Source organism: Esox lucius, chromosome 13 (assembly GCF_011004845.1).
Source record: "Esox lucius isolate fEsoLuc1 chromosome 13, fEsoLuc1.pri, whole genome shotgun sequence".
NCBI classification, from domain to species: domain Eukaryota; kingdom Metazoa; phylum Chordata; class Actinopteri; order Esociformes; family Esocidae; genus Esox; species Esox lucius.
In genome coordinates, this window is record NC_047581.1 from 36920866 (window position 1) to 37061060 (window position 140195).

Genomic DNA, 140195 nt, shown 5'->3' on the forward strand with positions numbered 1-140195 from the left:
TACAATATTAACTAAGCCTACAGACCACATGTGATCAGTAAATCTCAGTAAAATCTGTAAACTCAAGTTATGTTAATATAATAAACACTGTCGATGTTCATTTGATGATATGAAGACACCTTCAGTCTTTAGATGGATGTGGAAACAGTCTCAAGCCTCTGAGTCAGTGGAACTGAGGTCTCGTTTTCACTTTTCTTGTCATGTTCGCCTTTTTCTCGACTTAAAACAACATACCAATACTTCACGGTTGCTAGGTAACGAGGGCATATGGGCCACAAAAAGCTAGGTGAGTTTGGCTGTGACGTTTGGCATCGCTGAACTGAGCCTCAATAACAAGGCCCTGCACTAAACCATGACGTTTAGATTCAGTTACATACCAAACAGTGGTTGGTAGACAGTATCCTCATTAATAAATACAAAAGACTGCATTGACAATGTTACTTGTTCATTAAATCGGTCAATATCATTCAGATTTACGTACTTGTCCTGTCCATGTTAAGCTTTTATCGATTACTGGTCATAGTCGGGATCATGGCAAAAACCAAATCCAATCTAAACTCAAACCTTCAAAGATTCCACCTCAAAATACAGAAATCTCTCTGAGGTGTCTGCAGTTGGACAGTCAAGAATGTGGTTTGTCCTCCTCCCTTGTCTTTGTATGTATCCCTGGTCATAGCACATCTGTGAGCTTAGGGAAGACCCCCCACTGGGCTTTGGGCTGGTGAAGCTCAGCCTATAGCGACTGAGGAAGGGAAACCATTCCTGAATTAATTAGCCCAGTGGCCAACCATTTACGTGACCTGTGACCCTTCAGAGAAAGGTTATTGAGGCCACCAGCGTACCCTACCAGGTTGACCACTCAGAGGGGCTGGGAAAATGCCCTGGTTTGGGGGGAGACTGCTGGCTCAAGGGGGTCACACAAGAGAAAGGGAAAGGGGCAAGGGGGGGGGGGGTTTGTCATGAGTGGAGAGATTCCTTTTGAGACCCATTCCCCACATCCACAAGTGTGTCCCTGATGCTTTGTTGTGACTCTGAGCTACAGCCAAACAGAAGGCTTCAAACAGCCCTATCATACAATGTTTGGCCCCCATTGTTTCCCCCCCCTCCCTTTCCTTTGCCCTGCATCGCAATTTATTCTGCCCATTGTATCGGTTTTCTTTTCCGTCACCCCACCGCTCTCCGTGATTTTTATATGCTCTTTTCTCAGTTGAAGGCTCTGATTTTCACTGTAGTGTGAGTGCTACACTTCTTGACAGTTTTAAACGACGCACTGGGAACTCCTGTGGATTACAAAGTGAGGTTACAGGCTGAGAACAACATATTGAACCAGAAACTAGACAAATTATCTTTTAAAGACACAAGGATGTGGAAAGACTTCAGTGTGACTGCAAAATGAGTGTTATCAGGAGACCCACCATTTATCCCTCAGTTAATTCATTACTACTAGTCAATGGCATTTGTATGACAGTATTTTAATCGGATCTTCGTAACATCAAGAATTCGTCTCTCACTGGACGTCGCACATGAGACCACCATCGGCAATGCACACCGGCCAGCTTTTATTTTTTACGCCACCATTATAATTAACACATCTGAATTTGTTGTCCTGAAACTGAGTGCTTACTTTCAAGCAGAGTGTAAATCATATCCCAGTAATATGCACATTTCTTCAATAGGCAGCTTTGTTTCCACACCAACTATCCCAGAATACAGCCATGGTTCCAGTTTCACGTCTGGCCGGTGGAGTCCGTTGGTGGAGAACGTGAGCGCTCCCTCTGTTCTCCAGCTCGTGACGCTGGTCTGCCTCCTGGTGGGGACTCGACATGCTCCGTGTCGGTGAGCTGAGACAGGACGGTGTCTACGCACTGTTCCAGGACCCCGCCCAGAACCTTCTGCTCCTCCTTGGAGAAGCGGCCCAAAACGTGGCGCTCAACTGACATTTTACTTGTTGGTCTGCCGATGCCAACACGCAGCCTAGGCATCACCTAGAGGACACAAGCGTAAAATGGACTAGTACACTGTAATCCCGCAAAGGGAATGTGTCTGTACACTCAGCTTCCAATGCCTCCCAGACACACCAGTTCCCTTTGGCAGATAGTTCTGAGGATTTCCACCCTAAAAGTTTCATCTTGAGTATCTTCTCAAAGCCATAAGGAAAGGTGTAGTATAATAGCATATCCATCAGGAACACAACTTACATCTGTCTGCAAACACTCAACACAGGACCGCACGCCATTATGACCCCTGTCAATCAACAACAGAGAGAGGATGAGCATGTTGGAAAGGTGGTGTCCTGTCATCAGTCAAGCAGACAACGGGCTGCAAATGAACTCACCTGGCACTTCCTCCTTGTTTCATACCGAGCTTCCCAAGGGGCTTGTCCAGTTCGTCATGAACCAGGAGGATGTCCTCAGGCTTGATGCCGTATTTACCCGCTTGATTCAAGGTCATTAAAACAATATCATTTAATAATGTATGCACTGCAGGCCCAGCGCATACATGTCAAAACACAGAAAATATTAAAATAAGAATCCACACCTGCTTTGGCCACTGATACACCGTTTATGTTCATCAGTAGTCGTGGCCGTAGAAGCACGATTTGGGTGTCTTGGATGTCTGACACAATGACTTCACCAGACACCTGCCTATCACCACGCCAGCGGTCAGCGACCCCGAGCCGGGCAGAAAGTGCTTCGAGTACCGCCATACCCACACTGTGACGAGAACCGTTCATTCCTGGGTTGCCCAATCCTACAATCTACACAGGTAGAAGAAAAGAAATACTTACTTTTTAATATTTGCATATTACATTGCTCTATCTGATAAGTCACACATTTGACCTGAGAGGGTACTAAAAATAATCAATATGTGTTGGTCTCATAACTGTGCCTGGGAGCGATCACTTAGGAACACTTTTTGTCTCATTCATAATCATGAAGTAGAAAATACAGGTAGTCCATTCTTAGTTAAGGACATTGAGTACACAATATACAGGAGTAATATTTTTTATGTTAACCAGTACTTATGATGAGTTCAGCCCCAAAGAAATGGTTAACGGACTACAAAAATAAACATTTTGCAATAGCGATCCCAGTCTCTGGATTTGATGTTGTGAAAACAAAAATTGAAATTATGGTATTTTTAGATCTTTTAGGGATTATTTAATTATACTATTTGTTTAAAACGTTTTAAAACAATTTAGTTTAAAGACAATATTTTCGATTACATGGGTGAAATAATCCACGTGTTCACTGTTTGAAAAGCTACCTCAATCATGGAAAAGTTCCTGTTTCATTCTTAAGTTCGCGTGACTCCTTATTAGGCTAGTAAACGAATCGTGCCACCCACTAACAAGGAAAGGCTGCATGATACAGTTGGTTAGAAGATTACAGTTATTAAACTGCAATTATGTGTGTTATTTTTGACACAGGAAGTTCAATTGTACTGCAAAATGTCTGCTGTAAAAAAGTATTTTGGACGCAGCATACTGGAATCTCACCGCAATATTTTGTGGATGGGTGGGGTTTGTTGAATGCAAAACACTTAGAAAAGCATTGTCCAACTTCTTGAGCATAGTGATCCGCATGAAGTGTCAAGTGTTGCATTATTTGGACAGCTTTAGTTTTTCTTACCAGTCTTCGACGGGAATTTGTGTGGACACCTGCTTCACCACCCATTATTGTTCCAAATGGTTCAGTTAGCAGCGCGCGGTTGATTAGTTTTGATAAAAGTCGTTTCATTGCAACAACTTTAAACGTCTTGACAAATTCAAAAACACAATTCCAAAGTTTACTAAAAAAAGAGACTTTTGCCATCAATGCAGAGAAGCCACTTGGACAAACACTGTCATATTCATGTTCTCGGACAGTGACATTGGGGAGTCAATTGCCTGCTTTCTGAGACTATGAATAGCCCAGATCCAGCCTACATCGAACAAATATTTGAAATATGTATCGCTTATAAAATGTCTGATGTATCTATACAATAGCGAACACAAACGCAGATATAACAATAAAAAGTTAGCTCTGTTTGTAAAATAACCCTGCCATTTGATGTAAACATTAACCAAAGAAACTAGTTGCTAGAAAACTGAGCGCCCTTGTTACCCTGTCTTTTCAACGTTACCGCCATCTAGCGTGGAGATTTTTTAATGCACTCATAGCAAACGTGCCCTGTAATATACACAGCCCAGGCCTAGGTTATTACACGTTTGGAAAATAGATGTTGTACTGAACTGAAATACATTTTGTGTTGAAATAATTATTTGCTTACAGGTCATTTTAACAAATGATTAATGATGATGAAAATTCTCAGGTCCATGTAGCCTAAAATGACTATAACTGAATAAATAGGACAAACTTTTTGTCTCCTAAGCTGCCGACCAAGCCTACTTCACATACATGCATGTTGACTTTTAATTTGTGTGTTCTGTATCCACTAACAGCACATTTACAATTACAATTACAATTCTGGGTATGAGTAAATATAGTTATCAAATAAATGCAATTCTGATTACCAGTGGAGTAAGTTGGGTAAATAAAGAGCCACACAAAAGTTTGCATGAAGATCATATTTATTGTCCAAACATGCATGGAAAAATACATTTTCTTCAAAATGTCAACTGACTTGCTGTTTGATCTGAATGTTGAGTTATGTCAGTTTATTACAGTCTGAAGTCATTGTGAACGTGGATTCTAATTGTTCTGCCTTGTGACTGAAAAGACACTACGGGCGCATTTGAGTTCATAGTTAATACATCTGCATTTCTGTCTCTTTAGTCTGACTCACTGGTATTACAGGGAATGGCATCCGGGACGGGCTGGCATCTCTCGACCACAGCGTTCACCTCTCCAACCTTCACGCCGTCATATGTCCCTGTGATGGTGGTCCAGTGAGTGTCTCCGTTGTGGTATGTCCGGCTCAGCCGACCCGTGAAGGGGATGTCTGCTGTCATCTTCCTGCCGTCCATCCTCACGCCACAGTAGTGGTTGGGAGGGACCAGCAGCTCCACAGAGATGGAGTGGCTGATGGACTCCACCAGGGTGGTTCCCTCTGAGAAACTCACCGTCTGCTCCTTGGTGAAGTCCACCGAGTCCGGGTTGAGAATGGGCACCTTGGCCGTCATAGTGGTGGAGCTGTTGCGACTCTCCCTGCCGATGTTCCAGGTCTTCTCCACAGTGCTGGTCTTCTCCAGCAAGACTGTCTTCTTCACACTGTTGCACTCCAAGTTGGTGACCCTAGCGAGCTGCAAGGCCTCAGGAGGGTGGTTGAACAGTTCAATCCGGTCAATGGCATACTCTACATGGGAGATGTGCTGGGTGTAGGAGTCCCTGTTGATGGCCAGGACCTGGTACTGCTTGTACCAGTACTCATCGCCCTCCCACGGCAGGAAAAAGGCTTCGTGCTGGGTCACAACTTTTCCCAGACCGTATTTGTTTTTGCCAACATATATCTCAGTGCCCGGGCAGGTTTCGACAGAATGTTGGGGAACAGCACCGTATTTCCCGTCGATCCACTCCAAAAACTCAAAGTCGTCCACGTTGACCAGGACTTCAAACTCGGAGGAGGAATACTCCTTGTCGGCATAGGGGTACTGGCAAAAACTGCCTTTGGTTGTGGTGTAAAAGCCAGCTTGGCAGTTCACTTTGCAGATGTAATCATGTCGTTCAGTGTAGCCATTGTAAATGCCCACAGCACCATTAGGGAGGGACCCTTCCCATTTTACCCATTTGAGGTTAGCGTTTTCTCCATACATTAACAAGGAGTCAGGAACCTGGAGCTCTAGATCTGAAATCTCTGTCAGCCTGGGTGGGCTGTGAATGTCCAGATCAGGGACAACATCTTCAAGCTGAGGATTAAGCCTAGGATCTGTGACAAGGAAAAGAAAGCAAAGATGGTAGGTTAGGTTAGTATTTTTATTTTTGTGGTGTCAAAATATAATGGTTTTGAATGAAATTGTCTAGGAGTGAATGTTGGGACAACATTTGTAGACCGTGAGACCCAGGGGAAGGTGTTTGATAAAGGTGTTTGTGTAATATGGTGTAAAATAATCAGACTAACTGCTGGATGCATCCTGTCCCTCTTCCACCTGAGAGATTTGCTGCAGCTGCAGGTCTGAGAGGAAGACTGGGCTGCAGAGCTGCAACACTGCTAGGACAACCAGGACAGTCAGCCTCATCTAAACACACACGCATGCACACACACACATGCACACACACACACAGTCACGCACGCACACACCCACCCACATACATACAAAGAGACACAAAGACACACACACACGCACATGCATGTACACACACACATGCACACACACACGCACGCACACACCCACCCACATACATACAAACAGACACACACACACGCACATGCATGCACGCACGCACACACACAGACACAAACACAATGTTAGCAGTACTACATTGTGCATATATTTGTTCACCATCCACAATCAGGAAAATTATTTGTGTGTCTTTTTGCTGGCATTTCCATTTGAATATACACTCTCAATTAAATGATTACATATGAAAGTATGAGAAAAGTGGACCATGATTTTGAGGATTCCCACAAAATGTAATTCCCAGAAAGATCCTTTGGAGGAAAGAGAAGTGTAACTGTGAAATTTGAATTTGACATGTTTATGAAATCATCTTTCATTTGGAGGTGCAAAAATAGGTGTTCACCGCCAGAATCTTTATAGTACTACAAAAAATGTGTCTATTTGTCTAGCTACATTGAATAGCTTAGCTGGTCTATACTCAATTTAATTCTCATCATGTCCTCTCATAGTCCCTATTGGCTAGACAAAACATAACATACCCAAATGTATGTCTATCATATTGGTCTGGTCTATAAGCCTGGGCTGAAACTTAGCGAACTTCAACCACTGGAAACTAAACATAAAGTGGAGCATGTAATAGGGAGCATGTATTGTATAACTATTTATGTCCAAATTACCTTTAGGAAAAATAAACCCAATATGGTGCTGATTTTAGGTGGTTTGGAGATTTGTTTTGAATATATGCTTACTCTTCCGCATAGCATATGAAGTGTGTAACGGCTGTGTGAAGAAATCTGAACCATGGATTACAGTTTCTCTAGGCCAGGGGTGTCCAAACAATTCCAAGGAGGGCCGAGTGTCTGCAGGTTTTCGCTCTCACCTAGTACTAGAAATACTTATTGGTTAGTTTCTACCCTCACCTGGTTGTTTAGGTGAACTGGGAACCAATTTATAGGAAAAACCAAAAACCCACAGACACTCAGCCCTCCGTGGAACTGTTTGGACACCCCTGGTCTAGGCCCACAGATTACATTCAGGATGAGGGACCATCTGACATCAAGCTGTAACGTATGAGTACAGAATGATGTAAATACACCCATCATAACATTATGACCACCTGCCTAATATTGTGTAGATCCCACTTTTCCTGCCAAAACAGCCCTGACCCGTTGAGGCATGGACTCCACAAGACCTCTGAAGGTGTGCTGTGGTATCTGGCACCAAGATGTTAGCAGCAGATCCTATAAGTCCTGTAAGTTGCAAGGTGGGGCCTCCATGGATCGGACCTGTTTGTCCAGCACATCCCACAGATGCTCGATTGGATTGACATCTGGGGAATTTGGAGGCCAAGTCAATACCTTGAACTGGTTGTTGTGTTCCTCAAACCATTCCTGCACCATTTTTGCTCTGTGGGCACCCTGACAGGTCTGGGGTTACACAGCCCCATATACAACAAATTGCAATGCACAATGCAATCCTTCAGTACCAGCATTAACTTTTTCAGCAATTTGAGCTTCAGCAGCTCGTCTATTGGCTTTTGACCACACGAGCCAGCCTTTGCTCCCCACGTGCTGTAATGAGACTTGGCCGCCAATGACCCTGTCGCCAGTTCACTGCTTTTCCTTCCTTGGACCACTTTTGATAGGTACTGACCACTGCAGACTGGGAACACCCCACAAGGGCTGCAGTTTTGGAGATGCTCTGACCCAGATGTTTAGCCATCGTAGTTCAGCTTTTGTCAAAGTCGCTCAGATCCTTATGCATGCCCATTTTTCCTGCTTCTAACTCATCAACTTTGAGGACAGAATATATTCTACCCATTCACAGGTGCCATGATAATGAGATTATCAGTGTTATTCAGTTCACTTGTCAGTGGTCATAATGTTATGGCTGATCGGTGTATATCGTAAAAAATAAAAATGTAAATGTTTTATATGTTTAAGGACATATGAAGACCTTTTATAGATGCTTTAATATTCATTCACAAATGTAACGATAAGGTTATTGCAAATTGTAGTCACATTATAGAGCAACCTTCAGAAGTCATACATTTTTTGCTTTATAGCCCCCTCAGATTAAACATGGAGTTTTAATGGAGGCATGCATGGCTATAATGTTTGTATTATGCTGACTGATAAATTATTACTATTATGGCAATTCATTAACATTATGTTTGTTAATACAAATGTATAATATATTTTAACAATCCTTGCTCCAACAGACCAACTCCAAGTTGTTTCTGAAGTTTGTGAACATGTGCAAAATCATAATATGTTTCTGTCCTGGTTTCACCGGCTATTGAATACTTCAGTAGATTCCCGATGGGCAGAATACATTATTAAGATGAGGATTGTTAGCGTTTGTTAATCATGTACAGAACTAAAGAGAATTTTTCACAAAAACTGTTTGAATAAAACCAATATCAATCATTCGATGTTGCATTGATGTTATGTGAAGCAGATTACAATACACTGACTCATGATAATGGTATTTAGCCAAGAGTTACCAGTAACATTACATTTCATACCCCAGGTAGATGTGAAGAAGCTGTTTTACCTTGACAGGTTCCTCCTTCAGTGTCATGATCTGCAGCCCCTGCAGAGTTTTATAGCTCCGTGTAGAATAATTGCCCCCAATAAAGGACATGATACTGTTGCTATTTGTCCCCTGCAGGGCCATCACATATTCATAATTTTATCCATTCTCACATTGTCCGCTTTGTCCTGGAACCAACAATGATATTCAACCTTGTTTGATCTGCCACTGACCACACGGGGGAAATGACCACAAGCATTTCCCCCTGTTTGATAGGAGCACACATCAACAGACAATAATATATATGATTGCAAAATCAAGCACTTGTAATGGAAAGAGTAACTTTGATATGATGATGAAAACAAAAATCTGTATTGCCATTTAGAGGGTTCTTCAATAATTATGCATACATGTTTGATACAGCATTTAATGTCTAGCTGTTTAGTTAAACGTTGACATTATTGCTCGTTGTTGGTCAGTGGCATTAAAGCAGCGGGCTTACATGCAGTATCCAATGTGTTTAAACCTGTTTATGTGCAACACATGAAGGATGTCTCACACAATCAGACACATCATCATGAACAACAATCTTTACCTTTACTATTGTCAGAAGCCTGAAATCTTTTTCCTAAGCCTAAACTGACAAAACCAAACACTGGCAAAATTGCAACAAGCAAATCAGAGAGTTTTTTCTGTTTTTAACTCTCTCCCTCAATGTCTGTTTCGCCCAAAAAAAATACTGCTTGAAGAGTATACTGATTATTAATTTCATTATTGATATATAAAATATAAAACCCCTAAAATACAAAACCCCTTGTTTTGTCATAGTAAACATTATATAGACTATGAAAAGATGTTCAACTGCTTGTTTGGACATTTTAATTGTTTAGAAATATTAAGACTATAAATGAAGCAGCACAAACAGACCTGGCAGTGTTTTGTTGTTGCTAGGTGGAGTTAGGTGGAGTTGAACTGTGCTTATCTCGACCATTATCGTTGTAACAACACCTGTGAAGCTCCCAGAAAATCCTATTTAATTGTACATCAAAATAATTCAGAATTTCTGACTGATGGCACTCATTTGTTCATTTGTTTGTAGACAGCCCAAAGCACTTATCTAGTGAGTTAACTGATGTATTTAGCATTAGCTAGCTGTAGCATGAGTGACTATTTTGCCCGACATGGCCAGGATCTTTCTGCTAGGCATGCCATGCTCCGTGCTCCCTCTCACGAGCCTCGTAACTTATCGAGTTAACATCCATGGAAGACCAACATCACTAGAGGCATGTTTCACATGCCCATGGACTCAAAGGAAGCTGGACGCCCAAATGAGTTGAGGCTACAACCACCAAGCAATGTAACGCCAGGCGACCAGGTTCAGCCAACACATCCACGAGCCATAGAAGGACCAGGTGCACTTTCTCAGACAGTCGGTGAGCAGTTCAGTGTTAACTGATTGCCATGTTCACTTGTTAAACCCCTAATCACACAATTGGCCTGTGTTCCTCATTGGTAAATGTCATTCAGAGCGGGCATTGATCCAAGTGGTGGCGTGAGTAAGGCTTTGTGCTTGCAATAAGTAACTTGGTGTGATTCTGTGGTGCTATTCTGATTACTAAGAAATGAGATTGCGCATGGAGATATAACAAACTTGACTTTGATGAACAAAGACAAAGGGCATCAACTATATTAGACACAATCAGTATTATCATTGACTCTATAGGGGTGAAGGCCAAATGTGGAAATGTTCTCCCTGGAAAAACCTACGGATGATCTGTCTGAAGGCCAGACATGTGGAAGTGTTCTTACTGGGAAAATATACAGTTGACACCAAGCGAGAAGACCACCTCAGGTCCTTGAGACAGATATTATCAATGACTTATTATCAATGACTTTATCATGGCAGTCAGAAAAGACTCTGTGTTCCTCTGCAGATAAAGTATAAAGGTCTTTACATAGATTGCATAGTCAGGTTAATAAGACGTTATCTTATCTTGAATGTATCCGTCCTATCATACTGGGTAGATGGTTTGATTAAAGGGAGGACAGGGCAATATTTCCTCCAAAGAAATCTTCACAAAAACAAGAATCTATAAGAGATGGTAGAGTGTCTGAACTAAATGCGATGTACGTTATTTTGTCAAACCCTTAATACATTGACATAATGTGGTACTGACTGTCACGAGTGAAAAACAAATAAATATGTTTTATGGTTCTTATGGTTTCTTATGCTAACCAAATAATAACACACATTAAAAGAAGAAAAAGTGACATCCACTTTCTTCCTCTTTCTACGGCAGGTCAAGTATCTGACTAGCGCAAATCACAGGGTCAGGAAGGAGTGGGACCTGTGGATGTGCATGACTAAACTAATGTTGTCCTCTCATGCCAGTTAACGGCCTAAGAGGGTTAGCATGGTACTTTATGGGTGTCATAAACGAGCTATATAAGACTGGAGAGCCAGCAGGTGCACTGATCACTAGGAGAAGATTGTGAACGTGAGTGCATTGTCTCTTCTGTTTGTGCATTTCAGGCACTATTCTAGAATCTTAAATGATGCCTTGCTGTTCAGTGGAGTCTGCATCATAGCGGGCAGCATTAACAAGCACCTTGGGGGTTTATAAAAGATTCATCGAAAACACAGCGTCATGTTGATTTTTTGGTATAGCCTTGAACGTAACCGTATTCAGTTGTAACTCCTTGGGTTGTCCCTAATCTTCCTCCTGTCTCCTGGTCTTCCTCAGATGAAGCTGTCAGTCTTGGTGGTCATCTCCCTGCTGCTCCTGGGATTGTCCTTGGCCCAGATGTCAGCCTCTCCTCCAGGCAGCCTCCGGGACTTAGTAAGGAAGAGCTCCCTGGGACAGAAGGGTAAATGAGAATGCACTTTTAAAACTCTACAAATACTCCTAATTTTCAGTCAATCCCTGCTTTCGGCCTCAAAGAATATAAAACAATTCAATGACAGTTGTTCCAAAACAAAATAAACGGGTCCCGCTCTATTCTCCTGTTTTAGCGTCACTCTTAAACCCACTGCTGGAAGGTAGGGTCCCTCCACTGGCCAGTAAGGGTCCTGTCCAGGGGCCCCTGACCCCGTCTGAGTTTGAGGACCAACAGGAGCCGTCCCCATTCATGTTTGGGGACAATGTCAACCTCCAGTGGCAGAACTGGACCGGATCCCTCCCCACTGCGGCTGTGGGCATCTACAACGGCTACACCGAGCGCACTGACTACATCTGTAAATACAAGTGTGAAGCAGGCTTCTACACCCCTAGCAAGGGCCCCTACTGCCAATACCCGTACGGCGCCAGAGAGTACTACGCCCCGGAGTTCCAGGTCCTGACCAACATTGACAACTTTGAGTTTGTGGAGTGGAAGGACGACTCGTATGGCTCTGTGCCCAAACATTCAGTCAGAACGTGCTCTGGACGGTCCACCTATGTGGGAAAGAACAAGTACGGTTTGGGGAAAGTGGTATCTGAGTTCGAGGCCTTTTTCCTGCCCTGGGAGGGGGATGAGTACTGGTACAAGAACTACCAGGTCCTGACCATCAACCGGGACGCCTACAGCCAGCACATCTCCCATGTCAAGTATGGCATCGATGAGGTGGAGATCTTCCAGTACCCCCCGGAGACCATGCGCCTCTCCAGCGTCACCAACAACGAGTGTCAAGAGGTGGTGAAGACTGTGACCATATCCAAGACGTCCGAGGTGGAGAGCACCTGGAACATTGGGCGCACCACCATGCTGGGGGTGACTGCCGGCATCACGGCCAAGATCCCCCTGATTGGCTCCGGCGGGGTGGAGTTCAGCGCCGAGAAGACCCTGCAGTTCAACCGGGGCACCACCATGGTGGAGGCCCTCAGCCACTCCGTGTCGGTGGAGCTCAGGGTGCCGCCCAACCACTCCTGTACCGTTCGAATGGAGGGGCGCAAGATCACGGCGGACATCCCGTTCACAGCCCGGCTGAGTCGCACGTACCGCAACGGCGAGACCCAGTGGACCACCATCACCGGAGTTTATGACGGGGTCCAGATTGGCGAGATCAGAGCCGTGGTGGACCGCTGTGAACCTGTGGTGGATGCTAAGCCCTGTCCTTAAGAACGACATCTTCCAGAACTATTGCATCTCAACAGATCTACATTCTTCTACCATATAGAGTGTATTGTATATGTGATTCAGTATTAATGCGACTCCAATAATGATTGTGAGGCACGAGTATTGCACAATTTGTGGTTCCCGGCCAGGTGTGAAGTGAAAAGCAATGGCAAAGTGACTCCTGATATTGTTCTGTTCTGAATGTTTTTACCAATGCAAATTTTATGGAGTGACTTTGGGCAAAAACACAAAAATTATTGCATTAAACTATATAATTACAGATGAGCAATTTTGAGATGAATGCACCAACTGTAAGTTATTCTTGACAAGAGTGTCTGCTGAATAAATTAGAAATTCACCTGGCAGCAGGTGGGAGTAACTCATTGACATCATTAATTACCCACTAAAGGCACACCCACGGAGACAGGCAGAGTTTGCCTGTTTATCAAGCCCTTTGTTGGCCTTTAAGAATTGAAATACAAACCATGAAATACAGAATGTCTGTTTTGAAATGATTGATCACAGAAAAATACATGCACACATACTCTTAATCTCTCTTTATCATTGAATTATTTTGTATTATCTTCTTATCGTCTACCTAATGCCATAAAAAAGAAAACCTCAGTCTTTATGGAACAAAGTTGTTGTTTTTTGAGACTCAAACTCTGTTTCTTTCTGATCTGTGTAACATACTTTCAGTGAATATACAACCTTAAACAACAAAGAAGGATAATTATTTACCCTGCATTAATTCATTTTTCAAACTTTGTCAACAAATATTTACATTAATTGAACAAATGGCAATTTTTTTACCCTCATTGCATGAATACATTAAGAAAAAATACTTTACATCATAATAGTTATGAATGTATGGGCCTCTACCCACATTGAAGCAAAGCTATGTAATGAATGGTCACAATGTTGAAGAGGACTTTCTGTATTGTACCAAAAAATTTCTCTTCTGATGAACACTGGACAGTAAATGTTGAATTCATTAATGACAATAATATTTGAAGTTCTGCAGATATGTGTCTATCAAGGTTCATGAAAGAATCAATCGGAAAATGTATTTACAACAGGAATTTGGTGTTGCTACATACATTTGTGTTTACTTTGAAATGTTTGACATTCATCCATTCATTCTTGAACTTACAGATAACTAATAAAGGCCTCAGGGATGAAGTTGTACCCAAGCAGAACCCAAAACAAAGAGAAATAGACAAACTATACAAATGTAAAAATGTATATAGTATGAAGCAGTAAGACATGGTTATAACTATTATTGGGATGTCATCCATGGTCAATCATTGCATCCATAGCTCTGGCTATAACAATGTTATTTCCAGCCCCGTCCCTCAGCTTTTTAGAGGAACAGGTTTAGGAAAATGTTTGGTTAAATGTGTGGTGGCGTTAACCACAGTTCCCAAAAAACGTTGTATCCTATAGAGCAAAACTGTACTTGAAAATCTTCTCACAAAAAGTTATATTTTTAACTTAAGTGCCATTGCAGTAGTAGTGCAGAAGGGGGCAGCAACACCTAAAAGATTTTGGAGAGCTGTGACACAAGATGGTGTTAGATTTTGGAGAGCTGTCATACAAGATGGTGTTAGATTTTGGAGAGCTGTGACACAAGATGGTGTTAGATTTTGGAGAGCTGTGACACAAGATGGTGTTAGATTTTGGAGAGCTGTGACACAAGATGGTGTTAGATTTTGGAGAGCTGTGACCCAAGATGGTATTAGATGATCCTGTGTGAATGTCCACGTGTGTTTGTCTTCTCATAATGTACCTTAATTCTATTACAGTATCAGTTAGCACGTTGTTATTGCTCACTGCTACAGTGTGTTAGTGTCTGAGAAGAGAAATGAATGAGGACTCTTTAAATAATTTAAAAACAATTAAATCCCCCCGCTCTTCCCCAATGTGGTCGTATGTGTGGCCCTGTCTCATGAAAGGGTTCCTGCTTTGCCTTCTGGGAGGCCGGGACAGAGTTCCACCAGAGGGCTGTGCATTCCGCTGCCCCCGTCCCCATGTTGCTACTGACAGTTATTGACTGCAAGAGGCTAAGTCATGGTTTCAATACCGTCGTTGCAATGTTTGTGCAGTGTCTAGGGCTACAACCTTGCCACACACTTCACATTATGAAAAGACAAAGCATACCGGTTAGGAACGTAGTTGTGAGTTTTCAAACAGTGACCAGGTGAGATAGTCTGGCCAGGGGGAAAAAAGTGCTACTTCTTGTGATGGTCTGTGGTCTGGCTCTCTGGGAGACTGTCTCAAGGCTCACATTTGAGGACCAGAATACAGACGATGTGACCAACCTAGAGAAGTGGACCTGCTGCCTCCTCCCTCCACTGTAACTGCACTTACCAGTGGAATGAATAAAAGATGCTCCATGCCCTCTGTTCTCCCTCTCTCATGGCTGAGATGCGATGCTCCAGTAATTCTCCCTCATGTGGAATAATGGCCAAGGTGTGCTCTGTATCACTCTACATCCTCTCCCCCCGACGCCTGCGTCAGGGCCCGGGTCTGGTCTCGCCAGCCGTTGGTTTGGGAATGGTGCTTGGGATGGGACGTGAGGTGCTGGTATGATGTCATGTCTATGGATTTTACATTATTCCAGAAAACAGGGAACTCATTTTGAAATGGATATGTTTATTAACCTTCAGGAATAAAATGCAAATTCCAGAATAACTCAGAATGGAACTGGCTCCAGGTGTTGTCTATGTGAATCTGCCCATTAGCTTGTAGTCTGATAGGATTAACCCTACAAGGCTCCAGTATGGGGGAACGATCCCTCCCACTCCAAAGACCAGAGAGTTGTGTATGGCATTATGACCTCAGACTTATTCATTACTGTATAATGTATAAAGCCATGCAAGTTTAAGCGAGACCCGAACCGTAGGTCTGAATTTGCCTGTGGCATTCCATTACTTACTGAATAGAAAAACGAACACACACATATACACACACTGTCTTTTGCAGGGACCCAAACATACACTCAGTGGCCACTTTATTAGGTACACCTACCTAGTGTCAGTCAGACCCTGTTTTTTTTTCATCCATTTCGAGGTTTGACCCGTTGTGCTGTCAGAGATGTCCTTCTGCATGCCACTGTTGTAAAATGTGCTTATTTGAGTGTTTGTGAATCTTCTGTCAGAAAACAAGTCTCGCCATTCTCCTCTGACCTCTCTCATTAACAAGGTGTTTTTGATGCTCTCCATCCCATAACCCTAACTTTAAGTCTAACCCTAACCCTAATTGAAAAATTGCCATCATGGGGACCAGCAAATAATTGTTAACAGGATTTTTAAGTTAATTTTAGGGACTTTTGTCCTCACACACTGACCCAACAGATTGTGCAGCTGAATATCTTTAGGAGAGCTGGCATCTGTGCTCACTGTGGCTATAGCACTCCCAATGAGAATGCACTGAAGATGAGTGTTCATTGTCACACAACAGAAACTAATGTTCTCTATGAAAGATGCATGGGCTTTGTTTTTCATCCAACTGCATTTCAAGACCTGTATGTTTGTGTGTGTTTGTGTGTGTGTATGGTTGTGTGTGTGTGTGTGCGTGTGTGTGTGTGCATGCTTGCTACTATACATGCTCTAGATTAATGCGTTCATGATGCATGAGTGTTCATTGTCACACAACAGAAACTAATGTTCTCTATGAAAGATGCAATGGCTTTGTTTTTCATCCAACTGCATTTCAAGACCTGTATGTGTGTGTGTGTGTGTTTGTGTGTGTGTGTGTGTGTGTGTGTGTGTGTTTGTGTGTGTGAATGTGTATGTGTGTGTGGGCATGCTTGCTACTATACATGCTGTAAATTAATGGGTTCATGATGCATGAGTGTGTGTGTCTATGTAAATTGTGTCTATATACGCCCAAGAGTGTATGGTGTATGTTTGCACACCTTAACCATTAGATTCATCATCTCAGATAATATATAGCTAACTCTATTTAACTTTAAACTGCCTTCTCTCTTTTAATACCCCTTTTATATTATAAAAAGGTAAATTAAACCGTAAACCCAATGAGAAAGAACAGGATGAATGAGTAATTAATTTTATAAATTGAGGGGATATTTTTTTCCTTATTTTTCTTTATCTTTAATTAAAGCCATTTGAAACGCTACAGCATTCCCCAGCCAACAATATTCTTCATCAGTGCACCATAATGCAATGTGCTTTCCCATTGTTCGTATTACCTAAAATGAAAATTTCAATTTATTTTCCATTACATTTAGCCAATGTACTCTATATAGCGAAATTATACAACAGTTCATAATGCATTAATGTGTGTCTACGTAAAACCAAATGTGTGCGATGGCTGCAGCTGTAGTTAACTCTAATTCACTGCCCCCTCTCTTTCAAAGCCCCCCCCCCCCCCAAAGCCAGCCCTCCTATCTTAGGCACATAATAAATGCCTTGCTTTGAGCAAGTTCAACCCACACGCGCCATCCCATCTGATTAATCTGCTCCCTCTCTCTGAGGGATTTGTTTGTGTCGTAGAAAATGTTAATCTACTGGAGGAAAATGCTAATGTCAAGATTACATATGAATGAGTTCATCATTGGTGGAAATATTAAGGAAAGCGGCGCCAGGGCTTGATGATGTCACAGAGACACAATAAAGGGGTTGCCAGGGGGACTTGGCTGATTACAGCCAAACAACTTCGGTTCCAGAACTTTCACGGTCATTTTCTTACTGTAAATTGACAGTTCTTTCAAAGTAGCTCATTGGCAAGTATTTACAATAGTGTACATATGGCAACCTAGATGCACTGTCAAAGCAAGTATTGTCATGTCACACGACCGTGGAATTGACTATATACTGTTAAAAAAGGAAAATATATCATAATCCTCATGAATGAAAGGATGCATAAATTCACTAATTTAACTCATTGAGGGATTTTCTTTATACCATTTGAAATGGTACAATATTCGCCAGCCAACCTCATTTCCTTTCAACGCAGCATAATGAGTAATGCTCCTGCGGTTTTACTGTTTATAGCACCCAAAATGAACATGTCAATTAGTTTTCCACTAACGTGCACTATAACATCAGCATTATACAACTGCTAACATGTCAGCAATACTTAGATATTTGGTTAAAAAGGTATGGAAATTTAAAAGTATACGTTGAACCTGTCCACGACCAAGCTGAAAAAGTATGAGTACTCAGGGAGCATGGAACGGCTTCTGTAAGTCAGAGAAGGCATGTTATTGGTGCTGAGACGTAAGCCGGCGAAGCGTTGACTGAGGCCGGGCACTGTAAGTCAGGTGCTTTTAAGCCCTGTATCCTTTAATAGCCTTGCAGTTCCCCCTCTCCATAGAGATGTTCCTCCTGGGATGTTTTCCCATGCGCTTCAATGGATACCGGCCTCAGTTCTTTGAAAAAGTCTCTTCTGAAAGTGGGGTCGCAGAACAAATTGGAGGAGTACACCATCTAGCAGAAACATTTGGATTCATTATTTATTTCCTGTCAGTTCCAAGTTATGCAGTCTTAGTGGATTTAGGGTATTGGTGATCAGTTGGGACATGGACGCTCGGGCGGATGACTAAAATCATGTAAAGTCACGTAGCTTGGCATGTTCTGTACACGTAATTCACAGAATCACATGCTGTGTGGGCTGTTATAGTACGTGTTTGGCATAATGTCTGAAAAGCATGCATTTGGTCAATCTCTGAGTAGCTGCCGGAGCTAGTTAACAGTATGTCATTGGTTTTTACTGTTTACATGCAGTGAATAACTAGAAAACATCAATATAGTTCAGCTTTGTAAGTATGCATGCTTTAAAGAAGCAGCAAGGCACTTTGGTGCAGATGGGTAGCTTAGAGGTTAAAGCAGCTGACCGGGAGCTGAAAGCCCGTAAGGTGAAAATCTCCCAAACTGTCGCTGAGGAAGGCAATTAACTCTAATTGTTCCCAGGCTGTTGCTAAAAAATGGTAGTTCTATCATACTTATCTGGTAAAAGAATATAGAAAGTCAAATGTCAACATCGTGTTTGAGTGAAGTCCCCCATGGGCATTCGATTTGAAGGTGGAGACAGCAAACGTGCAAGTGTTTTATTTTCTCCAGCCAGTGCACTGAAGCTACTGACCCAAAACAGAAACCATTTCAAGTGGCCCTAAAGATGTAGACATAACAAATGACTGGAAGCAAACAAAAGAAGGATAAGAAGCCGTCCCGGGATGGTCACACCATAACCTGACCCCAGAGACAGGCGGAAGTGGTTCTAACTCTGTTTTGTCTGAAGGTCCAGGCACTGAACAGTGTTTGAATGAATCCAGACTCTGAACCCTCACACGGAGCCTTGATGGTGACGCATGCAGGGGCCCTAAGTGGCCGCCTCCCGTGCATTCTGACATCAGAGGCAGTAACTCGAGGCTAACTCTATATATTTTATAAACATTGGGGTTTGGGGTTTAGGGGGCAGCTATGAGGTCTGGTACAGAGCCGCGACGAAGGCTTTGTGCTGGATCCATCTAACATCACATTTCCTCAGCCACAGCACTTTTGGCCAATTCACCTAAAGCCTTTTGCACCCACAATACAGAGACCTTCACACTAAAGTTACTGTCTAGCCAGCAGCCTACCCTTTATGGACTACCATCTACCCCCCACAAAATTATAACAACGACATCCAAGAGCATTTAACAGGTCATGTAACTTCACATATAATTTTTACACATTTACATAAAATAACCTTTTTCTACTGCTCTGGATGACATTATAATGGATTTAAACCATCAAGAAAATTGACATGGCAAACAAAATGCAACAAGATGCATACTTCCCAATTATCTACATCAGTGTGACAGTCAAACATACCCAGCCAGATTTCAGATAGGAATACATGACTATGGCCAATTGGCATGGTTTCCCATGCAATGTGATCTCTCTCACACTCTCTCTAAAAAGACCTTACGTTCTTTGTAGGTTGGGCAACTGGCAAACAAACAAGTCAACCACAGTAACCCTTATTCTGAGTAGCTCTTTGGCTGATGTCTCTCCAGTCTCAACACTGGGAGGAACTCTGTCAAACTTGTCTCCTGACCTGTGGGCTACCTGGAAAATAATCGGTTACCAAGCGGCAGTTTTTATGTAAACATCTGATTGGACAAAGATGTACAGTAGCTAGACAAGTAAGTTAACTTATCTTGGCACTGACAGCCTGTAATGAGTGCTAAAAAAAAGATTGCTGTAAAATGCAGTTCTGTCCAAATGACAACGGTGATATCAACAAGGGACAGTGTCAATCCCAATATTAATCAAAAGTCACAGTAGACCAACTCAATACTTAAAATGATCATCATAAAATGAGCTAATCTGACTGGTTGGGGTTTGAGACCCCTCAGCACCTGCATCTATCAGCCGGTCCCAGGAACTCCTTTCATTCACTCATTCAGTGAGTGATCAGCTGGGATGGGCAGTACCCAGAGGAAAGGTTTATGGGCCCACAGTGTCCATAGAGTCAGCACTGCAGCACCGCAAATCAACCTCCGCCACAGCAGGGAGACTGTGTAGGGTTCTGTCAAGCCCTTATCGAGCTCCTGTTTTTCTCATCCATTTCTCATGATGGATTACAAATTAATGGTTATCGCTGTAATTATGGCAAGTAATCACCAAGAGCAGCAGCAGAGATGTGCAGGGAGGCGATGGAGGGAAGCCTCCTGCCCACAGCTCTGCTTCACCGCCACGGCCTGACGCTGCTTTGGTGGGCACCGGCACGGCAAGACAGAGACATTGTGGGTTTAACGTCGTGCTCTGCTTGTCAGCGCGAATGAGCATGTTCTTGTAGAAAGAGTGCGGCGCGTTCGAACGGGGGCGTGTCATAGCGACACAGTGTGCACAAGAGCAGTTGTTGGGTGTCATTATACCAAGCCACATTAAACATTCAGAATCTGGTTTACGCCTTTGTGTCAACCTTCTCTATTTCAGTCAGTTAGGTCGGTCATGCAGAAATCTCAGCTTTAGAACTACACCAACATACGGAACGAGCTCTTTGGATCCTCACATTTTGGTGGAGGGGAAAGACCGCCATTAGGAAATATTGCAGTTAGAGAAAGAGTAACGGAGAAACATTATTTGGGTTTTACCATCCCACCAAAAAGCTTAAGATCTGTATCAAATTTGCATTCCATTTTAGCAATCCTCAAGTAATTTCATGGAATAATTTTCCACATGAGTGAAATACAATTAAAATCTAATCCGTGACTCAGTTTAATCCAGAGGAAGTGGGTCGGTTAGTTAAGGCATGAAACAGGGCTGGTATCGGTCGGCTGGACTTGTCAGGTCAACGTGTCCTCGTATATGGCATTAATGACTGAATCGATGCTAAACAGATGACTCGACATGGGAACCATGTTTGTGCTATTGAATTGTAAACAGCAGCACCAGTGATATTGGACATGCAATCAAATAAACCTGGGGGGGGAAACTGGGCTGTGGCAGAGAGGGGGGGGACACGCAGCCCAGAGACGCCCGGGTTATTGACAGGTGCAGACAGATGAAATGGAGAGAAAAAGGGAAAGGAAATCAAGAGGGCAGAAGAAGACTGTTATCTATTTCTTTGCAGTTGGGTTTGACCTGGTCAAGAAAGAAGCAGATTATTTTTTTCCCTTGGCTGAGAACTTCTGTACACACGATCCCTCTGAGCTGTCTATCTGCCCTGACCCCTGCTTCAAAACAATGCTTTTTTTTTTATTTGACATGTATTGTGTTCAACCGGATGTCCTACACTGTTCCATCGTGTTGAATTATAACCCTGGAACTAAGCGTCTCACACTTGACGGTGCTATTCAACAAGGTGGAGGGTTTGTATGTTGTGACAGGACGATGCAGGATCTATGAGAGTGTTGCAGACATTTTACACAGCCGCTAGTCGATACAGATATGGCCCACATTGCCTCATGGGGTTCTGGGGAGTGGGCTGTTAATGTGAAACTGAATGGAAGACAAACCAGAACAGGAAAAGGGGGAAAATGGCCCAACCATCATCGAATTCGCACCACATACATATCCCACTCATAAATCTTACATGGCCTTGTCTGTAAAATACAGTGGAATCTCAGCCTCCTTCAACATCTGAATAATGAATGCGATAAAATGCTGTTTTTTGCTTTGCTCAAACTGTCTTCTTTTCTTGGGCATACTCAAAGTTGGAATAGTTAGATACAAGGCTTCAGAAGCAGGCAAGTTGCTGGAAGATAGTGGAAGTGGGGACTGAAGGATTTGTGTGTGTGTATGTGTGTGCGTGTGTGTGTGTGCGTGTGTGTGTCTGTGTGTGTGCATGTGTGTGTGTGTGCGTGTGTGTATGTGAGTGGGTGTGTGTTCCTGTCCTCACTAAAATAGTAAAACAGGGAAAATCAGGAAGCTTTAACAGGAAGCTATGTTGTTAAAGTGAAGGAAAAGAAAGAATAGGTGTTGCCTGGTGGGGTTAAGTTTAATGTTAAATTTAGAATAAGTCTTAGAATTCATGTTAGTGTTAAGTTTATACATTAGGGTTAGGTTAATGTTAGGTTAAGGTAAGGGTTAGAATTAGGGTTAAAGTTAGAGTTAGGTTAATGTTAGGTTAAGGTAAGGGTTAGAAATAGGGTTAAAGTTAGAGTTAGGTTAATGTTCGGTTAAGGTTAGGGTTAAAGTTAGAGTTAGGGGTTAGATAAAATAGTTACTTTTAAAGATACACAACTGCCTGATCTAACCTTGACACTAAAACGTACATGTGTGTGTGAGAAAAAGAGAGTTAAAATAATGATAAAACTTGAAGATAGACAGCATAAGATTCTGTCCCGGTGCTTATTCAGGCTGTCAAAAAGCACTTAATTCTTAGTCAGTATCAGCCTAGGTGATGGCAGGCTGTGTATGCTGATTCTTTTGCTACTGACATTATTATGAAGTTCAAATCCTTGCAGCTATTCAATGGTTTCTATGAAGATTGTATGTGCCAAATTAATAGGGATAATACCATTATCTTTGACCTTTTTGTAAATGTAGTTTATTCTGAAGTTAAAGCCTACCATCAAATAGTATCTGTAGACTAGGCCCACTGTGTGTTAGCTATCCAGTGGCCCTAATAATATCAATTTATTACATTTCTTCAGGGAAGTTAACCAAGAATGCTTAAATAATCAATTACATCCTATCCCACATTGCTGTTTCTCAACAGCGACAACACAGTAGATGCACAGTTATTCTATCATGGAAGTAAACTGTCTGTATGCCCTTCGTGAAAGTACGTCAAGGATAAACAACTCACCGCTGCATTGCCGCATGGCCACATTTCGTCAGATCAGCAGAAGAAATTAATGCGCGCTTGGAGGTCCGCTGTCCTATCAATACAGAGGAGAGTGGACGGGACAACACATGCGGAAAAGATGACAAATTAGTCTACGTGTTATCTACACGGTATTTTTTCTCATTTTGGGGAGTCATTTTCCTTCTTTTTTTGCTGGGGAAAGGAAACATTGCATTAGGAGTGTAACGAGATGCTTTTTCTTTCCACAAGGATAATTGGATTCTGCACCGACACAGTAGAAGGGCTTGCATTCACCGTTATACCAGTATCAAATGTATACTATCTAATCTAATTGCGCGGGAAAGCGTAATTAACTTTTTTAATTTAGCCTACATTTAATTTGACCATACATTTTATTGCATTAATCATGCAAGGTTTGGCCTAAAGCATTTTAAGTCCGATGAACAGGTGAAGAAGAACGTCGGAAATTGTGATGGGAATATTTACTTGAAGTGTTTGTTTTAAACTTGCCCGATTTTTTCCCTAAGGAAATACGTGTTTTAAACTCCTACAGAAGATCAACAGGCATTGGCAATTTTCTGGTTTTCTGTGATAAAGGTACGAGACAAATGTGTACACTGAAGGGAAGCCTACCTGATGAGAGTTCAAATCATCTCGGTTGAAACTCTGTCGATTACCTTCAGGCGCGGTTGCCTTTGAGCGTCACGTGTCCGCCATACGGATGCCCAGAACCTGGGCTGCGCGAGCTGGAGGCGCGGGGAAAGCGTCATGGGACGTTTCAAATACTTCTAAAGGTAAGATTACAGCCATTGTTAGGGTAGTTTATTCATCAAGAAATTTCCTGTCGGTTTTTACACATTTTCTCACAGATGTATTTGATTGCGGGCTTGCTTGTGTTCATGGAGTAGTCTGGCCATTGCTAGATTAGGCCTATTACAAATTAATTTAGTTTTCTTCATGTAGGCCTACAGAAAAAGTTTGATCCCTCAAGACGTGAGCAGCATATATTAAAAACAAAATTTTGGATAATGAAACGGGTTAGATGAAAGATCCTTTAAAACAAAGATAATGAAGTGTGTCATAAAAGACTCAAAGAGAAAATCTAGGCTTTCAGGGTAGTTTAATACGAAGCGTTTTTTATCATTTCAGTTCCATGTTAGAGTGCTGGGCACGGTGCGGCTGTCCATGGTACTGATTTTCTCTGCTGCCGTGCGGTTAAAACCTGGCAATTGTAGCATGTGCCATGTGTGATTTGTGCAGACATCAAGATTGGTTCAAATGTATTGGCTATGTTTTTTTCATGTTTTTCTCTAGTTCTTAGGTAGCCCATTCTGTCTGGGATCCAGACTGTTCTTTACTGTTGAGGTTTCGCATTTGTGTAATCTGCTGTTATTCATTGTGGTTAGATGCCTCGTGCAAATGTGTTAACTACATATTTGAACTCCCTTTAAAGAAATTCCCCTTTGTTGATGATATTATAATAAGTAATATCCATAATAAGGCTTGTCCATTGTCTTGAGAATTGGTCCAATGCATTGAAACAGAGCCTATAATGTTATTTCTAATCACAATGTGAACAGAAAATATTTAGCACGCATTGTTTAGGATGGGGCCATGGACTGTGTGGGTAGGTTTGCGTGTTTATGTGTGTGTGTGTGTGTGTGTGTGTGGCAAGCCGGGGTCTATACCCTATAATGTTACCTAAGACTCTCAACACAAAATATGTGTGAGATGTATCATTATGTAGAGCTAGAGGACACAGAGAGTGTCTCACAGAGAGTATAATTCTCAACTCTAGCTAAGTAGTTTTGTGTACTACAATATTGACCTTTTGAAGTCTGGCTGCATGTGGTTGGCTAGTGATTTGTGTTTGATAGTGAATCACAGCAGTCAGCCACTCAGCAAAAGGCTTGTTGAGTGTGTGGGTGTAAATGACTCTCTAACCTCAGGGGCACAGATGTTCTGCCCAGGTCGCCATGGGAACAGAAGGCAATAAGTTCTGTTGATTCTAGACCCTGGGGATTTGGATCTGAAAGACTGGAGCGATGTCACACTCAGGGAGGACAGGAGAGGTAATGGTCTGTCTTTGTGCCACAACACAGCCCAGTGATACTAAGGCTGTGTATTCCGCTATATCTCTGTGTAGGAGCTTCTCTGTGTTTTTGTCAACCTGTCCCTATGTTTGTTTGCTAAAACTTTTACCACATCCAAGCGTTTATCAGAAACTGGTTGTAGATTATATGTATTCCTAAGCAGTAATAAAAATCCTGTGTCCATGTTTGATTGTTTACACATTTGTCCGTGTTTCAAGAGCCCCCAAAAAGGGTTCAAACAGGGGTTCAAACACATTTTTCGTTTATTTCACCACTTTTAGAAAAAGCTTGAGGCCTGTACATTCTGCAGGATTTGGTTCCAATTTCCAGGTTGGGTACTCAAGGACCAGGGTGGTCTACTACGGGTATAGAATGACTTGGGCGACAGCTGATCCACCACAGGCATCAGTATCAGAACCAAACACGTACATTCTGCTGCTGGGACCTTCATGATTGGTTGAGTGTAGACCCACAAATGTTCTAGACGGAAAGAAACATCCATCTTCTCCCGCTTTATCCGGGGCCGGGTCGCGGGGGCAGCAGTCTAAGCAGGGATGCCCAGACTTCCCTCTCCCCAGACACTTCCTCTAGCTCTTCCGGGGGGACACCGAGGCGTTCCCAGGCCAGCCGGGAGACATAGTCCCTCCAGCGTGTCCTAGGTCTTCCCCGGGGTCTCTTCCCGGTGGGACGGGACCGGAACACCTTCCCAGGAAGGCGTTCCGGAGGCATCCGAAAAAGATGCCCAAGCCACCTCAGCTGACCCCTCTCGATGTGGAGGAGCAGCGGCTCTACTCTGAGCTCCTCCCGGGTGACCGAGCTTCTCACCCTATCTCTAAGGGATCGCCCGGCCACCCTGCGGAGAAAGCTCATTTCGGCCGCCTGTATCCGGGATCTTGTCCTTTCGGTCATGACCCAAAGCTCATGACCATAGGTGAGAGTAGGAACGTAGATTGACTGGTAAATCGAGAGCTTCGCCTTGCGGCTCAGCTCTTTCTTCACCACGACAGACCGATACATCGACTGCATTACTGCAGAAGCTGCACCGATCCGTCTGTCAATCTCCCGTTCCATCCTTCCCTCACTCGTGAACAAGACCCCTAGATACTTAAACTCCTCCACTTGAGGCAGGCACTCTCCACCAACCTGAAGTGGGCAAGCCACCCTTTTCCGACTGAGGACCATGGCCTCAGATTTGGAGGTACTGATTTTCATCCCCACCGCTTCACACTCGGCTGCAAACCGTCCCAGTGCATGCTGAAGGTCCTGGTTAGAAGGGGCCAACACGACAACATCATCTGCAAAGAGCAGAGACGAAATTGTGTGGTCCCCAAACCTGACACCCTCCGGCCCCTGGCTGCGCCTAGAAATTCTGTCCATAAAAATTACGAACAGAACCGGTGACAAAGGGCAGCCCTGCCGGAGTCCAACATGCACTGGGAACAAGTCTGACTTACTGCCGGCAATGCGGACCAAGCTCCTGCTTCGGTTGTACAGGGACCTGACAGCCCTTAGCAAAGGACCCAGGACCCCATATTCCCCAAGCACCCTCCACAAGATGCCGCGAGGGACACAGTCGAATGCTTTCTCCAAATCCACAAAACACATGTGGATTGGTTGGGCAAACTCCCATGAACCCTCCAACACCCCGTAGAGGGTATAGAGCTGGTCCAGTGTTCCACGGCCCGGACGAAAACCACACTGTTCCTCCTGAATCCGAGGTTCTACTATCGGCCGTATTCTCCTCTCCAGAACCCTGGCATAGACTTTCCCGGGGAGGCTGAGAAGTGTGATCCCCCTATAGTTGGAACACACCCTCCGGTCCCCCTTCTTATAAAGAGGGACCACCACCCCGGTCTGCCATCCCAGAGGCACTGTCCCCGACCGCCACGCGATGTTGCACAGGCGTGTCAACCAAGACAGCCCCACAACATCCAGAGACTTGAGGTACTCAGGGCGGATCTCATCCACCCCCGGTGCCTTGCCACCGAGGAGTTTCTTGACCACCTCAGTGACTTCAGCCCGGGTGATGGACGAGTCCACCTCTGAGCCCTCATCCTCTGCTTCCTCAATGGAAGACGTGTCAGCGGGATTGAGGAGATCCTCGAAGTACTCCTTCCACCGCCCGACGACATCCTCAGTTGAGGTCAACAGCTGCCCACCTCTACTGTAAACAGCGTTGGTAGGGCACTGTTTCCCTCTCCTGAGGCGCCGGATGGTTTGCCAGAATCTCTTCGAGGCCAGCCGATAGTCCTTCTCCATGGCCTCACCGAACTCCTCCCAGGCCCGAGTTTTTGCCTCCACAACCACCCGGGCTGCAGCCCGCTTGGCCTGTCGGTACCCGTCAGCTGCCTCAGGAGTCCCACAAGCCAACCAGGCCTGATAGGACTCCTTCTTCAGCTTGACGGCATCCCTTACTTCCGGTGTCCACCACCGGGTTCGGGGATTGCCGCCTCGACAGGCACCGGAGACCTTACGGCCACAGCTCCGAGCGGCCGCTTCGACAATGGCGGTGGAGAACATGGTCCACTCGGACTCAATATCTCCAACCTCCCTCGGGATCCAGTCGAAACTCTGCCGGAGGTGGGAGTTAAAGATCTCTCTGACAGGAGACTCGGCCAGACGTTCCCAGCAGACCCTTACAGTACGCTTGGGCCTGCCGAGTCTGTCCAGCTTCCTCCCCCGCCATCGGATCCAACTCACCACCAGGTGGTGATCAGTTGACAGCTCCGCCCCTCTCTTCACCCGAGTGTCCAAGACATACGGCCGCAGGTCAGATGAGACGACAACAAAGTCGATCATCGACCTGCGGCCTAGGGTGTCCTGGTGCCACGTGCACTGATGGACACCCTTATGCTTGAACATGGTGTTCGTTATGGACAAACTGTGACTAGCACAGAAGTCCAATAATTGAACACCACTCGGGTTCAGATCCGGGGGGCCGTTCCTCCCAATCACGCCCCTCCAGGTGTCACTGTCGTTGCCCACGTGGGCGTTGAAGTCCCCCAGTAGAACAATAGAGTCCCCAGTCGGAGCACTTTCCAGCACCCCTCCCAGAGACTCCAAGAAGGTCGGGTACTCTGCACTGCCGTTCGGCCCGTAGGCACAAACAACAGTGAGAGACCTATCCCCGACCCGTAGGCGCAGGGAAACGACCCTCTCGTTCACCGGGGTAAACTCCAACACATGGCGGCAGAGCTGGGGAGCTATGAGCAAACCCACACCAGCCCGCCGCCTCTCACCATGGGCAACTCCAGAGTGGTGAAGAGTCCATCCTCTCTCAAGGAGTGTGGTTCCAGAAAGAAACAATCAAATAAAAATTACTTTTTTTGGCAATATTCAAATGATGTTACACTGCAGATTACCCATGCAGTAGTAGAGTTGTACTCAATTGTACTTATCTGGAAACCCTTATTATTGATTGTGGTGTTGTAAGGTAGCCTGGGTTGCTCTATTATATATTAAATATAGGACTAACTTAACGGACAACTGGGTCACATTTGTAGCAACCTGTAGCATCTGAATGAAACAAAACATCAGAATGCATAATCACTAATTATACATGGACATGTGAACAAAAATGTCATTTCTATTAGTAAATGTTCGCTTATGATTTAGTTTGTAGGTTTAAGACTGTAAATAGATCAAGTTGTCCCCAAATGTCAAATGTAGGGATAAGACTGACAAGAGAACATCACCAGTCTGCAGTGATCCAGTTAACAAGGTCACATCCACAAATATAGATCTAATCAAATGTAATGCATGTCTAGCTAGCAAAACATAAGAAAACATACATTCAGTACTAAACATGTAAATATAAACAAAAACATGTTGGTATTGTTGTTTGTTGGCAACTGTGTTAAAAGCAGGATAAATGCCTCCGTAAATGTGTCTGTTTATTGCTTTCTAGATGTAGTGGTTTTGATTAGTTGTGCCTTTTATCTGTCCCGAAGACATGATTGTCCCATATATCAGGAATTAATATGCATTCTAGAACTAATTTCTAGCGAATTAGAAAGAAGTAATCAACAATACTGTTGTATAGGATCACAGTGTTCTATTTATGAAGCACTGCATATAATAGTGTAGTAGATTGCGACCGCACAATAGAAACACCACCACATTCAGTCACAGCAAGAATGATAATTCTTCAAGTTTCACTGGTGAAACATCCCAGTGAGGGCAATCTGTATAGCATTATGACTTAAGTCTTACTGTAGCTGTTCCTCATTCACCCTGATTAGGAGAGATGCACACTTTGACCTGTGCAACAATAGGTTAGGGGCTTTATGAACTTTAATACATTTTCTTAACATTGACAGTATTCCTCTTTAATGGATGTATGATATAAATCCTCTCCTACTTCGGTCCATATCTACTTCAGTCTGACTAAATATTCTGTAATGTTCTTTGAAATGTTATTTCTATTTCTTATTATTATTTTTATTATGTGTGACCAATTGCCTTGGGATTTGATTGCTTTTATTTGGTTTTATGTGAGAATCTGAGAAAACAAAAGTTTAATTGAAATGCATTGCCTTTAAGCCTTTCCCTTTCCATGCTTTAGTGCTGGGGCTATTTTGGGGTTTGATGTCATTTCTGCTGTGTAACACACATGCATTCCACAATGTTCCCACACTGAATGATACGTTCTGAGATCCTTTTCCACAGTAAAACTTTAACCAGGAAGTAAAGCCAATTTGGCTTGAACATTTTATGTATGCACCAATAGTGTCCTGCATCATCAAAACCACTCGCTTTCAAACTTGAAATTTCATTTGTATATACAGCTCCAGAAAAAATTAAGAGACCATTGCACCTTTTTCTTTCCTTTCCAAAAAGTTCGAAAAGGATGGTTTTGAGTGAGGAACAGAAGCATGCATTTTTGCAGTGGTCTCTTAATTTTAACCCTTTTTGTTCCTTTTCCCGGAGCTGTATCAGTGACACATTACACATGGATGCTATAATGGGTGGTTACATTCGTTTATATTATTTTGTTGAAGTCCCAGAATGCATCTTTAACAAAAGCCACATCTCAATATGTGGCCTAGCGAACTTGTGACATAACTTAAGTGGAGATTGAGCCCTTCCATTTTTTTCTGAATTGCTCCTCTTTTGTTCCACAAGCAACGGCGGCTGACAACATCACACTACTGCTTAAAACATTTTCATAACGGAACAAAGATGACCTACACGTTTTTTTCCTGTTGGGAGGCTAATGAATTGGAGTAGACAGAACCTCAGAAAGGATGTGGGCAAAGCCAAGCAAGCGCCACAAAGATCCCGTTGGGCAGTTTCCACCTGTCGTAGCATGTTTCGGTTTGGGAAACCTATTCAGTGAAGTGCTCGTGTGCAATCATTTCACCCTCCAATTCTAAATAAAAATGGACATTGGTGTTTGTGTCAGGCCAGTTTCATCTCGCTTAAATAATACAGGCTTGTTAATGGTTAATGACACTTGATACAAACCATGGAACTGTATGAGGGAAAGATTGGGAATCTTCTTGCTCCCTGGCGAAATCTGCCTACATTGGATTATTATTTTTATGTGTATTGGACACCATGTTGTAGTTAAATGGATGTATGATAGTTGAATGGATACTTGAGCAACTAAAGATTTGTAAGGTGACCTGATGATCTGAAGGATCATTTCTAATTACCTTACTATGCCCAGTCAATTTCTTCAAAGAGTGGAAGTGATCACTTCACTTGAAGGAGTAACATCAAATTCAAAATGTGGGCGGTGGAGGGCTCTATATCTAAGAGCTAGATTATGTAAATGTAATCACCTCTCTTCTTCTAGCCTCTTGACCTGATGTCAAGATGTCACCTTGACCCTGCACAGTGTCTAGTCAATTTATTCAAAGTATGGAGGAGATCACTTAAAGTATGGACGAGATCACTTAAAGCAGTAACATCAGATTCGGCAGTGAGGGCCGTTGAGGACTCTAAGAGCTAGACTGTGTAAATGTCAGAACCCCCTCCCTCTCTTCGATTCTCTTTGCAGAGTGTTGATGGAGAGGATTTCGAATGTCAGCCGGGACAGTGGTTATCTGTGGTGGAATTCTAGCTACAGTCATCTTACTGACCATTGTTGCAGTACTGTGCTACTGCAGGTTGCAGGTAAGCTATAGTCTTGGCACGACGACTTCCAAATCTTTCGAAAAAGATTGTCTCTACCCTAGCCGTGATGATTGCATGAATGTTAAAGCCGTACGTCCACTGGCGTGTTCACTCTTGTCACATTTCTCTGTGATCCCTGGGCAGTATTATTGCTGTAAGAGGGAAGAGCCAGAGAGGGAGGAGGAGGAACAGCCGGAGCTCACCACCATGTCCTCCCTGCCCACGCCAGTGCACGCGGCCGACGCCCCCGGCGACACGACCACGCCTCCCTCCGAGGCCAACGGGCCCACGTTCGTCTACACGCCGCCGCTGGTGGGAAAACCGGTCACGCGCTCCCACACCTTCTGCCCCTCCTGCTCACGCTACTCCCTGCCCTTCCACCCACAGCACCCGTGCGACAGACTGCGGAACGGCGGCGCACGAATAAGCTACCGGACTGTGGAGCAGCAGGAGCTGGACCTGCCTGTGGAACTGGCTAGCTTCAACCGGAAGCTTAACCTCATCCGCTCGGTCACCATGAGAGAGGTGGTCACCCACAGTGTCAGCACCGATGTGTAGCCCCCACCCCACCCACCCCCCCTCCCCCCAACCCCACCCCCCCCCCATGGGAACCGGGAGGGGAACCCTGTTAGCTGCCTGGTCCGGCTGGATGTCATTTTAGCGCACTGTTAGATAATTATTGTAGATGTTTTCCACCTCACCCGACCAATGGATACGTTCTGTCGCTAACACGATGTAGGGAGGGTTGTTTGTGTGTGATGTGCAGACATGGACACCTACTGCTGAATTCACTTGTTTTCTCTCACTTCATTGTTTTCACTATGCACGTTACTCTGTCAGTGTGATGACGGCAACAGTTGGCGTGAAAATGTGTCTAAATATGTGAAAATAGCAAGAACATCGCAAGTACATGACGTGCATGTGTAAATGTGTGTGTCAATGTGTGTGTGTGTGTTTGGGGAAGCACATGAACAGTATCTTATAAGGGCTTGTTATCATAGGCACATAGGATCTGTGATGGTGAGGGAGACCTCTTCTCTCCAGAGAAGCAGGCAGATTAAAGCATTGGTACTGGATATGTTGTGTGATATCTGTCCTGTGCATTATCTAGGGCTTTATGCAGCTGGCAAAACATTATGTACTTTAAGCTATTAAAATCAGTGAAGGCCCCTTAGTAATGTATTTGTCCCCTTCAACAAAAAGTACTTCTGGTTCCCTAATCTTCTGAAGTGTTTTTGTTTCAGTTTTGAGTGTCCTCTCAATACATAATAGTGTGGAAGCAGAACTATTTTAGGAGCTTATTTGGTAACAACCTAAAATGAATACATTTTTAAATATATATTAAAGTGAATTTGATGTAGCTTATTGTCAAGTTATATTCTTCAAGTCCCACAATAAATGTAACATACTTTAATTGAGTTGATTGCTCTAGTCATGTCTGTCCTCTTCACTCGGTCAGTATGGGGGGCCAGTGGTGCCTGACCTGGGCTGGATTAGGTCTCGGTACTGTTTTACTTTAGATGAAGGAGCTTCAAAATTTAAGACAAAGAGCTCAAGCAGGGGAGCCTTTGAGGAGCAAGTACTAGCTGCCAAACGCTGTTTGATTAATAAAACAAAGTAACATGCTGTTTCATTTTCTGTACTGGTTTTTTGTCTTATTGGTGAGTAACATATTTGTTATTTTAGCGGGAAAGCCCCATACAGAAACCAGCAGGTGGCATCAGGTTCTGACATTTTCCATCACAGATAAAACTGCTTAAGTATCGCATGTGAAATACAGTGTTTTACTTTGTAGTAATACAGTAACCAATCAACAGACAGAAATATTTATACCATGCTTTTTGTATCTAAAATTATGAGTCCAATATAGCATTCAAAGAAACAGCAAATATTTTTAAATGGAAATACAGACTTTTAATGGAAATACAAGTAAATACATTGAAAATGTCAGTCAACAACAGTACAAAATGTAAATTATATATTTTTTGTACAAAGCAGTATCCGTTACATAAATATATAACAGTACATTAGACATATATACTGTCAAAGTAAGATACACTTTTAAATGTATTTCAAACTTTTCAAGTTTCAGGAATCTTTCAGTCCATGTTGGCCATATTGTAGACTCTAGTCTTACCCTCTAAATCAGGGGCAGACAGCAACCAAGCATCGGCCCTGGCTACAGACCAGTCCATACTTTTTCTCAAAGTTTCCACATCACCCATTTTTAATTGAGGCCACCAGTATGAGCCAGTTCATTCTATTTTTTTCCATAAAAGAAATCAAGTTAGACAAGGCTGAAAATATATCAGCACATTTAGCCTCAAATGCCAGATAACTAGTCCGCAAGGCTCTTAATTCACTCTCCCATTCACACTTAGCTAAATTACATTTCATAACTTCAATAATTATATGCCATGAATGATAAGGCAATGTGTGATGAGCAATAAATTAATTGTACATCAGGAAAATATAGAAATAGCATTATGGGCCTGCTGACAGTGTAGGTCACTCTGGTTAAGAGCATCTGATTTACAAAAATGACAAAAAAATTAACAAGAATATAAATGAGGGGCAGAAGAAGAAAATGGAAGTTACAAAGAGATGAGGGATGTCCAAGCCCTTAGACATTTTATATGACATTATTTCTCATAACACTCTGAATGGTCCTCTTGTGCACGGCACTAATTTGAAAATATAATTAAATAATATTCATAGTACATATTTGTCCTAACAATCTAGACATGCAGTATAGTCGACAAGGAAATAATTTAATGTACACTGTCTTTCCACATGAGTGGACCGTTGTCATAGGACGTTTTTAATATTTTAGGAGTAATGACAGCGCTGGTTTAAGAGACTTCTGCGGTAGGATTCTCTCTTGAAAACACAAACAGATACATCAGTTCACCTTCTACTCACACACCCCCCTCAATTCTCAACACTTCAGGGTTTCGTAGCATGTGCCCAAATGGCATCTTTGAAAGAATCGTGCGAGCGTGGCTGTGCTTCCGTGCGAAGCCTTCATCATATTCTACTGGTCCTTCTCATTTGGATCAGGCTGTTTGGTTATATAGTAGCCTGGTGGGGGGAGCTGGGAGGTGGGGTTTTCGGCATGTCAGGCCACACTAGGAGCTGCGCTGGCTCCTGCAGGAGTGACAGCAGGCCTTGCTGTAGTACCAGTGGCTGCACAGGTTCACCTTCAGCGCCAGAGAGCAGTTGGTGGTGGGCCGGTCCTGACAGCTCTCATCTGCATGGCAGGGAAACATTTCTGTTTAATCATATGGGAAAAAAAACGTCATCACATTCAAGAAAACACACCAGTCACTTTTACAATTTAAATCACTCGACGCGTTCGGCTGCTATGAAGGAAGGAAGCACTCGCTCCGGAAAAACCATTGCCCCTGGCCGCGCCGCGTTTCTTCCGATTGACCATTAAACCTTGCTAATGTTACCCAAGGCCGTGTCCTGATACCAGGTCTGGGTGTGCCGCATGGCCCCGTCCCTGTGGTCACTGCGGGAACGTGTGTGCGGTGGCTTCCAAACCTGGGGGTTCGGTGGGGCAGGGTTGCAGGGCGCAGGTCTGCTTGGCCACGGGCTTGGTCAGGGGGTCGCAGCCTCTCACGATGTCCCTGCCCTGGTAGCACTTCACGTCTCTCATCCGGACACCCACGCCACACGTCTTGGTGCACTGCGGACGACACACGGCAACGCCACGGTCACGCTCACAGCACGCCGTGTGACGGTTGAGTCGCGGCCATGACGACCTGGACGCCACTTATTGTCGCACCGTTTGTAACTATAACTGTGACCGAACTTGACCGTCCCGTGTTCTGGATGCCACTGACGTACGTGGAGCGGTGAGTGCGGCCTTACTGTGATGGTTATCGTCCGAACTGTGACTCACCTCGGACCAGGGCGTGGTGTACCACTTGAAGCAGGGCCTTTCAAAGCAGGTGTTCTCCTCCTCCGGTCTCTCTGTGTTGACACACTGCTCGTCGTCGTAGGTCTGGAACTTCCCGTCAGCAATGCCGGCGCACTGGACGATCCGGCGCTTCACGCCGCGGCCACACGTGGTGTTGCACTGATGGGAAACGAACACCGGCTCTTAGCTAACAAATCACTAACCAGGAGAAGATCGACAGACCGTTGAGGAAACCAACCGGCAGCCTTACCCTCTCCCAGTCCTGAGTGAGCCAGTGGGGGCCACAGTCCTTCTCCCCACAGGGGTGGATGGCCAGGGGCTTGTTTTCCGGGGAGCACTGGGACTCAGGCACCACGCGGCCCTCAGGGGTTTTGCAGTACACATGGCGCACCATCTTTCCCTGGCCGCACGACCCTGAGCACTGCACACGCCCAGAGGTCAGAGGTTAACGGGAATGACACAGCAAACTGTTTGTAGCAGTGATCAGTGCGAGTTGTGTATTAAAGCAGTGTACTCACCGGCCCCCATTCAGACACGGTCCACTGGCGCTCGCAGGGGGGGCCTGTGCAGTTCTTTGCGTTAGGGGGGACGGTCAGGGGATCACATGATTTCATTTCATCTGAACACCGAACCTCCCGGGTCACCAGGGCCCTACGGCCACATTTGGCTGGACACTGGACAGGAAACACTCAGTATCAATATCATCTCATGCTGTTCAAACACACCATGTGATAGTGGACATCAATGTTCTGGAACGGCTCAGCACCCATAACCAGTCTACCTCAGCCCACTCCCACCGGAGTTCTGCCTAACTCAGCCCACTCCCACCAGAGTTCTGTCTACCTCAGCCCACTCCCACCAGAGTTCTGCCTAACTCAGCCCACTCCCACCGGAGTTCTGCCTAACTCAGCCCACTCCCACCGGAGTTCTGCCTACCTCAGCCCACTCCCACCAGAGTTCTGCCTAACTCAGCCCACTCCCACCGGAGTTCTTCCTATCTGAGCCCACTCCCACCGGAGTTCTTCCTATCTGAGCCCACTCCCACCGGAGTTCTGTCTACCTCAGCCCACTCCCACCGGAGTTCTTCCTATCTGAGCCCACTCCCATCTGAGTTCTGCCTACCTCAGCCCACTCGGCCACCTCCCACTGGGGACCGCAGGTTGGGCTCTTGCAGATGCGGCGTTCCAAGGGCCTCTCCAGTTCTGCCAGGGTGCAGAGGTCACTGTACACGGAGCTGTCTAATCCGGGCGACAGCATCTTCCAGCAGCGCACCAGACGGAACTGAAAGCCCTCCCCACAGGTGCGAGAACACTCACTCCAGGTGCTCGCCTCCCACCTGAGGCACACAGGAGTTCATGTACCATCAGAGCCCAGTTTTACACATATATTCATATGGGCTAGGCCAATTAGAGATATAATTAAATGCAGAGGTAGACCACAAAATAAATAACAAAAAAAATACTGTAATAAAATTGTTTGCCTGGTCAACATTCTTTAGACGTGTTTTGGAGTGGGAGGTTTTGTGGTCCATACCTGGGCTGGCACTCTCTGCCGATGCAGAAGTCGTGAACAGGCTCAGGTCGGGTCATCGTGTCGCAGTGTGTGTCGTCTACCTCGATGCCGTCATAACGCACACACATGGCAAAAGACTTAGACACTCCTGCAGAGGATAATAACCAGCATGATGTGGAATGATACAGTATGTCGTAAATCCATACAGACTGTGTATGCGTGTGGGTGTGTGTGTGTGTATGCGTGTGGGTGTGTGTGTGTGTGTGTGTGCGTGTGGGTGTGTTTTCTTCTTTTACTACCTGAGCACCAGAGGTCAATGCACACTGAGGGTCCTCATTCAGATCATTAAAAAAAGGAAAATCATGTGACATCAGTTTTAAATTGCGTTCTCATTTTGATAGTAAAACCTGTGTGTGTGTGTTTGTAACTTAACTACTGCTCAAAAAAAATGAAGGGAACACGTAATTGTCAAAGTATTAAACACCCAATCAATTAAACTTCAGGGATATCAATCTGTCCAGTTAGGGAGCATAAGCAATTGTGAATCAATGTCGCCTGTTTTGGTGCAAATGAAAGTGACAACAGGTGCACTGGAGAGGCAACAGCAAGACAACCCCCAAAAATGGAATGGTTTTGCAGGTGGTGGCCAAAGACAATTGCTCTCCTCTTATCCTTCCTGCCTGATTCTGCTCTAGTTTTGTGTTTTGCTAGTGTCCTTGTCACTACTGGTAGCATGAGGCAGAACCTGCAGCCCATTCAGGTTGCAAAGGCAGTCTAGCTCCTCCAGAATGGCACATCCATATGTGCTGTCGCAAGAAGGTTTGCTGTGTCTCCGAGGACAGTCTCAAGAACATGGAGGAGATACCAGGAGACGGGCCATTACACAAGGAGAGCGAGGCCATAGAAGGGCATCAACCAAGGAGCTGGAACGGAATCTGCTAGTCTGTGCGAGGAAGAACAGGAGGAGTACTGCCAGAGCCCTACAAAATAACCTCCAGTGGGCTACTGGTGTGCATGTTTCTGACCAACGTGTCAGAATGTCAGTGATGGTCTGGGAAGGCATATCCTTGGAGGGTAGCACAGACCTCCACGTGCTAGCCAACAGTACCCTGACTGCTGTTAGGTACCGGGACGAAATCCTCAGACCCATCGTTGGCCCTTATACTTGGTACAGTGGGCCCTGGGTTCCTCCTGGTGCAGGACAATGCCCAGGCTCATGTGGCCAGAATGTGTAGGCAGATCCTGAACGACGAAGGCATTCATGCCATTGACTGGCCCTCACAGTCCCCAGACCCAAATCCAGTTGAGAACCTCTGGGACATTATGGGAAGAGGAGAGAAATAGAGAGGTCACCTGATTTTTGCATTGCATTGTGGGATTGTTGACGTGCTGTACGCTGCCTGCTGTTACCTACCTGGCTACAACATTTTTCGAATTTACTCTACATAAACTAATTGGTCAAATTCTACTTTAAGAGTTTACCAACACCATTTTTTTTATCTGTTGACCTCTTACCCAACTTTACTACACACAGACTCTTCTTGGACATAATTAACAGAACTACTCAACCCCTGAACACCCGACGCTAAGTATCATTAAAATGCCTTATCACTGTAATCTGGAAATCTGGGGCTGGTGCTAGCGAAGTCTAAAACTGGCAAGCTGGAGTGGTGCTCTTCTTTTATCTTGGAACATTGACTGGAGTCTCACTACTATAGCCTCAACATGAAATAGGGTGCAGGTCAGGCCGCAGGCTCTTAGCCAGCCTGCTAGAATAGTGGAGTCTGTCAATTGCATAGCCATAGTTAGTACAGCTTTACCTATTGCCACTGTGACTCGTTCCAGGCTGAGAAAACAAGGTAGTGATAACAAAAACAACCTTATTAAGATAAAGCCTTCCTCCACCTCGGTCACAAATAAAAATGTGACTCCTAAATGTTAGATCCCTTGCTCCAAAGGCAGTTGCAGTAAATGAATTAATCTCTGATCATAAACTAGATGTTATTGGTTTATGTAAAACGTTGCTAAAGCCTGATGAATTCATTGCCCTAAATGAGGCCTCTCCTCCTGGCTATACTAGTGATCATATCCCTCGTGCATCCCGAAAAGGAGAAGATGTTGCTAATATTTATGACAGTAAATATAAATGTACTCTCAAACACATCACTGATTTTCATTCTTTTGAAGTTTTACTCATGAAAGTTAACCAGGCCGTTTTACATAGCTACAGGCCCCCTGGGCCATACACAATGTTCCTCAATGAGTTTCCAGAATTCTTGTCTAACCTTGTAGTCATGGCAGATAGTATCTCTACAGCACGGTTTATAATTAGGTGTAGCCTGGCCTGGGGGCATGAAGGTGACCAGAAGGCTTGATACTGTCCACCCTTGCTGTCTTGCCAGGTGGACTCTCGTCGCCACTGGGTTGCCCTCTCTCTCCAATGCCTTTCGGGGGAGGAGTCACTGGCTTGTTGTTTCTCTGTTGCGCATTTGTGCAATCGGGCTCTACTTTGCTGGCAATACTCGGCCCTCATCCAGGGTGATTGCGGTTGGTGGGTGTCCCTTTGGTTGATGCTTGGCAATGTGGGTGGATTGATTTCCTGCCTGTTGGGCCTTGTCCGGGGCCTCCCCCAGGTAGGGCTACAGTGTCACCGGACCCCCCCTGTCTCAGTCCCAAGATCTTACGCTGCAATTTTATTGTGTTGGGGGATTGTGTCAGTTCTCCTTCCCCACTAAGTTCTCCTTCTCCACTATAAATCGTTGTTGATATGAGGAATGCATTTTCAGATTTTTTCCAGACATTTTTAATTTTAGGAGGACATGTGGTCCTGGTCCACACCTGCGGAGTACCTGGTTTGGGGGGCCCGTTGCTGTCCCTGTCCAAAGTCCTCCTGGTTGTGTTGCAGATTAAGATGATACCTGACGATTTCAGCTGCCACTGTGCTGACACCTCCTCCCACCCCTGTGTTGTCCCTGTCCTTGTCCATCTGGTCATGCTTCTGACCTAGTCTAAATTTAAATAGACTCTGGATTTAGCCCACATGCATTTATTAATTATTACAATTGGACTCTTAATATTTCACCTGGCACAGCCAGAAGGGGACTGGTCACCCCTCTGAGCATGGGTCCTCTCTAGGTTTCTTCCTAAAATTCGGCCTTCTTAGGGAGTTTTTCCTAGCCACTGAAATTCAACACTACTGTTGTTTGCTCCTTGGGGTTTAAGGCCGGGTGTTTTTGTAAAAGCACTTTGTGACAACTGCTGTTATAAATACATTTGATTGATTGATGTATTGTTGCACACGATGCTGCCAAGTAGCGCCACAGACTGTCCGGGAGCTCCCTGATGCCCTGATCCAGGTCAGGGAGGAGATCTCCCAGGACACCATCCACCTTCTCATCGGGAGCATGCCCAGATGTTGTCGGGAGAGCATACAGGCACGTGGGGGCCACACCCACTACTGAGTCACATTATGAGTTGCCGTGGTGAAATTCACGCAAGTTGGAAACAGCCTGTGATTTCAGTTGTTCACTTAGATTTTCAATTTGAGTTTGAATCTAGTCCTCAATCAGTTGGTGATTTTGGTTTCCCCTGACCGTGGTTACATCATTTTGTCCTCAACGAATTACATAAAATACAGTAAAGATTTTGATCACCGAGACCCGATGTGTGATTTCATTGTTACCAGAATTTCTTTGGAGTAGTGTGTATTATTGGGACAAAAATGTGGGGTAAGGATTATTAAGGTTAGGGTAAAGATTAGTAAGAGTAGGATTTTTAAAGGACTGTCTGGACAGTGTGCGTGTGTGTGTGCGTGCGTGCGTGTGTGTGCATCTACCTATAGAACAGGTGGAGGTGCACGGTTCCTGAGATGACAGTTTCCAGCGGTACATGTCTGCAGGGCTCAGCTTTAAGTTTTTCTGTAGGAACCTCTGACTGGTCCTGTCAAAAACAACACATGACAACAATGTCTCACATGATTGGCCCTGTCAAACAAAACATGACCTGGCCCTCACAGCAAACTCACTGAACCCCAGCGTCACACACATATACACACACACACACACGTACAGCTGCATCACTGCAACAGCCGATTCACCTCCTCACCAAATCATAACATCCAGCGACATTCTGTTTTTCATTAATTCACATAAAATTGACATGCACATTCTTGTAATATCACTGTCCACTTTTTATTGCTGGAACAGAGATGTTTATTTGAAAATACACAGGAACTTTCTACTTCACTGGCATATCTCAGTGTAACTGTGACTAATTCCTGCACATTTATCCCCAGAGGTGACTGCACTCTCACAATATATTTCTTCCCAGTCATATTTTTCACTTTGCCAAAAATACCTTGAATTATTTGTTTTTAAGTGATAGACTGTATCCCTTCGGTTGTCTTCATCCATACCTTCTCTCTGCCTCTCTACTGTCTCATCCTCTCTTCATTCACTCCACCCTTCCCTTCATCCGTATGCCCCCTTTTTCTCTAATCTGTAGCCCTGCATCCACTTGTCCTTCTCCCCATCCTCCTCTTCAGTCCTTTCTTCTCCCCAGGGCAGAGGAGTACAGCGTGTGTCATGTGATATGTTTTATGGAGCTCTGGCAGGAAAACCTGCGAAGCCCAGGGAAGCTAACATGAATTATAAATATGATGGAATGCAACCCCAGCCAGCCCTGGATGTCTACTCTCCATGTGATTCTTGAAAAAAAAAAAGCCAGCAAAGGATGGGGCCAGAAGTCAGCCTGGAGCACATTCCATTCCCTCAGCCAGCCCAACCTGCAGTATGGGCCCTTGTCCCTAACCAGACTATCCAGGCCTTTTAAATGCCCCTCTGCTCAGGGCCTCGACAGGACCATTTTAAACCCTTCGGCAGACGCATCCACGTTGTGAAGAGGGGGTGTTTTTGAGGAGGCCGAAGATGACAGAGGCTGTGGATGTTATTCCCAAACTTTAATTGTTTGGATGGTTCCTGTACCGGGCTGCAAGCTCATTAGTGTTACCAACTAACTACACTCTTAGAAAAAAGGGTCGCAAAAGAGTTGTTGATCTGTCCACATTTGGGTCATGGGAGAACCCTTTTCTGCTCCTGTTGTATCTTTTCTGGAAATGGTTCTATAATGGAACAGAAAAGGGTTCTAACCAGAACCAAAAAGGTTCTTCAAAAGAGTTCTCTCACAGGGACAGCCGAACAACCCTTTCAAACTGTAGATAGCCCCTTTTTGAATATCTGCCTGCTTGTGTGGATCCCTCCTCACTGTACATGGTTCTGTTTGTGTGGATCCCTCCTCACTGTACATGGTTCTGTTTGTGTGGATCCCTCCTCACTGTACATGGTTCTGTTTGTGTGGATCCCTCCTCACTGTACATGGTTCTGTTTGTGTGGATCCCTCCTCACTGTACATGGTTCTGTTTGTGTGGATCCCTCCTCACTGTACATGGTTCTGTTTGTGTGGATCCCTCCTCACTGTACCTGGTTCTGTTGGTGCGGTTGTTGCTTTTCATCCCCGTCAGCAGCAGTGTCCTGTTGGAGAACAGCAGGTCTCCAGTCTCGTTCCTCCGCCGGCCCAGACTGAACTCCCCAAGAGAGCCGTTGAGGGGAAACAGGCCTCCCTGCTCGACGCTGCCGAAGTCCCCCTCCGACAGCCCCACCTCCGATGAGAAAAGTCCTCCCTCCGTCAGTAGCTGATTGGTTGAAATGTTGATGAGCAGTTCGTCCACACCAATCCGCTTGCCCAGCAAGACTCTCCAGATGAGGTTCTCAGAGTGTGGCACCTCCTCTAAAGGCCTGCTTGCTGCCGGGTCAGGGACTGCCACACCGCCGGCTGGATGACTGCTATTACAGTCTGTTAGGATGACAGTGGATGATGGGAAAGACAGGATGTGATTAAACTGGGAGAAAGCCTTATACTAATCCAGACCAGAAGCTTATCCTGTTCAGGTCAGTTCTGGTTCTGTTTATACTGTTTGCAAAGAGAAGTTCTATTCGCTGTTTGTGTCCAACAACTAAACAAGCCAGAAAGCCTTTGCACAACCCTAGTCTGAAGAGCTGTCTGGTTCATTGGTAAAGTCAGGTAGGCAGGCAGGATTGTACCCATTACCACTCATGTTTGTGGTGCAGACATTTTTTATATCCACCTGTGAATAATGCAGCACTCCAAAAGGCCAGCAGAGAGGACTCTCTTTTTTAAAACCCCAACGTTTTAACTCATCTGATTTCTGAGCAGTGAACCGTGTTGTGCTCTCCCTCCACTTAGCCCTCCTCTCACTTCAGGTGCTGTTAAAGCACAGAACGATCAACTCACTGATATTACATCATGGCTAGCTCTGTATGTAAATCTTTGCTTTCTCTCTCACTATCTCACCATCTGTCTTGTTCTACCCCTAGCATTCCTCTCACTTTAGGTGCTGTGAAAGCACAGAACGATGAACTCACTGATATGATGTCATGGCTAGCTCTGTATGAAAACCTTGGATAAAAAACATTTTAGTGTTATACTGGTTACCGCGCAGTAGTATATTGGGTTATATATATGTATGTCAGAAGTCGGAAAAGGGTGGCTTGCCCACTTCAGGTTGGTGGAGAGTATCTAGGGGTCTTGTTCACGAGTGAGGGAAGGATGGAACGGGAGATTGACAGACGGATCGGTGCAGCTTCTGCAGTAATGCGGTTGATGTATCGTCTGTCGTGGTGAAAAAAGAGCTGAGCCACAAGGTGAAGTTCTCGATTTACCGGTCAATCTACGTTCCTACTCTCACCTATGGTCATGAGCTTTGGGTCATGACCGAAAGGACAAGATCCCGGATACAGGCAGCCGAAATGAGCTTTCTCCGCAGGGTGGCTGGGCGATCCCTTAGAGATAGGGTGAAAAGCTTGGTCACCCAGGAGGAGCTCAGAGTAGAGCCGCTGCTCCTCCACATCGAGAGGGCACAGCTGAGGTGGCTTGGGCATCTGTTCCGGATGCCTCCTGAACGCCTTCCTGGGAAGGTGTTCCGGTCCTGTCCCACCGGGAGGAGACCCCGGGGAAGACCTAGGACACGCTGGAGGGACTATGTCTCCCGGCTGGCCTGGGAACGCCTCGGTGTCCACCCGGAAGAGCTAGAGGAAGTGTCTAGGGAGAGGGAAGTCTGGGCATCCCTGCTTAGACTGCTGCCCCCGCGACCCGGCCCCGGATAAGCGGAAGAAGATGATGATATATATGTATGTATATATGGCTAATAAACCACAGCTAAGAGCTGTTCTTAGGCATATTGCATCGTAGAGTGCCTGATACAACATTTAGCCACAGTGTTTTGGCAATGTAGCAAAACCCCAGAGAAGCCTTATCGCTTTTATAAACGCAGTTTACCAATGCAGTTAGAGCAGTAAAAAGTGATATGATGTAACACCCTTGTTATACAGTCTAATATACCACGGCAAAATTCAAACCACCCAGTTTATGAGTATAATTAGAGCTATTAGTGTGAAAATGATTATTTTGGCGGATGCTTATATATTTGTGTTACTTGTGTATTGTGGCGGGGTTGGACTGTCCGGACCACAGTCAACTGCTGCTGTCTCCTCATACACTTCATTGGTCTCCTGGCCCTTCTGGCTGTCGGCCCCTGGCTCCTTGGCCCCAAGTTTCAGCACCTGGCTGTGTTGGGTCTCAGGGGCTGCTTTGTCATAAGAGCTCCCATTGGGTTCCATCATAGTGCCCATCTCCAGTGACCCCCCCGGGGCTGAGCTGTCAGGGCCGGTGTAGACTGGGGGCTGAGGGACGGGGGACAGGGACTCCCGCAGGACGGTGTACTCATACGTAATGTACGGGATACGACCGTTCTGGTTCCACACCTATGAGGAGACAAAATGGTCTGTAGCAGAGGCGGAGCTTCAATGGGTGCGATGCAGCAACCAGTAAGAGGGTCAAAATGTTTGCCATTGAAAGAAAATCAACACTAGCAGAATATTAATTGGTAAAGCATTCTTTTTGTTGATTTAGTTTAGAAAATACGTATTTTGGCGTTGATGAGTAATTTGCGTCTGAGTATGTTTCAGGATTGCACAATGTATTTTTAGGATCGACCAATTGGTAAGAATGTAATTTCAGATTGTATCGTCTAAAGAAACTAAAGTAACATGAAAATGGAACGTAGCTATGGCTGGTGCTCAAAAGTGAAAAGAAGAGTAACAAAATTCTAAAAAGATTTTTCAGATCAGATACAAATTTATGTAGCCAAATATACGTTTCAGATCATGATGCCCACTTAACAAAAATAAAAACGCAACATTCAGCAATTTGTGTCACATCTGTCAACTACATGGATTATTTTGGAAAAGGAAAAGCGCTTACTAACATTCGTATGCAACATTTGAAAGAAATACTGCAAGCTTTTCATGCGTATGGAAGATTCCTGGGACAGCTGATCAGCATGTAAACACTTCACATGGTACATTTATGTTTTCGTTCAGTAAAGACCAAATTTGCTAAAATAATCCCTGCAGCGCCGAAATACATTGCAGTCAAATATAATCATTACTGACATTCCAAGTTGTTTTTGGATTACATGAGTGAATGTCGAAGCAGCAGAGACAAACCAGCAGAGCAGCAACAACTGAGAGCACATACTTCCTCCTGCTCCTTCCTATAAAACTCAGTCAACTGCACATAGTTTATACTGTACAGTTCTTGACGGCTGTAAAAACCTTTGACTAGCCTGCCTGCAGTCATTGAGCTGTGAGTGGGAGTCCACGACACGAAGATGGATACCTGTACAGTGTGGAAGACTCCTGAAGACTCCTGTTTTAATGTGTAACACAAGAAGGGGTGCTTGTACAGGCTATCTATCTACAGTTGTGCTCATAAGGTTGCGTACCCTGGCAGAAATTGTGACATTATGAAAATATGACAGATCATGCAAAACAACTTTATTTAAGGATAGTGATCATATGAAGCCATTTATTGTCATATAGGTGTTTGACTACTTTTTAAATCATAATGATAACCGAAAAAAACCCAAATGGACCGGATCAAAAGTTTACATACCCTTGAATGTTTGGCCTTGTTACAGACACACAAGGTGAAAATGGCAATTAAAGGTTAATTTCCCACACCAGTAGCTTTTTAAATTGCAATTAGTGTCTGTGTATAAATAGTCAATGAGTTTGTTAGCTCTCACGTGGATGCACTGAGCAGGCTAGATACTGAGCCATGGGGAGCAGAAAAAAATTTCAAAAGACATACGTAACAAGATAACGGAACTTTGTAAAGATGGAAAAGGAAATAAAAAATATCCAAAGTCTTGCAAATGCCAGTCAGAACTGTTCAATTACTTATTAAGAAGTGGAAAATTCAGGGATCTCTTGATACCAAGCCAAGGTCAGGTAGACCAAGAAAGACATCAGCCAAAACTGACATAAGAATTGTTCAGGATACAAAGAAAAACCCACAGGTAACCTCAAGAGAAATACAGGCTGCTCCGGAAAAAGACGGTGTGGTTGTTTCAAGGAGCACAATATGACGATACTGGAAAAAAAATTTGCTGCATGGTTGAGTTGCCAGAAAGAAGCATTTACTGTGCCAATGCCACAAAAAAGCCTGGTTACAATATGCAAAAAAGCCTGGTTCCAATATGCAAAAAAGCCTGGTTACAATATGCAAAAAAGCCTGGTTACAATATGCAAAAAAGCCCGGTTACGACAACACATTGACACGCCTTTTGGCACTCTGTCATTTGGAGAAACAAGACCAAAATAGAGCTTTTTGGTCACAACTTTAAGTGCTATGTTTGGAGAGGGTTCAACAAGACCTATAGGGGTCAGTTCATTATTTCTTTGTTGCCATCTTTTGTTTTATGATTGTGACATTCTGTTGTGACCTACGGTTGAATATGAATCCCATAAGAAATAAAAGACGTGTTTTGCCTGCTCACTCATGTTTTCTTTACAAATGGTACATATACTATCAATTCTCCAAGGGTATGCAAACTTATGAGCACAACACTATCTATATCTGCATGTTACTGGCTATATGTAGACCACTTCTAAAATAAAGACTACAAGAAGCCCTGGCTGGCTGACAGGCAAGGGGAAGAAGCAGAGCAGAACTCAGCCAGAACATTACAGAGCAGAACCCGTACCAGAACATTACAGAGCAGAACCCGTACCAGAACATTACAGAGCAGAACCCGTACCAGAACATTACAGAGCAGAACCCGTACCAGAACATTGATGGCTTGGTCGATGGGCCCTTTGGCCACAATGTACTCAATCCCCGTCTCATAGACATCCATGGGCCGTCGGTACTTAAAGACAGTTCCTGCAGCGTGGAAGTTCTGGGGGCTGTCCACCTTGTAGTTCCCGTTAAAGAAGAAGTTCCCCGCCTGATCGGTCACAGCTGTGTAGGAGATAGGATGGAACACAGTCTCACAGAGGGCCACTGGAGGACGAGCGGCTAGTTGACTCTGTTCACTCTACACTGAAATTTCTCATTCACATACTCTATATAACTGGAAATTGATACAATAGAGTCAATCGCAGAGTGAACCACAAGGAAATGGAAGTATATAGAGCTTTAGGTTCACTTCAGGTTATCAATGTAATTCCTTTACTAACTTCCCACTATCAAGATGGTTCTCCCCATGTGGCGAAGAAAGAAGCCTTTGTAATTGTTGGAAATCTTGAGAAAACTGTTTTGCACCATCATCTAGCCATGACAATATGTGAAACACATGAAATGTGTATTTAAAACTGTGCTAACAGGGGACATTAGAAATGTGTGTGTAATAGTGAGCAGACTAAGAAGGAAGTACCCACCCAAAACATCAGCTGACTTCTTCCTCTCAATGATCTGGATGTCCCAGGAGCCCTCAGGGATTGTTGTAATAAAGGAGTAACCTTGGAGATAGGAAACAGGAAACATCATAAGACTCCATTTTACCTACAACAATATAGCCTGAACATCAGAGGCGTTGGCTGCAGTTGCCCATAATAGACCTTGTTATCGGAATTAACTCTGTCTATATTTATCTATAATTATTAAGTGACATATTTGGGTGGCTTGTCCTAGATACAGTGGTAAGTTACAATGACTCACTCTTTGTGAAATAATAGGGATTTACACATTTCTATAAAAGAGTACCCTACAATAAAAGAAGGGCAGTGATTGGGTAGATATGAAATGGTAGCTAAGAGGGGTAGGTAAGAAATACAAATCAGATGTCGAATTCCTTTAAGTATTTTGAAGGCAATAATTATGTTGTGGATGATGAATGAAAACCACCCAACACATCAAAGATACAATAGTCCTTCTGAACTGAACTGCAGGACAGGAAGGAAACTGCTGAGGGATGTCACCATGAAGACATTGGTGATGTGAAAACAGTAACACAGTCTTATTGTGATGGGAGAAAACACAGGATGAATAAATACAGTCTGGTGACTCAACAATAATGACCTAAATGACAGAGCTAAAAGAACAATACACACGTACAGACTAAAGATATTCCTTAATATGCATCCTGTGTGCAAAAGGCGTTAACCTAATAATAGAAATAAACATGCTGAGGGAATGTTTTTTTTGGCCATTCAAAAGAGCACAGAGTGATCGTCGTATTATTTTCAAGCACAGAGGTATCATAATTATAAAAAGGTTAATATTGAAATGGCATCAGTCACAACTCGACTGATTATTTCCATCTTGGTGGCGTTGAAATGCAACATATTGACTTTTGGTGTGTAAATGATTGTAGTATACTGGTGTTTTATTTTTTAGTGACATAATAATAATACAATTTGTGTTGTACTTTGACATGATGAAGTACATTTTTCGTGGAAATGGTTGAATTAAAAAAATACAATTTCAATCCCACTTTTTAAAGAAAACAAATATGAAGACGTCCAGTGGTGGTGAATAGCGTCTGTTATACCATCCTTGCTCGGTCACCTATCAACTCACAACCAAGGCGTCAGAGTCTGTGGTTGAAGTTGAACACACTCCTACCCAAGTTGGTGGCGCCGCGTCGGAAGTTTCCATTGACCCTGGTGCAGCTGCTGCCGTTCCCCTGACACACTCCACACTTATCAAGCGTGTTCGGGGAGAAGAGCACTCCATCACACCCAATTGGCTGCAAGAGATTGCCAGTAAAACAAAGGTTATTGGCGTGTACACAAGCGTACTGAGCATGTCTCTAAGGCAACTTGAGAAAGTTGTTTAAAGCCTGATCTGATCAGTATTCATTTCCTTGAAATAACACAATTCATAGACCTATTCATATACAGTGGGGAGAACAAGTATTTGATACACTGCCGATTTTGCAGGTTTTCCTACTTACAAAGCATGTACAGGTCTGTAATTTTTATCATAGGTACACTTCAACTGTGAGAGACGGAATCTAATGACATTTTATGATTTTTAAATAATTAATTAGCATTTTATTGCATGACATAAGTACTTGATCACTTAACAACCAGTAAGAATTCCGGCTCTCACAGACCTGTTAGTTTTTCTTTAAGAAGCCCTCCTGTTCCTCACTCATTACCTGTATTAACTGCATCTGTTTGAACTTGTTACCTGTATAAAAGACACCTGTCCACACACTCAATCAAACAGACTCCAACCTCTCCACAATGGCCAAGCCCAGAGAGCTGTGTAAGGACATCAGGGATAAAATTGTAGGCCTGCACAAGGCTGGGATGGGCTACAGGACAATAGGCCAGCAGCTTGGTGAGAAGGCAACAACTGTTGGCGCAATTATTAGAAAATGGAAAAAGTTCAAGATGACGGTCAATCTCCCTTGGGCTGGAGCTCCATGCAAGATCTCACATCGTGGGGCATCAATGATCATGAGGAAGGTGAGGGATCAGCCCAGAACTACACAGCAGGGCCTAGTCAATGACCTGAAGAGAGCTGGGATCACAGTCTCAAAGAAAACCATTAGTAACACACTACGCCATCATGGATTAAAATCCTGCAGTGCATGCAAGGTCCCCCTGCTCAAGCCAGCGCATGTCCAGGCCGTCTGAAGTTTACCAATGACCATCTGGATGATCCAAAGAAGGAATGGGAGAAGGTCATATGGTCTGATGAGACAGAAATAGAGCTTTTTGGTCTAAACTCCACTCGTCGTGTTTGGAGGAAGAAGAAGGATGAAAACAACCCCAAGAATATCATCCCAACCGTGAAGCATGGAGGTGGAAACATCCTTCTTTGGGGATGCTTTTCTGCAAAGGGGACAGGACGACTGCACCGTATTGAGGGGAGGATGGATGGGGCCATGTATCGCAAGATCTTGGCCAACAACCTCCTTCCCTCAGTCAGCGCATTGAAGATGGCTGGGTCTTCCAGCATGACAACGACCCGAAACACACAGCCAGGGCAACTAAGGAGTGGCTCCATAAGAAGCATCTCAACGTCCTGGAGATGCCTATCCAGTCTCCAGACCTGAACCCAATAGAAAATCTTTGGAGGGAGCTGAAAGTCCGTATTGCCCAGTGACAGCCCCGAAACATGAAGGATCTGTAGAAGGTCTGTATGGAGGAGTGGGCCAAAATCCCTGCTGCAGTGTGTGCAAACCTGGTCAAGAACTACAGGAAACGTATGATCTCTGTAATTGCAAACAAAGGTTTCTGTACCAAATATTAAGTTCTGGTTTTCTGATGTATCAAATACTTATGTCATGCAATAAAATGCTAATTAATTATTTAAAAATCATAAAATGTCATTTTCTGGATTTTTGTTTTAGATTCCGTCTCTCACAGTTGAAGTGTACCTATGATAAAAATTACAGACTTCTACATGCTTTGTAAGTAGGAAAACCTGCAAAATCGCCAGTGTTTCAAACACCCTCAATGGTGATGAAGGTTACGTCTTAGCAATTCTAAGCCTTGAAAACACAATCCCAGCTCTAAAGAAGGGAAATAACCAATACCTAAACCTTCTATTATCAAATTTATTTTTGGTGCACTATAACATTAACTAGCTATGTAATATTGAGCGGAGTCCACTGAATGTAAGATAGCTAACCCAACAGTAGCATCACAAGTTATTTTTGACAGAATTTGCCATCTCTTACATTTGATAAACGACAATGCTGTTTTCTAACATTAGCTTACATTAGCCATGTTGGCGTATTTCCAAGCCCCTATTGTATTTGTTCAGAAAGTAAATTATCCCATTTTAAATTCATAGACTTTATAATAATTATGCATAATCCCCATAACACCTTGTAGCAAAATCTGAACGAGGGTCTTTGGGTATTTTTACAACTAATTTCTTCCTTAGGGAATTTCAGATTCACTTCAAATAAGCTTTGTGTCTTGTGCAGGCTTGCACCACCTCTGCATTTTGATAACTTTGTAAACTAGACGAATTTTATCAATATGCCAATATTTAGATGTACATTTTTTTTAATAGTGAATTGATGAAAATTTGACAAATTAAACCTTGTCCTGACAAGGTTTACACAGGGCCAGGTAAGTTGGGTTCTCTTGTTCTCATCAAGAGAACCCACACAGATTCGGCCATGTGAACGTGGAGGCTCTGATGTGGCTAACTACAGAAATACTGAGACAGTTCCATATGCAGACGTCAGCGAAGTAGGTCTTGTGGAGGTCTTTGGGGTCATTAGGAAAGATGACATTTTGCCCATCAATCATTTTCCTGAAGGTACAACATAATGAATCAAGATCTTTTTATATTTCTCAAAATGTATAATTGGACTAGATCCCTATGACATTTGTTGAAATGAACCCCCAACAATGACGGAGCCCCCACCGTGTTCCACAGATGGATGTAGGCCTCAATATGCATCTCGACTACTCTTCCTTCGACAACACACACGTCTCTTGAATTCAAACATTGGACTCGGTCCGTAAGAGATGGTTGTCGTACATGCTTTATTTTCGTTCACATACTGCAATCTCTTCTCCTGCAACACACCCTCACAGTCAAAGCCTGTACTTTGGTGACAGATGACTCTGCGGATGACTGCCAGATACTGAGAACTTCACTAGACTTCCTTCTGTCTCTCAAGGGAGAGACCTGTTCAACAGATGTAGACAGTTTTTGGGTCTTCCAATACGTTTTCTTTCTTCAACTCGCCCAGTTTCTTCAAACGTCTTCATGAACAGCTTGAGCACCACTTCTTTGAAAATCCGGTTAGGCATATGGCCACTGAGTATTGCACCGCTGATACCAAACTACGGTTTCATGTCCATCAAACTGTGTCGCCTAGCCATTTCCACACCTCCACCCCGAGGCCACCCAGCCGTTCAATGGATTCGGTCAATTCCGACACCGTCACACCTGATCTATCTTAACGAGTTAACGAGGTACTGATCATCTGAATGGGGTGTGCTAGTGGCGGACCCTCTCTGACCTCACATCTGCCGTCCACGCAGACCCCTCTGTAGCTGCTGTACTTGCAAGAGGTCCCGTCTCGAGCAGGAACCATCATCTGCCTCTGTCTGTCCGCCGTGGTGCAGTGCAGGTCACACGGGTTACTGGAGATATGGACAAAGTCATCTGTGGGGAGATACAAGGTCAAAGGTCACGGTGTGACAACGGGCCTCAAGTGCAGGCCCCACAGGAGGGAGAGGCACGGAGCTGTGTGGTTTCACATGGGTGTTTTACCCGGATACAGGGGTTTCCAGTGGTAGTTCCTGCCATTGTATGTCTGTGAGTTGAAAGTCCAGCACTGCTCTTCCCTGAAGCTTCTCCCAGACGAAGGCAGTCCTATACAAGACAGATAATATCTGCACACTTTTCTGTTCGTGTTGTTTTTTTACTCATGAACATTTTCAGAAAATGTTTAAAAAGGGCTGTGACAGGGTATGAAAGCCTGTGAGGGGTTTATGGCTGCTGTACTGAACCTTAAAGGGGCGTCAGCTCTAAATAGGTTGAGGGACGGAAAAATGTATCCACTCTTAAAGGCATTGCCAGAATTATGGATACGAGCATGACCCATGACCCAAGGTATCAGAATGATAGCTTTTACCCTGTTTTGAGACTGAACAGTGTTTGTGAACAATTTACACTGAACTTGTTTCTAAACATTGGAGTGAAGCCAGCCTATTGGTCGGTTTGTGATGAGGGACTGACAGTTGACCAAAGCTCATTAGGCTTGTAAAAGATGTGTCCCTCAAGAATTACTTGATTTATTTATAGGTATAAAAAATGACGTAATAACTGCAGATAGACCCTTTAAGGAACGTGTATGCCAATTTATTACACCACGAGCTGGACTGTATATATTGACTTCAGCATAGCGGGCGTGGTGTGGTGGGGTGTTGCGTGAACACTAATTCAGCAAATGACTGTGGAAACGGTGGTAGTGAAATACGAGAGCTTACCTTGGTGTTACAGAGGAGATATTTTTTCGACGTGCCAGTGCAGGTCATGTTGCTGCCACCAGTGGCTGATTTCTTTCTTTGGACGAAAGACAAAATGCACACTTTTTGTAAAATCTACTTGAGATTTGAAGAAAGGCCCCAACGTTATTAAGCAGGGGGGAAGAAGTCAGACAAAAAGGAAAACATCTTGCTTTCGGGCGGGACTGACCTCTGTTTGAGACAGTGCCTTTCCTGGGACATGACCCCAACCCCACAGGTGCGTGTACAGGCGGTCCACTTGGCCCACTCCCCCCACCAGTATGTGGTGGATTCCAGCTCATCCTCGAGACTGTTAGAGGCCACCGCTTCCTCCTAGACACAACACAGCACCGTCAGAACGCTGTCCCGCGCACACACCGTGACTAATTATAAGCATGTCTAGCCACTCAGCCAATCTGTGTGCAGACAACTGATATGAACTGTGTTCGCTTGGTGAAAAGGTGGGAGGGGAAACAGCTGTGAGTTTTTATAAGAGAACTCACGTAAAAAATGATATTCTCAAGAAGAGAGGGACAGGAAGTAGGAGAAAGAGAGAGTGAGTGACTAGAAATCTGGCAAATCAAGAAAAAGTTGGAACAGCAAGACAGACAAACCAACAAACAACAAATTAGCAGCCTGGCAGTCTGTCGGTCTGGCAGTCTGTCGGCCTGGCAGTCTGTCGGCCTGGCATCTGTCGGTCTGCCATCTGTCGGTCTGGCATCTCTCAGTCTGTGTGACCGACTATGTTGTCAACTGACTGTACAACTGACAGACCAGGTGAGCGTGTACGCAACAGAGAGACTGAAGATAAGCCAGCATTTTTGCGTTTATTAATAATAAGAGAGAGATATTGGGATAGTGTACCTGTCCCCTGGTTGAGAGGTTTCCCTACAGACAGAGCTAGGGTGAGGAACCCAGGAGAACCAGGCTGGTCTCCCCACACTGTTCCACGACCAGATCCTCATCCTGGCAAGAGAAAATACTAGACCTCAACGGGACAGAAGAACAGGCAGGAAAGAATCAAACCCATAAATGTTAACTAGGTACTGTAAAGAAAAACAGGATGAGAAGAACACTGTGATTTAAAAAAAAACATTTAATGAAGACTAAGTCAGGAGACTAGGACACGTAATAGGTTATAACAAGACTACAGCAGGAGACTAGGATACGTAATAGGTTGAAACAAGACTACGTCAGGAGACTAGGACACGTAACAGGTTATAACAAGACTACGTCAGGAGACTAGGATACGTAACAGGTTATAACAAGACTATGTCAGGAGACTAGGATACGTAATAGGTTATAACAAGACTACGTCAGGAGACTAGGATACATAATAGGTTATAACAAGACTACGTCAGGAGACTAGGATACGTAACAGGTTATAACAAGACTATGTCAGGAGACTAGGATACATAATAGGTTATAACAAGACTACGTCAGGAGACTAGGATACATAATAGGTTATAACAAGACTAGGTCAGGAGACTCGGATACGTAATAGGTTATAACAAGACTAGGTCAGGAGACTCGGATACGTAATAGGTTATAACAAGCTCGGGTTGCAAGTGGTCATTAATCCCAATTCAAAATGTTATCATTTTTACCTACTTCTGAACTTTCATTAGGTGGTGCAAAACATTATTCAGAGGGTGAACACTTTGGGGTGGATTTGGCTCGAGAGATGGAAGGGGTCCTATCTGCGGAGGGAGGGAGGGAGGTTTTTCCTCATTGTTGTTATCATTTTTTTTTATGATCATGTGTTTCTTTCTCCACTGTTTGTGTTTGTGTTTTCTATTTTTATCAACAACTAAAAATCCTAGTACTCTAAAGATGTATCCTTGGACGGTTGCTGTTAACTAAATCATATTTTAAATCATTTGGGGCTGAATGTGTAATATGTTCTGTCTAAGTGCCAAAACTACAAGTGGGATCATTAGTGGGGGGCCCGTTGCTGTCCCTGTCCTTTTCCATCTCGTCATACTTCTGACCTAGTCTAAATTTATATATTTAGCCCAGATAAATGTACTAATTATTCCAGTTGGACTCTTAATATCTCACCCGGCATAGCCAAAAGAGGACTGGTCACCCCTCTGAGTCTGGGTCCTCTCTAGGTTTCTTCCTAAAATTCGGCCTTCTTAGGGAGTTTTTCCTAGCCACTGAAATTCAACACTACTTTTGTTTGCTCCTTGGGGTTTAACTTTGTGACAACTGCTGTTGTAAAAAGGGCTTTATAAATACATTTGATTGGTTGATTGATTGATCATTATCATACCTGAATTAACCATGAAATTGTAAGTTGAAAAGCCAGTGATTTTAATGAGATGGGCACAATTATGCACACGTATATCACAGGCATGCAACATTTTTGGGGACCATTTCTGTCCCGACAGCACTATTTTTATGAATAGTGTCCGAAAATTGTGGACTGTATCTTTTAGTAAAGGCTCTTTTGTCATTTTTTTCTATGTTCAATAAAACTAATTTAAAAACAAAACATTCCTTGGCTCTTCAACAGTTCTCAGCAATAGCTTATATTTGGAGTCAACTGTCCTTGCAAAATGCGTTAGAATGAAGAGAGCTCACAGGTGTTTCAGAGGAAACATATTCATGCCAGACTCGTGCGGGCTTCAACACAAATGTCTTCTGACATTTTAGAGCACTGGCAATCACTGTATACTTGGATAAAACCTTCAGACACGCCGTCAGGCAGTGACACAGACAGTTTGAGACTGTTGCTGCTGAGTGAGCGCAGGTGTTGGAGACAGGATTTGGACCATGAAAGCAACATGTAAAAGTTAAACAACTCTCAGCGCTGGAGTGACTAAGGTAAGTTTCCTAATTCAAGGCCTAGGCTTCCACACAGGTAGGCCTTTGTTTCCTCTACCTCAGTATGAAGGCACTGGCTGCCCCAGGCGCTTACTGTAATGAAACACACACATACACACATGTCTAGTCACTGACACACACCACACACACACACACCTGTGATTCTAGGAAAGGCCCCCTTTGCACATCCCCCTGTCCCACCTCTCCTCCTCATCAGCCACACACAACTCTAGTTAGGCAGGCTTTTTTAAAATAAGCAAACAGATCACCTAGCCCTGTTTGCAGTCTGGCTTTTTCTGGCACTAAATATTGGTGACAGGTGTCTTAAACTACCCACTGGGACACCTGGAGTTCATTATCCTCCCAGACACAGCTGGAGCACGTCCAGCTGCCAAACACAGCCACTCTCTCCCTCTGCCTCTCTCGTCTTCTCTCTCTCTCTCTCTCTCTGTCTCTCTCTCTCCCTCTCTCTTTTGCTCTCTCTCCCTCTCTCTTTTGCTCTCTCTCTCTCTCTGTGTCTCTCTCTCTCCCTCTCTCTTTTGCTCTCTCTCTCCCTCTCTCTCTTTCTCTCTCTCTCTCTGTGTCTCTCTCTCTCTCTCTCTCCCTCTCTCTCTCTCTCTCTCTCTCTCCCTCTCTCCCTCTCTCTCTCTCTCTCTCTCTCTCTCCTTCTCTCCTTGTCTCCCACAGACCCAGCAGTCTGTCGCCCGCGAGACAGGCCCTCCCCCTCACACGGTTTCACAGGGTCACTGAGGAAAGTAAACACAGAGCAGTGCGTCTCCCCACGGGCCCCCTCTCCTCCTCCTCGCACCCCCACCCAATCTCCCCGCCCAGCTCCCTGCCCCCCTGGGCCCCCCCCCCACTCAAGGGAGGAGGGGTGTTTTTCCTGTGCTGGCAGTAGACAGACAGCAGGCTGTCCCTGGGGTGGCTGTGGAGAGCTGGGTCTAGTCTGACCGGGGCTGTCTGGTCTGGACCCAAAGGCCCAGGCAGACTCATCCTTTCTGAAGGAGCTGCTCAACCAGACCGGGCCTCCTTCCTTCTTTCACCTTTCACAGCAGCCTTCTTACATTCATATGTGAAGTGGAAAATTGATATAGCTTCGACTCAGTGCCGCTCCCCATGACTCCTCTACCTGCTTGTGGAGCGCAGCTAGAAAGGAGCGAAGGCACTCAGAGGAACTGAGGCGGTGAGATGTGAGGGAGCGGACACACGATTTGGACTGAAGAGACCGTTAACGTGGTTTGTCTTTGATGAATGAGTGACACTTCAAACATGGTTTCTAATAACCACACTTTGGTGACACATCTTTGGGCTTGAGTGCTTTCCAGGAGTTTGCTCCCTGCTCATTCTGCATTCACTGTCTTCCCTCAGTGGCCATTAAAGCAACTGGCATGTCCTTTGTGAGTAATGGTGTAACAAATCATATTCTTTCCCACTGAGGCACTTTGAAACAGCCTATCATCCCCAGAGCTGCTGGTAGGGATTTCTACTTTAAAAGGCAGCAATCTCAACAAGCATCAGTCTTTATTCAAATTAATTCAATTTCAATATATATATATTGTTATAAGCGATAGTAACATTCATAACAAGTAATTTAGCAGATGCTTTTACTTAGTGTGACTTACAGTAATGAGTACATACATTTTCCATATTTTTTTCATATTGGCTCCCCACGGGAATCAAACCCACAACCCTCTAGTTGCAAGCAGCAGTCTACAGGATAAGTTAAATCACAGCATTAACGCTAGTCACCCCTAGATAGCAACCTGCAAGTACAGACATGAAAATGGTATTCACCAGTTCTGATCATTGCTATAATCTCAGACTATCCCTTTTCTTAACAGTTGCTGTGTATTGGACTTGTGCTGTTCACTATACTAATTCCACAATTATTGTGTAATAGCTTGTGTCAATTTCTGCTCAAGTTCTTAATTCTTCTGCTGTCATCTCTCTGAGTACAAGACCTGATCATCTTTACACTTTTAAATGAGCACATATTACCTAGAAATGACAACTGAAAAGAAAGGACTACTGAAAATGAAATGACTGAAGAAAAAAAAAAAAAGATCACTCCTGAAAATAAATTACTAATTTGATCCAAACACATTGCATTTATAACACATTACATACTTTAGTGTTCAGATCAGTTTTTCATTGTGGAACATACTTTTACATCAGATTCTGAACTTGAATTACCATGAAACTGAGTCTCCACTTCATTAGTCTCTCCCACAGCAACCGAGAGCTCCCAGACACACGCACACACACACACGCACACACACACACACACCCACACCCACACATCCCCAGACATGCGCACACAAACACACTACAGTAGGAAAATAAACAACTTAGTGAGTATTTGTTTTGGTCTGGAATGGAAGATGGTCTTGCCATCTCACAAAACATGCTTCATGTCTCACACACACACACAAAGAATCACATACAAACACACACATACAGCACAAACGTACACACACAGAGTTAGACACACAGAGAGGATGGAGGAGTGTAAATATTTACCCACTCAGCGAGCTGCAGTCCAGGAGCCGTCGAGCTGTGCGTCTCCGGGTCAGAGTGGGTGGTGTGGTGGTGGAGGTGCTGTAGAGCTGTGTGCAGATGGAGAGAGAGGGAGAGAGGTAAGGTGTGCGTTTTGCATCCCTCTTCCCCTCCCTCCCTCACTCACTCCCTCCCCCCCACTCCCCCCACCTCTCCTCCCAGAAGCAGGAAGAGAGTGGCAGTAGCGAGGGAGGAACGCCTAGAAAAACAGGAGACTCCCGCCTGGTGCCAAGCGCTGGGGTCTGCCTCGGCTGCTGTGTGTGGAGAGGAGTCTGTCCCATTGACAGCCTGAAGCCAAGCCTGGCCAGCTCAACTCCCTCTGCTCCCCCCCTCCCCACCACTCTGCTCCACTCGCAGACAGACAGAGGAGGTGAAGTCTTGTTTCCCATAATGTGACCCAACCCAGACCCCTCCTATAAACCCCAAACCTTCCCTCCCATCCCCCAGGTCCTCATCCTTTCAGTCTCTAACATCCTTGATCCCATCCCCCAGGTCCTCATCCTTTCAGTCTCTAACATCCTTGATCCCATCCCCCAGGTCCTCATCCTTTCAGTCTCTAACATCCTTTATCCCATCCCCCAGGTCCTCATCCTCTCAGTCTCTAATATCCTTGATCCCATCACTCCAGGTCCTCATCCTCTCTGTCCCTAAGATATTTTATCCCATCCCCCAGGTCCTCATCCTTTCAGTCGCTAACATCCTTTATCCCATCCCCCAGGTCCTCATACTTTCAGTCGCTAACATCCTTGATCCCATCCCCCAGGTCCTCATCCTTTCAGTCTCTAACATCCTTGATCCCATCCCCCAGGTCCTCATCCTCTCAGTCTCTAACATCCTTTATCCCAGGTCCTCATCCTCCCAGTCTCTAACATCCTTGATCCCATCCCCCAGGTCCTCATCCTCTTAGTCTCTAACATCCTAGATCCCATCCCCCAGGTCCTCATCCTCTCAGTCTCTAACATCCTTGATCCCATCCCCCAGGTCATCATCCTTTCAGTCTCTAACATCCTTGATCCCATCCCCCAGGTCCTCATCCTCTCAGTCTCTAACATCCTTGATCCCATCCCCCAGGTCCTCATCCTCTCAGTCTCTAACATCCTTGATCCCATGACACTTGGTCTTCATCCTCTCAGTCCCTAACATCCTTTATCACACCATCCCTGGCCCTCATCCTTTCAGTCCCTAAACCATCCTTTTTCTCATCCTTTTCAGGCGCTTGTGTTTTGGACTGTGTGCTCCCCTGTGTAATCTCGTATGTTTCTGGAGAGAACACAGCTGGCAGAAGGTACTGATGAGTGTCTTAACAGGCCTCTGCTGATCACTAAGCTTTATCCAGAAGATTTATTCTGTAAATGTAAACAAATATTTCAATAAGAAAGCATTGCACATCAAAAGTTACAGATATGAGAAAAAATAATGGAGAAAGGGACTCTCTAGAATGATCAAAATCAACTGTGGACTATGAAGCCATTTGTTTGTTAACTTCAATTAAATCAGAGACACCTTGTGCTATATAAAGGAATAGCCCTGATCTTGAACAGCTAACAGGCTGAAATAACCAAATCTAAAATAATGTCTTTGTAAATAATGTAAACCAATGTTGATAATTAGTAAATTTTACATATGTTACAACATGTCAAGGAGTTTTTAGGATGTTAGATAAAGTCACAGAAACTTGCAGGATTTGCTAAGTTTGTTACTTAGCTAAGTTACAAACAAAAGGGATTGTGCTAACCACTGCAGGGAATAGGTAGTAACACATTTTTCACCAAGGCTAGCTAGCTGTAGTTGATCGGTAGCTGCTAGGCAATAGCCTGTTATGAGATTTCACAAAGCTAGTTATGTGTTGTTGCCCTGTTGACACCTGCAGTAATATTACAGTAGACATTTGTGCCAGCTGCTGCTTTGAATTGCTTTTTTAAAATAGCATACTGGGGATGTTGCTCTACGGTCAGTTGCTACATAGAGGCAGAACTTCAACAACATTATGCAAAATTAACTAGTTGAGCAAGATGTTCATATCAGATAATGTGTCAATTTGCTAGCTAGTTTTCCATTATTAGCTACAGCTAGCTAGCTAAGGAGGGATTGTTTCTTATTAATGGGGCTTGAAAAACCTGCTAGGAGCCAGATGGTTGACAATACATTATTTCAATATTTCTTTGTTTATCTGAGGCAGTTACATCAGCGGCTTAAAATGCCATTGAGTGATCACAGTTGAGTCCTATAGTAAAAAACACGCCTTTCTCACTGATTGTAATGCCTGTTTCTGCCTAGGTGCCTTAACATATAGGGATATAGAGTGCCAATTGCTTAGATAGTACAGGGTTGTGTATTTATTGCAATTATTCAAACATGTATTGTTAAAGAAAACACTCTGTTCTGTTTTTTTATGCTTTTACAAAGTCAGTTGAAGGTTGATAGGCCAATTTAGCATATTTTATTTGCACCAAAATACTGTTCATTAATGCCTAAATGTTTTCACTGATTTTGAGTAGCTGAGTATATAATCACTTATTATATTGATCTGAGTATATTGATCATTTATAATGAATATTTATCTTGAATTGGTAATGTGTTTTCTAAAGGTGAATAGTTGTCATGTCTTGTCTTTCAAAACAGAACCACAGCGTATTTATGTTATTTATTTTACTTTTATTTAACCAGACCAAAACCCAATGGAGACTGATTTGCAGTAGAGATCTATCCAATAAGGCAGCAACAATCAAATTACAGCACACCACTATAATTCACACACAATCCATAACAATAAAAACCAGGGTCGCAACGTACTTATCATCCTCAAGTTTGGATCCCCGAAGACCAACCAAGTGAGAACCACCGAGCTAGAATGTCTCAAGCTGCACAGACAGAGAAAGAGAGAGATGGAGCGAAGGAGAAATAGAGAGATTTCTGGGACTGGGAGGACCACCATGCCTGCCCACCACGTCTGCACTCCCTTCTGCAGCAAGGCCTCTGTGTCTGCGATGTGCATTAGGAATGCTTGGACACGCTGCACCACTAGGCTTCAATCACATGCTCCACGCAATCAAACAGATTTATATGGTGATAGACACAGTTCAGAGGGAGTATGGTCTCTCTCCGCCATAAAACTGTGAAGAATGCAGAGTCAAACGGAGGAAATGTGTCGTGGACAACTAACAATACTCGTGAGGTTTGGTGTTGTGTGGAGAAGCAGTCTGGAGACATTCTGGTTTGTACACACAGACAAGAGGAAACAGAGTTTTTTTTCCCCCGTCCACAGATGTTGGAAAATAAATAGTGTGAAAGATGTTCTAAAATAAAAAGGTGTATCCCTAATGTGATATAAAGAATACAAATATATATAAACTTCACGTTAAATATACAGTGCCTTTGGAACGTATTAAGACTTTTTGTTGTGTCATAGACTTAATTTATAATTGATTATATATATGTATACAGTGGGGCAAAAACGTATTTAGTCAGCCACCAATTGTGCAAGTCTTCCCACTTAAAAAGATGAGAGAGGCCTGTAATTTTCATCATAGGTGCACTTCAGCTATGAGAGACAAAATTAGATTTTTATTTCCAGAAAAACACATTGTAGGATTTTTTATGAATTTATTCCTCGGTAAAATAAGTATTTGGTCACCTACAAACAAGAAAGATTTCTGGCTCTCACAGAACTGTAACTTCTTTAAGAGGGTCCTCTGTCCTCCACTCGTTACCTGTATTAATGGCACCTGTTTGAACTTATTATCAGTATAAAAGACACCTGTCCACAACCTCAAACAGTCACACTCCAAACTCCACTATGGCCAAGACCAAAGAGCTGTCAAAGGACACCAGAAGCAAGATTGTAGATCTGCACCAGGCTGGGAAGACTGAATCTGCAATAGGTAAGCAGCTTGGTGTGAAGAAATCAACTGTGGGAGCAATTGTAAGAAAATGGAAGACATACAAGACCACTGATAATCTCCCTCGATCCGGGGCGCCACGCAAGATCTCACCCTGTGGGGTCAAAATGATCACAAGAACGGTGAGCAAAAATCCTAGAACCACACAGGGGGACCTAGTGAATGACCTGCAGAGAGCTTGGACCAAAGTAACAAAGGCTACCATCAGTAACACACTACACAAGCTAGGGACTCCAATTCTGCAGTACCAGACGTGTCCCCCTGCTAGAGAGCATTTGGATGGTCCAGAAGAGGACTGGGAGAATGTCATATGATCAGATGAAACCAAAATAGAACTTTTTGGTAAAAACTCAACTCGTCGTGTTTGGAGGAGGAAGAATGCTGAGTTGCATCCAAAGAACACCATACCTACTGTGAAGCATGGGAGTGGAAACATCATGCTTTGGGGCTGTTTTTCTGCAAAGGGACCAGGACGACTGATCCGTGTAAAGGAAAGAATGAATGGGGCCATGTATCGTGAGATTTTGATTGTAAAACCTCCTTCCATCAGCAAGGACATTGTAGATGAAACGTGGCTGGGTCTTTCAGCATGACAATGATCCCAAACATTGTCATGGGCAATGAAGGAGTGGCTTCGTAAGAAGCATTTCAAGGTCCTGGAGTGGCCTAGCCAGTCACCAGATCTCAACCCCATAGAAAATCTTTGGAGGGAGTTGAAAGTCCTTGTTTCCCAGCAACAGCCCAAAAACATCCCTGCTCTAGAGGAGATCTGCATGGAGGAATGGGCCAAAATACCAGCAACAGTGTGTGAAAACCTTACAGAAAACGTTTGACCTCTGTCATTGCCAACAAAGGGTATATAACAAAGTATTGAAATTGACTTTTGTTATTGACCAAATAATTATTCTCCACCATTTTTTACCAAGAAATTCATAAAAAATCCTACAATGTGATTTTCTGGATTTTTTTTCTTATTTTGTCTCTCAAAGTTGAAGTGTACCTATGATGAAAATTACAGGCCTCTCTCGTCTTTTTAAGCGGGATAACTTGCACAATTGGTGGCTGACTAAATACTTTTTTGCCCCACTTTATCTTTTGCCATCAATCTACACACAAAACCCCAAATGTGTGCTAAATGTTGTGGAAATTGTGGTTGTGAACTATGTAGGTTTTTAGATGATGTGGACACCATGGAATTTCAAGCTCGCTCTTCGCCCCTTCAGTCCTGTTGATGTGAATGGAGTTATCCCTTGCGCAACACTGCCAGCCCACAGGCCTTCTCACTATAGACTGTCAGCATAAGGAAATGTAATTGCTCTTATTTGAGGGTGTATGAGTACTTTGACAGATTAAAAGTACGTACAGTAAAGTACTCATGTTTAGTACTTGTTCAAATCTCCTACTCACAGACATCACCAGACACTGGCCATCTTCCCGGTTGATTCTCTGCCAGGTCTGTACTGCAGCCATGTTTTGCTCTTGCTTGTTTTTGTTTGTTGTCTTAGTACTGTCTTTAGCATGTGAAACCCACTGTCAATTGTATTTAGACTGAGTGATTGACTTTGCCAGGCAAGAAATTTCTTTGGTAGCTATTTGCAGTGTATTTGGGGTTATTGCCTCACTTTATGATGAAATGCTATCCAATGGGTTTAGAGGCAATTGGTTTTATCTGAGAAGACAAGAAACTTCCAAATTCACCCTTCTGCATTCAGTAGTCACATTATCAATGAAGGCAAGTGCATACATTTGTTGAAGGCATACATGCCCAAGTCCTGACATTACCTCCACCAGGTTTTACAGATGAGATGGTGTATGTTGGAAAATTTATATTTACTTTTGTTTTCTATACTTTCCTTTTTATCACTCTGGTACAGCCTAATATTAATTGCATCTGTCCATAAGAATTTGTTTCAGAACTCTACTGGCTGTATTAGGTTTTTGTTTGGGAGTTTTGGCCATTCTTCTAGACATTTGCCATTGGTTTTTATCTTGCATTGTACTCTCTAAAGTTCTGCAGGGGTCATATTTTGCTTATGGTGGTCTTTGATACATCCAATGTTCTTAGAGCTGTTTTCTTCAGTCATCCACTGTTTTGGCAGTTCTTGGTCTACCATGTCTTTGCCATCCACAGTGCTTTCTTATTTCTTAATGCTTTGTGTTTAAGCTTTGTCTCTGATCAATTTATTCTTATTTATCTGCTGATGATGGCCATCTTTAATTGTGCTGACACTTATTTGGTCCTTGTGTCTCCTTTTAGCACCAAAACCAAGAGAAGACATTAACAGCTCTTGTACATGTTAACAGCGTAAACAAAAAAAAAGCCTAACAAGAAACAGCTGTAAAGCCAGTTGTTTAAATATGTCTTTTACTAAAAAGGGAGCTGATATTTTAAAATATTTAATCCAATATTGATTAAAATAAAATCAATATAAAGCTGACTTCCTGTAGTTTAACCTCCTAGTATGACACCATTGTATAAAGGGCTGTAACACAAAGCCCAAAAAAAACAGAGTGAAATTCATTATATATATATATATATATATATATATATATATATATACCATACCATACCATCTTCTTCCGCTTATCCGGGGCCGGGTCGCGGGGGCAGCAGTCTAAGCAGGGATGCCCAGACTTCCCTCTCCCCAGACACTTCCTCCAGCTCTTCCGGGGGGACACCGAGGCGTTCCCAGGCCAGCCGGGAGACATAGTCCCTCCAGCGTGTCCTAGGTCTTCCCCGGGGTCTCCTCCCGGTGGGACGGGACCGGAACACCTTCCCAGGAAGGCGTTCCGGAGGCATCCGAAAAAGATGCCCAAGCCACCTCAGCTGACCCCTCTCGATGTGGAGGAGCAGCGGCTCTACTCTGAGCTCCTCCCGGGTGACCGAGCTTCTCACCCTATCTCTAAGGGATCGCCCGGCCACCCTGCGGAGAAAGCTCATTTCGGCCGCCTGTATCCGGGATCTTGTCCTTTCGGTCATGACCCAAAGCTCATGACCATAGGTGAGAGTAGGAACGTAGATTGACTGGTAAATCGAGAGCTTCGCCTTGCGGCTCAGCTCTTTCTTCACCACGACAGACCGATACATCGACTGCATTACTGCAGAAGCTGCACCGATCCGTCTGTCAATCTCCCGTTCCATCCTTCCCTCACTCGTGAACAAGACCCCTAGATACTTAAACTCCTCCACTTGAGGCAGGCACTCTCCACCAACCTGAAGTGGGCAAGCCACCCTTTTCCGACTGAGGACCATGGCCTCGGATTTGGAGGTACTGATTTTCATCCCCACCGCTTCACACTCGGCTGCAAACCGTCCCAGCGCATGCTGAAGGTCCTGGTTAGAAGGGGCCAACACGACAACATCATCTGCAAAGAGCAGAGACGAAATTGTGTGGTCCCCAAACCTGACACCCTCCGGCCCCTGGCTGCGCCTAGAAATTCTGTCCATAAAAATTACGAACAGAACCGGTGACAAAGGGCAGCCCTGCCGGAGTCCAACATGCACTGGGAACAAGTCTGACTTACTGCCGGCAATGCGGACCAAGCTCCTGCTTCGGTTGTACAGGGACCTGACAGCCCTTAGCAAAGGACCCAGGACCCCATATTCCCCAAGCACCCTCCACAAGATGCCGCGAGGGACACAGTCGAATGCCTTCTCCAAATCCACAAAACACATGTGGATTGGTTGGGCAAACTCCCATGAACCCTCCAACACCCTGTAGAGGGTATAGAGCTGGTCCAGTGTTCCACGGCCCGGACGAAAACCACACTGTTCCTCCTGAATCCGAGGTTCTACTATCGGCCGTATTCTCCTCTCCAGAACCCTGGCATAGACTTTCCCGGGGAGGCTGAGAAGTGTGATCCCCCTATAGTTGGAACACACCCTCCGGTCCCCCTTCTTAAAAAGAGGGTTAGGGTTATATATATACACACATTTTCTAGATATCCTTTGGATGTATTCTGACTGCTTTTGTTTATTTTACTATTGTGCACAGAGCTGACTAAAACATCTAGTTTTTAATTATTTTAAAAAGAACTAGAGGGCATGAAGCAAAACTATTTATGACCAAATCAAAAGGAAGCCCATTGTTTTCTCAGATGCTTACAGAAAGTCCCTTGCTGACACATTCCCACACGACTGTCCATGCCCATGTTTAGACAGGGGCGGAGCAGGGGCATGGGCCCGCCTACATGAAAGTAACCACGGTACACTTTCAGTTGTTACACTTCTCCCTCCTCTTACACTGCGTTCTCAACTGGCCCACAACCTCTGACCTCAGATTCTCAGAGGTCAGCAAACATTCCAGTGGGGGGACAATGCGTTGGCATGGAGACGATAGTGACCAGTGCCACTGACAGTGAGCAAGGTCCAAGCAGATCCTGATGGTGGCGTTCTAGTTGTGTCTCAAGTGCCCCCAGGAATCTGAGGCATGGAGTGTGTTCCCAAAGACACTGCACCCTTTGTGTTCCCCTTCGGCCCAACAAGGCAGGTGCAACAGCTGAGCCCAGAGGAGGAGAGGGCAACTGCTACACTACAAGATACTTATATCAGCTTGAAAGGCTCCCTCTCTCTTAATTAAATCCAGGCAGTATTTATATTCAGTTCTTCATAACTAGCTCAAGAAAAATACTAATCCAGCATGGAAAACATATACTACGGGAAACTAGTTTAGGAGTGCTAGAATTGGAGCGGTATTGTAAAAACATGACTGACACACCCAGACGGGAAGAACAAGTGACCACTGACACCCCGGCCCATCCAGCCACTGACAAAAGACATAGATGGTCTCAATAACGGTCATGAACCCACAAAACCCCTGCCAAATTTGCTTTGAGTCTACATTACGCTTCACTAGTGACTTGAAATGCGACTCCACACAAACATGCCACAGCTTAATGGCATGCAGCCACTCTCCCCTCCCAGCCATGCCTGCTGAACCTGCTGTGCAGACCTCGCCTCGCCGGGAGACGTTAGGACTTTAAATGGCCCAAGCAGGACAGCTGGTGTGAGCTTACTCTGTGCTTTTCCCAGTCCACTTACCACCTCGCCCATTTCTCTCGGCGAAGACTTTGGGACTCCAGGACGTCTTCCTGTCGGTGGCCAGATAACCACACAGCACAGCTAGCTAGCCCGTGTCAATATATTAGGTGTACGTGTATTAGATTAGGTGACCCCATTTTAAAGGACTACTATAGGTCACCTGCAGCCGTTTACCATCCCCAGCAAGTCGGAGGAGTCAGCCACCATGGGAGCCTTCATTGCCAAGATGCTCCTTCCCACTGTCAGTAGTTTGGTGTTCCTACCTACAGCCAGTGTTGCTGCCAAGAGAGGCTTCCACATGGAGGCCATGGTCTACTTCTTCACCATGTTCTTCACCGCGGTAAGAGCCGTGACGGCCTGTGATGTTGATCATTTGCAGTGATGTTGTACTGCTGGCATCTGATGTTTGTTCTTTCACACTATCAGCGGTTGCACAGCGACTGAATAAAAACGGCACCAGGGATTATCTGACCAGCCAATGTTTAGCGATGTGATTATCATTCTTGATTCTTGAAAATATGGGTCTGCTAAAAGGCCAGTGTCTGGTCATCTACATGCATGGTCTAAAATCTGGATTGCAGCGGTTGTATTTTAGAATCAACCGGAAACTGGACACTGACAGTTTATCAGACAGTAATTTTCACACAAAAGACTGAATGCCGATCACTTCACTGAACACAGATCAGTTGCAGAATCACTGGCAGCTACTTCAACGAGTTTCTCATTAACTGCTGATATGGACTATGAAGGAAAATGAAAAATGTAATCAACAATACAATGCATCTTATGCTGTATTGCAATGTTATTATTACAAAGTAATTGTACGGGAATGGCAATACTTGATTAAAGGTGCATATAATTACCACCTGAAGTGCGGGTCTACTTGCCCATTATGTCTCTATTCACTGCTAAGCTACCAAAGAACTTACTGGTTGATGTTACTATCCTGTCAAAACAAAAACAGAGAAGTAGTTATGGTGTGATCCAGCTATAATGGGAATGTAATGGGATCTGATTAACACTAGATTTACCATGCGTGCGATGGGCCGGGCCTCTCCATCATATGTTTCATGAAGTACGACGTTCTGGAGTACTTCAGTGTGTACGGAACAGCCATCTCTATCTGGGTCACGCTGATAGGTGAGTGTCAATGGCATGTTGTGTGTTAAGTGGCCTGTGGTGTGTTTAATTGGTATGTTATGTTTTAAGTCTTAAGTGGGCTAAAGCTATCTCTTGAGAGAGCAAGTGACCACTGAATTATCAACTACCTGTTTTTTTGGAAGCATGTGCTGTCTCTTTCTCTTACTCTCTTCGGTATATACACACACTCACACACTCACACACTTTATGATTTCTTACACACACGTTTGCACTTGCATGCAGTTGAACACACACTTATTTTTCTACTTCCTTGTATTAGCTTTAGGGGATTTTGATGAGCCAAGGCGTTCTACTCTGACAATGTTTGGGATATTGACCTGTGCCGTGAGGATCTACCAGGACCGTTGGGGCTACGGCATCTACTCTGGACCAATTGGATCAGCGGTATTCATAATCACTGTCAAATGGGTACGTGAGAACATCCGAGCCTACTATACGGTCATGATAAACGTGGATGACGAAACACCCTAATATGTTAACTCTACAGTCATTTGAAACATTTCTCACAACCTCATCCATGTGAAGTGTTAGCGTAGGTTCACACTTAGGGATTTAGGTGTTGCCTAGAATGAACACAGAGCCAATTGTCTATTCACTTTGTTCAAATTCTATTTCAGCTGCAGAAAATGAAAGAGATAAAAGGCCTGTACCCAGAGAAGAGTGTTTACACCCAGCAGGTGGGACCAGGATGCTGTTTTGGTGCCCTGGCGCTGATGCTTCACTTCTACTTTGAGGTGTCATAACAAACCAATTTCCTATCCTTCATAATCTCACCATTCACAGTGAAGGCCATAGCAACGAGTAAAAATCCCCCAAAACCTTGTTAAGATAGATGTTAAGCCTCTTTTTTTTAATTACTAATTTATTGACTGGGTTCAATTTGATTGGCAGGAGTGGGACTACGCCTACGTGCACAGTTTTTACCACCTGTCCATGGCTGTGTCCTTCGTGCTGCTGCTGCCCAAGAGGAACCGCTATGCTGGGACGGACGGAAGCCCTGTCAAGCTCAGCTGCTACACCCTCCTCTGCTGTGTAGGACAACGTTTAATTCTCACCAGTGCACAGGGTTTCACTATCACAGGGGCAGCACAGGGTTTCACTATCACAGGGGCAGCACAGGGTTTCACTATCACAGGGGCAGCACAGGGTTTCACTATCACAGGGGCAGCACAGGGTTTCACTATCACAGGGGCAGCACAGGGTTTCACTATCACAGGGGCAGCACAGGGTTTCACTATCACAGGGGCAGCACAGGGTTTCACTATCACAGGGGCAGCACAGGGTTTCACTATCACAGGGGCAGCACAGGGTTTCACTATCACAGGGGCAGCACAGGGTTTCACTATCACAGGGGCAGCACAGGGTTTCACTATCACAGGGGCAGCACAGGGTTTCACTATCACAGGGGCAGCACAGGGTTTCACTATCACAGGGGCAGTACAGGGTTATTTCAGCTGGCACCGTGTGTAGACAGACGTGCCGGTAACTTAGGCAATCATTTGCAGCAATTACAATGGCAGGTCGTGTCTTTTACCAAGGCAAACCACGCCTGCTGAAATGCCAGTCACAGATAATGGACTGTAAGCTTCCCAGGTCGCTTAGTTTCTAAACTCAGGCACTGATTAATATTGGCTGTCTGTTCATCCTCTAACTTCTCTCACTCTGACATTTATTATCAGACACCCTTTCCCGCTTCGGCAAAGAAGAAGGATCAACAAAAGACCCGGTCTCATTCCATCTGGACCATTCCAACTGAACGGCCCTGGACACGGACCAGTGGTTCACCAACACTTCCTCTATACAACTCACCTACTACACCTGTTAAGAAAGCACTGGACATCAACACTACACCTGTTAAGAAAGCACTGGACATCAACACTACACCTGTTAAGAAAGCACTGGACATCAACACTACACCTGTTAAGAAAGCACTGGACATCAACACTACACCTGTTAAGAAAGTACTGGACATCAACACTACACCTCCTAAGAAAGCACTGGACATCAACACAACACCTCCTAAGAAAGCACTGGACATCAACATTACACCTCCTAAGAAAACAATGGACACCAACATTACACCTCCTAAGAAAACAATGGACATCAACAGTACACCTCCTAAGAAAACAATGGACATCAACACTACACCTCCTAAGAAAACACTGGACATCAACACTACACCTCCTAAGAAAACAATGGACATCAACATTACACATGTTAAAAAAGGATGGGAGAATATCAGTACTAAAACTGTTAGGAAAGCACTGGACTTCAGCAACCTAAACCCAGTTCACAAAGGACTGGACATCAACAAACTCAAAGAACAGAATGGATGGAAGTGACTCAACAAGGCCGATAAACTTTTATGAGTCAGTTGGTCTTGGTGATGTCCAGACAGAGAACAGAAGAAGATGTCATACAATGTCACAGCAACAAAGACATCATTCTCTAAAGACAAACCCTGGCCTACGCCCTTAATGACCCAAAAAGTATGTCTGTCTCTTCTGTCTGTACATAAAACAAGAGAGCAGCCCTCTACTTCAAAACACATAGACTGACAGGGAGAGGGTTCCCAAAGCAAGCCAGTAAAACTGACTGGAAAATTTGTGAGGAGCACAAACCGTCAGACATTTTATCTCTCCAAGATGAATAAATTGTCTTTCAAATGTTTCTCAGGGGAGGGACCCTTCGTCTGCACCTCTTTCTCTGAGAAAGAAACTATGCAGTTAAATTTGGTTATGAAATTTACAAGATTGTAAAAGCACATTTTACTCGCTTTATATATCCCTTAAATGCCAAACATGTCATCTGGTGCATTTGAGTGCAGAGGAATACGGCCCAGACACAAAGCTGCAACCAACTGTGGCAGTTCAGAATGTTTAGAATGTTTTTGAGGCAGCAGGTATTTATTCCAGCCAAGTGAGTGACCAAGAAACTTTAATATCAGAATAATAACCATAATTATATGCAGACGATTGTGGCACTGGGAACTTCCACTTTGCTCACTTCGCAGCCATAATTAACTGTGTTCTATGTGTTTATTTACGGGCCATGGGTGGCTTTTCTTTATGGAGATTGGTTTCACAATCACGTGTGTAAATAAAATGTTAAAATGCAATTTGCTTCTGCATACTTAGTCTTAGGTGTAGGTTTGAGTGTAGACTTCTCACGAGGGTGGAAAAGGACAACTAGCAGTCATTTTCTCCCACCACTGATGCACACCAAGACTGGCACACATACTAATTTCAAGCCACACTAATCCACGTAAAGCCTGACTCCTCAGAAAACTGCAGGAATTCACATTTCGCTTCAGGAGGTCATAGCGGTGCGCGTTAGCTGATCGTCACCTGCTCCAAACTCTACCCAAAGATTACAAACATGTTCTGCATGTCTTAGACAAAACAGTCTCAGCCAAACGTGAATGAAATTCCTCCGGTCCACCAATACTTTTTTGACAGCGGGCCAAGCCGACAGCTCCAGTGCCAGGTGAAAGGTGTTTTTGTCTGGGGTAGAACCTGGCGGCCGCTAAGCCCTCCTGGCTGCATTTCCCATTCCTGACAGGACGGTAACCTGAAACTTTTATTATGTGGGTGTGAAACACTTTTCGTCTCCTTTACAACCACGGTCTGTCCCAGACCACTTTGTTCAGGGTTTGTAGCCCACACACACTGTCTAAGGGAGCTGAACCAAGCATCCCCACTGAGACAACCTATTATGGTGGTGGTCAACCACACTCTTCAAAAGGAGCGACAATGCTAACACTACATCCGATTATTAACATCTGTGGGAGCAAAGGCTCATTGGTCATCTGAACCAACATGGAAGAGTCTTTGATGATAGTGTCACACTGTTTGTGCCAGGTGTACTTATGTTTGAACATGCCTTCAGAGAGTATTCAGACTCCGCCACATTTTGTTGTGTTACAGACATAATTACATACAATATCCCGCAACAAAAGCAAAAATAATAGTTTTCAGATGTGTGCCAATTTATGAAAATTAATAACAGAAATTTCTCATTTACATGACACTGACATGTTCCGAATTGAGCTCAGACGCTTCCTGCATCCTCCAGTCACCCGTGAGTTGTCTCTAACACGTGATTGGACACCGCGTGTCACAAATTCAATTGATTGAATTTGAAAGGTCCCACACTTCACAGTGCATATCAGAGCAAAAACCAAGCAACATGCTTCTCAGTGGCTGGGACTGGGAGACTGGTCAGGAATGAGGTAAGGATGATTGGAGTAAAAATTGGCATGATTGGCACTTGACAAAAACCTGATCCAGAGCACACAGGCCCTCAGATTGGGTTAAAGAATTATCTTTCAGCATGATAACGACCCAAAGCATACAGCCAACACTTGAGTGGTTTCAGGACAAGTTCTGTGAATTTCCTTGAGTGGCTCAGCCAAAGCCCTCACTTGAACCCCATTGAACTGTGGTGAGACCTGAAGATTGCAGTTCACCAACGCTTCCCATCCAATCTGATAGAGTTTGGGAGGATCAGCAAAGGAAGGATGGGAGAAACTGCCCAAATCCAGGTATGCAAAGCTGGTATAGACATATCCATGAAGACTCAAAGCTGTGAATGCTGTCAAAGGCATTTAAAAAAGTAATGAATAAAGGCTCTGAATACTTCAGTTTCAGTTAATATTTCAGTTAATGTTCAATCAATTAGCAAAAAGTCGCTTTGTCATTATGGGGTGTTGAATGAACACTGACAGCAAATATATAATCAAGTAAAATAAAATGGGGAGATATTGAAAGGGCCTGTATGGTATTCCACTGTATGGTATTCCACTGTATGGTATTCCACTGCCTTAAATCACTCACACATTCAGACTTGGTCTAAAATTAATCAAAACTAAGAATTGCATGTTCAGTCACTGAACAAATGCCTGGGATGGATGATAATGGATGGAATGCATTTGATCAGCTGCTGCTTGGGTGTTTTCCACAGGGGTTGAGTGTCACAGCTCCTTTCTCCTTATCAGCTGTTACTACAGCTGCTGTCTGTGTGGAGGAAGCAGCTGCTTCTCCCTCAAAACAACAACTTTTCTCTCATCTACAGTATTCTGCACTCACTGCTACAACACTCACCAACTACACACATAAACCACATTAGCTTTTAAACTCAAGGCCCCGGAATGTTGAGATGGATTGACAGTTCCCGTATCTACCTAACATTACGGGGATTCCAGTGTTGTTGTTCAAGTGCTATTCACTCCAAACCCCCTAAACCTCCTTCAGTGTTAAAGCCTGTCCTTAGAGCCCAGTGCAGACTGCTCTTGTTCCACTGTATGGGCGGGGTCCAGGCGACGCCCATCATAATGCGGAGGGCCAATCACAGGGCTTGCCTCACCTGGCACCAACACAGGAAGTTCCCCTCCGGTAAGTATGAGAGAGACGCTTTCAATGCTCTCAACGGGTGGAAGACCCAACTAAAACAAATACTGATCAATGGTGAATGCTAGTGGTGTGTTTTATGAGATTTTGTGAATAAGAGGTATTGAAAAGAGAGTTTAAACTGAAGGTCTTTATTGAGTGAGCCATTAGATGAAGGTTAATAAGTTCGTCGGTCACAGCATCTGGGTGTCTTCCTGATGTCTTTCCTGCTGGTTGATCCTGACAATCTGCTAGCAGACATCATGCTGTGCCAAGCATGTTTTAAGAGGCTCCGCCCCCTCTGAAGACTCACTGTGGGACATGCTGTCTTTGTCACATGACAGGTTTATCTTGTTTAGTCCACTGCGCATTCTGGGGGGACAAAAAGATTATGGAAATCTGTAATTACCATCCACAGTTTTTTGCATCCTTTGGGACACACACCCACACTTAGTCTACGTTAGGACTGAAAAGCTTTATGTGACTTCCCTTCTGATAATTTTCAGACCAGAGTAAAAACATGTATGTAAAATACATTAAAGTACTTGAACTGTGCATGATTTAGCTTGGAATCTGCACTTTGGAGATTATTCCCTCGGGTCCGTTTTACCTGGCAAACTGAACCGACAGGAAGTATTTGACATACATCTTTTGGACTCCGGTCTGACCGGTTTCATCCGTGGAAGGGTGGGGAAGCAATTGTTCTAGCCCGGTTTAACCTCAGCACAGAGGACACAGGCTGTCTACGAGTCTGGATGCTGTCCATCAGCTGGGCTCTGACAGTCCTGGCCATTCTGCTGGACAGCACATCTGACACAGAGTAGCCTGGAAACAGACTTAGCAGCAGCGAGGCCACCTACACGCACGCACACACGCACGCACACACGCACGCACGCACGCACACACGCACGCACACTTAATATAGCATTCAGTTCTGCACCGCCACTTTATGAAACATTCATAAGGGAAACTGAAAAAGAAATAATGAACCATTCATGTAGTTATGAAAACCATGTTCGGTCCCCCCCTCCCCAATACGCACAGGAAACAAGTGGAGAGAGCTTTGTACTTGGACATTATGTGCACGCCTTAGCAATAACAGCCCAGTCAATCTCCCCTGTGGGTTTGTACAGACAGAGGTCAGTGTTATGGGTAAACTGGATGAGACAGGCGTTGAAGATCTTGCCTGATTGTCAGTGTGATCCAGGATGAGGGTATTGATGGCATCCCACCTGGCTCCCTCCACATTGGGCACTCTACTGTGGGCTTTGGCCCGGTTTTCATAGTACTGGCTGACTCCAGGGCTGTACTTGATGGCCTCAGAGAACCTGTCAGCTGCCTCCCGGTACTTCCTGGGGTGAAGACGATACAACGTTATGGACGACGGATGGAGACTTACTGGTCTTGATGGAAATTTCTTGCTATCCCAGAGTGCTTTGGACATGGATATAAAGCAGGAGATGGGAATTATAGCTATAAATGCCTTCCCAATAGGGCTGCCATTTTTCTTTTATTTGGAGACTTGACACATGAGTAAAACAACATACATTTAAAGTTTAAAGGTTTATCTCTTCCAAAACAATAGAGATTTATTTATTTGAATTTCATGATTGTTTTATTATTAATAAAAAGTGAACAATGAATTGTGTTATTCAAGTCACGAGTGTGTCCGGGCGTTAATGTATTTATTGATCGCCTAGCCACTCTGTGGACATCACACTCTGAAGCTGTTTGGCATTTGTGATGTGTCTCAATGGGTATTCTGTACATATGGGAGCAACAGGAATTTCTCACAGCCTTTTTTATTGGCTAATGAAAGCCACGTTTACTAAGCTCTTTCTAACCTACGTAGCTTTTCTTGATACTTACTGGTCTTGGTAGCATTGTGTGCCCAGGGTGTTGTGGACAACAGCGAGGCGTACCCAGATGACCTGGTCATCTGGAGATATCTCCTCCGCCTGCTGATAGTCAGCCAGTGCAAACCCCCACTCTTCCTGCTTGAAGAAACAGTCTGCACAGAAAAACGCATCTGTAAATCGGTGAAGTTGACTGTGTTCGAATGCGGCCTGTCCTGAAATCTGATGTAATGAATGTAAGTTCACACTTGATGCTTTAACGTAATCAATCTCTAATAGGTAATATAAAATCCCACTTCCAGTCACTTCACATTTTTTGGTCGGTGTGGTAGTATCAATATCAATAGTGTAGTGTGGTTTTTCAAAACTCATCATAAAAAACTCCAAACTAATAACACTTGGAACCCATTAAAATGAGTGTTGAAAGTGTCTTCGTGATTTGGCCATGAAATGTTTTCCATGTCACAATGAATATCTTCATTTTTCATGCACTGCAGGAAAAAGATGTCAAATCCAAACCTGACATTGGACACCAGACCTGACAGTGATGTCACGACATGTGATGTCACGACATGTGATGTCACGACATGTGATGTCACGACATGTGATGTCACGACATGTGATGTCACGACCCTCAACCTCCATGATGGAACGTAGATTATGGGGCAGGTCTAGGGTCAGGAATCAGAGATTGGCCCCAAACCATTCCTGAATCACCTTTGACTGGTGGAACCTAACACTGTCCCACACAATTTCAGACACAGCATTGAAAGATCGAAGAAGGGCCTTATGGTCTACCAACCCATCTTCAGATAATGGCTGCACACTGGGATATGTTTCCAAAACGCCTGTGATATAGCGCCAACACTGTGTCAGGTTTTGCCCAGATAGAAGCCCGCTTTGTCAATACATATGTACTGTACTTGTGATGATTCTCAGCAACTCAGTTGGTAGTTTTAAACCCTGTCCTGGTAAATACAGACTTCCAGTGTTGTTTCCCAGCGTTCCAAAAGTACCAATTCCCTCGCTTTCCACCCCATGCTCGCATCACCAACCAGTGCCCCCCATCCCACTTAGAAACCCTTCATTGAAAGTGAACCGGACCTGATGTTTCAGCGATGGGTCCTGAAGCAGTGAAAACCCACGGGTCAGACTGTATTACATTCAGAAGATTGGGCCAGACTTTCAAAGGGCCAGCTCACAACCTTTCCCCCTCTAATTTCACCTCATGCAAACTTTCTTCGGACCTCCTTTTTCCTCTCCCCTTCTTTCACCTCCTCTTCTCTCACCTCCTCTGTTGATATAGAGGCCGCTCTCCTGCTTCTGCTCCTGAATGGCCTTGTTAAGCAGGGTGATGGCCTCTGCATAGAAGCCACGGGAGAAGCACTGGACAGCAAAGTCATTATAGGTGAGCACCAGCTGGGCCTGGGCCTCCTCCTGCACTTCCCTCTGGTCTTCCTGGGTGTGTCCACTTGGCCCCACCCTCTGGCCTCCAGCCTCACTTAGCTCCACAGCCAGGACCAGGTCCTCAATGGATGCAGAGAAGTTTTTCAGCCTGCGGTGAAGAATACCCCTATGGTACAAATCCTACATATTAGTGAACATGTAGTTGTTCTATAAATCTTCCTTGGTGGCTGAGACTGATCTGGTAAAATCAGGGGTCAACCAGACACATTTCAGCTAAACCACAGGCCAAATCAACACCATTGCTTTCTCACTCCGTACCTACACAAGTACAGACAAATACTGCCATTGACCTGGTTCCCAGACCCTTCCAGTGCACGCTACCCTGGAGACCAAGTTACACTGCCATCCATACCTGAAGAGGTAGTGCTGGCCAGTCTCGGGGCAATGCTCCAGAGCCGTGGTGATCTTGGACAGGGCATCTGGGATCCTCCCCGCCGTGGCCCAGCTTATGGCCTGCTGCCTGGCCCTCATACTGGCCTCCTGTAGCTGGCCCAGCAGCGCATTGGCCACGGGGCAATTTGGACTGAGGGCCAAGGCTGACCTTAGATCATGGTAGCACAGTGATACCTGTGTAGGGGAATAGTGATGTCATTTGTATCGTTTCTATATAGAGTCCATGTCAGATCAGACAAAACACACAATGTTGGGCCATGTTTCCCTAAGGTTACAATTCATTAAGCTGGTGGTCCAAGTTGCATTTTGGTGCTGGGTTCTTTCTAGCGTGGTATTTTCACACCAGGTGTGGCAGGTAGTCTGGCAGTTTGTGCGCAACTTAGTGTTTGCTGGTTCAAATCCTGAGCTGACAACATGTCAGTGTGACCTAAAATGTGTTCTTGTAAGTGCTCTGGATAAGAGCATCGGCAGAATGACTCAAATGTAAATGTAACGGAGTGGGTGGGGGTGCACCGCTTACCTGGCCCAGCTGTTTGTGGAGCCGTGCTCTGAGGGTAAAGAGATCAGCAGTTTGAGAGTCCGTCTCCAGACAGTTACTGACCAGCCTCACACAGTCAGTATAACGGCCCATGGCTGTCAGACATGCCAGGCTACAAAAGCAACACAGAGAGGCTCGTCTACAGTTTTCACATACGACCCATTTCAATCTTGAGGTCTTTGTGAATACCCCCATCTGCTGGCTACGCAAGGAATCTGATTTTGGAGATGGTTGAGGTCAAAAAGTATCTCAGATGACCTCCTTAGGCAGATAACGTGTGGATTCAGCAAAATATTAAAAAGGGGTTTTAAATTGTGGAACCACTTAACAGCAACTTATGTATTATTATGCAGTTATTAATATACAGTAAATACCTTTATTTTACACTGACCTCCTCATTTTATATGACCTGCAGCTAGGCTTTAGCTCAGCAGCCTTGACAAATGACTCCAAACCTTCCAGGAACATCCCCTTGTCATACAAACATTGTCCCTGTGGAGAGGAGAAAACTCAGTATCATATACTGTCCTTAAGTGAAAGCTAAACGTATTTAATATTGTGGTGGTTGCTTGCTTTCTTGTGGTCATTTTGATAGAGACTTTCATTTTTGGGACCCCGCCATGTAAATAAAACATTAAGTGACATTAACAATCAATGTTGACCTTTTGTAATCAACTCTTTGAAAGTCTGTTCCAAATATGTCTGACATTTCAATCTGATGAAAGTATAATAACTTAGGTAAATAAAGATATTGGGAAGTTTCAGAAGTCATATGTTCATAAATAATAACATTCTCTTTCCCCCAATCTGATTCCCTGTTTGTTATGAGTCCTGTACATGCTCTAGGGGTTTTATCTTTCAATGATGGACTAATAATATTTTGCAGCTTAAATGATTTAAATGACAAGAGAAGGAGTAGAAGAGTATACACCCAACAGGCAATCCAACAGGGTGATCTGGATAAGAGCTGATAAACTACTTTAATGTGAAGGTTATGCTGGTCACCAGCCTTCTCTGTGTTTGGATACCAGTAACCTGCCTTTTCAGTATTTTGGACACCACTGACCAGCCTTCTCTGTGTTTCGGTCTTTGCTGTGTTTGGACACCAGTAACCTGCCTTTTCAGTATTTTGGACACCACTGACCAGCCTTCTCTGTGTTTCGGTCTTTGCTGTGTTTGGACACCAGTAACCTGCCTTTTCAGTATTTTGGACACCACTGACCAGCCTTCTCTGTGTTTCGGTCTTTGCTGTGTTTGGACACCAGTAACCTGCCTTTTCAGTATTTTGGACACCACTGACCAGCCTTCTCTGTGTTTCGGTCTTTGCTGTGTTTGGACACCAGTAACCTGCCTTTTCAGTATTTTGGACACCACTGACCAGCCTTCTCTGTGTTTCGGTCTTTGCTGTGTTTGGACACCAGTAACCTGCCTTTTCAGTATTTTGGACACCACTGACCAGCCTTCTCTGTGTTTCGGTCTTTGCTGTGTTTGGACACAAGTAACCTGCCTTTTCAGTATTTTGGACACCACTTAACCAGCCTTCTCTGTGTTTCGGTCTTTGCTGTGTTTGGACACCAGTAACCTGCCTTTTCAGTATTTTGGACACCACTGACCAGCCTTCTCTGTGTTTCGGTCTTTGCTGTGTTTGGACACCAGTAACCTGCCTTTTCAGTATTTTGGACACCACTGACCAGCCTTCTCTGTGTTTCGGTCTTTGCTGTGTTTGGACACCAGTAACCTGCCTTTTCAGTATTTTGGACACCACTGACCAGCCTTCTCTGTGTTTCGGTCTTTGCTGTGTTTGGACACCAGTAACCTGCCTTTTCAGTATTTTGGACACCACTGACCAGCCTTCTCTGTGTTTCGGTCTTTGCTGTGCAAATAAACAATTTGGCAAATTGAGGAGCATCAGTGAAAAAGCAGAACAATTGGTTCTCTAGTTTGCATTGCTACTACTGCTTTTTGATAGACTCCCTGTTTGTTGTTATGAATCAAAACAAAGATTTTGGCAGATGGGTTTGATTTTATGTTTATTGCGGATATTGGGTTGGAAAACAAACGCATTAGAGCATGCTGGGAAATGATGTTGACTACCGTGGTTTTGTAAGACCAGCTGGACCAACATAGACAACTTGGAATGTAGGCTGATCTACGCTATTTTTCCCCTAGCAGGGTATGGCTTATCGACATTTCTGAATCATTTCCGATAAGATCATATCTCCGTCCTCACTCTCACCTGTAGGTAATAAATGAAGGCCAGTCGTGTGTGGAAGGCCTCAGCCTGAGGCTCCAGGAGGCAGGCCTGTCTGTAGCTGACAGCTGCAGACTGAAAATCACACATCTGTAGATTGGCTTCTGCCTGCCTCACATAGAGCTGGGTCTGGATTTCAGGACATGTATGACAATTTCAGACTTTATTTGAGTTAAACAATCTCTGTCTTTTCTGTTCTAATAGTTTCTAAAAAAGAATATTGAAGTCAGAGGGCAGTATAACTGCAGTGGGTGGCAAATACTGCTTTAACATTTTACAAATGTCAACTGCTGTAGCAACACTCATTTGTTAGCAATTGCTGCATCCAAAATGTAATAACTGAATTCTGTTAGAATGCATCCAAAATGTCATAATTAAATGCAGTTAGACAATTGCACTTTCCATGCAGTTTAAAAACTGCTACCATTTTGTAATGGTGAAAAGATTTGACCTGATGTGATGTGGTTCTTGTGTATGTATACCTGTTTCGGCTGAAGGTTGATGGCTTTGGCAAAGCAGGTCACAGCCTTGGAAAATTGAGATTCCATCAATGCCTTTTCTCCATTCTCACAGCTACAAATGAATAAACCAAGAGTAGGTAAGATACCCTTATGGTAAAGTCATCGGAAATCCAAATGTAAAAAGTAACACGTTGTTAAAGCCGCGTTAACGCGTTGCGATATCAAACTCACTGTTCAACTGCTTTGTTTTTTATACAACTAATGAATTCAGGGTGGTTCTCTGTCCTTCCAGGTGTTGGGAAATTGCTGCTGGACCCAATGCCACCGATTATTCGTTTGCGCCGCGCCTCTAAGAGCAATTCCTTCGACACGGTAGTGGGGAACCAACCCATGGCATCGTCGACCTGTTTATCCATCTTCAGAACAGGAACAGCCATCTCTTCAACTACAGACTAATTACAATAAAACATTTAACGAACAAACTTTTGATGTCATTCATTCCGAAACGTTAAATGTAGCAGCAAATAACATTGTTTACATTCCCCTAATAAAGTAGGGGAACAGGTTATTGATACTCGAATTGCTACCTTTACGAAAGCGTTCTGTAGTGTTTTTAATCGTTATTTGCATTTAGTCAGTGACCGTTGGATGTTTACTGAAAAATTTTCCAGTGTTGATAACGTGGTAGCCAAAGCAACGAAGATGTCAGAATACGTGTGCAACCTGGTCTCAGGAGAATATGTAACATTAGAGGTTGCCTAAATCTGTAACAACTGATGTCGTATAATTGCATATTATTACATTTCGCTTCCAATACTTCTTCAACATTGTATATTATGTTGTGAATGCTCTCTTATCTTATACATTTAGAAAAACTTGAATGTGTTACCATTTGCTTTTAAGGTTAGAAAACAAAATAGGTTTAAGAGCAGGGGCAAAAATCTGATATCAATTTGGAGGGGGAACTTACAATACATTTTCTCAAGAGCAATTATTGAGGGGGACACCAAAAGTAGTGCTGTAATACTGTTTTAGTTTGCGCTAGTGAGTGTGAACCCTACCAACATAAAACAAATTTACTGGATTAACCTCACAATAACTACATGCATTGAGTGCCTTTCAGATGGTAGACACGACACTGCCACCTTGCCAGATAAGGAACACTACATACATGGCATTGCAAGTTTCTCTCATTGACTTGAATTCAAACAACTGCTAGATGTTACTGCAGCTTGCTAGCAAACATCAGCTAACCGCTAGCTAACGAAGTGTGACCTGTAATTCAATGTAGTGAAAATGAAGGCTGGTGATGGTTATATGTTTTATTGTATTGAGTGGCTGAAGTAAAGAAATGTCTAACACATCCTTTGTTTGAACCACTTACTGTGAGTCAGCCACCAATGACCAACTCCCACCCATGCACTGTACCTGCAGCATGTGCTGCTGCTCTGGGCTGTTATTTCACCATATTCATATTAGTGAAATAACATAGTTATACTTACAGTGATATATTTGGGGGGACAAATCATAGTTTTCACCAGGATGGGGGGTCTTGTCCTCCCGGATTTCCACCTATGTTTAAGGGTGTTAAGTAACATATTGAATTCGCCCCTTATGTACGTAAAATTCATGACGTATTCCCTTGAGACCAGTCTGACGGTTTAGATCTGTTCAATTTGTTTGAACGTAAAAGTTCGCTGTGTTCTTGAACTGAACGGTACGGTACATTTTAGCACCCGGAGATTTCAGTATAGCCACCAAAAACAATTTGGTATTATAGAAAAAGTAGCGCATCCATATGACATTCTCCTTCATGGTATATACTAGGCTTTGTGTTTTTTCAAACCCTCCAGACGTTTGGGAGTATGCACGGTTTAAGTTAATTACTCATTATTTTGGTCAAAAATGTATAAAATACATCTGTCAACACAAACTAACAAGCGCAGTTAGAATTATCCTTTATAATCTGACAGAATATTTTATTGCCAGATCTTAGATAATTTGTCAGGTCATTGCAAAAAAATATTTTGTACTTGGGTAGGCTAGGTTATTTGTAAGATGTAAGATGTAGTATGTGGCCTAACAGCGTACGTGGGATATTAATAGCCAATATTGCCTGTTTAGACTTTTTATGCGACCAGCTGCACCATGTAGAGATTTTGTTTCTCTTTCTACTTTCAGTTCTATACAAAAGGTTTCCATTTTTTATTTATGCATCTCAAGTCAGGTGGGAGAGATGTGGATTTATTTTGAAACAGGTCCAAAAGTTGCAAAGTAAATACTTGTAATCCATAAAGGTTAGAACATTGTCAAGGTAGGAATCTGTGTTGAAGTAGAGGATGGGTCTCACTCGATGTAGGCAAGCTGCTTGGAGGAAGCTGTTCTGGTAACAGTCGCACATTGATGTAGTTTCCTGAGGTAGGTCTACTTTATCATTTTTACTGTGGTTCAAATATCTAGATGGGGAGGGGGTTATAACTTTTTTTAATACAATGGGTGGGTGAAGTGGAAATATAATTTCCATTTGACCCAGTGCATTTGTTTTCATACCTAGGGTTTGACCAGTCCCACTCCCTGAAAAAACTGTACTACCACCTTAATTTTGCTCTGTCTGTCTGTACTACCCCTGAAAAACCCGCTCATGTTAATTTGACCAGAAAGCCTATGGACTCGTGAGTCTTCCCAACCCTGGTTGGGAACCACTGAATGAATGGGCTTAGCACTGCAAGGGGAAGGAATATAGTATATCATATAGTATATCAGGATCTATTTTAATTGCAACAGCTGCTTTTCATGGGGTTCACATTCAAAAGTAGTGCCAGGCAATAAATGTTAAATCGGCTTGCCATGCAAATATCCCCTGTCCCTTCTATTCTACCGGCCACAATAAGGTCTGTCTGCGGCCCGTAGCAGGGAAGATTTAAGCGAGGTTTACTGAACTGAAAAGAACTAAATGGAACGCGTAGGGAACAGCAGCAACTTCTATTTTGAAAAACGCAACCGGAAATATCAATTTATTTTGTGCTTGTCGTCAGCTGATTCTATGAAAACATAATGACCATGTTTGACAATGCGGTGATAGGTAGGCCAGTTGAAACGGAGATAGTACTTTAAAAATATTAAAACAAAATGGCTTTCGTTATATCTCTAAACAGTTCTTGTTAAATTAAGAGTTTAGTCTCGCGCGCGGTGTTTTTCCTTCAACAAGATTTTCGCCACAGGCTTACTTGCTAGAACTGCATGCTCAGCATTCATGGTCATTGTTTTTGAAGTGACAGCGAACAACTGGACAGAACACGATGGCCATCCAAAATGAGGAGACAAGACGATTGCTCGATGCAGAGGATGGAGAAGATGAGACAGCAGTGAGGTCGGAGCAGGACGAATATCTTGAGTAAGAGTGTGTTGTTGATGTACTTTTTAATTAGAGAGTTGTCTGCAGACTTATATTTCTGTGTGTTGGTCAGTTGGATGGCTAGATACTTAGCATGAAGTTGTTGTTTACTAACAACATGGTCAAGTTTGTAAAGACTTGTGTCATGTTTTTACAAGACATGCTAATTCGTTACCCAACCCACATGTTCTGTCTTTCAACAGCAAGGTGAAGAATGGAAAGCTTTTCCTGGCATCTTTTGCAGCTGTCCTCGGTCCTTTGAGCTTTGGTTTTGTGTTGGGCTACAGCTCCCCTACCATCCCTGAACTAAGCGTGATCACTGACTCAAGGTTACAACTAGACGATGAAGAGGCTTCTTGGTTTGGGGTAAGATAATGTCTTTGTAATTGGGACCAGATTTTTCCATACTCTCATAACCCCACCAGGATATGGATCCTTGGAATGCCATTACAAGGACAGGTTTTTCTAGGTCAGATTGTGCCGTTGAGAGAAACTTGTGATCCTAATCATTCCTGAGTGGAAGTGGACATTAGCCCTGTTGTTATTGATTATTTGTTTGTTTTGCAGTCTATAGTGACCATAGGAGCTGCAATAGGGGGTCTCCTTGGCGGTTGGATGGTGGACAAAATTGGAAGAAAGCTGAGTCTCATGTTCTGCGCCATACCTTATATCTTTGGTTTTACCGTCATAATTGCCGCTCAGAATGTGTGGATGCTGTATCTGGGTAGGGTACTCACAGGACTGGCAAGTGGGATTACATCACTTGTGGTGCCAGTAAGTACTATGGAATGTCTACTTCGAAGTTATCTTCTTAAGGTCAGATAAGGTCAATTTTGACCAAGATGCATTGTAGTTTGTAATTGCCTGCATTCTAATCAGTATATTTTCTCATTTTACTTTAAACCTCAATGGTGTTATGCTTTTCAGCAAAGCTGAATATTCTTCCTAAATAATTTTCCCAACTCCGCTTTTTTCCCGTTTGGTAGCTATACCTCTCTGAGATGGCCCACGAGCGTGTCCGCGGAACTGTGGGCTCTTGTGTTCAGCTGATGGTGGTCACAGGAATCATGGGAGCATATATAGCAGGTACACCACGCAATTTGGCAGTTTGTTACAAACTGCATTTGGATGTTATGACTTCATGGGTTTGAATCTCGTGAGAAAGTCTTTATTACATTTTGGCCCTGTCCCTTGTCAGCTGACATTATTCTACATGCTGTTGATCATGTCACTGAGGGATTATGGATGTTGTACAATTTTATGACCGAGGTTTCAACTGTAGTCTTAGTTTGGATAGAGGTCAATGTTCATTCACCACGGATGTGTGTAGAACTGTCAAGGCATTTTTTTTTTTTTTTTTACTTAAACAGCTAGCCTATTTAATTTTTTGAAAATAAAATGTCATACATTAAAACTAAGAGACGCTTGAGAACACCCTGTCAGGGTGACACAGTCTCACCCTCCGCTTACATGCTTCAAAACAAGGGCTCCATTTTAACCAGCCTAACACAGTGGTACATGTAAGGGAATAGGCCGAAAGATTTGTGGTTTTCATAACCAGAATGGTGGACACTTTAGCTGGAAGTGGCATGATAGATTTTGATGAAAAAGAAATTATAGGTGTGTCAAAGTTAACAAATAAGCACTTTCCTTTTAAAACTGATCAGAATAGGATGAAATTATTAAAATGGGGGTGAGTGGCAAAAAATAATGTAGACCTGCCTACGTTTGTTTTTGTGTGCCATTCTATTGATGTAGACCTGCCTACACAAGCCAACAGACTATTTTGACCTTTTTTCTATGAATGGAGACAATCAGACAAAAACACAAAACAACCAAGATATATGGCTCTACTCATGTGATCGCCATTGCCTGGCAAGATCAAGATTCCACCCTGTTAACGGAGACCTCTCATTTGTGCCGGCCTCAAATGGCACCGCTACGCCTAATCTAATTAACAACGTGCGTGTCTCATCAGTAGACCGTAGTTTCCTCAGCATTTGGCCTTTCGCCGATAATTTTTATTCATAAAACGACATTACATTTACCACAACACGACAGTCCGTGGAATCCGGAATGTTCTTTTTGGTAAATTTTCACTGTATTGGGTTCATCGCACTGTCCCCTGAAATTCCCTTGTGTTTGTGTGTCCGCTTCTTAGGGCTTTTCCTAGACTGGCGCTGGCTGGCAATCTTCTGCTCGATCCCTCCAACCCTGATGTTGGTGATTATGTGCTTCATGCCCGAGACCCCCAGGTTCCTGCTGTCTCAGGGCAAACGGAGGGAAGCCGTGGAGGCACTCCGCTTTCTGAGGGGCCCAGACGCGCCGGTAGAGTGGGAGTGTGACCGCATCGAAGAGGCTTCTGAAGACACTGTGAGCATTGTGTATTCTTACAGTTTAAAAGGCTATAGCCCCAATTTGCTCTTACCTTGTTTAGGTTTGCTGTATTAAACTTTTGTCTCACTTGAATCAGAAATTGAGTTAGCTGTATTGAATTTTAGCAACCGGGGAATGTGTGAGGGGATTGGGTCTCCATAAACAATTCTGGCCACTTTTTGTTGACCAGCAACAATGGATTTAAAAATGCTAAAATATACATGTAACTCTTTTAAGGGTGTTTAAACTAAACAATTGGGTGATTGTTTGTCTATGATTTAAAAAAAGAAGCCAATTTTTTTTTTCTTCTCCGGAGAACAAACATTACGTTTCCGTGCACCCATGACCCAAATATGCGCCAACAGATTGTGATTCTTTGAGTATAATGACACTCCACCCTCTAATATATCCAGGATCTGTTTTAGACCCTGACATGACCTTTTGTTCAATTTGATATCATACATCATTGTCCCCCAAAAATATACGTCATTAAACTGTTTGTTTGGATTTGGGTTGCTGATTGATTAAAGCTGACAGTAATTAATCATTATCCCCACATTCCCCAGGCAATAACAGATCCATATGATTTCAAATTGAATCAGATTAACAAAAGGTAATGGCGTAAGGCTTACTTACTGGCCTTTTCTAAATTCAGTTAAGGGTGCATGAAAGTGTTTAGACACAAGGAATGTGTGTATATACACATACATTCATACATGTAATTTAGTATGTGACCTGCACTATTTTTTTGTTTTTGTTTAGATGGGTGGCAACAGTCTAGCAAAAATGACCCCTACTAAATGAACAGTAGAATTGTCGTGCGGGCATAATAACAAGTCAACCCGGAGAGCTTTTCTTCTTTTTTTTGTTCAGTATAGGGTGGGGATTTTCAGGGCAGTCTCTCCTTACTGTATGGATGCCGAGCAACAACGGTTGTCCTCAATGCTGTGCACTTAATCAACAACAATGACTGCTAACACATCTGACGCATGTTAATGGGCAGCAGAAGGTGTGTGTGTGTGTGTGTGTGGTGGTGTGACTGTGTAATTTGTCTTGTATCCAGCGAGGCTGTTTGGGGATGGCTGATCTTAAGGACCCTGGGGTGTACAAGCCCCTTGGAGTGGGTATAATGTTGATGCTCTTCCAGCAGCTTACTGGGATCAACGCCATCATGTTTTATGCTCAGAGTATCTTTGAAAATGCCCACTTCAAGGTAAGAATTGCCCTGTTGTGTTCAACATGTATTTAGTTATGTATAGTTATGTATCCAACGTTTTTCCAGTCAGGTTCACGCTTATGGCCTTACAGCTTTTGACAAGCTCAGGGGAATAGAATTTGAAGACTTGGCCTCCCAAGCATATCCTGCCAAGCCTTTCTGCTTCTCTTTTTAGTATTTGACAAATATTGCTGTAATGTACACAATCAAATGACGCCAACACAGTGTTGTACAGGGCTGTGATTGCCCGGAACTCTTATCGTAAACTACACAAACAGAAATGAACATCCTCCTCCCCCCAAAAAGCCAACTTTTGTTGTGTGTGTCATCAGTATATTAGTGTTTAATATTTTTGACCATAGGAAGAGTAACTACTGCTTCACCAAAAGCTTACGTGAATCCAAATTAATAAACCACATTAAACCATAATATGATCAACATCACTGATTTGTTTTTCAGAACAGCGACGTTGCTACTGTGGTAGTAGCGGGAACCCAAGTAGTATTCACGGCAGTTGCAGCATTGGTCATGGATCATGCCGGGAGGAAGTTTCTCCTCATCCTCTCAGGTGCCATTACCTTGGGGCAATTCCAGTTCAAACATGTTTGGGCTAGAAATAAGATGCCTTTTTATTAACTTGATATAAGATTGTCACTTAAACCACAACCCCATTTACAGAAAAGTTGGGATGTTGTTTAAAAATGCAAATAAAAACAATGCAATGATGTGCAAATCATTCATCCCTGTATTTAATTGAAAATAGTACAAAGGCAACATATCATTTGTTCAAACTATTTTGGAAAAATACATGAGCATTTTAAATTTGTGACAGAGCCATGTTCACCACTGTGATGCATCTCTTTTTTTAAAAACACTTTTTATGCGTTTTGGAACTGAGATCAACGCTGTAGTTTAGAAAGTGAAATGTTTTCCCCATTCTTGCTTGATATAGGATTTCAGCTCCTCAACAGTTCATGGTCTACTTTGTTGTATTTTTCATTTCATAATGCGCCAAATGTTTTCAATGGGGGACAGGTCAGGACTGCAGGCAGGCCAGTTTAGCATCCAGACACCTTTACTATGGAGCCATGCTGTTTTAATACGTGCAGAACGTGGTTTGGCATTGTCTTGTTGAAATAGGCAAGGCCTTCCCTGAAAAAGACATTATATTGCTCCAAAACCTGCATATATTGTTCAGCATTAGTGGTGCCTTCACAGATGTGCAAGTAACCCATGCCATGTGCACTAATGCACCTCTGCACTAATGTACCATCACGGATGCTGGCTTTTGAACTTTGCGCTGATAACAAGCTGAATTGTCCCTCTCCTCTTTAGCTTGGTGTGCACCCATGATTCCCAAAAAGATTTTAAAATTTTGATTCATCAGACCACAGGACAGTTTTCCACTTCACCTCAGTCCATCTTAAATGAGCTTGGGCCAGAGAAGGCGGCAGTGGTTCTGGATCTTGTTTATATCTGGTTTCTTCTTGCATAGTAGAGTTTTAACTTGGTTTTGTGGATGGAGCAACAGTGTGTTTACAGACAATCCTTTTCGGAAGTGTTCCTGAGCCCATTCAGTGATGTCCACTACGGAATCATGTCTGTCTTAATGCAGCGCCGCCTGAGGGCCAGAAGATCGCAGCCATCCAATATTGGTTTTCAGCTTTGTCCCTTGTGTACAGAGATTTCTCTGGATTCTCTGAATCTTTTAATTATTATTTGTACCGTAAATGATGAGATTCCCAAACCCTTTGCAGTTTTATGTTGAGAAACATTGTTCTTAAAATTGTTGCACTATTTACCCATGCAGTCTCTCAGGAAGTGGTGAACCCCTCTCTATATTTACTTCTAAACGACTCATCCTCTCTGGGATGCTTTTTTTATACTCAATCATGTTACTGTCATGTTGCCAATTAACCTGATCAGTTGTGTGTTGTTCCACCAGGTTTCTTTTTCGCATGACAACCTTTCCAGTCTTGCTGCACCTGTCCCTGTTTATTTTTAAAGATGTTGCTTTCATCAAATTCAAAGTTGCCATTAATGTTTCAAGAAACATAAACATTTAATATGTTGTCTTTGTACTATTTTCTGAGATGAGATGAGAATGAGATGAGATGTACTATTTTCTATATATAATATAAGGTTTATAGGCTTTGAGTGATTTGTGCATAACTGCGTTCTTTCTATTTCACTACAACCTCTTTGGAAATGGGGTTCAAGATACCTCCCTGGAAATTATTTCTGATGCTGAAGAAAACAATGTAAATTCTCCCTCCCTCCCTTTATCAAGGAATTTCCATGTGCCTAAGCACTGCTGCCTTTGGCGTCTATTTTAAGTTGTCCACTGAAACCCATGGCAACTCATCAGGGCTTGGCATAGAAGAGTACTTTGCCCATGACCCTGCAGCTGATCTGTCCTGGCTGGCACTAGCCAGCATGGGCATCTTCATCACAGGTGAGCTCTACCCGTCAGTTGCCTTACTGGGAGTCTTTAGTCTAGAAAACAGTGACTCTTGCTGCCTGGGGAATTATCCTGGCTGGATAAACACACTTTGCATTAAAGTGGCTTCATTGTAGAAGCCACAAGTAAAGTTTCAGTGGGAGTATAGTGAGGTCAACTATATGGGTTTTTAACTATAAACATATTATTACCATATACACATTGATATTTAAAGGTCAGACATTAGTGCTTTTGTTTAAAATATGTTCTCGTGTCATAATGTGGTCCATCAGGTTTTGCTCTTGGTTGGGGTCCTATCCCCTGGCTGGTGATGTCAGAGATCTTTCCCTCACGAGTAAAGGGGTTTGCCAGCTCTGTATGTGTCCTCACCAATTGGGGCACTGCCTTCCTGATTACCAAGACATTCCAGGACCTGATGGTGAGTTGGTGCTGACCTGTTGCATCCTGTGTGGCAGATGTGTGTCTGAAGGGATGTTGTGCAAGCAGAGCAAACCTGGATATCTTGTTGTATCATGTATAGCCTATAGCTTTCTAGCAGACGGTAGCCTACCTTCCGGGCGGTGGCCTACCTTCCGGGCGGTGGCCTACCTTCCGGGCGGTGGCCTACCTTCCGGGCGGTGGCCTACCTTCCGGGCGGTGGCCTACCTTCCGGGCGGTGGCCTACCTTCCGGGCGGTGGCCTACCTTCTGGCGGTAGCCTACATTGGAAGTGTGTAATATGTCATTGTAATTGTTTTATAAATATGTCATCCTTTTTGTTAAGTATGTGGCATATATCTTATTCACTGACTTAGCCGTAACCTAGCCCTAAAGTTTAAGTTGAATAATATTTTATATAGTTTGATAATAGGTTTAGTTTAAGTATAATTTTTTATGTACGACTTTACTGGAGTGTTTGAGCTATGCAGGATTAGTGGTAACTGTAGGGATGTTTTGGGATCTGATAGTAACAACCACTTTAAATGTATTTCAGGACCTCCTAAGCAGTGCAGGGACCTTCTGGTTCTTCTCAGGGTGTTGTGCACTCAACGTAGTGTTTACCATCTTCTTTGTCCCCGAGACCAAAGGCCAAACTCTGGAGCAGATACAGGCACGTTTCAAAGGGACTACAGAACAATTGAGCTACAATAGACAAAGTTGACACCAACACCAAATGTAGCATCAACAAGGACAGCACTACTTTTTGTGGTGTCTCGTGATATCTTGTGGATAGTCCTCTGAGTAGTTCTGATAGTTCTCAGACTTGAAAAAGTATAAGTGGTTGCAGCTGACTGTTTTGCTCTACTGTCTGATTTAATATTGGGTCCTGCCATCTGAGCCTTTGGCCAATCCTGAATTAAGGCTGAATCTCTATTAATCTCTAATGGTACTTATTCAAAAGCCAAATTCACTGGTATAATTCTATTCACACATCACACATGTTATTTTATTTTTACAATACTAGAATAACAGCTTGTGAATACAAGGTGACATGAACTAATCTCAGCTTTTCTTTTTTTTTGGAATGATTAATTGTTCATTTTTTTTTACTGTGGGGGTACTGTAATATGGGTTATTGTTGCACTGCGAATACAGGTGAAGCTTTTAAAAAGCAATGCTGGGAGGAACATCTACAACTGCTAAATGGATTAAGCTTTTAAACATCATCAAGGAATCCAGAGAAACAATAATTCTGGTATGGTTTATAATGAAAGCTTTTTTAATACCTCAAGTATGAAATCTATACATTTGTAAGTGTGCAATAATGTCCTGATAAAGGTTTACGTTTTCCATTTTCAGAAATGTTTTTATTTACAGAGTAAGACAGATGGAAAAAAATATACTTGTGTATAATTATTAAGTTATTAATGCACACTTTAATATGTCAGATGGTATACTATTTATTGTCAGTGCCAAAAGAAAAATTATTTTATGTAATAAAGAGTTGTTCATATCGAACTAGTGATGTTCATATTTTGTTTTGCAATGTAATATGTTCTGGTATTTGTTCAGGGGGTTCTTGTGGACTTCTGCCCTGACAGTTTTTTAGCATTACCTACGTCTCTGAAGTGTACAGAAAGGGTACATTTCATGCTTTTAAGAGTCCACATTCAGGGCTGTATTTTCAGTTGCTCAGTCCTTTTTTTCTTTTTCTTTTGGTGAACCAAATCGGATGTTTTCACATCAGAATTTTGTCAGCGCTAATCTGATTGGTTAAATTTCTGATCAGTAAACAAATGATCAGAATTTCACTGCTTGTCTAATCAATACTCAGGAGACCTCATTTACATCTATTTTGTTCTACTTGCACAGCCACCCAACCGGGTCTGTTATTTCTCTCGTTATCATGTTTTTAGTTGTGACCATCTTGAGTGTGATGCTGTGGACTCAGTGTTTCAATGCTATTGTCCGACCACAAAAGGATTTTGATCTACAAAGGGTGAGGAACAATCTTTTGACATTTGTCAGTGCGCTGTGGTGAGCAGTTTTTCCCGAAAACATTCACCATTTATTCTTTACCCATTGTGAAATGCCTGTTTACGACCGTTAATCCTCCAATATCTAATTTAATTATCCAATGTGAATATCTGTCTGAACAAACCAAAACGTTATGGAGTGGAAAAACAAACAGTAATGAGGTCAAAGAACAGAAGTGGAATTTCAACTGGGTTGTAGTTGACAGATAATTACATTGCATAAGATTGGTTTTTTTTGTTTGTTTTGAATCATTATAATCATGAATTATTCTTGAAACTAATAATTTTATTATAATCATTTCTTGCGCTTGAAGTTTTTGAATTCTCCTTATTACTTTGACTGTATACACTATTAAATCATCTTATTACTATTTTAGCTAGATTGTTATTGTATACATGAATTCTTTAATGGCTCTATTCTCACATTCTTCCAATGATTTTCTCAGTTTTCGGGACCATGGTATCGTGTTGGCCTGGCCTATGACTCACCAGAATTTGTGCCGTTGAAAAAGTATTTGCAGGTCTCCAAAGGAAATATAACCTCTGATACGGACGGCAATGCCAACCTCACCGTACGGGGAACAGGGTAAACTCCTAATAAAAGCTGATGCATTCATGGGAACGTTACACAAATCAACAAGTACGATACAAAGGTTATAGTGACTTGAAAATCACTTTGAATGGAAATGCCTGCTTAGTGATTTAGTGCTTAATTTTGGGTGCTTTATTTTATATTTGCTTGAAAACTGGTAGCAGTTCACATCAAATGTTCACACTTATTGATGCGTTTTCCTGTCTTGTAGGTGTGCAGAATACATTACCCAACAACCATTTTCTCAATATTTTGCTTTTAGGAAAAAGGGTTGCATGTGTGGTGTGTACCACTACAAGAAGACTGATCTCCCAGGCCAGTTCACCTACTTTAGTGACCGTAAGTTATAGTTTCTGCTGCAGACTGGTTAGATTTAATGTACAGTAGATATTTGAAGGCCAATGTTGTGACTTCAGTGAGAGGGAAGTCCAGTCATGCCTTCATTATACAGGGTAAGTCCCTCTCATAATCAGTGTTTCACAATATGATGGTTGCTGATCCATTGTTTACTCTATTTTGGTTGCTGCGCTGTTTCGTTTTGTCTCTTTGGTATTCTGAGCCTGTAAAAATACAACATTTTGAATAATGAATACTAACATGTTAACTAATCACCGAATTAACAGGCCATCAGATATGGAAGGATGTGACAGTGGTGGAGAGCAATTACACCGAATATAGCCTGGTGGTGAAATACAAGGAGATCATGAAAAACTTCTCCCAGGTGTCTCTTTACGGTAAAGTTAGTTTACAGTCTTCTCTTTTGTGTGGATCGCTTTACTTCTACAGTACTTCTGGGCATTACATACAGCGCCTTTGGAAAGCTTTTACGCCCCTTCACTTCCTCTACATTTTGGTGTGTTTTGGACTTCATGTATAATTGATTCCTAAAAATAGCTTGTCATTAATCTACACACAATTACAAAAAATTACTAAATAAATGTGTTTTTAGAAATGTATGCCAATTTATGTAAAAGTATTGTACATATACACTCACCTAAAGGATTATTAGGAACACCATACTAATACTGTGTTTGACCCCCTTTCGCCTTCAGAACTGCCTTAATTCTTTAGGCCCCTTAGTGCCAATTGGGCATCGTTTAAATGCCACGGCCTACCTGAGCATTGTTTCTGACCATGTCCATCCCTTTATGACCACCATGTACCCATCCTCTGATGGCTACTTCCAGCAGGATAATGCACCATGTCACAAAGCTCGAATCATTTCAAATTGGTTTCTTGAACATGTCAATGAGTTCACTGTACTGAAATGGCCTCCACAGTCACCAGATCTCAACCCAATTGAGCATATTTGGGATGTGGTGGAATGGGAGCTTCATCCCACAAATCTCCATCAACTGCAAGATGCTATCCTATCAATATGGGCCAACATTTCTAAAGAATGCTTTCAGCACCTTGTTGAATCAATGCCACGTAGAATTAAGGCAGTTCTGAAGGCGAAAGGGGGTCAAACACAGTTCGTATGGTGTTCCTAATAATCCATTAGGTGTGTGTGTGTGTGTGTGTGTGTGTGTGTGTGTGTGTGTGTGTGTGTGTGTGTGTGTGTGTGTGTGTGTGTGTGTGTGTGTGTGTGTGTGTGTGTGTGTGTGTGTGTGTGTGTGTGTGTGTGTATCTGTGTATTTGTGTTCATCATTTTTCTTAAGGTCGCTTTCCAACACTGAGAGAAGAAATCCTGGAGAGATTTAGAAACTATTCTCTGCTTCTGGGCTTCTCTGCTGAGTCCATTCTGATTCCTTCTTCCATAGGTATATATTACTGATGAAACACAGCACTCACTTTTTGCCAGATGATAGTAGTGGTTTACACGGACTGGTACTTTTGTATTGAATACATGTTCACGAGAGTTGCCCAGATTGTATTTTCTCAATTTTCTCTTTTAATTTTACCATAATACAGATCCCTGCTCTGATTGAAGATGTTAAGTGAGTATATATAAAAAATAAAGGACACTAACATTTCTATTGCATGGGAGTTTCAATGTGCAGTTTTTTTTTTTATATAATCCAATCTGTTCCACTTTTAAGGATCTGACTGAAAGCTCGAAGATCTCCTGCTATACTGGACCAAGATAGAAGGACGTTCCCTTTATATACCCTGAGCCATGTGTTTCGTCTGTCAGATGCATACCTGGGCTTTGGTTAGGAAATGTTTTGCTGGACAATGTGACCTGCAGTGTTTTAGTCATTATTATATTCCTTTATGATATTCATCATATACTTTCATGTACAGTTGTTGGAAGTGTTTTTTTATTTTCACAGAGCTCTGAAATCCCCTCTCCCTCAATTTATTGCAAAAAAATTTGGACTCCTCCGGGTTTTTGTGGGCTTTGTCCAACATTTCAGAGTTGTGGACGGGTTTGAATCTTGTTTGCAGCATACCTCCATTGCCTGTTGGTCTAACAGATCATGTTGATGTTGCCCTTTCTGTTGAGTTATTGCAACGACAGATTGCCATAATTGCAATTTCAAAATTACCAGTTTGAATCTCCAGGACTATAGTCTGTTAACACTGCAAGCATGTTGCCCATTGGTGTCCTTAAATAGGGAGACTATTTATAAAGAGTGTTGACATTCCTAAATAAACAAATACCCTCAAATAAAAGCTGAGAATCTAGACTTTTACCTCATAGTAATGGTTTAATTACAAAAGCAAACTTTTGAAATACAGAACCAACAAAGACAAATTATTTTGGAGGCCTCTGTATCTCTGGATTTTAGGGTGACAAAAGTATTTGGACTTCATTACTCTTTATCAGACAAACTACACAGGCTTGCCTGCAAAGTTGAGGTAGATTGAAGCAGTTCTTGCTTCCTAATATGACAATGTTTGTGTTCCCCTTTATTTTTTTCAAATATCTGTTTAAGGGTCTCATGTTTTATGTAAACAAAGTTCTACTGTGTAGACATTGAGCACAGAAAACAACAAACTATAATATATATTTATAACAATAACTTCCTTTTTCCTGAGTATGAACTTTGTCTGGTGTGGCCCCACCCCCTCGCCCCAAAGAAGGACTTGTGTATTGGTCAAATTCTACTGGAAGTCTGCCTTAGAACGAAAAAGGCATGTGAAAACAGATGGAAAGTGTTTAGAATACACTAGGTGATGAAAAGGGTGTGCTATGCTCAAGTGAGATCGAGGGATACTCCCTATAACACAAGAAGTTGTAAAGATGTAGAAAATTATGTTTTTCAAATTATTGTCCCAGTGATAAGTATTGTGTAGACCTCCATCCTGTAGACATTGTTTTCAGAATAGCTTTCAGTTGCTAATCTTTGTACATTTGGCCTTTTCTAAATGTTTATATGGAGTTTTGGTGTTAAAAATGTATACCTTTTACATGTTAGTCATTAATCAGATGCTCTCCTAATACTGAGCAAATTGCATTTAGTACATATATTTCAGGTGGCTAGGTGGAAATACATGAATCCTTAGTTGAATCATTAGCTGTAAGTATATTCTACAGTTTGTTATTGGCAATAGTCAATTGTTGCAGTGAAAGACAGCAATACAAATGAAAAACATAAAACATGGCAAGTGTTATTTAATGGAGGCAATGTAAAGGATGGCATTGGAGTTACTTTTGGCTAGGTAGTCCTTGAAGAGGTAGGGATTTCAAACTTTCCTGAAAATGGGTAGAGATCTCCCTATACTAGCCTCAAGGGAATCTGGTTTCACCATTGGGGTAGGGACAGGACAGCCAAGACTTCCTGCCTTTTGAGTAGAGGTTGTCTGGGAAAGGGTAAGTTCAAAAGAGGATTGGAGTTGAAAGGTGGAATGTTTGATGGTTGAAGCGGTAAGCCATTTTCTCCACAAGAGTTTATCCACAATGCAAGCTCATTGAGGAACGCAACATTAGAAGGATTGTGGCCATGGGGTGGAAGGTGTCTATAAAACACTGATCAGCCATAACATTATGACCACCTGCCTAATATTGTGTAGGTCCCAGTTTTGCTGCCAAAACAGCCCTGACCCTGTCCACTAGACCTCTGAAGGTGTGCTGTGGGATCTGGCACCATGACGTTAAAAGCAGATCCTTCAAGTCCTGTACGTTGTGAGCTGGGGCCTCCATGGATTGGACTTGTTTGTCCTTGGAATGCTGTCATACAAGTCCTGAACTCTGTCTAGTGAGATACTGCACCATTCTTCAAGAAGACTAGTGAGAAGGAAATCTAGTTGGCACTATGTGCTTCAGAATGTACCATTAAGGTTTAATGATGTTCAGATTTGGCGATTGGGGAGGCCATGGAAGGCCTTTGATGTCATCCTCTTGTTCATAAAAGCATTTGTAAATTTGTTTAGCATTGTGGGTGTGGAGATTCTCATCCTAGAATATTAGAACATAAAGAGAGAACAATGAATCCTGTTAAATTCTCTCATTCCTTGGCCATTATCACATGCAAAGCAATCAATGGACCCAAGTGACTCCCACAAGATGGCTGCCCATAGCATTACAGATCCTCCACCATGCGTAATCGTTGAACGAAGACATTGTAAGGCTAAAGGTATCGTTTGGCTTTTTCCCAATTTAAACTTTTTCTGATGTAGGAAATAGTGTGAAAGATGACTCATTGGACAATATTACTTCTTTCCCGTTGCTTTGGTTCTGTGCTTCCTTACACCACACAAGTTTTGCATCTTGTGTGTTGGCCTTGGATATTAGAGATTTCTAAATGGCAGCCCTTCAATAAATTCCAGCTGTGTGCAGCCCAATATCTCAGTCACGCTGACACGCTGATTCAATACTGTGGTCATTTTTGAGGCTGCACTTTTGGTACCTTATTAAGCAATAATTCTGTTAAGTGTCTGTCTATCCCTGCTGGTTACCTGTGACTTGTGACCACTGGTCCTCTTAACCAGAGCAATTTGATGTTCAGCATATCAATCAATCAAAAGTATTTATAAAGCCCTTTTTACATCAGCAGTTGTCACAAAGTGCTTTTACAAAACACCCAGCCTTAGACCCCAAGGAGCAAACAACAGTAGTGTTGAATTCCAGCACAATAATATAGCAGCGTAAGACCTTGGGGCTGAGACAGTGGAGTCCAGTTACACTGTGGCCCTATCCTGGGGAGGGCCGAGTATTTCCAGCAGAGTACAGCCCAATTGCACAAGTGCGCAACAGTGGGACAACAACAAGCCAGTGACTCCGCCCCCAAATGGCATTGGAGGGAAGGCATCCCAGTGGCAATGAGAGCCCACCTGGGCAAGACAGCAAGGGTGGACAGTATCAAGCCTTTGTCGTCACCTTAATCATAGACCATGCTGTAGAGAAGTCTTTAGTAGAAAATTGAAGGTTTGCACTGAGTTTGCATTTCTTACCTTAATTGGCAGATCATTCCACAATAGTGGAGCTCTAGGTACAATTAAAAGGCCTGCATCTTGGGATCTAAGGTTACTTGTAGTATGGCTGGATCATTTCAGTGAGGTAAGTAGGAGCAAGTCCATGTATTGATTTATAGGTTAACAATACAATCAAAAAATCAGGCCTAACCTTAACAGGCAGCCAGTGTAAAGAGGCTAATACTGGAGTAATGTGTTAAAATGTTTTGTTCTAGTTAGGATTCTAGCAGCCATGTGCAGCACTAACTGAAGTTTATTTATTGATTTGTCAGGGTAACCGGAAAGAAGAGCATTGCAGTAATCTAGTCTAGAAGTAACAAAAGCATGGATTCATTTTTCTGCATCAGTTTTTGATAGAAAGTTTCAGATTTTTGCAATGTTTCGGAGATGAAAATAAGCAACCCTTGAGACATATTTTATATGTTCTTCAAAGGAGAGGTCAGGGTCAAGGGTAACGCCAAGGTTTTTTACAGTTTTTTGGGATACGACCATGCAGCCGTCGAGGTTCACAGTGAGATCTGCTAACAATGCTCTTTGTTTCTTGGGTCCTAAAACAAGCATTTCTGTTTGTCTTGAGTTTAAAAGGAAGAAGTTCTCTGTCATCCACTTCCTAATATCTGAAACGCATGCTTCCAAAGTAGCTAATTTTGGGGCTTCTCCATGCTTCATTGAAATATACAACTGTGTGTCATCAGCATAAAAGTGAAAATTGACATTATGATTCCGGATTACATCACCCAGAGGCAGCATATATAGTGAGAACAATAATGGGCCCAGAACCGAGCCTTGAGGAACACCAAAACATACGTTTTACTTGTCAGATGATATCTTTCAGATAAATAAGATTTAAATCAGGCTAGAACATGTCCACGTAGCCCAATATGGGTTTTCAGTCCCTCCAACAGAAGGGAGTGATCAATAGTGTCAAAAGCAGCACTAAGATCAAGATGCAACAGGATCAATGTGGAACCTTTGTCTGAGGCCATTAGAAGGTAATTTGTTACCTTCACTGCAGTCTCAGTACTATGATGGGGTCTGAAACCGGACTGGAGCATTTCATAAATGTTATTTGTCTTCAGGAAGGCATTCAGTTGTTGGGAAACACATTTTTCTAAGATTTTTTAGAGGAATGGGAGGTTCGATATTGGCCTATTAATGTCGGATCCAGATGCGATTTTTTTATAAGAGGCTTAATTTCCGCTATTTTTAGTGAGTTTGGTACACATCCGGAGGAAAGGGAGCAATTTATGTTCAACATTGGCTGACCTAGCACAGGAAATAGCTCCTTAAGTAATTTTGTAGGAAACGGGTCTAGCTGACAATTTGTGGGTTTAGAACTCATTACAAATTTTGTCAATGTGTCAAGATACAAGATCAAAGAATTCAAGTGTCCCCACCTGTTCAGGGAGGTTCAGGACATTCTCAGGACAACTGAGATTTTGAGGACCGTAACTATTTAAGGAGTTTTTTGTTCACCTCAATCAGGTTGGAAAAATAAATTGATCGAGCAGATGTGAGTGATTTTTGGTATTGTAATGTACTGTCAATCCAGGCTAGTCTGAATTCTTCCAACTTTGTGGAACGCCACTTTCGCTCCAATTTTCTGGAGGCTTGTTTGAGTGCTCTAGTATTGTCTGTGTACCAGGGAGCAAGTTTCTTGTTGCGTATTGCTTTTGTTTTTAGTGGTGCAACCGTATCTAAAGTATTTTGCAGTGCTGAGTTTAGATCCTAGATTAGATCGTTTGCAGATTTATTTACTCTGTCGTTGATGAGCAAGCTTTTAAGAATATCAAGAAATCTATTTGTATTCCGAGGATTTATAGTACAGCTTTTGAAACTCATTGTTTGCGGAGCAAGTGGATTTCTTCTTTAAACGGAAATATAATAAGACAGTGATCCGATATTCCAGGATTTGGGGGGGAAATTATTAGATCTACAATATCTTTCTCGTGACAGGACTAAATCTAAGGTATGACTGTAGCAGTGCGTTGGACCTGAGACATGTTGGATGAAACTCACTGAGTCAATTATGGCTTCAAAGGCTTTTTGAAGAGGGTCATTGGACTTTTCCATATGAATATTGAAATCGCCAAAAATTTGAATACTATCTGCCATGACTACAAGGTTAGACAAGAATTCTGGAAACCCATTGAGAAACATTGTGTATGGGCCGGGCCTTTAAATAATAGCTATGTAAAACGATTCATCAGCCTGGTTAACTTTCATGAGTAAACTTCAAAAGAATGAAAACCAGTGATGTGTTTAAGAGTATATTTATATTTACTGTCATAAATATTAGCAACACCCCCTCCTTTTCGGGATGCATGGGGAATATGATCCCAAGTATAACCAGGAGGAGAGGCCCATTTAGGGCAGTAAATTCATCAGGCTTTAGCCATGTTTCACACAAGCCAGTAACTTCTAGTTTATGATCAGAGATTAATTCATTTACTGCAACTTTGGAGCAAGGGATCTAACAAGGAGTCCCATTTTGAGATGCGAGGTGATACAGTCATTTTTATCTGTGACCGAGGTGGAGGAAGGCTTGCTGTTGGCACACTTTTCTCCTTGAGACATTGAATCATTTTGTAGTTTCAACGCACACACAATTCAGTCACTGAGTATTTAATTGATTATTTGACTATTTGGAAAAAAATATTACCTCTCTGAATGCCTGATTGTGTCCCAGAGTCGGTCCTGGATATGGTGTTCAAGAGGCCTTCTGTAGTTCAGGAGGGTCAGGAGACTGGGAAAGCCAGTTTTTAACTCTGACTAGGGTGCTTTAGTTTGAACATTCAAAAGTACTGTTATACCACCTAATTGAGAAGTGATGAAGAAAAAGTGTATGTCATGAGTCAATGCTTTTTTTCCAGTTTTGAGCCTGGAAACAAGCATGTGTAATAGGCCTACTCTGTGAGAGCGCACACAGTCCACTGTTAATGTTTATATGCTGGAATTATTGGTTTGACCAGTAGAGGCATTTTAAAAGCTCCCAATTGTCACTGTGCAATCGCAGGGTGCTGTATCTACAAATAATATAAAGAAAATCATCACAGTACATCAGCAAAAAATTCCGGGTCGGTTAAATCAGCATACTAACGTCGTCATTTCACGTAGCTCAAAATACAAAGCAAACCCGTTCTATAGAAATGCAAAATAGTGTAAAACAGGGTTTCCATGTCCGCTTATTATAAACGAACTCGGCCTTGGGAATATTTGTCTGTCTTGTGTATTGTTTTGACCTCGAGGCACACTAATACTAAGAACGAGTTTAAATAAAAACTGTAACGTCCCGACATACTGTTTAGTCCTGCTCCCTCCTGCACATAATGGGCTAATACTAGCAGTGACAGTTTCCCCTCCCCAAATTAGTTCAGTGTCTAGAGGTGCGTTAATTCACCTTTGTTTGCAAACGACAAAGACATTTCCGTTAGCTTTGTATTCGCCATCAACGTGTTCCCAAACATCATGAAAACATAGCAGAAAAGTAGTACGTTGGTGAAAGAAACTTTGGTTTGAAATATAATTCCACTTTTAAGAGTTGTTTTTATATGTTCGCTGAATTTTAATATTTTAACGGAACAGACATTCAACAGACATTCACATTCGTTCCTCCGGTCAGGCTCCCTTCCACATTTAGGGACCGAGTTAAAAGAGTAAACCAGGTAATTGCCGAAATGTCAGAAGATGAATATAGTATTATTATGGACTCTCATCAACATCAAACCATATGCTAAATACTATACCACATTTCATATTGTCAAAGAAGTTCTTTATTGATTTATCACTAATCAGTAAATCAATGGAGGCATGTTTATGTCTGTATATCTTCAATATCTTTTTCAATAATTTTCATATGAACTTTAAACCTAATGTATATTATTCTAAAAATAGCTTTCCATTGATTTATTGATTATGAATAAATCCATAATGACTTTTTCACCAAAGATAGCTTGAACAAGTAGGCCAGCTATTTCTAGAATAATATACACCAGGTTTGAAGTTCCTATATGACAATCATTAAAAAAAATATTGAAGAAATACAGACATACATTTTTTTCTATTGATTGATTGATTATTAATAAATCCATAATGACTTGATCACCAAAGCAAAGGTTAAATCCTGAAACTTGATGCCGTGGCGTAGTGGTTAAAGACAGTGTCATATAAGACCTACGTTCGAATCTATTGAGTAATACATTTAATATTTCTGGTAGATTCCACGATTCTCTCGTCTTTTCACTTGATGAAAAGGTTAGTTATCGTCGCATTTATTGATGGTTATTATATAAATGTAATTCACGAATGAGAAGTACGTTGTTATGCCATGAAATAAAGTAGCTTTGGCAATTCGCAATTCAGTTTAACTGTATCAATGTCATTCACGTATGGCCAATTAACGATGAAAATGTCCAGTGGCAAAAGAGGCTTGCCTGGCAAAATTGTTTAATTATAGGCAAAGGCTCAGTATACTATTTCATTTGTGTTTATCATTAATCAAAAATCTACTACATGAATTATTTTAGACCTACAATGTGACCAATTTCTGTTACAAACATGTCTTTATAATGCTACTGTCTTTAACTATTTTTCTTTGAGATTGTAAAACTAGTAGCGTATTCCGTGGTTGGGTAGAACCCTGTTGCCAGTCGTTCAAATGAACGAAACAACGGTTCAATTGAACGATAAAACTGACCGAGTCAGTCGTTCATGAGTCTTTTTACTTAGGCGAAGGCAGCGGCATCCGTGCTTGTTTTCATATTTTTTTCATGGCATCCGTAATCAACTATATTAATCATTCTAGCCTGCGTTCAATTATCAGTTATAAACGTCTTTATGATGTTCCTGCCTTGGTCTATTTTTCTCTGCGAATGCACATAGAAAATGATCGGAGAAATGAGCTGGATGACCTGGTATGAAGCAAGTGATCATGTTGTAGTAATCCGCTGTCAAACGTTCGATACGATACAATTGAACGAGTCACTAGAAAAAAAGGACTCGTGAGTCCCGAGTCACTAAAAAGATTCGTTCAAAACGAAGAATCGTTCGCAAAATGCACATCACTACTAAATGTGAAAGGGAGCCTGAACGGAGGAACGAATATGAATGTCTGTTGAATCTCGAATATAAAACAAATTTCACCTCGGTCTATTGACAGTACCGGTTGCTTGTTTCTGTTGCGATATCTGGCAACACTGGGGTGGAAGTGGCTCGTTAATTTCAGTTTGTTGTTATTTCAGCAGAGGGATCCGGCTGTGCATACAGAACTAGCTCCCACCTGGATCTGTAGCTGCTAGCTAAAGTACTAATAGTGTAACTGCCTGCCACCTAAAACATTTAAACATGTTAAGCGGGCTATTTGTTTAAATTGGGTGAATCTTTTTCAGTACTTTTTCTTACTGGTTCCCCTTGGCGAAACGAACCCACATATCTGGCGTAGCAAGCGCCATGCTGCTCTGTCGACTAACATAGTTAAAGTTAAAGCTAAAGTCATTGACCAAGGCACTGTAGTAAGTGAAATAAGAAGTTAGCCAACTAGCTAGTTTGCTAGTTAAATGTGTAACTTGTTACATGAAACCGCGAAGCAGCTAGCTAGCTTGACTAGCAAGCCAGGAAGATACAATCTACGTTAAGTTAGCTAGATAGCCAATTCGCTTGTTGAACGGTCGTAGCTGTGTGACATTTTGTTTTGCTGACTGAGAAGAATGGCGAGATATTATATTTTGACCGACATCGATAAATGAATGCTTTATCTAGACTATTATTTGGTTTACAAGAATTATTCTGATTCACAAGAATTGGAGCGGACCTGGAGTTATCAATCAAGCTGGATAAGCCCGCCCTGCTAGCTAGCTCTACTACTAGCTAGCTAGCTAGCTGGCTGGTGTCAACAATCGAGTAAGTTCTTAAGCAAACGATCTTTAACTTATTTGTATTCTCTGAAGTAGCCTGTAAAATTGATTGAATTTACTCGAGTTTCAGAAAAGCTATATGTTTTAATTGTATTCTGTACCGCTAGAGCCGAGCTAGCGAAACTAACATTACTTGAATGTTGTCTCCTTAACGTTAAATTGGAATTGAATTTCCATACTAAATGTGTTTCTGTTACATTTTGTATGACAGCAACACATTATAATTCATAAAAGTCGTCAGTTTGTGATTACAGTAACTTATACTAGCTAGCTACTCGTAATCAAGGCCCCAAGTTTGTATAGTTAGCCAACACACAACAACGTCATTAGCTATCTGACGCCAACAGGTTGATTACAAATAATTAGATATCTATTTCTACCTACCTATTTAGGTAACTAGTGTTAGCTATCTGATATACCTAGTTAATAACATTAGTTAACTTAGCATGTTTGATTTGTATGGTTGGCAACCCTTCAGACGTTTCAAGGAGAGTTTTCAGTATTGTTGTGTAGAGGTATTGTTAGGGCTAGAAAATGTTCTCGTTGACAGGTATTTGTAACATTACCTATTAAGAAAATAAGTTATGTCTACAATTATTTAATTTATGGTTGCACCAAGTGTTAACAGAACATTCGCTTAATACCGAGTATAACCTCATTCGAAACCAAAACTATACTACGGGCAGAAATTGCCTGATACTTCTCAAGGATTTTAACGGTTTGTTCTCGATATTGTACTGTACTTTTCTTAATTGATAAAAATGTGTTGTTGGCGTTGAAATGCAAAAATGCTTAAACCATTTTAGTGGTCCACTCTTCAGGTCTGGATAAAATGTTTGTGACATTACATTTCAATTTAAGCATTTGTTCAAGTATGATTGTATTTTTTATGTATTTATAACTGGTTTTCTTGAGTTTTTGTTTGTGGGACATTTTCTTTTTACTTTTGGACACTCCTGATGCATTTACCCAGTTTTAATATAATAATTTAAATAATGATATACAAAATAAGATTACAGTAAAAGTTAAACAATTTAGGGGGTATTTAATATGTATATTTAAAACACACAAGAGCTATTTAAAACACTTGACTCAACACAGGGATGTAATGTCATAGTGCAACTTTCAGCTGATCAGCGCTCAGGATTCAAACTACAATTGCTATTGCACACGTTCATTTGTTTTTGTGAATGAAAGTATGAAGAAGCATTTTAATTTGAATGGATTGTGGTGTAACAGGTAGAACCTCACTGATGTGATGCAGATGGTATGGCAACAATTGTAGTGTATCTGCATCCTTAGGATAGCTATAACCAGGCTATTAAACAATTATCTTTTAAAGAGAGACATTGTGTTCATGTTAAGTCACACTGTGTCCTTCCATGTCTTGGCGTTACCATAAAGTGTTATCTTCAGAGATCAAAATAAACCTCCAATCAGAAGAAGTAAATGTCACAGGCTGCTATGGGACAAAAACTTGTAATATGATTATGGAGTGTAGTCCAAGATGATATAATTGGGGAGGATCTACATCCGAGAAGACTGGTGTGTAACAGGATCGAGTGTCTGTATGAAGATAGCGCGAATTTGACCCAGTAATGAGGAGGATGACTGCAGATCTTGACCATCTTGCCTCATGAGCGAACTTGAGGCTAATAAACAGCACCCAAAATACTTACAATATTTACACAATAAACCAGTCAAAGAGCACAGTGCAAGCATTGACCTAACCTCAAATGTGCCTGATATCATTCACAAAAGCATCAACAAGTTTAGGCCAATCTTCCCTGTCTAAGGGGGGGTTAAATACTTTACCCATGATGTATTCAGAAAATGAAGAGACTGATTATATGATAATCATTGATTAACCTTAACACAGCTGGAATTTTCCTTCCTTTTAAAATAGTTTTTCAGTCTTTCTCTCGCACTTCGAAATGGACACTGGTCACAGTGATTTTACAGTAAGTTCTTTACAACCTATTGATTTGTTGTCATTTTAAAAGGTGTATTCTTACATATAACAGACATACTTTAGGTTTTAATGAAATCCGCTATATTCTAGGGCTGCATGATATGGACATTTATTTTGTTATTGTCAATCAATTGGTAGACATTGCAATTTGATAAACATAAATTAACATGTTGTTTTTATGTGGTTTAGAGCAAGTCTTTGGCCAAATAATGTGATTGGCTCTGTTATTTCTTTAAGTCTTGGTGAGTGCACTTTTCACTTCCTTTGCTAATGTCTCCCACTTGCTTTTTTAAGAGGGATTATCCACTTTTGTGAATGTTTATAGCCTGAAGGCAATGTTTTTCTAAAGCATAAAGGATTATTTTGTTAGGCCATATTCTATAGCCCCCCCCCCCCCCCCCCCCCACATTTTACTATAGACAATTACATAAAAAATGATCTGTTGATCAATTCATCATATATTGGTATGACTGCATATTTAAAGTTAAATTACATCTTTACTAATATGCACATAGGAAATCCTGCAATCCTGTCATAAAACAGTTCTGCCAACACTGATTATTAATGACTGTTTGTCTGGACTGGTCTGGGTTTGCAATGTATTTTTGGGTGTGTCAAGAGACTTATTGGCCACACATTTTTAATGCAAGTCCCTATGGCGCTGTCTCGTGTTGAAATACGTCTTACAAGTTTTGCATATTAGGCCTACTTTACGTTGTGCCATCTCTTAGGGACCCGAAATATTCCCAAACAACAGTAATTATTTTTCAGAAACAAATCATGCCAAGTCTCTGTCCCATTGTATTCTGGGTTCATTTTCTTAGTTGATCCTCTCCCTAACAGCAAGCCTTACACCTCACTATGCTTTCACTCCATGCCGCATCCTCAATGTTTCTGACTGGTTAGTATTTGCTGTTCAAACTGCCTGCAGCTAATATCGTCTCCTCGACCCGCCCGTGTTATTACTTTATTGGGTTGTGGCAATTACTTTTGTTAGCCATAGAACCATCTTGAAATTTGGTATATTTTAAGAATACTCCTTTTTAATACATAGGAGTGGGAGGCGTGGTCAGAACACTATTGTAATGTTTGATTGACCAGTTTGAGACATATAGCTGTACAGTGGAATTGTAAATTCTGTACATTTATTGTCTTAAAATAGCAAAAGGCAGGGGCAGATGTATTGTAAGATGCCGTTGGGTTGCCAGACAGACTTTTAAGTAGGCAAACGGATTCTAAAATCAATATGATTATAGTGAAGATGAAACACCAGTAAAATTATTTTGATTGAGCGTTAAAATAAAAAGCCAAAAATGCAGCTTTCTGCGGTTGCGGAATTGCGATTTCAATAAGATTTTGATTATTCGTGCGGGCCTACTATATGCACTGAGGATATAGATGATCTCAACGAGACATTAGGACCGCTAAATAGCCTGCTAAATAACACTAACATGCTGCCTGCAGTTTGATAGCTTACCTTCATGGTATTCTGTCCTGCTGCTTCTAGGGGCATAAACAATTTCTGTTTTTCCATTTTAATAAAATTTTAATTTGCACGAATTTTGGGCTAGTTTGGGCTTGGGCATTATGGGGTATGCTGTGTAGATGGATGAGAATTTTTTAAATCCATTTTAGAATAAGGCTGTAACGTAATAAATTGTGTGAAAACATGATGGGTCTGAATACTTTACAAATGCACTGTATATATGTGCTTTTGTGAGTGTATATCAGCCTATTTCAGCCCTGGGTTAGGTTCTCTGACTCTGCTCTTTGACCAGTTTGTTGTTTTGTAAATATTGTTAGTGTTATTAGACGCTATTTATTATCCTCCAGTTGCTATTAAAAGCTTCAGTCCGTGCAAGGAGAGTCAAGACCCACTCTCAGCCTCATCAATGCTGGGTCCACCTCACACTGAAGTGATATCAATACATACTCTGGATGGTGTTGTATACCAGTAAGCCCAGAATTTTATTCATCTTTATTATTCGGCTGTGCCCTTCACTCTAATCATATTACAAGCTTTTGCCCAGAGGCAGCTTCTGTCATTTACTATTTCGCGTCAGAAGTTTATTTCTCAGCTTAAAACCCATGCTTTGGTCAAAATGGTTGTTAAGTAGGGCAGTATTATCATGAGCTGCTGCTGGTTGGGCCCACAGGCAGTGTCAGGAGGGTGTGTGTACCGTGAACTTTGGTAGCAGCTCCCCTCCCATTAAAGATGATCTCACTAGTCACTACGCAAATGATGCAGGAGGATTTACAGCAGTCAGTAGACCCAAACATCTAGTCATCCTGAGGAGCTCCTCTTTTCTAAGGCACCATTGTTTTAAGGTTGTATGTTTGTTTGTTATGAAACTCCTCTCTTGCCTGCCGGGCAGATGAAACAAAGCTCATGTGTGCATTGCTTTTCCGGTTCCACCCTCAATTTCTTTCAGACTGCACTACTAATCTTCAATTGAGAGGAATAGTTTTGACTGCAGACAGTTCTCCTGCGCTGACAATGTGTTGTAGTTCTCCAAACATTTGTTCCACAGTTTCCGCGCTGAGTAGATCACACGAGATGCTCCGTGGTACGGCGCTGCAGTGCTTTCCAGAGGCTTCCCCAACACGTCTTGCCTATTCCGATGGGACTAAAAGCCTTTCCTTGTCTCCTTATTCCTCACGTGTTGGCCAATCTAGGGAGCTGATTTTAATGGACATGGAGACCCCATTTCCCCCTCCGGTCCCAGTGCACCAGAATGGGACGGCTCGACCGGAGCCTTGCGGGTCCGTGCCGGCTGCCACGCCGGTTCTGCGGGTACATCTCTACCGTAGGGGCCAGGATGGAGTCGACTGCCAGCCTCTCTGCTACCCGCCGGGGGTCTACGTAGCTGAGCAGTTGTGTGTCAACGCTGCCACAGAGTGTAGTAAGTGCCCCCTTTAATATTGTCACAACTCTGTCCCGACGTGGAGACCCGAGACAGCACATCTGGGCCCCTGCTTTTAGACTTGTTTTCTGACTGTAAACGTAAAGAAATTGTCTGATATAGAGAGATGATTGGGCTTGAATGCTCATGCGTGCGGAACCAGGTACCGGCTATAGTCTGGATTCATTGCATTAACAAACTTTTCGACTCATCGTTCCAACCTGTTCACCTTTATGTGGCGTTGACGAGGTCATTTTAAAAGTGAAATAACTGTGGTAAAGCGACATCAGCAATTTTCAATTAAAATGAGGTAACAAAATGTCAGGAAGGGGAACTAAACTGGTTTAAAATGTAAATTCTGTGCATCAGATTCGATCTCGGGGAAATGCTGGCTGGCCCGATTTTACAATTGGTGAATAATGCGTCTTGTCATAGATATCGGATGTTTACATGGTTACAATGAGTTGCCATATGGTGGCGCTATAACAAGCAGGGTTAACTTTTTTTGTCGGACCGCGTAAGTGGAGTGATTGACTGACTGACCCTTGTTAAATAGCGTAGTGGTTAGAGAAGCGGACTTGTGAACTATAGGTCCTGAGTTCGTATCTCCTCACAGGCAAAGCAAAGTACGCATTATGAATTATTGCGTATTGACGAAAACTTTGCTGGCTAAAACCGTCAGTAGCTGCATTATAGTAAGCCTGAACTGAAACTGTTTACGGTTATATTGCGACTGTTTCTGGCATGGAAAAGTTCATCTTCAGTCTTGCTAGAAATTTCTCAATTCTTATGATTATTCCTAGGAAGTTAGTACTACTAAAAAGGCTAGAAGAGCTGCCTGACATTTTAAGAGCGCCAGGAAATAAGGTTGATGACGTACTAGCCTGTTGGGCCTTTATGTATTCTAGCTACTTTTAAAGTACATCTTGTTCCCAAGAAAATATCTATTTTTAGTGGTGAAGTTTAGTAATTTTGTTAATTTTCTAATTTATGGTATGATACTATTTATCATAATTTCAAGGTTGTCGTTAATGTCGTTTTTATGATGACAAGAATAGCGCCTGTTAGGACACAGCTCATTCAGGTGTGTCATAACAGGTGTGTTGAATGATGCATCATGTTGAATCCCATCTTCAATCTGCCCCAGGTGTGTCACCTGTGTACTGCAGCCTGTTTGGCCTCTTCAGAGAGAGGGACGGCGTGTGGTTTTCCCCTAACCATGTGTTCCAGTTGGATGAATCTTCCAAAGAGGACGTGGCCTTCAGAATAAGGTACAGGCCATGTTTTGATCTCATGGTTTCAGCATTGCTGTAGATCCCTTGACCACACTATTTTGAATTGAAGATGTTGATAGTTTAGCAAGAAATTCTAAGGGGTCCCTTTCTGTTCCCCCCAACAAACCTAGTTTATACATACCTGATTTGACCATGCAGCGATTTACATGCAGCATGAAAGATATGCGACAGGAATCAGGGACACAACGCACATGGCTTTCCGACAGTGGACCTCGTGATTTTTGTACCATAGTCTATCGGCTGTGGCTTAGTCCGACTAGCAGTGAGGACCTGGTTGTCTATAGGCGATCCAACGCCCTGTCTAAGGAATCAACATTTTGAAGTGCAAGGCTAGACAAATGTAATTTCAGATGAACAGATGTTTATACTGTTTACAGCTTTTTAACAAGTTAATTCATGTTTTAATTATACACTGCATTATTCCTGTCAATATAGACTTCCATGCGCATGACACACACACACACACACACACACGTCTTCCATGGATTGAAAAAGACTATTGCATCATAACTGTTTGGAAGGTTTGTTCTGACGATGTGCAAATCCAGACATCGCCAAGCCCTAATCCTCACTGGTATGATCGGATTACAAACTTTCACAGTCTGTTTTGGACAAACTCGGACGGGGAATTTACAGTGCCCTCCCCTATTACTGACATCGTTGGTAAATATGAGCATGGGCTGTGAAGAAAATGTCTGTTTATCCTCTTGAATCTTTCATTCAAAATATTGAAGAACATCTTACTTTACTCCAAATTAAGGTTGATTCAGAGTTTAAAAGAAGACCAAGCCATATATTTTTAAGTAATTTCTGTGACTTCTGCTTAACGTTAGATGAAGAAAGAAAAAAAGCTCACACATTTTGTGGTGGGGGGGGTAAAATGGATTTACACTGTTTTGAAACTAATCTCTTAAATTATGTCTCTCTTTAGATACTATTTTCCAGGCTGGTACAGCAGTGGGGCTTCAAGGGCATATCGGTATGGGGTCACCAAAGGCTCTGAGAGTCCTGTCCTTGATGACTTTGTCATGGCATACCTCTTTGCCCAGGTCAGTCAGTCTGTAACGTGTGACTAACAAATTGTCTCATCGCTCATATTTTATGCCTGTGTGAAGTTGGCAAAATAGGCTCAGTCAGTTTGTGCTCCATTTGTGCCGTTCAAATTTTTGTTTGTGCTGCTGTCATTTTATCGTTTTTTATTGATCCCGTTTGTTTGTGCATCACCTATAATTAAATGTCTAAAATATAAACAAAACTTTTAACGGCCCAAAAGAAGCGCAAACAAACGAGACTATTTTGGATGAATTTGGATCATGTTGGGGAATTTGCATGACATTTACATCACGTTTTGACAAGTGTTTAGTTTTGAACTGAGAATGACGTTTTTGCATTAAAAACAAATGGACTGAAAATGAATAGCGTTCTTCCTGAGAGATCTAAATAACTGGGTTAGAAGCACGTGATCCTCATTTACTGGGTCGTTTATATCACCTGTGGTAAGTTGCAGTTGTCTAGCTACAGGGTATACATTACCACCTAGCATTTTTCTCCCTGTACTGCTGTCAGCATGATGAATACAGGAGCAGAAAAAATCTTCATAGTCATACCCAGGGTTATGAAGTCCATCTTCCAGGACCATGGAATTTCTGTTAGCGCAGTCCGCAATGTTATCAGACAATTTGCTGGTAAAGATTTGTTCGAAGGTTCTTTCGCACGTTTGTCAAAGACCTTTGCACGACTGGTGAAGATCTACGAGTTGACCGGAAAAGAAAACCCTCCGAGTGCTCCTTCTGTGGCACAAGATGGGTTAAATGAAGATGCTGAGAGACACAAGAAAGCCTAATTGAATTTAGCAAGAACACATCTAAACAGTCAGATGTTGGGGAGGTTTGATGATGTTTTGCTACCTCAGATACTGTAGAACTAAACCTGTATAAGGTATCATGTCTATTATCAGTGTGTTTTGGAGTGCAATTGTTTAACCTCGTGTCCAGCAACTGGGTCTGTATTGGCTGTGGGTTTCAACCCCAAACCCACATCAAAACATTCTCAGGAATGCCTAAAGCAGAGACCGTGGACTGTTTTGAAGTCAAGATTTGAATTCCTTAGATGAAGAACTGAAATTGATGGTTGGGTGGAGCCTCCCCTCAGGCATGTAGGAAGTGAACTGGGCAAACCTTTCCTGTCTTAAGAACTCTGTGTGATAGCGAGCATAACAGTTTGCTGCGATGTGCATTGGGGGATATGATCTCTGGTTCTGCTGTGGAGATCATCCGGAAGGATCAGCTGTTGATGTGGTGCTGTCACAAGTTGTAATTGACTATGTTAAAATGGCTGATATCTACAATGGCGTTGTGATGTTAAATGACCTTCTGGCTAATAGGGGCCTTAAACATTTGTCTGTGGTCCGATTCGATATTTGATCTGATCGGACTCAAGACACCAGTCGTGAAATGTTTGTGTTAGGTGATTGATTACACTAAATGTTTGGATGGGCCTAAAACATCAGATGCCGTCAATAGATCTCTCATAAAGGCCCTTACAGATTAACATAGTTACCTCCTTTGAAATGGCCTACATTTGCCATTTAATTCTCATTCTGGGATTCGTTTCATGACAATGTTTATTTGGTTGTAATTTCTACTTTGTGGTTCATGTGATGTCCTGCCCTGGCTTCAACAGCCGCGTGTCATTGCTGATGGGCCATGGATGTTTAACCATAAATATATTTGTTTGGGATGTTTACAGTGGAATGACGTCCATAATGTTTTCTCCCTGCACTGATTGTACCGTATCTTGATCGTGGAATAACGGGTCGGTCCAGCTGGCTTAAAGCTGAGATGACTGTAGCACTCAATGAACAGAACATGTTATGACTGCATAACCTGTAAGCCCGGCTCTTTGATACGGTGTTCTGAGACTGTGGAAAATCTGTATTTAGGACTGAACTACTGCCATGGAAAGGAATGAGGACGGTCACAGGACTGAACGGTTGGGAATCCCTAGGATTTTATTTGGAATTGCACACAAAACGTCCAATGTAATGGCATTAAGACAATGGTTCTGTTTAAGACCACTTTGAGATCTTGAACCCTTGACTCGTTAAAAAAAATACAATACATTTAATACAATTACAAATATGTAATGTACAAATGATTGTAATTGTGTTGTGGTCTTATTATCAATTGTTTTGCCTGAGCTTGATCTCTGGCTTGATAGCCAAATCTCCCAGCCCTGTCCTGTAAGCATCACATTATTTATGCCCTACCCGACTACGTGCTTATTCCAAATTGACGTCACCACTATGCCTACACTGTCATCACTATTTTTGGGTGATTAACATGAGTCTCAGCCTGAGCTTTAAATTGAACAAAGGGAGTTCATTCAGAGATGGGTCCTTAGCTCTTTGTTTTATAATCTTAACATTAAGTCTTCATTCTGTGGTTGGTTTGTCCTAGTTTTCAATAATTGTGTAATTTATCCACATACTTCCAATCTGTATTACTGTTTCTCTTACAGTTATATCATATTAGATGGCGGGTCCTTAGCCGTAGCCTAATTAAACATGTATTTATGCGCATTGTGTTTCACGGCAGCTATTCAAGGAGGGGAGCTGACTGAGCTTTGTGTGTATTGATTTTTCACCTCGGTCTTGTTTTATCCATGAACTTTGAACTCAAAGATTTTTGGTGCAGTACCTGTGTACCGGACACTGTGCCTTTTTGGGGATCTCCAATTCCTGATTAAGGCATTGCTTCGTTGCAGCAATACCTAGCAGACTGGACTGTCAGGATAAGTGTCTTTTGAAGCACCTTGGGTGCTGTCCTGGTTCTTATCACACTGCTTGCTTAACCAGACTGTCTAAACCATGGCCTTGTGGCTTTCACCCCAGGTCTCTCTATGACCCAACTAACAGTGAGGCATTGGATTTGATGTTGAATATTATTTCTATATTCAGATTTATTGTGAACCTTGATGTAAGTAGACACTAAAATCCTACAGAATATTCTTCCATATGACCATATTATAAGATGGTTGTAGGTACCAACACATGCTCTCTGTTAGGATGGTTTCCCTCCTTGTGCCTTCAGAGAGGAAATCATTGAGCATTCTTTTTACCCATTCAGTTCGTTAATCACTTGTTCCTTTCAGCAAATGTTATACAGGGGACGTTTTATAATCATTCTCCTTTTTGTACTGCCACTGTCCTTATTTTGTACAGGGATGCTCTACAGTATTGTAATCATTCTGTTGTATAACTGTATTAACCAGCCCTCCTCCGGCTCTTGTGTTTAGTGGCGGAGTGATTTTGTCAACGGCCGGGTGAAGATCTCCAACACACATGAGACTCAGGAGGAGTGCCTGGGCATGGCTGTGTTGGACATGACAAGGACAGCCAAGGAAAAACGAATGTCCCCTTTGGATATTTACAATTCCATAAGGTGCGGAGGATGAATACATACCAAACCATTTGAGTGGTTATCCTGGTACAACCAACTTGGTTGAAATGCCTGAGTTTCCATTGCAGCTAGAGACCAATGTGTTTACTTGATGCAGTAAGGTAGTGGTTCCCACCTCTGGTCCTCGTGAAGCTCCAACTACACGCATGTTTGTCGTATCCCCAGACAAACATACCCAGTTGAAATCAATGAGGTCTTGATAATTAGTGTGTATGAGGTGTGCTCGCCTGGGGCTACAATAAAAATGTGTACTCCTGGGGTAATTAAAGCCCGGTGCTGGGAACCACTGCCAGAAGTGAGAGTACGTATTATCTCTTTAATACAGTAAGTAGAAGGGTCAACACTGTAAATTGTTTCTTCAGGCGCATAGTCCTGATATATTGGTATTCTTCCCAGATACTCCAGATCCACTTAGCTTGATTTATTTAATTCTTCCCCCTCTCCCTTCAGCTATAAGTCTTTCTTACCCAAGGACATGAGGGCTTTCATCCAGGGCTGCAACATTGTGAATCGCAAGAGGATCCGCTACCGCTTCAAGAAGTTCATCCAACAGTTCAGCCAGTGCCGGGCCACATCACGTGACCTGATGCTCAAATACCTTATCAACATGGAGTCTCTGGAGCAGGCCTTCTACACCGAATGCTTCCAGGTCAGGGACCCCTCGGCCGGGCAGGTCACTATCACTGTGACAGCTGAGCATGGCATCCAGTGGTGCAGAGAACAGCAGAAAGACTCTGAACAGGTACTACTGTAGCCTAGTTGTGCTATGATTAAACCTTTTAAGCTGGTAAAAAAATTAATTCATCTGGTCTGTTCTTGTAATGGAGGTTGCTATCAGTGATTTTGTGGATAGTAATTGTATTTCAGAACCTTACTTTTAGAGTTGTTAATGCACAACTGTTTAATTCGTGGGTTAAAGACTGGTTAAAAGTAGGTCTGAACAGATGTCTGATTGCTAATGGAAAAATTGACATCTTTGAACTATTCATTTGAACTAATCATGATATAAAACGGACTACTTCTTTTGATTAAGGTTATATAATAAACGCTGCTTCCGACGAATGATATCCTGGTATGTTGACTCAGTCTTATTTCTTTTGACCTTTTTTAAGCAGGAATTGCAGACCTACTGTGATTTCCCAGACATTACTTACATCAGTATCAAACAGTCCAATAAGGAGGGCTCCATGGAGAGTCGAGTGGTCACCATCAATAAACAAGACAGCAAAGCTCTGGTAAGACCGACTTCAGCCTCTCACTCTCAAGGTTACAGGCCCGAATTGCCACAAAGAGAAGCTAGTTAAGAAACAGCAAGGCAAGCCCAGCTGACATTCCACACACAGGTGCTGAGACATTTGGGCTGTGCTCTACTGGCACTGTCGGTACACACCCACCAACGTTTAAACTCCTATTACAATGATAAATATTTGGTGCCATGCTTACCTGCTATCAAATGAACACAACCACCTCCAGTTTTAACAGATATATTCTACTGGGAGAAAGAGGAGACAACAGCGCAGGTCCTTGGGCCGCAAGATATTATTATAACCTTTATCATAAGGAGCATTTCTAAATGTTCTGTTAGTTGCTGGCTGCCACATACTTTAGCATTTTAGAGTGCCAAGGTGAAACCATAAGTATTGAGTGGAGCCTACCATAACAGGTTATGTGGATATTCCGGATATACTTGTTCTGGAAGAAACGTAGCATGATGATGAACGGGAAACGAATCAAGACAAATGGAATATAAGTGTTGGGACCGAAATGGGAATGTAGCCTACTATGACACTGATACAGCGCTACAGTACTAGTACAGCATGGACGGGCGTGCGTGCATGGATGCATAACGCATATTGCATTGGCTGTTGAGATAGCAAAGTAGGTGCTGTCAAGGTCAGTAAAAAGCAGTGGAAAAGTCCTGGCGTTGTGCCTAAAAGAAAAGCTCTTACTGTAGCTGTGGTATATTGGCAATATACCACAAACCCCCGAGATGTTTTGTTACTCTTAAACCAGTTAACAATGCAATTACAGCAGGAAAGGGCGATGTCTTACCGTGCTATCAGCCATTCCATTAAACTTTTAATCATAATTGTAAATTGAGAAACTGTTCACGTTTAGGCTTATTTTTTTATTTTTTCTTCAAGGTTGAGGATCTGAGAGCTCAGTTTTAATGGTTAATTCATGCAAATTAAGTAGTTAATAATATTCTTTTTTATTTTGCTAGGATTAATGAGGATAATCTAAGCTTGTGAAACCGCAGTTTGGTCTCTAGCTTGAACATGACAGGAAACACTGTATCCCATTAAAGTAATAGAAAATATTGCATTAATATAAATGTTATGTGTAATAAAACTTAATACATTTTTTTATTTAAGCCTTACACTATTTCAGTCACTCTGTACAGAATCTGTTAAATGATTGTGTACAATGTATTTTTCTCTATACAATTAGAGTTGAAAATTGTCTTGACACAATTATCCATGTCTCAGGAGTTGGAGTTCAAGTGTCTGTCGGAAGCGCTGTCTTTCATATCACTGATTGACGGCTACTACAGATTGACGACTGATGCACACCACTACCTCTGTAAAGAAGTGGCGCCCCCTAGACTGGTGGAGGCCATTACCTGCCATTGTCATGGTCCGATTTCGTAAGTGAGGAATACTACTTTAGTGTGCGCTGAGTGCACCATCTGATGGTGAATATGTACCTGGCGCTGACGTGCACTCACACACATTCTCTTTTGTTTTCTTCTCCACAGAATGGAGTTTGCAATTAGTAGACTGCAAAAAGCTGGGAACCAGCAAGGTCTATATATTCTGCGATGCAGCCCCAAGGACTTTAACAAGTACTTTTTGACCTTTGCTTTGGGGGTATGTACTTTATTTTAGACAACATTTTACTACCTAACAAGCATTTACATTTTCAGAGGATTGCTTTATATGATTCAGTGATTCACACTGGTCCCCAGTTCTACTCTACCCTAATTCAAATGTTAAGATATGCAACAATCTGCCAGAGCCCAGAAACATCTAAATCATGACTCAGTCATAAAATGAATACAGACATCTCTGCTATTCTCTTGACTCTCTTGACATCCATTATATTTATTTAATGGATGTGTCCACTATAACAATACATTTTTCCATAATAGAAAAAGCATCTGTAATGTACGTTTGTTTGGAACATATCACTGGAACACTAATTTGATTGTAATTTCTTTCTTCTGTGCTTTCCTCCAGGTTTATGATAATATTGAGTATAAGCACTGCCAGATAACTAGGGATGCCAATGGAGAGTTCAATTTGAGTGGAACCAAACGAAACTTCAGCAGTCTTCAGGAACTACTGAACTGCTATCAGAAAGACACTGTGCGCTCTGATGGAATCATTTTCCAGTTCAGCAAATGTTGCCCACCCAAACCCAAAGGTAAATATTTGAAAAACTAAATTCCAAGTATTAAAAAGTCAAAGTTAACATGTTAATATTACATTAAAATGCCTTGACGCAATATTAACATGTTAACTGAGTATTTATACTGCCATGTTTATTGCCATCAATTCTATATACCGTAGAAGAGAAGACCCAATCCCCTATTGAGTCCCTGGTGGTGTGCCACTTTAAATCATTATTCATTTCTCTTACACTGCAGGCAAAGTACATGTGAGAGTCGGTTCAGTTTTTTAGGGGGGCGGGGGGGGATATGAGCCAAATTCTAACCACATTCTCTGAAATAAAGACAACCCAATTAAACAAATCACACACAAAAATCAACGTTGAAACCATTTTGCAATTTAAAATAAACAGAAATACAATTTCCACATGTGTATAAAGGTAGTACATCCCTACCTTTACCATCACACACTGGCTGAAATTAGAATGAGAATCATGAGTAGAAAATAGAAACTTTGGACATATTTGATGAATACCACTCTTCTCAGAATCAGTACCCTTGCATGACCATGGCTATTTGCATGTCAGAACACCCCAATGAAGCATATATGGGCAAAATCATGTGGTAAACAATGCCAAAGCATGAAATACAAAGGCTCTACCCAAAAACGAGTAATGCGTTCTACATACCACCTTTACTTTAAGCAGCATCTTTAAGCAGCATTTTTATGCATAGCTTTACAGAGACATAAAAGGCAAATCATGAAACTCCTCTCAACTCCAACCTGTTGAGCGGCAGCATATGAAAAGTGTATGAAAGTATTTGTTTTGCGGCCATTTATCAGCTGGCTCATCCTGGATTGGGTGCCCGGCTGACCAGGTCCTATTGAAAAGTGCCTGTTATTTGGCCTCAAAAATATGTTCCTGAAATAAAGCGTGAGGAGAATCAGCTTCCCATAGGATGTCCAATTTTCTCAGTCTGTTCTAATAATTTAATAATGGTTTAACACGAGGCTTGCATTGCCTTTTAGATTTTTGATTAATAAATGAAAATAAAGTGTAATATTTCGGTATTTGTTACCTTGGCCTGTCAAAGGTGTTGAAATAAACAAACATTTGTACAGATATATAAGAAAATACTCCTTAGATGGCGCCTTGCTTTTTCACATGACTATTTTTGACGTGAAATGAACTGCGCCGCTGAAACCTCTAACGCTGGCAGTTGTTCCGGTTAATCTATATAGTCGTCTTGTTTCTTTTTGTCAGACAAGTCCAGTTTACTGGTATGCAGAAGTAACAAGGGCCCGAGTGTACCACCCTCTCCCACGCTACAGAGACACAATGTCAGCCAAATGGTGTTCCACAAGATTAGGAGAGAGGACCTGGAATATGTAAGCATTTCACTTCCATTACAGACCTTCATGCTTATTTACTCAGTGTTTGGTGTCTCTTATTAATTTATTTTCTCATCAAAGAAATAGTCGTAAATCCATCGTCTTAGTGTCTTTAAACTTGTGGCTGTACGTATGCTCTTGTATTCGGATGATTTTAGACTGAGAGTCACGGCCAAGGGACGTTCACTAAGATTTTCAAAGGGGTCCGCAAGGAGTTGGGGGATTATGGGGAAATGCACCAAACTGAAGTTATCGTGAAAGTCCTGGACAAGGCTCACAGGAACTACTCTGAGGTAGGTGACTAAGATTTTCTGCACGTATCAGAAATGAAACGGTTTTCCTGGATTTATTGGCTGACCTAGTTAATGATAAGACGACTCGTCTGTGTTTGTCTAGCGGTGGGATTAAATCAGTCGTTGTGTGTTCTGGCCGATTTATAATGGATGATTGAGCGTGTCTTTCTGTTTTACAGTCTTTTTTTGAGGCCGCCAGCATGATGAGCCAGCTATCCCACAAGCACCTGGTGCTGAACTACGGCGTGTGTGTGTGCAGGGAGGAGAGTGAGTCCGTTTGGATCAAAGCTAATGTAGCCATATGCTTTATTGGATGTATGAAAAATGGTGCCATTTAAAAATCCTTCAGGATAAAGCGAGTCTTTGGACTGTGGCCATTTAAATGCTGTCTTGTAACCATGAGTAGAGAAACTTTCAGTCACATTGGTTCAAGCTTAACATTCTACTGTCACCCCAATGAAAACACACTGGTTTGAGCCCTGGACAAAATGTGAACTGTTACAGATATCATGGTGCAGGAGTATGTGAAGTTTGGTTCTCTAGACACTTACCTGAAGAAGAAGAAGAACTCTGTGAACATCTTGTGGAAGCTCGAAGTGGCAAAGCAGCTTGCTTGGGCCATGAACTTTCTGGTAAAGTGAAATCCAACCTGATGATTGAATGATAAAGGATGTGTTGTGATTCTTATTATTCTAAGCAATAGAAGTCATCAGACCAGTCCATCAGTGCCTGCAAGGAGTTTGTGAATGTTTCTGATACTCAGCTGGTGTTTAATGTCTGCTACCCAGAAGTACAGAAGTTACTTTGCAATAATTTGTCATTTCTGGTTTTACTTTTGGAGGGGATGACAACAATTGTGATTACTTTTGTGCAAACAGAGCTAAAGTTTTATCCCTCACAAAAATTTTACTTGTTCTGTGAATTTCTCTTATGTTTCTTATGGCCAAAAAGCCAACTTCAGTTTTGATGTTGTGGCTATGGACTCTAGTAAAAACAGAATCTAGTCAAAACAGTTCATCCACTCTGGTTTAAATTGGTGTCCCAGTTTAAGTACTATGTGCATTGTGTGCTTTCTAATGGGTTTATGAGGATCAGCACATGAGTTGGTGTTCCGATCCAGGCTGACCCCCCCACCCCCCCCTCCTGCCTTCACTCCTACAGGAGGAAAAGAACCTTGTCCATGGGAACGTCTGTGCCAAGAACGTCCTGCTGATCCGTGAGGAGGACAGGATAACTGGGAATCCTCCCTTCATCAAGCTGAGTGATCCTGGAGTTAGCATCACTGTCCTCCCTAAAGACAGTGAGTTGCTCCCTATCCAATACTGTGTGTTACTGTTAGACTGCCAGGAGGGGGCGCCGTTTAGCCATTACAACGCAGTTGTGTGCACAAAGCTCCGCTACCTATGATGCGAATCATGTTTTACAAGCGTTCTCAGCTTGAAATATTGCAGTGTAGCTATTCTGTTGGAGCGTCATAGTGCCAGGGCTGTCATTGAACAGTGAATGCAGTGCGAGTTCACCACTGCCTCCATGCGCGTGTTGTCTTCTGTCCCAGTCCTGGTTGAGCGAATCCCCTGGGTGTCTCCTGAATGTATCGAGGATCTCGCCAGCCTGAGCCTCGCGGCGGACAAGTGGAGCTTCGGCACAACACTCTGGGAGATCTGCAGTGGTGGAGAGAAACCCCTGGCCACATTGGACAGCTCCACGGTTAGTGGGACCACAGCCCTGCCACTAAGTTTCGCTTCAGATGCATGAAGCACTATGTTGATATGCACCCAGAATATTTGTTACGCCTACAATGTTTATTGCAATGAACCCACACCTGTAATTTATTCTGTGGCGCAGAAGAACCTGTTTTACAAGGACCGGCACCAGCTGCCTGCTCCCAGGTGGACTGAGCTCGCCAACCTGATAACGAGCTGCATGGACTACGAGCCAACGTTCAGACCCTCCTTCAGAACCGTCATCAGAGACCTCGACGGCCTCTTCACACCTGGTCGGTGTACTGATACACGCTCCTGTGACCACTGGCCAACACCAGAGTGGTTGAGAGCTTGTAGAACAACCACCATGTTTTAGCTACTTATGTCTTACATTTTGTTTCACTTTTTTTAATGAGATTCCTACCGCATTGGAACAAATTTCTCAAAAGAATGCTTTCTGTCTTGAAATTGTCAGTGTGATCTGACGTAGATTTTTGTCCCCCAGACTATGAGTTGATTGTGGAGAGTGACCTTCTGCCAAACAGAACAGCAGCCTCAGCGTGGGTCACTGGGGCATTTGAGAACCAGGAGCCAGCCCAGTTTGAGGAGCGACACCTCATCTTCCTACAACAGTTAGGCAAGGTAAGGGAGGGTCACATGTTAAAGAACCACATTCACTATCACAGCCAATGATGTTCCAAGCCAATGAACCACACCCAATATAACAGCCAATTATGTTCCAAGCCAATGAACCACACCCAATATAACAGCCAATGATGTTCCCAAGACAAAGAACCACACTATCCCAGCCAATTATGATCCCCTGCTAAAGGACCAATGGATGTTTCAGATTCAGAATAAAATAGTTTCAATAAAAAGGCATCAGCTGATGTGACACCCCCCCCCGCACATTATCGTGTTGCCTCCTTCCTCCAGGGTAACTTTGGCAGTGTGGAGATGTGCCGGTACGACCCACTCCAGGACAACACCGGGGAGGTTGTGGCCGTGAAGAAACTGCAGCACAGCACTGCAGAGCACATGAGGGATTTTGAGCGGGAGATTGAGATCCTCAAGTCTCTTCAGCATGAGAATATTGTCAAATACAAGGGAGTGTGTTACAGTGCAGGTAACCATGCTGCTTTGGAGGTGGCGAGAGAGGAGTCAGGAAAATAATGTCACTGTTTTCATTCCGCTCGTGTCCCTTTGAAATAGGTCAAAAGTCGTCAAAGGAGGTGAGGAGAAGGAATGAAATGCACTTATTTGAAAGGTCTTTTTATCTCCACTAGCGAGTCATTAGGCTCATTGCATTGACATAGGAATCCCCAAAACCACATGTAAAGCGTTCAGAGGAAACCTAGCCTGTTGTGCTAGAGTTTGATACATGGATTTTGCCGTTAAAAAAAATGTATGTGCTTGATTTTTCTGTTCCAAGACGACTGCTGTTTCAAAGGGGTTGTGGACGATTGCAAAATACTTCTGTAATTATATAGACAGGACAGGATCTTTGGCCAGAGGCACTCGGACAGGAGAAACCTTCTGTGGTCACTCATTTACATATTGACCGTTCACTACATGTGGTTATTGTACATATTTAGTAATAGTGACTTTGCATATTTAGTATGGTGATGTTACGTTTTTCCTGTGTATGGTGACTACTTATCACTTGGAGACGTAAAGGACTTTGGCCCAGTGTAGATTTTTCCTATAATTCCAATTCAAAACAGATTAGTAACATATTGGCCTTCTCTGCAGGCCGTCGAAACCTGCGACTGATTATGGAATACCTGCCATTTGGGAGTCTGAGAGATTATCTAATCCAGAACAAGGAGCGAATAGACCACAAGAAACTGGTGCACTATACATCTCAGATATGCAAGGTACCGGCGCTAACTTATTGTAACGTAACCTTGGATTATCTTTTTTGTCTTTCATAGTCAGGTTTATTCTCGTAGATGATGCTGAGACCATTCTGTAATTATCACACTGATTAGCGCTGTGTAGGCAGACCATTTGTGTAGACAGAAACCTTTTGGCAGATAACAGTCAAGTATGAACAATACCTGAACCTTTCTGCTCTGCTCTGTGTATAGGGTATGGAGTACCTGGCGGTCAAGCGCTACGTCCATAGAGACCTGGCCACCCGGAACGTTCTGGTAGAGAGCGAGCTCAGGGTGAAGATCGGGGACTTTGGGCTGACCAAGGTCCTGCCTCAGGACAAGGACTACTACATGGTCAAGGAGCCCGGAGAGAGCCCCATCTTCTGGTTAGTTTTGTTCTGTTACTGTTACTTCCTGTATTGGTTTCCTATGCAGAGGAATTCCATGTGGTAGAGCTCCAGAGAAACCTGAGATAATGCTCGTGTGATTTGTGTTGTTGTGCAGGTATGCCCCAGAGTCTCTGTCGGAGAGCAAGTTCTCTGTGGCATCTGACGTCTGGAGCTTTGGCGTAGTGCTGTATGAACTGTTCACCCACAGCGACAAGAACTGCAGCCCTCCTGCAGTGAGTTCATCTCACTGTCTCTGTACCATCCCTTTGATTAGTGTGTTATATTGCCTGTGTAGAACTCTCCTTCTCTGATAGTGTTTCTAACAATTGTAGTAAGTACTTTCATTAAATATTTGCTATTTATGTATAAGGCTACGCCTGCTGACCTCAGAAAGGACTAGATAAACAATATACACACTTTAACGTCAGTATGTAGTACAGTGTCAGAGTCAATATGTTATGGCACAGGGTCATACAGTAGTCTGCTTGATAGTCTCCACATAATCATGTGTTATGGCACACTGTCATACAGTAGTCTGCTTGATAGTCTCCACATAATCATGTGTTATGGCACACTGTCATACAGTAGTCTGCTTGATAGTCTCCACATAATCATACTGTGACCTGCGTACATACTGCCCACACACTGGCACGTCTTCAAATAAACTCACTTGGATTCCATGTGTTACGTTTAGTTTCCATCTGACCAACTGTCATCTCTCCACGTCCTTTAGATGTTCATGGGCATGATGGGTAATGACAAGCAGGGACAGCTGATTGTCTATCATCTCATTGAGCTACTGAAGTCAGGCAGCCGGCTGCCTCGGCCTGTTGGCTGCCCCATGGAGGTAAGAGCTCCAGTGTCTTGTGTCCTATATTATGTTTGTGCTTTAGTGATGCAGTGGTGTACGATGAGGCTTTTTTCCCCTCACAATTAACACATTACTACCTTAAATGAGCGGTGTTTCACACCGTAATCCGTGAACCTATTTCTGGTTTATTCTCTGTCAGATATATGAGGTGATGCAGGAGTGTTGGGACAAAGACCCGAGCTCGCGGCCTTTATTCAAGGAGCTGGCTCTGCGTGTGGACATGTTCCGGGACACCATGGAAACGTAGACCGACCAGTGCCTCTCTCCTAAGGAACTGTCCTGTTCTGCCTTCACCTGGTTGCCAGTATGGTTTCCTCTTGTATGTGACCGATCACAGCAGGCTTGAAAGGAAAGCCTGCGCTGGTCAACGCTGACCACTCGTCTGGTTTTCGGTGGGGGAACAAGCTTGAAGACGTTGTGTTTCTGGCAACTCTGCTGTAGGTTGATTGTAAGTGGATGCCATGTCCACCAGGGCCTTTTACAGTGTGCCCATTACGTGGCAATAGAGTTGACTGATGACACGTTCGTCTGCAAGGACACTAGATACTTGTTTCAAACAAGGTCACTTTTTTTGTTTGTTTTTCTGCTCTTTGACCCTTTGCTGTCCCAGCTAGCAGGGCTAGCCTTCATCACCTTTCTGTCTCCCGAGTTGAAGTCAGACTGTGGGGGTGTCAACAAAAGGAATATTTGTTATTTTAATTTGTTATATTTTGTATGTATGTACATATTTCTGTACATACGTCAAGATAATTATATAATTTTATTAAATGAATACACTGCAATCTAATATTTGAACTGTTTGACAAGATGTCAGTGTAAAAATGAAGTACATTCAGTGATGATTTAAAAATCCATAATTGTTTGTTTTTTGCAGGTGATGTGAGATATAAAAGATTTATCAATGCCATGTTAAATCATGTTGTACAATGTCTTTCTAAAACCCATCTTTGTGTTCAGCTAAGGTAACAACTTCCTCTGCTGGTCTTACAATCAATACTGTTGTGTTCAAAACTATAGGAATTCTAATATTGTGTAGTTAAGCAGTATTGGAGAGACGTTAGCTGACACTCATTCCTTCCATATCCTATTTCCACTCTTTAAATATCCCTTCAACTGAACACGCTAAACATGGCACTCCTCTTAACATGTAATGAGCAGATTTGTTTGCAGTCACATTCTGAACCATCACCCGATATGAAACATTCTGAAATCTCAGTTGGAAAGCCAATCCCTCTCAGAAACCGGACATCCCAGTGAGACCGTTGCCTGTTGAACAGGAGCTTGGAGTTGGCAACAAGGTGAGAAAAATGTAAGGAGCAGAAATTAGCCAAAACCTTCCTGTTAGTGACTGTATTTCACTTGCAACAGGAAAGCCCTGTTTTGTACACATTTCTGTGGCTGTATTTCACTTGCAACAGGAAAACCCTGTTTTCTACACATTTCTGTGACAAAAACAACTGACTGTGTCTCCGTGTAATCAAGATATTACATTATCAGTGTCTTTCGGCTTCATTTTGTTCAATTGGCTGTGTACCAAAATGTTTTCTTTACATATGTAGCGGCCCCTGGCAGACTAGTTCATGACCCTTGCCCAGTCTTCAGATCACACTTCAAAGTGTCCAGGTGCAGAAGGAGGGGTGAGGATGGACTCCGAGGGGCGTGTAGGGCCTGGGTAGGATAGACTGCAATACCTTCTGTCAGTGTCCAGTACCAGGTCGGTTTGACTACCATGGTATCATCTGCAAGTTCAGAGGAACTGTCCCTAGACAGACTTGTGTGTGCTGTCTGTCAAAGGGAAACATTGGGGAAAGTATAGATTTCGGTGGCTGTATTAGCAGATGACGTGTAGGACGGTTGAATACCCTAGTGAGACATCACCGTAAAATGGAGTGGGGTGTTTTTAATGAGTCATAACGTCACTAGACACATTTATTAAAGTGCTATGTCATGACACATTATTTAAATCATTTTTAATATCACAAATAGTACCTAAATGTTTGGCTGCGTTTGAAACTAATTCAAACATTGGGCAAAATAGTTCATCGGGTTGGATGAAATTACTGGATCAGAATTGGGCAGTAAATCAGCAATAAAACTGATAGATCTTTTATGCAACTCAGAGCCTAGAGGATTTTGATGTCCCAAATGGCCCCCTATGCATTTGTAGAGATATAAGAGTGGTTGACTGATTTAAGTAGTTTACTGGATCTTAAATCCAGCCTATCAGAGGGACAGGTGGAGCTGTTAGATAATGTTACCCATACTCAGACAAGAGTGCAGAAAAGCAGAGAGGAAATGGAAAAAGGACATGTTGCAAGTCAACTCTATATTAAGACTGTAAAAGCCAAATATTTATCTGATATTATCTCTAACAACTCTAATAATCATAAAGTCTTGTTTAGTGTGATAAGCAAGGCTTTACATCCGGTTGCTACTGCTTTTCCTGAAGCAACTTCTGAGACTTGTGAAGACTTCCAGTCTTTCTTCAATGGCAAGATAGATGCCATAAGATCTTGCATCTTACCTCCAGTTTACAACCCCTCTGATTTAGGCATATGTTCCGCTCTTTTTAACCAGTTTGAACCTGTATCTCTTTCACATGTGTTAGACAGTCTCACACGAAGCCTACTACCTGCCCTCAGGTCGCAGTTCCCTCGCCTTTTTAAACAAGGGCTGGACACTATTGGTCCCAGTATATTGTCCATAATAAATAGCTGCCTCATCAATGGCACTGTCCCGTCATGTTTTAAACATGCAGTGGTCCAACCCCTTATTAAAAAACCTAATCTAGATTTAACTGTCCTTAATAATTTCCGTCCCTTTTCAAAATTGCCAGTCCTATCAAAAGTTCTAGAGAAAGTAATTTTTTCCCAGCTTTCCTCCTTTTTAAATGAAAATCATATGGATAAATTCCAGTCAGGTTTTAAGGCATGTCATAGCACTGAATCAGCTCTTCTTAAGGTGTTAAAGGATTTATTGTTGTTTAGGGACAATGGAAACTGTGCTACTTTAATTCTTCTTGATCTTAGTACTGCTTTTGACACATTTGATCTTGCCATCCTTCTAGACCGTCTTAAACTAGAAGTTGGCATTCAGGGTACTGCTCTAAAGCTATTTACTTAATATTTGAAAGACAGGACATTTTCTGTAAATATTGGGAACAACTTCTCTGCATCAATCACCTGTGGGGTACCTCAAGGCTCTGTCCTAGGCCCTATCTTATTCTTGTTATATATGCTTCCCTTCCCTCCATCTTTCAGAAATAAAGCATATCTTACCTTTGCTATGCTATGCTGATAACACTCAATTGTACCTTCCCCTGAAAATCCCCTGAAATCACTCTGATTGTCTTAGAGACGTTATACTGGCTAGCTAAAAACTTTTTTCAATTAAATAATACCAAAACAGAAGTTATAGTATTTGGCCCCACATATTCCACCAAGGTTATTGTTAATAACTTAGGGCCCCTATCCAACAATGTACATAGCTATGTAAAAAATCTCAGGATAGTTTTTGATTTGGATCTTCATTTTGATAAACAAGTCAACGCTGTTGTCACAGGCAGCTTTTCCCAACTCTGGGCCATTGCCAAATTGAAACCCATTCTTTCCTTTAAGGATTTAGAGACGTTCATTTCCTCCCGTCTTGACTATTGTAACTCTTTGTATATGGGAATCTGTCAGTCTACCTTGTCCTGCCTTCAGCTTTTTCGTGCCTTTTTGGTTGCTGCTCCAAAATTGTGGAACAGCCTACCTTTATATATTAGGTCCTCTACTAGTAGCAACATTTTTAAATACCACCTTAAGACCTATCTTTTTTCTTTAAAATTTTTATCTGCAAATGGCTAGGAAGTTCTCTTTGTTTGCCATGTCCTATAAATATGTTGGCTATATGTTTTGACTGTACAGCACTTTGGTCGACATGAGTTGTTTTTAAATGTGCTTTATAAATAAATTTGACTTTGACCCGTCGAACCTTCTGAGATCCCCACAAGTGTGTAGGGTCCATTTGGGATTTGGCAGACCTATGATATTGTAAATGAATGCTCCTTGACCAATGACTAAGATACTGAAAAGAGAGACTATGAGCTTGTGCCAAAATCCAAGAAACTTATTTAAAACAGTTTTGTCTAATAAAGTAATTATTTGGGAAACCATACAAACCACAATGCACTCCTTGTCTAATAATTAACGATAGTACCAATTACTTGGTACGATCGTTTCGAATCTCGCCAAAAGTATATCTGGAACAAAGTATATCTGGAGGTTTCCAATCTTGCCAAAATGATATCTGGAACAAAATATTATCAGTGGGGGTCTTCAAGGGCAGAGTCTCCGTCTCTGGAGGTCTTGAAAAGCCAACAACGGACCTTCCGGTTTCTTTAAGGTTGCTGGAGGAGTGGCCAAAGACAAGTAGTGTCATGCTGGCAACATTAGAGATTCCGTAGCAACATTAAGACTTCCGGTTTTCGGATTTTGCCTTCAAAATATAAGTCCTCGGTAAAACGCGATTTTAATAATAATTAAATGTATCGATTTTGACACTTTGCTTAGTGTATATTGTAAAAATGTATTGTGGGAAATGTTCAGGAGAGCGGATAGAGTAAATATATGCAAAAAAAAGGGGCACTGTGTATTTGCAATTGTTGCTGGCATTTTACTCCACCCATCCTAGATCCTATTGGCCACAATGTAACTCAAAGGATATGAAATAAATGTTGCCCTGTACAGAAAAAACTATTCTATATGCCGCAGTGAATGTATTGTAGGAAATGTTCAGGAGTGTCTATAGAGTGATTATATGCACACAAAAAAGGGGCACTGTGTATTTGCAAATGTTGCTGGCATTTTACTCCACCCATCCCATTGGCCCCAATGTAACTCAGTGTATATCAAATACATATAGAATCATACAGAAAAAACTATTCTATAAGCCGCAGTGAATGTATTGTAGGAAATGTTCAGGAGACTCTGTACAGTGATTATATGCAAAAGAAACCAAGGGGCGCTGTGTACTTGCAATTGTTGCTGGCATTTTACATCCCATTGGCCACATTCCAAATTACTGAATAGCCATCATTTAGATCCATAATTCCTTGTGTTAATGGAGGTGATAATCCCTACTTTACAACCGGAGGAAGACTGGAAGAAAAGGAGAAAAGCGCCAAAGCATCTTCGTAGGTCTTTTCTGGTTCCTCCACCTATTAGTTCTAATTCATTTAGTCTTAATGAATAAATAGGGATGACCAATGATCAGAATGCATTGTGTAATGAGTCCAATTTGGCCAAATTGTTAAATTCTCAGCAGGATTTTATGAATGATCCTAAAATAACTATATGTAGATTTGAAAACAGAGCTTCAAAACAGAGTTGTTGGTTCAACTCAACGTTGCAATCTTTGTTACATCTCGGCATAGTAAGTAAAACGTAAAAATCCAGACTCACAATCTATTAAAGAATGTTCAGATATTTAAGAGAAATGCTCTGCTCCCTTGTTGTCTGCAGTTCAGAGGCCTGGACACAAATTGAAGCATTGTGTATTAAAGCAAGTTTTGATAGAGATAAACCACACCATTCCATAATTTAAATTAGGTCAGCGTAATGACCCGCTAGATTTTATATATCAATTACTCCCCTGGTTACAACAGCTGGGTAGCAAAACAGTGGTCAGTGCTATGCATCCTGATAGATGTGCAAAAACAGCATCTCACACAATGAGCATTACTTCAACTCGCATTTTCAACTTAGACTGAATACAGACACATCATCCATTGATATTCTCTTCAGACAACTAATCACCAGCGGTGGAGTACCCAAGAAATGCAGTCAGTGTGGTGGTGTATTGATTAGACAAACCGTTTGGAACACCACACCAGATATTCTAGTGTTTTTTGTGCCCTGTGTTGCAGACAACTTTACAGTTAATAGAAACTCAGTTCTTCCCTCCCTTACAATTGAAATCCCAGTTGTTGTCAATAAGAAGTACAGATTGAGCTCTGTGATATGCCATTCAGGTAGAAAATCTACATGGGGGCATTTCTGGTGAGTGCTGGATTTTGACACTTTTAATATTTGGGCTGATGACGTACACATTTCTGTTGGCAGGAATAGGGAGGGGGTTAGCATAAGAACCGAAGGGGTTATATATTTCAATGAAGTAGCTAATGAGCCTCAGAAACAAACCAATTGTAGTGATGTACACCAACATGATGCACAATCAGGTATTTCTGTGATTCCACAGTACGAATACTTCTCCAACCAAACCGTGGATGAAGCGTTACCCATTTAGATTTTTCAAAAAACTACAATAGCATTTCAAGAATGCCATAAGTGATTACTCAGAGCTGATCAAGTGAAACCATCTTGTCACTTCAAAAAGGCCATTTCCCAGTTAGAAGCAATGGATTCAACCATGTTTTCACAATCCGTGGTTCAACAACAATTTCATTATAGTTATGTAAAGGATATAGTTGAAGATTTTGTTCAAGAAATTCTACCTGCCAACTTCTTGGCAAATTACCTGCTCTACATTCACAGTCTAAACACAAAACAACTCACAGTAGAACCAAGGGAGATTTCTGCAGAAAGCATTGGTGAACATCTTGTTTCAGTCCCACAGAACAGAGCATGTAATGTATCTAAGAAATCAAAAGGCTCCCAACATTCCAACTGTTATGTTACCCTACCCCAAAGACTTTGCTTATAAAAATGGACACAGTGAGCATGCACTTAACCTAGAAGCTTTACTTTACCTTCGATATTTAGCAAACACACATACTCTTTCCAGTATAGTCACATTTTCAGATGAATACCCATTTATGAAAATGTATACATATCATGACCAGCTTTGGCATGCAAACTACACTAAGACATCAAAGATGCCAGTGGGCTATACCTTTGTATTACTCAAGAAATTGTTGCATAAGGACACATTCTGTCTTCTTGCATATGATCTTACAAGTAGTGTAGAAGTTCTCCACTTTGTTCAGAAATAAGTAATTCACTTGTGCACTGACAAATGCAAGGAATGTGATTCCTCTCAAAATAAAGACATTCCTAAGCCAACTCACAGAAAACCATTGTGATACAATAAGCAATGGAAATTGGTTCAGTGATAAGATAATTGATGAGTACCTTGATCTCATTAAATCTAATTTGGAGGATCACTTTGTGCTGATATGCCCTGTGTCTTTCGTTAGCCAACAGCTACAAAATCTATTTTCTGAAAGGATGGATGTTCTGCCTAAGGTATGTAGAGTAGAGTGTTTTGAAAATGTTATAATACCTGTCAATTTAAATGACCATTGGATGTCCATAGCTATAGAAATTAAAAAGAAAGTACATGCACAAGACTGTATAACACTGAATGTTAAATTAATGGACTCATTTAAGCAGCATGAGAATTAACTGCAGAGCATTCTTCACCCGCTACAGAAGTATCTGGCATTACAGTATTTGGCTTTACATACAAAGGTTGTGGACATATGTTCTGTAGTAGACATGTAGTTCTGAAATATGTGGGAATTTCAAAGCTCAGGTAGATGGAAATAGTCGTGGTCCCAGTGTGTGTGTTGCACTCCTATTTGGAGATAACATAAATGTATTAATTCAAAACAACATGAGATGGTCTATTTTATATGAATGCTCAGAAACAGGTTATTGCATTAATGTCAGAACATAGTCAGCAGATGGGGAACACCATGAACAAATTATTCCACGTACATTGTTACAAGATTAGTCTGCAATAATGTGATCATGCAGTATGTGCACTTGCACTATGGCTCTTAGAAGGTTTGTTTCAGGGGCTGAAGTCCTGACACTAATCTTACATAAGCTGCTCTGTTACTGTCTGGCAGGAGGTACTGGACTACTGGGGCTCTGAGACAATGTCTGTACCCAAGCAAGAACATTTTAAAGTGTTATTATTTTCTCTAGAGTACACAAACTGTACTGAATACTCAAATACAATACCAGCCTTCCTACTTCTCAATTGAAACATGTATCTTTCAATATAAGGACATATTTTTTCTCAAATTAAGCTATGGCTTGAATGTAGTTGTAATAAAATATATCCTTCTTATAGAGTTGATGAAGTTGAACATATTCTAGTATGCAATAGTTGGAAATTGGTGTGATATGATGTGATTTTGTTGTAGATATGTTTTTGCTTATCTAAAAAGTATTAAACTGTTAACAGTCTTTTGGGCTCACCTGCATCTCTAAAGGTGGTACAGCAGGATAATGATCGGTTCATGTAAGTGACTACTACTTAAGATCGTTGGCTGAATTGTAAAGTAATCACCAAGTACAGTAGTGATTATCACCTCCATTAACACAAGGAATAATTGATCTAATTTGATGGCTATTCAGTAATTTGGAATGTGGCCAATGGATTTCTTTGCATATAATCACTGTATAGAGTCTTCTGAATATTTCCTACAATACATTCACTGCGGCGTAAAGAACAGTTTTTTCTGTATGAGTCAATATGTATTTCATATCCATTGAGTTACATTGTGGAAAATGAGGGTGTGGAAATACTGTGTTGCTAGATGTAGCACACCATTCCCCATGATTAGACAGGTTTGTCTTACTCTACACATTCTCCTGAACATTTCCTATATTGCTTTCTCTGTGGAATATTCAATAGTTTATGAGTTATGATGCAATATGAAGTCTATATTCAGTCATTGGCATTGTCTGAATTATGCCCTTGGAACGTGTTTTAATACCCACTTTTTTTTTATTACTCTAAAATATGATCATATTTGAATTGTTGTCAATGTTTTGAGAGGTACATTTTTAAACACTTAATAAACAAAATTTATGTCAGTTTTGAAGTAATACGTTGGTCTCTTTTATTTTGAAAAATTCCTAATTTTCGTGACCTGGAAGTCTTTCTTTAATGTTGCTCACAAGACGCTGATAAGACGCCATACGCTGGAACTGCAAGTAACGGTTTAACCAACCAACCAAAGATTAAATACATGGAATCTTAACACAGAAGGAGGAGCAAAGCAAAATGTGGAGTCTACGGTCCGGTTGTGAGTTACATTTCAATACTACGTCCTTAGAACATACTGCTGTCATTATCAGACGGTCAGCGTCAGAAACAGCCTTTAGATCGAGCTTTGAGCACGAATGGTCACCACACTTCGTGATCATAATTAGGCTATAAATAAAATGTTCAGAAATACATTGAGCCAACAAATAATTTCATACTCGCTGTACCTCAAAGTTAATTACTCGTGTTATGGTAGCCTACTAGTGTTTTTCAACAACACAAAACAGCGAATCTATATCACAATCCAAGTGACACAATGAACAATCCAAATAATATATATTTGAGGCTATTTAAATCCATTAACTGTGTAGAAATTACAGACTTTACATAGTGCTCCCACTGTATGAATAATAGTGAAGACATCCAAACTATGAAATTACCCATGGTATCATGTAGCCATCCCAAAACATTTTACATATCAAATGTTCTTCTTTTTTATATATTAGGTCCTTCAAAGTAGCCATCCTTTGCCATGATAAAAGCTTTGCCCACTTTGTATTAAGCCAAGTAGCCGGTCCTCTGTTGTATCTGACTATATGTTTTCCACATGAATATAATTTGTACCTAATATCAAAAAGGTAACCTGAGTGAACAAAATACTCAACTTGATATGGATTTAATTATTGCCATATTTATACAACATCTAGTCTCACTAGGTCATTCTTAAAAGTCTTGTTATTTCTCTTTGGAGGTCAGGGGGAAAAAAATTCAGAAGTGGTTTGAATCACAAAACCCTTTGTGATACATTGGGCTGACCTCTGTTAAGCATACAATGTTATGCATTTCACGATTGTCATTGTGGACGTATGCCTACTGTTGGTTTGTTCTTTTCAAGCTGTAGAGCTGTGATGCATAAAGCCAGGATGAAGGCCAGTCAAGCTGGTGGGCCCCCTGATGGGGGTTATGGATGGGTGGTGGTCACCTCAGCCTTCTTTATTATGGGCCTCAGTGCAGGAGTCCTTAAGAACTTTGGCCTCTTCTTCCTGGAGATCCAGAACCACTTTGGAGTACTTACCAGCACTACATCATGGGTGACCTCCACTATGATCGTTGTATTTCACTTGGGAGGTAAGTGATGCTGAGGACAACCTGTCTGTTTGTTTTGCAGGATACATTTATTGTTAAACAGTTAAATGTCTGCATTTAATTTTGGGCCATTACCATGTTAAAGGAATCATGGCCAAAATGTGAAATGAATTGGAAAGCATTCATTTTTGTATAAAATGAAGAGAAATTACGGCTTATTGTATTTCTATGTTCTTCAACCATTTTCCTCCCTTAAATATAATTTTTTTTTTTTTAAATAACCTTAATTGACCTGTGTTAAATTGGCTGGATATGTTTGATTTCAGGATAAATGGAGCAGTTTATGTAGGTTCCCTCTGTTTGTTATTTAATTGCACAGCAAACGAATAAACCATGAGCATCAAGAAGCTTTCAAAAGAACTAAGGGACACAGATTAGGGGATAGAATTACTTCCAAGACCTCGAATGTCCATTGGGGTATCGACAAGGTGATTATTAAGAAGTGGAAGGCCTATCCTTACAGCCCCAACAAACATGCTCTACTCAAGAAATTCTGCACCAAATTCTGCTACCACTCCTGGTTTAGCTCTGAGGTAGTCCAACGTAGACACCTGGTCTGGCACATAACCTTAGCCTCTGATTGGCAGCTATATGGAGTCAAGACAACCGTGCACTCAGGCAATCAGAAAATACAGGATCTTTACAAATATTTGCTGCCAGTGGTCCTGGTCAAATTGATAATTTTACAAAATCCTTGGAAAATTCAAAATTATGAATCTCAGCTACCTACAGACTCCACTGATGCACTGATCCACAGAATGCTTTCAGCATTACTGCCCATTTACCTTGGGCTATGTGGAGGCAAATAAAATCTCCCAACGGACTGAATCTGGCCAGTGGGACAGCAGTTAAGAAGACCTGAACTGGGACAGTGAATTTATTTTTGTCGTCTCCAGCCCCAATCGCCAGTGTCCTGAGCATGCACTTTACCCAGAGGTCAGTCATCATTGTGGGAGGACTACTTGCTGCATCAGGGATGATGCTGGCTTCTCTTGACCTGAGTCTTCCGTGGATGTACCTTAGCATTGGCATACTGCAAGGTATGAACTGTGTTTCTGAGTTCTTTCTAGAATGGTGAGTAATGTATCATTTGCTGTTCAGATCCTCAGTATTGCAAAGCAGTGTTTTCAGTAGCCAATCACATAAGACATTATCCCCGTATCACCAGTCCATAAGACCTACAAGTTCACCTAAAACCCGTTCAGAATACATTGTAGCAAAACAAATTGAATTGTAATTATTGATTCATTATATTAACTTTTTGGAATCTTACGTCAACTTCTTTTCTGCAGGTTTAGGACTTTCATTTTCCTGGGTGCCAGCGAATAGCATGGTAAGCCATTACTTCCTGAGGTGGCGTCCCATAGCATATGCTATCGCCAGCTGCGGTGAGTGTGTCTTCGCCATGTTATTCAGTCCTTTCTTTCAGTGGCTGATCGAGGCCTACACCTGGCAGGGAGCTCTGCTCATTATTGGAAGCCTTCAGCTTAACCTCTGCGTCTGTGGGTCCCTCATGAGACCTCTGGTGTCCAAACCTCAGAGTCCCACCAAACCAAATTTGGGACAAATCCAGGTGTCCAAATCTACTGCGGAACCGACACCAAAGAAGAAGCTAAGCTTCCAGTGGTCATTGCTACGGAAACCAGAACTGCTATTCTACATCCTGTTTGCCATTTTAGCTGCCGTAGGCTTTTTCATCCCACCACTTTTTCTGGTTCCCTATGCCACCAGCCTGGGATTGGAGAACTACTGGGCGGCGTCCATCCTCTCTGTCCTGGCTTTGGCTGACCTGTTTGGCCGTTTGGCCTGCGGTTGGCTAGCCAACCTGAGGCTGGTGAGGAACCTTCAGCTCCTGACGATGGTGGTCACCATGTTGGGGGTGGTGCTGCTGCTGCTGCCCATTGGAAAGGACTACGGGGTCCTCCTGGTCTTCTCCTTACTCTGTGGTTTTCTGTTTGGCTGCGTGGTGGCCATCCATGTGACGTCCATTGTGGATGTAGTTGGACTGGAGAGCTTCGACAGCGGCCTGGGGTTGTTCATGCTCTTCAGAAGCATCGGAGGCTTCATTGGCCCACCTGCTGCAGGTGAGAGATTGGGGCATAATTAATGTCTTAACGCTTTGAGTGAACCATGGCTTGATTCAGTGGCGCTGCTGGTTTAATTATCCTGGGCAGTTGTTTGGTCTCAAATGTCTCCTACTTCTCTCCTTGGCACAGGTTGGCTGGTTGACCTGTCCAGTGGCTATGCCGCATGCTTCTACCTATCTGGATTGGTTCTCATCCTGTCTGGTGTGTTTGTGGTTTTAGTGGACCGTCTTGTAGAGAGGAAGATTGCTGCTACCAGTGAGTCATATTTAGAGTACTAAAGGCCTGCGTTTTAGTGTGGGACAGAAAGCGGTGGTTGTGTGTGAGAGCAACTGCTAATTGTTTTAGTCTGAAGAAGGTGTGAAGATATGTTTGCTTGTTCATAAGCTCTTTGGGTGGTTGTAGTCTGAGTTTACTTGAGTGTAGTCAGGGTTTTATTCTTATTATTGAGATACTTCAGGATTCAAATGAACTCTGCCTCAATTGTGAAGTTTTGTTTCCACTGTCCTCTGATCCACTGATCCTCTGATCCACTGATCCACTGTCTTCTACTGAATCATACCTTAGACTTCCAGTTATTGTGATGACTAGATAAGTTATTTTTGTTATTCCAAACAACATTTGTTTATTTGACTAAATTCATCTTATTACATTTTTGTTGGAAAAAGTATGTCAACCTTTGCATTCAGTAGCTTGTGGACCCCAATTGTAAGAATTAGTTTTGACACATTAGTTCAAAGTACATTCTCGTCGTACTGAAATATCCCAGTGCTGTTTGGGCAAACTTAATATTTTTCCATGCACATTCTTCATCTTAATGTCCGGGGGTTTTGTAAAATCACTTTGTGACTACTGCTGATGCAAAAATTAATTTGATTGATTGATCTTCACTTTTTACCAATTGTGGACTTCTTAAAAACGGACTTAAGATAATGTGAGAGGCCTGGAGTTCCTTAGAGATTGCCCTCTGGTTATTTTGACCTGAATAATTCTATGGCTTACTTTTATTCTGTTGGCACTCACTCAAGGAAGGCGCAGTAATGGTGCTGCGTTTTCTTCCATTTTTATATATCCTGACCTTGGATTGGTGGACCTGCTTGTTTAGGAAATTGTTTTGTAACGCTTCCTGAACTGACTGGCGTTATGAAACCCTTTCCAGAGCTTTGTTGTGAAGAGCAGTGGTCCTTTAAGTAGGCTGGAAGCCCTAAAGGTTAACATACTTTTATCCCAAATGGACCCCTATGCCCTAAAACCTGTGCACTTCTGGAGATCTACGAGTGGTTGACTGATTTAAATAATTTGGTGGATCTATCAGAGGGCCAGGTGGAGGTGTTACCAGATTGTTAACACCTTTTTTTTTTTTTTTCGTAATGAAATTAAAATGTAATTTGTTTTATTTAATAATAGGTTTCCGTTATCTATTATTAGGTATTTAATAAATATTTTATGCCAATCTAGCTCACCTGTTTTCAGGAATACAGACAATCCTAAAGGTTTTACCAACTTTCTCACCACTGTGTGTTTAAACCAAATTCACGGTTGTATTTCAACTGCTGTGTATTGAAATGTTCTCTGATTTGTGTGGTAAAGGTATGTCATAGACTTGGCAGTACTTGTATGAATAGTTGTATGCAAATCTAGAAAGTTATGTTTATAATTTTAATGTTTTTATCCTAAGACACAATGAATGCTGTATATAAGTACATTTTTAATGTTACTTGGTCAGATGTGCTGCTAACATCCCCCAAGCACTTTATCTAAGTCAAGATGCTGTACGTCCTTTCTGTGTGCAGCTTTACCAAGTGCAATTAGACTTTTATGCGATCGCTCTTTTACACAACGCTGTTGCACATTGTAACCTGAGCACTTTACATGTCACCCATGCCTTGTTTTGTTGTATCGTCACTTCTGTACTATCATCTCATTTTCATTAGACTGTTGCAAAGTATTCACTATCAAGCTTAACAGTTGCAATAGTTCCTTCCATTCCCTTTACAAAAAGGGTGTCAGCTGTTGTCACACGATTTTGGTCTTCCCTGATAAACAGTTTTTATGAAACGTTTTGATGAATTTCTTATGTAGCATTTTCTTTCACCAAAAAATACTTCAGCTGAAGAAACCTTGTCCTGACTGCACACCCCTTTCCTACACCTTGATTAAACAGGTTATAAATACCTCTGATTGAATCAATGCCCTGTCTGTATAGTAGATGATCTAGTAGTAAATTCAGTCAAGCAATTAGTTAGCTAATACCAGTTTACTCCACTTTAATATAGGTTACCTTTGCACTATAAATAACAGTTGTCAAATTGTTACTTGTCTTTTTAACGTTTGTATGTATCTTTATGACCATGATCTCGGTTACTGTTGTTAATGTGTTACAATACACTGAATAAAATGTCTGCTTTACCATTGTGCTCACTACATGCAGTGTATTTACAGTGCCTAGAGTACAGTCCTTATGTTTTGTTGTGTCAAAGCTTCAGTTTCAAGCTTTCAGGCAAGTCAATTTACATATATATTTACAGTTGTGGACAAAAGTATTGTCCCACTTGCACTTTATTCAAATAATGCACTTTTTCTTCTTGAATTGTCAAAGTTCATGAACATTATCTCCATAGTTATTTATTT

At 42.4% G+C, this 140195-nt stretch overlaps 11 protein-coding genes across 29 annotated transcripts; 7 read left to right on the top strand and 4 right to left on the bottom strand.

The window, feature by feature from the left end:
• Nucleotides 1–1437: 1437 nt before the first annotated feature.
• Nucleotides 1438–4091, bottom strand: ptrh1 (peptidyl-tRNA hydrolase 1 homolog). The gene is made up of 5 exons (XM_010877169.4): nucleotides 3633–4091; nucleotides 2539–2758; nucleotides 2336–2435; nucleotides 2199–2244; nucleotides 1438–1985 (listed from the first exon to the last, which is right to left on the bottom strand). The coding sequence occupies exons 1-5, from the start codon at nucleotides 3813–3815 to the stop codon at nucleotides 1728–1730; spliced, it is 807 nt and encodes a 268-aa protein (XP_010875471.1). The 5' UTR covers nucleotides 3816–4091; the 3' UTR covers nucleotides 1438–1727.
• Nucleotides 4092–4565: 474 nt separating this feature from the next.
• Nucleotides 4566–8856, bottom strand: LOC105014670 (natterin-3). Its single transcript, XM_010877170.4, has 3 exons — nucleotides 8837–8856; nucleotides 6061–6178; nucleotides 4566–5868 (listed from the first exon to the last, which is right to left on the bottom strand). Exons 2-3 carry the CDS (start codon nucleotides 6176–6178, stop codon nucleotides 4775–4777), a joined length of 1212 nt encoding a protein of 403 aa, XP_010875472.2. The 5' UTR covers nucleotides 8837–8856; the 3' UTR covers nucleotides 4566–4774.
• Nucleotides 8857–11268: 2412 nt separating this feature from the next.
• LOC105014671 (natterin-3) lies at nucleotides 11269–13537 on the top strand. The gene is made up of 3 exons (XM_010877171.4): nucleotides 11269–11313; nucleotides 11560–11683; nucleotides 11829–13537. The coding sequence occupies exons 2-3, from the start codon at nucleotides 11560–11562 to the stop codon at nucleotides 12911–12913; spliced, it is 1209 nt and encodes a 402-aa protein (XP_010875473.1). The 5' UTR covers nucleotides 11269–11313; the 3' UTR covers nucleotides 12914–13537.
• Nucleotides 13538–23218: 9681 nt separating this feature from the next.
• Nucleotides 23219–31963, top strand: LOC105014702 (protein FAM163B). Of its 4 annotated transcripts, none has more exons than XM_034296645.1 (4): nucleotides 23219–23970; nucleotides 25126–25248; nucleotides 31274–31389; nucleotides 31534–31963. In XM_034296645.1, the coding sequence occupies exons 3-4, from the start codon at nucleotides 31297–31299 to the stop codon at nucleotides 31945–31947; spliced, it is 507 nt and encodes a 168-aa protein (XP_034152536.1). In that variant the 5' UTR covers nucleotides 23219–23970; nucleotides 25126–25248; nucleotides 31274–31296; the 3' UTR covers nucleotides 31948–31963. The 4 variants fall into 4 exon arrangements, with proteins under 4 accessions (XP_034152536.1, XP_019908025.1, XP_019908024.1 ...); XM_020052466.3 differs by having other exon boundaries at nucleotides 25134–25248; XM_020052465.3 differs by lacking the exon at nucleotides 25126–25248 and having other exon boundaries at nucleotides 23219–23773; nucleotides 23860–23970.
• A 1328-nt stretch (nucleotides 31964–33291) lies between these two features.
• Nucleotides 33292–58616, bottom strand: adamtsl2 (ADAMTS-like 2). 3 transcript variants are annotated; one of them, XM_034296312.1, is made up of 19 exons: nucleotides 58532–58616; nucleotides 54043–54144; nucleotides 53369–53511; nucleotides 53161–53236; nucleotides 52442–52543; nucleotides 52188–52333; nucleotides 48812–48935; nucleotides 47626–47706; nucleotides 47031–47206; nucleotides 44337–44664; nucleotides 42304–42676; nucleotides 40662–40765; nucleotides 36848–36974; nucleotides 36437–36650; nucleotides 35833–35988; nucleotides 35565–35735; nucleotides 35297–35473; nucleotides 34936–35080; nucleotides 33292–34639 (listed from the first exon to the last, which is right to left on the bottom strand). In XM_034296312.1, exons 6-19 carry the CDS (start codon nucleotides 52263–52265, stop codon nucleotides 34518–34520), a joined length of 2376 nt encoding a protein of 791 aa, XP_034152203.1. In that variant the 5' UTR covers nucleotides 52266–52333; nucleotides 52442–52543; nucleotides 53161–53236; nucleotides 53369–53511; nucleotides 54043–54144; nucleotides 58532–58616; the 3' UTR covers nucleotides 33292–34517. The 3 variants fall into 3 exon arrangements, with proteins under 3 accessions (XP_034152203.1, XP_034152202.1, XP_019907854.2); XM_034296311.1 differs by having other exon boundaries at nucleotides 54043–54166; nucleotides 58532–58610; XM_020052295.2 differs by having other exon boundaries at nucleotides 58528–58610.
• An 8889-nt stretch (nucleotides 58617–67505) lies between these two features.
• On the top strand, nucleotides 67506–71717 carry mymk (myomaker, myoblast fusion factor). 2 transcript variants are annotated; one of them, XM_029124820.2, is made up of 6 exons: nucleotides 67506–67843; nucleotides 68529–68643; nucleotides 68924–69072; nucleotides 69282–69398; nucleotides 69556–69696; nucleotides 70344–71717. In XM_029124820.2, the coding sequence occupies exons 1-6, from the start codon at nucleotides 67709–67711 to the stop codon at nucleotides 71004–71006; spliced, it is 1320 nt and encodes a 439-aa protein (XP_028980653.2). In that variant the 5' UTR covers nucleotides 67506–67708; the 3' UTR covers nucleotides 71007–71717. The 2 variants fall into 2 exon arrangements, with proteins under 2 accessions (XP_028980653.2, XP_034152524.1); XM_034296633.1 differs by having other exon boundaries at nucleotides 69282–69341.
• A 2482-nt stretch (nucleotides 71718–74199) lies between these two features.
• On the bottom strand, nucleotides 74200–82583 carry LOC105014672 (tetratricopeptide repeat protein 16). 7 transcript variants are annotated; one of them, XM_020052238.2, is made up of 12 exons: nucleotides 82520–82583; nucleotides 81249–81433; nucleotides 81039–81129; nucleotides 80542–80631; nucleotides 78697–78797; nucleotides 78288–78417; nucleotides 77727–77941; nucleotides 77197–77480; nucleotides 75921–76062; nucleotides 75238–75403; nucleotides 74771–74907; nucleotides 74200–74423 (listed from the first exon to the last, which is right to left on the bottom strand). In XM_020052238.2, exons 1-12 carry the CDS (start codon nucleotides 82544–82546, stop codon nucleotides 74303–74305), a joined length of 1689 nt encoding a protein of 562 aa, XP_019907797.2. In that variant the 5' UTR covers nucleotides 82547–82583; the 3' UTR covers nucleotides 74200–74302. The 7 variants fall into 7 exon arrangements, 6 of the variants coding, with proteins under 6 accessions (XP_019907797.2, XP_019907799.2, XP_019907795.2 ...); XM_020052240.2 differs by having other exon boundaries at nucleotides 78288–78315; nucleotides 80542–80685; XM_020052236.2 differs by having other exon boundaries at nucleotides 80542–80685.
• Nucleotides 82584–84030: 1447 nt separating this feature from the next.
• slc2a8 (solute carrier family 2 member 8) lies at nucleotides 84031–92396 on the top strand. Its single transcript, XM_034296713.1, has 10 exons — nucleotides 84031–84411; nucleotides 84615–84777; nucleotides 84979–85185; nucleotides 85398–85497; nucleotides 86573–86784; nucleotides 87851–88000; nucleotides 88463–88571; nucleotides 90294–90458; nucleotides 90737–90882; nucleotides 91437–92396. Exons 1-10 carry the CDS (start codon nucleotides 84317–84319, stop codon nucleotides 91602–91604), a joined length of 1515 nt encoding a protein of 504 aa, XP_034152604.1. The 5' UTR covers nucleotides 84031–84316; the 3' UTR covers nucleotides 91605–92396.
• A 102-nt stretch (nucleotides 92397–92498) lies between these two features.
• Nucleotides 92499–96469, top strand: lcn15 (lipocalin 15). The gene is made up of 7 exons (XM_034296714.1): nucleotides 92499–92882; nucleotides 93366–93505; nucleotides 93774–93850; nucleotides 94135–94245; nucleotides 95173–95274; nucleotides 95426–95451; nucleotides 95554–96469. The coding sequence occupies exons 1-6, from the start codon at nucleotides 92790–92792 to the stop codon at nucleotides 95440–95442; spliced, it is 540 nt and encodes a 179-aa protein (XP_034152605.1). The 5' UTR covers nucleotides 92499–92789; the 3' UTR covers nucleotides 95443–95451; nucleotides 95554–96469.
• A 2394-nt stretch (nucleotides 96470–98863) lies between these two features.
• jak2b (Janus kinase 2b) lies at nucleotides 98864–129494 on the top strand. Of its 5 annotated transcripts, none has more exons than XM_020052789.3 (24): nucleotides 98864–98957; nucleotides 109433–109659; nucleotides 110807–110930; nucleotides 111886–112003; nucleotides 115251–115396; nucleotides 115865–116156; nucleotides 116527–116649; nucleotides 117904–118061; nucleotides 118173–118284; nucleotides 118654–118840; nucleotides 120071–120195; nucleotides 120357–120491; nucleotides 120671–120758; nucleotides 120996–121123; nucleotides 121653–121791; nucleotides 122047–122198; nucleotides 122337–122487; nucleotides 122700–122836; nucleotides 123131–123320; nucleotides 123947–124071; nucleotides 124285–124457; nucleotides 124576–124693; nucleotides 125194–125307; nucleotides 125471–125585. In XM_020052789.3, the coding sequence occupies exons 2-24, from the start codon at nucleotides 109446–109448 to the stop codon at nucleotides 125576–125578; spliced, it is 3357 nt and encodes a 1118-aa protein (XP_019908348.1). In that variant the 5' UTR covers nucleotides 98864–98957; nucleotides 109433–109445; the 3' UTR covers nucleotides 125579–125585. The 5 variants fall into 5 exon arrangements, with proteins under 5 accessions (XP_019908348.1, XP_010875480.2, XP_010875481.1 ...); XM_010877178.5 differs by lacking the exon at nucleotides 98864–98957 and adding an exon at nucleotides 103762–103785; XM_010877179.5 differs by lacking the exon at nucleotides 98864–98957 and adding an exon at nucleotides 103895–104770.
• Nucleotides 129495–134275: 4781 nt separating this feature from the next.
• On the top strand, nucleotides 134276–139973 carry zgc:114041 (uncharacterized protein LOC574425 homolog). 3 transcript variants are annotated; one of them, XM_020052235.2, is made up of 6 exons: nucleotides 134276–134374; nucleotides 135230–135462; nucleotides 136377–136520; nucleotides 136773–136813; nucleotides 136910–137564; nucleotides 137697–139973. In XM_020052235.2, the coding sequence occupies exons 2-6, from the start codon at nucleotides 135243–135245 to the stop codon at nucleotides 137843–137845; spliced, it is 1209 nt and encodes a 402-aa protein (XP_019907794.2). In that variant the 5' UTR covers nucleotides 134276–134374; nucleotides 135230–135242; the 3' UTR covers nucleotides 137846–139973. The 3 variants fall into 3 exon arrangements, with proteins under 3 accessions (XP_019907794.2, XP_010875483.2, XP_010875484.2); XM_010877181.3 differs by having other exon boundaries at nucleotides 136773–137564; XM_010877182.3 differs by having other exon boundaries at nucleotides 135236–135462; nucleotides 136773–137564.
• The last annotated feature ends 222 nt before the right edge of the window (nucleotides 139974–140195 follow it).

Excerpts from the sequence above, each read along its gene's own strand:
- ptrh1 (XM_010877169.4), bottom strand. The coding sequence starts at position 3,815 with ATGGCAAAAGTCTCTTTTTTTAGTAAACTTTGGAATTGTGTTTTTGAA. Across the intron at positions 2,436-2,538 it reads TGTATCAGTGGCCAAAGCAG|CGGGTAAATACGGCATCAAG; the intron begins GTGTGGATTCTT and ends CCTTGAATCAAG. Across the intron at positions 1,986-2,198 it reads TTGAGTGTTTGCAGACAGAT|GTGATGCCTAGGCTGCGTGT; the intron begins GTAAGTTGTGTT and ends TGTGTCCTCTAG.
- LOC105014670 (XM_010877170.4), bottom strand. The coding sequence starts at position 6,178 with ATGAGGCTGACTGTCCTGGTTGTCCTAGCAGTGTTGCAGCTCTGCAGC. Across the intron at positions 5,869-6,060 it reads GGGACAGGATGCATCCAGCA|ATCCTAGGCTTAATCCTCAG; the intron begins GTTAGTCTGATT and ends TCCTTGTCACAG.
- LOC105014671 (XM_010877171.4), top strand. The coding sequence starts at position 11,560 with ATGAAGCTGTCAGTCTTGGTGGTCATCTCCCTGCTGCTCCTGGGATTG. Across the intron at positions 11,684-11,828 it reads GAGCTCCCTGGGACAGAAGG|CGTCACTCTTAAACCCACTG; the intron begins GTAAATGAGAAT and ends CTCCTGTTTTAG.
- LOC105014702 (XM_034296645.1), top strand. The coding sequence starts at position 31,297 with ATGTCAGCCGGGACAGTGGTTATCTGTGGTGGAATTCTAGCTACAGTC. Across the intron at positions 31,390-31,533 it reads TGTGCTACTGCAGGTTGCAG|TATTATTGCTGTAAGAGGGA; the intron begins GTAAGCTATAGT and ends ATCCCTGGGCAG.
- adamtsl2 (XM_034296312.1), bottom strand. The coding sequence starts at position 52,265 with ATGATGGTTCCTGCTCGAGACGGGACCTCTTGCAAGTACAGCAGCTAC. Across the intron at positions 36,975-40,661 it reads CACCTCCACCTGTTCTATAG|GAGTGTCTAAGTCTTTTGCC; the intron begins GTAGATGCACAC and ends TATCCTCTGCAG. Across the intron at positions 35,474-35,564 it reads TCACTCAGGACTGGGAGAGG|TGCAACACCACGTGTGGCCG; the intron begins GTAAGGCTGCCG and ends GTTTCCCATCAG.
- mymk (XM_029124820.2), top strand. The coding sequence starts at position 67,709 with ATGGGAGCCTTCATTGCCAAGATGCTCCTTCCCACTGTCAGTAGTTTG. Across the intron at positions 67,844-68,528 it reads TCACCATGTTCTTCACCGCG|ATTTACCATGCGTGCGATGG; the intron begins GTAAGAGCCGTG and ends GATTAACACTAG. Across the intron at positions 69,697-70,343 it reads GCTACACCCTCCTCTGCTGT|ACACCCTTTCCCGCTTCGGC; the intron begins GTAGGACAACGT and ends ATTTATTATCAG.
- LOC105014672 (XM_020052236.2), bottom strand. The coding sequence starts at position 82,546 with ATGATTTGTCCCCCCAAATATATCACT. Across the intron at positions 81,434-82,519 it reads GTCCCCCCAAATATATCACT|ATGGATAAACAGGTCGACGA; the intron begins GTAAGTATAACT and ends CCTGTTCTGAAG. Across the intron at positions 75,404-75,920 it reads ACACAATGCTACCAAGACCA|GAAGTACCGGGAGGCAGCTG; the intron begins GTAAGTATCAAG and ends TCTTCACCCCAG.
- slc2a8 (XM_034296713.1), top strand. The coding sequence starts at position 84,317 with ATGGCCATCCAAAATGAGGAGACAAGACGATTGCTCGATGCAGAGGAT. Across the intron at positions 88,001-88,462 it reads TTGAAAATGCCCACTTCAAG|AACAGCGACGTTGCTACTGT; the intron begins GTAAGAATTGCC and ends TTTGTTTTTCAG. Across the intron at positions 90,883-91,436 it reads AGACATTCCAGGACCTGATG|GACCTCCTAAGCAGTGCAGG; the intron begins GTGAGTTGGTGC and ends AATGTATTTCAG.
- lcn15 (XM_034296714.1), top strand. The coding sequence starts at position 92,790 with ATGTTTTTAGTTGTGACCATCTTGAGTGTGATGCTGTGGACTCAGTGT. Across the intron at positions 92,883-93,365 it reads AGGATTTTGATCTACAAAGG|TTTTCGGGACCATGGTATCG; the intron begins GTGAGGAACAAT and ends TGATTTTCTCAG. Across the intron at positions 94,246-95,172 it reads CTCCCAGGTGTCTCTTTACG|GTCGCTTTCCAACACTGAGA; the intron begins GTAAAGTTAGTT and ends ATTTTTCTTAAG.
- jak2b (XM_013136967.4), top strand. The coding sequence starts at position 109,146 with ATGTGTGCATTGCTTTTCCGGTTCCACCCTCAATTTCTTTCAGACTGC. Across the intron at positions 123,321-123,946 it reads GGGAGTGTGTTACAGTGCAG|GCCGTCGAAACCTGCGACTG; the intron begins GTAACCATGCTG and ends CCTTCTCTGCAG. Across the intron at positions 124,694-125,193 it reads AGAACTGCAGCCCTCCTGCA|ATGTTCATGGGCATGATGGG; the intron begins GTGAGTTCATCT and ends CACGTCCTTTAG.
- zgc:114041 (XM_010877181.3), top strand. The coding sequence starts at position 135,243 with ATGCATAAAGCCAGGATGAAGGCCAGTCAAGCTGGTGGGCCCCCTGAT. Across the intron at positions 135,463-136,376 it reads CGTTGTATTTCACTTGGGAG|CCCCAATCGCCAGTGTCCTG; the intron begins GTAAGTGATGCT and ends TGTCGTCTCCAG. Across the intron at positions 137,565-137,696 it reads CATTGGCCCACCTGCTGCAG|GTTGGCTGGTTGACCTGTCC; the intron begins GTGAGAGATTGG and ends TCCTTGGCACAG.